Source organism: Nomascus leucogenys, chromosome 19 (genome assembly GCF_006542625.1).
Source record: "Nomascus leucogenys isolate Asia chromosome 19, Asia_NLE_v1, whole genome shotgun sequence".
Lineage (NCBI taxonomy): Eukaryota > Metazoa > Chordata > Mammalia > Primates > Hylobatidae > Nomascus > Nomascus leucogenys.
The window spans coordinates 67,933,465-68,060,581 of record NC_044399.1 but is presented as its reverse complement, the minus strand read 5'-3'; the positions used below and the strand labels follow the sequence as shown (position 1 = coordinate 68,060,581).

Genomic DNA, 127,117 nt, shown 5'->3' with positions numbered 1-127,117 from the left:
AGAGTGAGCGCTCTCCATCTTTGGGGGTGTTTGTGTATAGGTGGCAGGGGGCTTGTAGAGGAGGAAGCAAGGATGACACGAGATGGTGGGTTGTTGGACTAGACTGACTTCTTAAAAATGTGTCTGAGGGCCGGGAGTGGTGGCTCACGCTTGTAATCCTGGCACTTTGGGAGGCTGAGGTGGGCAGATCACGAGGTCAGGAGATCAAGACCATCCTGGCTAAAATGGTGAAACCCCGTCTCTACTAAAAATACAAAAAATTAGCCAGATGTGGTGACACGCGCCTGCAGTTCCAGCTACTCAGGGGGCTGAGGCAGAAGAATCATTTGAACCCAGGAGGCGAAGGTTGCAGTGAGCCAAGATCGTACCACTGCACTCCAACCTGGATGACAGAGCAAGAATCCGTCTCAAAAAAAAAAAAAAAAAAATGTGTCTGATGTGTCTGAGATATTATTTAGCCTTAAAAAGAAGGTGATTCTGACATACACTACAGCATGGATGAAGCTTGAGGACATTATGCTGAGTGAAATAAGCCAGCCACAAAAAGACAAGCACTGTATGATTCTACTTCTGCGAGGTACCCACAGTAGTCACAATCATAGAGACAGAAAGTAGAATGTGGGTGCCAGGCGCTGAGGGAAGGAAGGATGTGAAGTTCGTATGGAGTTTCAGTTTTGCAAGATGAGAAGTTTTGTGGATGGATGATGGTGATGGTTGCACAAAAACGATTAAGGTGGTAAATTTTATGTTTTGTGTATTTTACCACAATAAAAAAAAATGGAAAAGACGGTCTTACCTCCTTTGAAGAGACAATCCTGGTATAAGACGATGCCGTTCACGTGATTCAAACTGAAATTATACAAGACAACTTCATATGTAGTTTATGCCTACATCTACATTTAATAAATATGCACAACTATGCAAAGGAATGGTGCACACAATTCCTGGATGGTGGTTACTTCCTGGGAGAGAGTGAGGAGGAAGGGATAGTGAGGGGGACTTATGTGAGGCATTAGTGCTATCTCATATATTTCACTCCTTTTCTTTTTTTCTTATTTATGTATTTATCTATTTATTTTACTTTAAGTTCTGGGATACATGTGCAGAACGTGCAGGTTTGTTACATAGGTATATATACATGTGCCATGGTGGTTTGCTGCACCTATCAACCCGTCATCTAGGTTTTAAGCCCCTCATGCGACTGGCCCTGGTGTGTGATGTTCCCCTCCCTGTGTCCATGCGTTCTCACTGTTCCATTCCCTATTTTTTGTAGAGAGGAGGGTCTCCCTGTATTGCCCAGGCTGGTCGTGAACTCCTGGGTTCAAGGCATTCTCCCACTGCATCCTCCCAAAATGCTGGGATTATAGGCGTGAACCACTGCACCCGGTCTCTCTTCTTTTTAAAAAGAGAGATCTGTGGCAACGATGACAGTATTTACTTCTGTCATAGTTTCCTTATATCAGTTTTCTATATATTGAAATATTTCATAATTGAAAAGAAAACATGAAATAGAGAAAATTAGGAACAGAGGGATCCTGGCACTCTTCCTATTTACCCGTCCTCCCAAATTCTCTTGTTTTTAAATTGCTCTTTTTTTTTCTTTCTCTTTTTTTTTTTTTTTTGAGACAGAGTCTCGCTCTATTGCCCAGGCTGGAGTGCAGTGGCACGATCTCGGCTCACTGCAACCTCCGCCTCCCGGGTTCAAGTGATTCTCCTGCCTCAGCCTCCTGAGTAGCTGGGACTATAGGCACGTGCCACCATCCTCGGCTAATGTTTATATTTTTAGTAGAGACTGGGGTTTCACCATGTTGGCCAGGCTGGTCTTGAACTCCTGACCTCAGGTGTTCTGCCTGCCTCAGCCTCCAAAAGTGCTGGGATTGCAGGCATGGGCCACCACGTCTAGCTGATTTTTGTATTTTTAGTAGAGACAGGGTTTCACCATGTTGATCAGTCAAATTGCTCTTTTTCTTTTCTCCCAAATTTTCATTGTGCAGATGTTGTCTCACTCTTGTGTCATATGGCAACTAAAAAAAACCTGAGTTCCTCATGCCCCACTTTTGTATTCTGTCTTTCAGATGCCATGCAGACTTAACACGAGTAACTGGCGATGTTGGTCAGCATCTACATAATTGAAATGTCCTTTAACCTTCAGATAATTTGGCAATTTTCCGATCTTCCCACAACCCTCCACATCACCCCACCTGCCACACAACACTAACTTGTTTCTATAGCTGACCCCTTGAGGGCAGGGCAGAGCCTTGTATCTCCCGTGCCTCCCGCACCATGCTTTATATACACATATTCTTCAGAGGTGTTTAATGAGTCAAAAATATTTACATGAGCAAACCTAATTCCTGTCTCATTAAATAGGCCAACAGATGTTTTCCTGGTCTGCGGAGAAGTCCCTATCAGCCCAGGTGGTTCCAAGGGGGTTTACCAGAAAGGCAGTTAAGCTGTCAGTGTCATGCAGACTCTGAGCCAATCTAATAAGTTTAGGGCTGAATTCACGAATTCTGGAAAAATTGTTGACTTCCTGGAGTCAGACTACTGCATTCTCAGTTCTTCCTCTGTGAACACCTTGTTCATTCCTGCCCAACCACCTTGAGTCAGTGGCCATCTTTCTTTGCTGCCTAGTAAGAGGGACCATGGACTCTTGCTCCTGAGTTCCCCAAACCTGGCTGGGGAAGATCACTCAGGACCAGCGCTGGCTCCATTTAATGATGGGTTTGTCGTTTAGAACAATGGACACCCTGGAGACTGCCTTGTCTGTGGGTGTAATAAGCAGACAGTAGACCTGGACAACTGACCTCAACGGGCATTCTCTTTCCCAGAAATGAAAGGGGTTTTGATTCCTTCCTTCCAGGAGAAATGGCACAGTTCCCAGAACATTGTAAACACCTGATAAAATTCACCGACTGATTATCTAAGGACCGATGACTTTCAGGCTAAAAATGATTGGCGGGTTTGCACTCACTTGATCCTGCCTTTCTCTCAGACGTGGTCACTGAGCCTTTCACCAGTGCTTCCCCAACTCATTGACAAAGACTCATCTCCGCAGCATCTCTTTGTCACCCACAGGACCTAACAGGGCTTTGCACTCGGCAGATGCTAGCAGTGAATCGTTCCATTGTGCCAAGTGCCAGGCATCGTTCTCAGATCTTCATATACACTAACACACTTAGTCCTCACAGCTCTCAAAATAGGAAGGAGGGCCAGGTGGGTGGCTTACACCTGTAATCCCAGCACTTTGGGAGGCTGAGGCAGGCGGATCACCTGAGGTCAGGAGTTCAAGACAAGCCTGGCCAACATGGCGAAACCCCATTTCTACTAAAAATACAAAAATTAGCCGGATGTGGTGGCAGGCACCTGTAATCCTAGCTACTCAGGAGGCTGAGGCAGGAGAATCACTTGAACCTGGGAGATGGTGGTTGCGGTGAGCCGAGGTTGCGCCACTGCACTCCAGCCTGGGCAACAGAGCGAGACTCCGTCTCAGAAAAACAAAAAAAATAGGAGGACTGTTTTTACAGGTAACAAAACTGAGGCGTAGAGAGATTGAGTGGCTTGCTCAAGGTCAAAGTGAGGAACCAGGAAGTATCTGCAGATTGTCTGACTCCAGAGTTCATGCTGTCAATCATGAGCTATATTACTTCCCATAGAAAGCTAAAAACGAGTCTATTTGACAGTGTCTGTGTGTGTGTATACACATGCATATTCATAGGTTTACATATACATATGAGTATATACAAATATAACATTTTCCATTTGCCAACCATTGTTCTAGATGCTGAGGGTACAGAGAACTGTTCTTGCATAGAAAAATGTAGCATGTATGAGGGGGGGAAGATGAAAAGAGATGATTTCATTATACCAAATGAAGATCCAACTGGGTGTGTATTGCAGCAAAGATAGATGAAATGAGGCGCCTTGGTTCTGTTTCTTGAGGTGGAGCGCGTATACCTGGGCGTGTTCACTTCCTAAACATTTATGAAGCTGTACACTTGTGATTTGTATACTTTTCACTCCGTGTGTTATACTTCGATCAAATTGACATTTAAAACATTTATAAGGAAGCAAAGTGCCTTGTGAGCTCAGAGGACGTAGCAAAGAATGGTTTTTGACCTGAGCCTCAGTGACGAGTCACCTTCTGTCCTGCCCTGGTGTCTGACTGACCACTGGCTTTGTTCTCCAGGGGCCAAGTGTATCATCTGATGATGCCAGTTGCCCTCACATGGCTCCAAAAATTCCTTTCTTTCTTTCCTTCCTTCCTTCCTTCCTCTCTCTCTTTTTTTTTTGGAGTTTTCCTTTTGTTGCCCAGCCTGGAGTGCAGTGGCACGATCTCGACTCACTGCAACCTCCGCCTCCCTGGTTCAACCGATTCTCCTGCCTCAGCCTCCCAAGTAGCTGGAATTACAGGCATCTGCCACCACACCCGGCTGATTTTTTGTATTTTTAGTAGAGATGGGGTTTCACCATGTTGGCCAGGCTGGTCTCGAACTCCTGACCTCGGGTGATCCACCTGCCTGGGCCTCCCAAAGTGCTAGGATTACAGGTGTGAGCCACTGCACCCAGCCAAAAATTTATTTCTTTACCCATGCAACAAACCTGCACATGTACCCCCCTGCCGAACCTAAAATAAAAGTTGATTATGAAAATAAATAGATAAAAATAAAAACTTGCCCAAATAGTTTTTAAAAGTTTATTTCTTCCTTGGCATCCTCAGCCACAGTGTTCACAGGTGTTTTTCACAAGAGCGAATTCAGTGAAATTTCTCCCCAGTGTATTTCCTTCTCTGTAAGATGAGACTTTGACTTGATATTATGACAGTCACACGGGACCTGCCTACATGAATACATAGGGATGAAAAACGACATGAAAGAATCTGCACACTGCCAAGGGCAGAGGCTTGTGGGTACAAACTCTCCTGCTCTAGGTGAGCACATGGCGCAGGGAACCCCAGCAGACATTCTCTGGGTTGGGCTTATTCCAGCAAGAATCCATTGTCTATCTCTTCATATATGCTTAGTGCAATGAAACACAAAATTCCACAGAACCAATGTTTGTCAGGCAGGTGCTCACCTTGAGCCCCAAACACGAAGGTAGCTGGATTTTTTTTTTCATTTATTTTATGACAGTATAAGTGTTACAGTTCAGCATAAACAGATTTTCATTGGATTTTTATTCCCAGAAATGATATGTTTACAAAACACATGAATATAATTTTTAAAATAGATCTGAGCAAGGACATATTGAAGGTTGCTAGAGTTTGCAGTCCCTTTCTTTTCTCTTTTTTTTTTTTTTTTTTTTTGAGACAGGGTATCACTCTATTGCCCAGGCTGGAGTGCAGTGGCACGATCTCCGCTCACTGCAACCTCCACCTCCCAGGTTCAAGCAGTTCTCCTGCCTCAGCCTCCTGAGTAGCTGGGATTACAGATGTGTGCCACCATGCTCGGCTATTTTTGATATATTTTTTCACTAGAGACAGGGTTTCACTATGTTGGCCAGGCTGGTCTCGAACTCCTGACCTCAAGTGATCTGCCTACCTCGGCCTCACAAAGTGCTGGGATTACAGGTGTGAGCCACTACGCCCACCGCCCCCGCCCCCCCACTTTTTTTTTTTTTTTTTTTTTTTGAGACAGAGTCTCCCACTCTCGCCCAGGCTGGAGTGCAGTGGCGTGATCTTGGCTCACTGCAAGCTCCGCCTCCCAGGTTCACGTCATTCTCCTGCCTCAGTCTCCTGAGTAGCTGGGACTACAGGCGCCAGCCACCACACCCGGCTAATTTTTTGTATTTTTAGTAGAGACGGAGTTTCACCGTGTCAGCCAAGATGGTCTTGATCTCCTGACCTTGTGATCCGCCCGCCTCGGCCTCCCAAAGTGCTGGGATTACAGGCGTGAGCTCCTTTCTTTTTTCAAAAAATCAAATTATGTGTGGAACAACCTGTGGCCTGAATAACATGGTAGCTAGACGTGGGATGAATTGATACAATACTGCAGATGACCGTATTAGGAATCCTGCAACCCACCACTGCCTCCAATAAGACCTGCATGTTTGGTAATGTTTATTTTTAGAAGCAAAAGTGGCTGGCGATTTAATTTAAGCAGAACAACTCAAACATGTGTTCCACTTAACCTAAGATAAGATGTCATTCCATTTGACTGTGTTTTCATTTCTATCATTCGACTGTCCTTCCAAACTGATTTTACTATGAGTAGAAACACAAAATTTCCAAGAATAAATATTTTAAAAAATAACAGGAAACATGTTTTGAAATTTCTGTCTTCTTGATTCAGATGAAAAAGAAAGTATGTGATAGCCACACATACTTTATTGTGTGTGTCAATTAGGAGAAAACATTTTCTGGATTTTTCTCTCAACAAACCTATGCGGACAGCACATTTTGCATCCCTTGTAGTTAAAAAGACTTGCTTTCCCCTTTCTTCAACTTCTCTTCCCTTAGTACTGGCATCCTCCCTCTTTCTTTGGTATCCTTATCAAATTCACTGTCATTAAGAAGCTCTCTTTTATACTAGAGTGTCAATGGTTGATATCTTCAGTAAGCATTATCTCACTTCAAGGTGCTGGCATTTTAACAGGAATCAAAGGCTGAAGCCAAAGGTGTTTAGTAAAAGGTGAGATGTGGAGGGGTGGGGATGGAAGCTTTCCCTGGACAACAGTCTCCTGAAGTCCAACCCAGAGGCAGGGTGTACATTTTGAGTGTCAGTGCCTGGCTTGTTTGCCTGTGCAGACGTGGCAGCCATGGACACTGGCTAGCATATGGACACCTTGCCTGGGGCTCCTGGTGGGAGGTGCCCAGAAACATTCCTGAAGGCTTGTTCAGCAGGGTGAGGAGCAGCTCCTGTCTTCCAAACGCTCTCTGAAGCCTCGGGTTCCGGGAAGCTGTGTTGAGAGTGCCGACTGCTGTTCTGTGCCCTCTGCTTCTCGGTGAATTCCAGGCCGGCTGCCGTGAACCTGCTCATGGCCGTGACCGACACAGCCAGGCAGAGGGCGAAAGAACCCCAGGCGAGGCTGTCAACAGAAGGCACCATTAGGAAAGGGCTGAGGGCTGTGATTCCAGGACTTCCTGTTTTCTCCAGATTGGGGGTCAATCTGGAGAAAACAACAGCTCCTCGTTCTACTCAATTTGGACCTGCATTTTGGATCACAAATCCCAGAGTCTAGTCAATGTATTGTTTAGCCCAAGGGTTAAGAGAATGGATTCTGGAGTCACTGTGCTGGCTTTGCACCGTGGCCCCACCTTGTATTAACCATGTGACCTTGAGCTGGTTGCTTTACCTCTTTGAATCAGTTTCCTCATTTGCAAAACTGGAATAATATCAATGCTGTCACCAGGGTGGCTGTGAGGAATTCAGTGAGTGAATGCGTGGGAAGTATTAATACTTAGTATAGCATCTGTTGCATAGAAGTTTACAGATTATTGCTGTTGTTGGCTGTAACCCAGGACAGTGGCACTGGTGTCTTTCCTTTTTTTTTTTTTTTTTTTGACGGAGTCTCTCTCTGTCACCCAGGCTGGAGTGCAATGGCGTGATCTTGGCTCATTGCAACCCCTGGCTCCCGGTTCAAGCAATTCTCCTGCCTCAGCCTCCTGAGTAGCTGGGACTACAGGCGTGTGCCACCACATCTGGCTAATTTTTGGATTTTTAGTAGAGACGGGGTTTCACCATGTTGGCCAGGCTGGTCTTGAACTCCTGACCTCAGGTGATCTGCCCGCCTTGGCCTACCACAGTGCTGGGATCACAGACATGAGCGACCGCGCCCGACCAGCATCATTATTCTTATATCCCCATCCAGACTGTAAGCCCGTTGCATACTGAGATGATGGGCTATACTTTTCATCCTTCATAGAACCCAGCACTGTGTTGGGAACATGGTAATTAGCATCTACTTTATACCAAAGGGTGTTCAAATGTTTGCATTATTATGAGACAAAGAGAAGGGCTGTGTGGTGGACAAAGAACAACCTAGAGAAGAAAAGCAAAATGTAGGGTTAACCAGAGACACTTCCCAATGGATAATAATAAGATTAACAATAATAAACAGTCTTGTGTGTATGCCAGATGCTGTGATGGGCATCGGATTATCTAACTGAACACCTCACAGCGACCCCCTGATGGAGGCACTATAATAATCTCCATTTTACAGATGAGGAAACTGAGACACAGAGAAGTTAAGCAACTTGTCCACGACCACCATTTAGAAAGTGGGACATCCTGGATGCGGCTGCAAACCCCGTGAGTCCAGGTACTGCTGGCTGACTTGCGAGACTTTGCTGCCTCCTGATGCTGTGGCCTCAGTTAACCAAGGACATATGCCAAGGTTCTGCGTTGGGCCTGGCCTTGCTTCGTGTTTTCATTAAGCAGGTGATTATTTTGGTTTAAATGAGGGCAGAAACTCATTGCATCTCTCCACACCCCCACTGAAATGAGAGTAAAGGGATGTGTACTAGTGTGAACACACAAGGACAAGGAGAATTGGAGAGGAGACACGAGAGTATGGAAGCGGCTGGGAGAGGGATGACTAATTCATGGAGTGAGGGATGCAACACAGAAAGTGTCTGCAATGAGGGCCACCCACAAGACAAGAAGGATGCCTGTTATATCAGCACTGCTGAATCCTTGAGAGGTGCAGAACCTTGAGGCACAAATACAGCACAAAAAAATGCAGCCCTTTCCCCGGTCTCCTCCTTACCACAAACACTCTACCCCACCTCCCTTTCCCCTAGAAGAGCAAAGTTTTATTCTCTGGAGAAGGTGAACGGAAGGAAAGGCTCCGGATTCAGAGACAGCAGGCCCAATGGAAGGCAGGGAAGGGGGCTGGTCTGAAAATGGGATTGTATGGAAATCTGCACAGGAGTGGGAAGCTGTCCAGCCCTTTCCTATGCCTAACCTCAGAAATTATCAGCCAGGCATGCGAGCTTACTCCACTTCCTGCGGATACTGGATGATTCCCTTCTGAAGACACTGACAGGTTGTGGAAAGAACCTCTACAAACTGATATTTGTGTGTGTTTTTGTGGAGTGGAATTCCAAGATAAAATAGATGGTGCCATACCCGATCACATGCCAAAACAACAACAAAAGAGCCTACCAGTAGATAAATACCAGCCCTGCTCCAGAGCTTCCAATTATCCTTGACAATCAAAGATGCCAATGTTTGGGGGAAAGGTCCAACAACAAAGTGGGGAGGGGAAAGAATTCTAAAGGAAAGAGATAACACAAGGAACAAAAGAAAACAGCAACAAAAACCAAACCCTTTGATTAATATCCTCAGAGGAATACGAGAAAAGAAGATGCTGTATCAATAAAGCAAGATCAGGATATTATGAAAAAGGAACAGCTGGAAAACAAGGAAGAGCTTGGAAAATTAAAATAAGTCCAAAATAAGAATTCAATAGAAAGGCTGGAAGACAAGCAGAGAAAAATTTTCAGAAAATATAACAAAAAGAGAAACAAAATATAAAGAAAGTAATAAGATCCTTGACTAATAAACCCAAAAGACCTAATATCTAACTAACAAGAGTTTTCTAAAAGGAGAACAAAAAATTGATGAAAGGAAATAATCAAAGAAATAATACAAATACAAAAATCACTGTAATTCTAGGACATGAATATTCAGATTAAAGGCTCCCCACCCCCACCCCAAGCACAAGATGAAGGATGAATGTGGAGAAAAGAGGATCCTTGCCAAAGGACATCATCATGACATTTCAGAACATTGGTCATAGAGAGAAGAAAATAACAGGCCACCTACAAAGGCACATGAATCAGAATGGTGTTGGACTCTTGGCAGAAACTATGAATGCTGGAAGAGAATGGGGTACAGCCATCAAAATTCTTTGGGAAAATGATTTCCAACAGAGAATTCTGCACTGTGTCAAACGATCAATCAAGTATGGAGTATTGAATCTCCAGGCATGCAAGGAGTAAAATAACTTATCTCTCATTGGATCCTTTCTTAGGAAGCTACTGAAGGATGTGCTTCCAGAAAAGGTAGATGTAAACTAAATAAGATAATGCAATGGGACCTAAGAAACAGCATTCCAAGATAAGGGAGTGGTGCAGGGAAGTCTCATGATGACAGCTCTAGGCAGCAACCAGCCTGTAATAGGGCAGGAGAACTGAGGGCTTTGGGGGTTGGAAGTGAAACTGAGAAGCTAATCTGATTAGGTCCACCAAACCTAACCTGCGCTGCTTGCTTTTGGTTGCTTGCTTTCTTTCCTCCTCATATAGCTAAAAGCCACGCCACTAAACTCTATAACTTAACCTTCACTGGCTTCCTTACAGATAACATTTCTGATGTATATGTCACCATGGTAATGGTTGCTTAGTTGTTTTTCAGGAACTTGGGGCAGCTCCTATCCAGTTCAAACTGGTTGAGACCACTGATCCTTCAGCTGATCCTGTGCAAGTGCCTGAGAGGTGGCCTTTTGATGTCAGAAAGCCAAAAACTCTATCCTCAGAACATGCTAATGCTACCATTTTCTGAACATGCATCCTGTGAAGAGCCATGAACCCTGACTATGCTTGCACAGATCACCAGTGACTTTATTTTTCCCCACTGCCAATCACCTTTCCTCTTGCCTTAGACCACCCCACTTCTCTAACCCATAAATATCCCAAAGTCTTATCTTCAGGCAGGCGGATTTGAGAGCTGTTCTCCCACCTCCTTACTGGGCTGCCCTGTGAATAAATGTTTTATCTGCCCTGTGAATAAATCTTTTGTAAGACCTATCATCACAGTAACTGGTTTACTAAGCACAAACAGAATGAACTTGGTGGGTATCAGAAGGGTGGCACAGGGAGAGAATGGAATTGATAGATTGTTACGTTTAGTACTATTCGATGTTTAACAACCATTTACATATACTTCTTTTGCTAAAAATTAAGTAATTGAAAGTAATAGAAAACAAAAACAAAACAAAATGATATTGGAAACAAACAGACCATTCTTCAGGCTCCTTTAGTGTTTGGAATTTGCTTCTATCCATAGCAAAAGGAGTGCAGTACAAATTGGCCAGAGTTGAGAATCCACCTACAATTCATCTGAGCTCTGCTGCAACTACACTCTCAACTGTGTAAGGTGCCAGTGATAGCCCCTCAGCACCAATAGCACTAATTCAAAGGGGGGTAGCTAAGTGACAAACAGGTGGAGGGACAGGGTGCCCAGAGAAACATTTGTAAAAATTAACATCTTCAGACTGGGAAGACGAAGACTAAGAAAAGTTCAGACTCTAACAACTCACGAAGCATATGGCTCACAGTAACACACATGCGTTCACTGAATCCTAGAATAGTAGGATGAGGGAGTGAGCCCTGAACGTGTTATGTGTTTTACAAAGAGGAAAGTAACATAAGAGGTTGTTATATAAGATGAAAATGTAAGTTATGTACATCTATTTTTAAGATACGATATGCTTCAGAGGTCCACATCAAAGAGAACCCCTGTGGTCTTGGATAATGTGGTCGAGTCAGTTACAGACAGAATTCTGATGTCATGACCTTGTCTTTGCATTAGAAACAGGGGCTGGGTCTCCCACAGTTGAAGTATTTATTAGGGTTATAGATCAAGACACTTCCTCCCACACTGTGTTTAAGAACTGAACATCAACAATGTTCAATTTCTCGGGGACTTCACTATGTGCAAAGAGTTTTATAAACATAATCTCTTTAAATCCCTATACAAACATTTGAGGCAGGTATCTTCACTTTATAGATGAGGGAATTGGGCTACAGATGGGTCACAGAATTAACCCAAAGTCACAATACTGGCAGATGCTGGCACTATGACCAAGGTTGGTCATCCTACAAAACTTATGTGCATCTTTATGTGCATCTCTCCTGATCCCCCAGGACTTGAGCACCATGACCAAGCAACTTACCAATATGACCAGCCATAGTCCCAGGTCTGAGGCTTCCAATCTTCTGGTCCAAGGTTCACAGTGATTTGAAAAATGGTTGTGTACATCATGTGGGCCACCATGCCTAGGAGCCCTGCGCAAGGAAAGCTCTGTGAGTCACAGTTAAGAAGACACATGATGGAAGAACTCTACGCTGCATGAGTTGGCTGTAAGGAGCTCTCTAGCATTCATAAAATCCTTTTGATGTATCTGCATGTAGTCATCCTTAAACATTCCGCTGGACATCTTTCCCACAATTGAAACTGAAGAGACATCCAGAAAGACACAATCGGGGAGGACCTGACAGAACCTGGGCAGGAGTCTCCACGGCCTGCTTCCTTCCTAAGAAGATCAGAAATTGGATTTTATCATTCCATTCACTGAGGATAAGACTTGAGGGAGGCAGGCATGGTGGCATGCACTTGTAATCCCAGGTACTCGGGAGGCTGAGGAGGGAGGATTGCTTAAGCGCAGGGGTTTGAGACCACCCTGGGGGGACCTCATCCCAAAATGAATAAATAAATAAGTAAAATAAAATAATTAAAAGGGACTTTACAAAAAAAGGACTTAGGAAAGATGTATTACACTTATCAAGCACAAAAATGATGTACAAATTGGCCTGCTACATGATTAACTTAACATGAGTAACTTCTCGTATCCAGTTTGAGGACTAAAGGAAGTCATTTGTTCAGGGTTCTTTCTCTCTGCAAAGGCCCACTTAGGAGACCCAATTAAGTGGCTTTAAAAGTTACTTGGAGAACACAGAAGTAGAACTAAAAAAAGGAGTTCTTCATTTTTATGGAACATTTATACCAAATGTGGATACTTTTTTTAAAACTACCATCTATTGAGTACTTCTTCTATACTAGGTGCACTCTTATTTAGTCATCGCCAAAGTGTTTTGAGATACATTATAGTGTTCTGTCTTAGAGAAGTTAAGTAACTTGCCTGAGGTCATACACCCATTAAGGAGACGTCTGCCCCTGGGCAGGATCCCGCCACAGACTCATGCCTAAGTACTGTTTTCAGTGAAGTGATGCCAGCTGTCAGAGCCAGGGCACCCTCTTCCCTGGTTGTGACAAAGACAAACGGATAAATTTCACTTTCTATCTGTGCCTAACCCCTTTTCATCTGTCACCCTAAGAATACTGTCCCCAGCCAATGGAATTCATTGGTGACTTATCCAGTGGACCACCTGCCCTGCTCAAATGGCCATTGATGGGAAAGAGCCAGCCTGTTCTTTGGCAATGAGCATGTCCAGCCTGACACTCTGCTTTCCCTCTGGGGCAGCCTGTTCCAAGGATGCTGTTGGAAAGTACCTGCCAGCACCATGAAGATGGCTACCAAGGCATCCACCCTGAGCCAGTCGAACCCAGTGCGACAACTCACTCTGGAGCCCAGGAGGATGGCGCTTGTCAGTATCAGAATGATATCCAGGACCTCGCCCCCGATGGACAGCCACAAAACACCTGCCAAAGAAAGGGATGTTAGAAACGCTGGACATTTCTAATTCAGAAGTACTAAATTGTTCATTCCTTTGATTTAGTTCACTTCTAAACAAAACATGAAAAATAGACACACTGGAGTGGAAATCACAGATGCCTCTGCTGAATCTTAGAAAGCTGGCAATGGAAAGGCACTCCTCAGGGCTGAAAGAGATGGCTATAGGGATTGCCCGTAGCTGAGTGGGGTGGGGTGGGGGCAGGGAAACTAAGCAAAACCCTGCTGTGAGGATATGAGTGGTGCTGGGGGTCTCCATGCCCAAGCTCAAAAACTACCATTGTGTCTGGAGTTGGTTCCTGCCAGTGGGTTCATGGTCTGACTGACTTCAAGAACAAAGCCACGGACCTTCGCGGTCAGTGTTACAGCGCTTAAGGGTGGCACAGACCCAAAAAGTGAGTGGTAGCAAGGTTTATTGTGAAGAGCAAAAGGACAAAGCTTCCACAGCACGGAACCCAAGAGGGTGGCGGGGGGGGGGGGGTGCTGGGGAGGCCAGCTTTTATCCCCTTATTGGCCCCTCCCATGTTCCATTTCTGTCCTATCAGAGTGCCCTTTTTCCAATCCTCCCTGCGATTGGCTACTTTTAGAATTCTGCTGATTGGTGCATTTTACAGAGTGCTGATTGGTGCATTTTACAGAGCGCTGACTGGTGCACTTTACAGAGCGCTGATTGGTGCATTTTACAAACCTCTTTAAGACAGAAAAGTTCCTGTTGGTGCGTTTTACAAACCTCTTGTAAGACAGCAAAGTTCCCTAAGTCCCCACTCGACCCAGGAAGTCCAGCTAGCCTCACCTCTCACCATGATGTTTTGATTTTACCAGGAGATATCATCTTTGCCTTTTGCAAGAAAAAGTTACACAAACATGGGGGCGGAGGGTCTGTGAGTTGGCGAGTCCTGTCTGCAGGTACCAAAACCTCATTTGTTTCTGTGGAAGCCACTTGTTTACTTTCTGGAGAGGATCCCACCTGTGGCTTCAAGGAGCTCTGTTGGCAGTGGAGAGCAATGGAGAAAAGGGACAGAAAAGGAATTCATCTTTGCGAAAGGACTCCTCTAAGGCAAGTTAGGTAATGGAGACACAGCAATGAATAGACGTGATCCATGCCTTCACAAAACCTCTACTCCAGCTGGGAGAACAGACACCAGGAAAGTAATTACAAAGATACTGAGTGTTAGGGAGCTTTAGAGAGAAGAAAAAACTGCTCTAGGCAGTGGTGTGCTGAAGCTCATCTCACAGCTCTGTGTTCATCTTGCAACCGAGAGCTGCATTCATCTTGCAATTGAAATTGGCTACGGTGGAAATATTTACACCATGGAACACGGCGAATGCTGCCAATCAGGGCTTCCCATCCACCCTACAAAGTTGGCTGTTAAACATTTGCCAGCACACCACTGGCTATAGGGCACAGGAAGAGAGCCTGCGGTTCTAGCTTTTGGACCTGACTTCATGGAAAAATCATCAATGACTCCCTCATCATTTCCCCTATTCCCAATAAAACTATAAAAATAGTCCAAGCTATGAGGAGTGCTAGTGGGCAGAGTGCGAGTAAGGTATTTACCTTGTTCTTCAGCTGGCACTACACTCTGGAAACTCCTACACTTTTCATCTGAAAGATAAAGAGAATGCATCCAGAAGTGAGCTACACTTCACAACCAGGGGGCAAATGGTGAATTTCTAGCCCCTTAACTGGATGAGGAAGGGGGAGTGTGCAGACTGTTTTACTGCTCAGAGACATGAGCTGCCCCTCTGTGTGGGAGCCTGATATAATCCACCCTATTGGACTCTGGCTTGGCCACGTAACACTCTTTGACCAATGAACTGGGAGCAAAAATGAGATGGATCTGAGCAGCTTTAAAAGCCAGTGACTTTTCCCTTGGTTCTTGTTCCCTTGCTCTGTGATCCCAGAGGCCCATGTCAAGAGGGACTCTCCATCAGCCTGGGTCCCTGAATAGCTAAAATGAGAACAGACCCCTTGCCAACCTGAAAAGTCTATACAGAATGAGCTAAAAATAAATGTGTTGGTTTAAAGCACTGGAATTTGGGGGGTTGTTTGTTATTGCAGCCTACCCTAGCCTATCTGGACTAATACTGCAAGTCTTAGACCAGGGGTTCTCAGCTTTGGAAATAGCATTCATTATGATATGAATCTAAAATAATTGGCTTCTTATTGAAGGGAAATGATCAAAGTTCGCAATTTATTTTTAAATGAGTGAGAGCAGATTCAGAGCCATGTCTCTTACTAAGACTCTTAGCAGGCGAGTCACGCATTTGCTTGCATTCCGTCATGCTTTCTTGACTATGAAAGAAAGGGAAGAATCGTTGTGTGTGTACCAGGTATTGGGCAGAACCTGCCACTAGACTCACTTATGTGCTCCAGGGAGATAGATATTATTTGTATGTGAGTGTCATCTGTCAGGTTGCACACATCAGGTAAAAAATCTTGAGCCACAGCCTTAGATATGCAGTTCCCTTTAAAATTCTAAGTCCATGGATATCCACTTGGTGTGAAGATGTAACCAAATTCTGGTTTAGGGGGTGACAGATGGAGGATTGAGACCATGGCAAGTCACCCTCTGGGGTCCTGTCCCAGCTGAGTGTCCTGCACTCTCTCTACTAACACGTCAGCCCAAAATAGAATCATAGACTGTCGAGTGGGAGGAGCCTGGGAAATCATCTGGTTCATCCCCACACAGTTTACAGGAGTGCGTTCAAGGGCCTCTGAGGGAAAGTGACTTGCTCAAGACAGTTTCCGTGTTAGAGCTCAGGGCGCAGAGCCCGGGCCCAGCGCTGTCCCGCTACATCACTGACTTAATGCAGTGGAGAGCAATGGAGAAAAGGGACAGAAAAGGAAATTCATCTTTGGTGTTCCTTTTGAATAAAGCCAGAAGGATTAAAAGAAAAATTCTTTATAAATCCCATGAAGCCAGGGAGGCGGGTGTTACATAGCTTGAGTGCTTCAGCAGCCAAGCAGGACAGCAAGCCCGAGGAAGTGGCGTCCAATCCTTCCGTGCCTGACTCTGACATCCTCTGTCAGTTTGCTCTCCCCTGACCCCCACTCCGCCCCTATCCTTTATGGGGTGCCTGGGTCCCTCTGCCCTGAACTTTTTGAGTTTAGCAGAACAGCACAGAATCTAAAATCCACACATTTTGTGGATTCACAGACTCACCTAAGGAAAAGAACATTTCGTGTTTAAGTGCCGCCTGGGCCAGGAATTGTCATTTCAGATTGTGGGATCAAAGGTGTGGGTTCCCTTTAAAGACATTCTAGGCACTGGGAAGAAAGGATAGAGTTCTTGGAGGTGGCTTGGGCAGAGGATGTCTTAAAATAGCACTTCAGGTGACCGGGCGCGGTGGCTCATGCCTGTAATCCCAGCACTTTGGGAGGCCGAGGCGGGCGGATCACGAGGTCAGGAGATTGAGACCATTTTTGGCCAACATGGTGAGACCCCGTCTCTACTAAAAATACAAAAAAAAAAAAAAAAATAGCTGGGTGTGGTGGTGTGCACCTGTAATCCCAGCTACTCAGGAGGCTGAGGCAGGAGAATCGCTTGAACCCAGGAGGCAGAGGTTGCAGTGAGCCGAGATCGTGCCACCACTGCACTCCAGCCTGGCGACAGAGTGAAACTCTGTCCAAAAAAAAAAAAAAAGCACTCCAGGTAAGGGAGTACTTCCCTGGAGGGTCAACTTTTAGGGACATGGAGTCCATTCAGAAGGAAAACACACAGGGAGGCCCCACAGGGCAGCAGAGCTGGGGCAGTCGGATGCCCAGAAGCCCCTTTCCTGGACTTGTTTAGGGCCGAGGCACATCCTCCCAAGACTGGGGCTCTCACTGCCAGCTCTACGTCACTCTCATCACCCCTCCTGACCCTGACCCTGACCCTATCTCCAAAGGACTGTTTGGGCTCCATCCCGTTTCCCTCCAGTCTGAGCCCTTTTCTTTCTTATGCCCCAAATCTCCTAAGTACTTGCGACAAATTCGACTAAATGGCAGATGCCTGTGTGGTGCAATCCCCAATTTGGAGCCCCAGCTAGATTCTGCAGCAGACATGTTTTTTTTTGTTTGTTTTTTGTTGTTGTTGTTGTTCATGCCATGTTTTCAAGATATTTCAAAATTGAGAAATTTTACAAAGAAATCCAAACATCTTACCTCCCTTGAAAAATCAGAGCATCTGATAACACCATATTGGGCTTACAAGCACACATGACCATGAAGCTGATGTGAGCGAGAGGAGCTCCTTTAGCTGACGTACAGAGGTTCAAGGTCACCGGCATTCCCATAGCCCAGCTCCACGTACTTTTGCTAGGACCTCCTATAAACATTTGAGTTTGTAACTCCTTGATGTATAGCTTTTGTTTTGTCCTCTAACATGTTTGGTATTAATTTATTTATTATTAAGTAAAAATAATTAGTTAATTATTAGTTCATTCTAAACGTTTTTGCTTTAGGGGTAACGATGAAGCACACCGGGCCGAGGGAGATGATCGGGGGAAGATGTCTTTCTTTCTTCCTTCTTAATAAAGTGACGACAATATTTACAGACCCAGGTGTACCTGGATGACCTTATTATTTCAAGAAATATGTAAAATGTGAGAAGAGGTGTTTTGTTTGTTGGTTTGTTTGTTTTCCTTTAGCTTTTAAATTCTGGGGCATATATGCAGATGTGCAGGTTTGTTACATAGGTAAACATGTGCCTTGGTGATTGAGCAGAGGTTTTTTTTTTAATTGATGGGCACAGCATTGTTCACTGATAATTATAAAAGTTGTTGCCCTTCAGTTAAGGTGTGTGCATGGTGGGGTAACAGGCAAAGTCAGAGCTAAGCGTTATGCAATTTGAGTTCCAAGCCCAGCTCCATCAGCTCCTACCTGTATACTCTTCCATGGGTCATGGGTGACTTACATCTCTGGAACTCAGTCTTCTTGTCTGTAAAATGGCTCTACTGTTCTAGATCAGCCTTTCCCAAAGTGCGTTCCACTGAACAATAGTCTTATAGAATATTAATCTTTATTTATTTGTTTTTTTTGAGACAGAGTCTCGCTCTGTCGCCCAGGCTGGAGTGCAGTGGTGCCATCTCGGCTCACTGCAGGCTCCACCTCCCAGGTTCACACCATTCTCCTGCCTCAGCCTCCCGAGTAGCTGGGATTACAGGCGCCCACCACCACGCCCGGCTAATTTTTTGTATTTTTAATAGAGACGGGGTTTCACCATGTTAGCCAGGATGGTCTCGATCTCCTGACCTCGTGATCCACCCGCCTTGGCCTCCCAAAGTGCTGGGATTACAGCGGTGAGCCACTGCACCAGGCCTATTAATCCTTATTAAACATAAAAAGTCTCTTCTGTGCTCCATAAATTTGGGGAAACACTGGTATATGTAACGTTAAACAAGTTGCTGTATCGGAGGACTTCTCAGAGATTTTGATGTGCTAATGTGTGTTGTGAATTTTCAAGAAGAAAATGTAACATAATATGGAATCTTTTCCAATTTGTTGGACTTCAAGACACTTTTTGTTTACTTTCACAAAGAGGCATCTCTGTGGAGTAATCTTTGAGGACATCCAGTGAGGTACTTATTGAGAGCTCTTTCTGTCCTGATACAAGAATATAGTTGCATAGAAGTCAGAAAGAGGTTGCTATATGGTTTGAATGTCCCCTCCCAAACTCGTGTTGAAATTTAATCCCTAGTGTGGTGGAATTGAGAGGTGGGAGCTTTAAGAGATGCTCGAGTCATGAAGGCTGTGCTCTCGTGAATGGATTAATCCATTCATGAATTAATGGGTTCTCGTGGGGTGTGGGGCTAGTGGCTTTGTAGGAAGAGGAGGAGAGGGCTGAGCTAGAATGTCAGCATGCTCAGCACCCTCGCCATGGGCCGCCCTGCACCTCTCTGGGGCTCTGTGAAGAGTCCTCCCCAGCAAGAAGGCTCTCACCAGATGTGCTCCCTCAACCGTGGATTTCCCAGCCTCCGTAATTGTAAGTCGTACATTTCTTTTCTTTATAAATTACCTATTCTGTTCTAAGCAACAGAGAATGGACGAAGACAGAAGTCAAGAAATACACCCTTGATTTCTCCTTGCTGTTGTCCATGAATCATGGAGGACACTGACACACTAACCCTCTGTAGATTCAGTGTGTGCTCCTGACAGTAGGGGAAAAACCCTTCCGTGGTGTGATCCAGAAAAATGTGCAGGTGCATGCGTGTGCGTGTGTGTGTCTGCGTGTGTGCATGTGTGTCTCTGTGTGTGTCTGTGTGTGTTTGTGTGTGCGTGTGTGTGTCTGTATGTGCGTGTGTCTGTGTGTGCGTGTGTGTATGTATGCGTGTGTGTCTGTGTGTGCTTCTGTGTGTGGTGTGTGTGTGTGTCTGTGTATGTGTGCATGTGTCTCTGTGTGTGTGTGTCTGTGTCTGTGTCTGTGTGTGCATGTGTGTGTCTGTATCTGTGTGCATGTGTGTCTGTGTATGTCTCTGTGTGTGTGTGCGTCTGTGTGTGTGTGTGCGCCTGTGTGTGTGTGTGAAGTAAACACTCTGTGGGTTTGCAGAAGTGCCAAGGGGACTTCCTCTAGAGGAAGGAGCCTGAAAGAGCCTCACACATCTCTTACTCCTGCTTTCAGCTCATTTTAGGCTGAGAAGATGCCACCACCACCACCACACACACGCTGAGTTACACACACACACACACACACACACACACACAAACTGAGTGACAACTTTTTAATCAGAAATCGTGGGGACATTTTTACCATCTACCTGTGTAGTGTTTGTGTGACTATGGCCTACGCCATATGCAGGTAGCCAGGTTGCAGCTGCTCCCACTCCTGCTGGAATATCCAGTTCCACACTTTCCTCAAGCCCAGCCCATGCGGATTTTTCCTGCCAGCTCCCTGATTACTGATGAAGTAGCTTCCTCCCATTGGCCTAATTTTCCAACTCTTGTCTTCAAGTTCAGGTTCTACTCTGGCCCTAGCTCCTCCTGACATCACGACTAGCAAGCTTCCAGTTCTCTCCAATGAGGCTTTTTTTTTTTTCTCGAAGTCTCACTCTGTTGCCCAGGCTGGAGTACAGTGGTGCGATCTCAGCTCACTGCAACCCCCGCTTCCCAGGTTCAAGCGATTCTGCTGCCTCAGCCTCCTGAGTAGCTGGAATTACAGGCACCCACCACCACCCCTGGCTAATTTTTGTATTTTTAGTAGAGATGGGGTTTCACCATGTTGGCCAGGCCGGTCTTGAACTCCCGACCTCAAGTGATCCGCCCTTCTTAGCCTTACAAAGTGCTGAGATTACAGGTGTGAGCCACCACACCTGGCCCAATGAGGAGGAGAGGGCTGAGCTAGAATGTTAGCATGCTCAGCACCCTCGCCATGGGCTGCCCTGCACCTCCCTGGGGCTGTCTCCCTGGGACATCTCTGTTTAGGAAATGTCTGCTCAGTTCCTCCTGCTTGGGTGACAGAGACCGTATGTTGCAGGGAAGGAGAAGCTGTCTCAGGTGACATGGAAAAGCCATGTGAGCTAAGTTCTTCCATAAGAACTTAAGGATTCCTCCTCTCCCCTGCCTTGTGTTCTGATGCAAATACCTGAATTATGCTGCCTCAGACATTGGCTCACTCTCAGTTCTGCCTGCCTGGAACATTCTCATCCCCAGTCTCCATCTATTAAAATCATAGCCTTATGGGCCTGGCACAATGGCCACCTCCTTTATGAGGTCCTCCCTATGCCTAGAGCTATAAATAACCTCTCCTGTGTTACTCAGTTCTTGCATTGCTGTAAAGGAGTACCTGAGGCTGGGTAGTTTATAAAGAAAAGGCTTTTAATTGGCTCACAGTTCTGCAGGCTGTGCGGGAAGCATAGCACTGGCATCTGCTCAGCTTCTGGTGAGGCCTGGGGAAACTTCCAATCGTGGCAGAGGACAGAGGGGGAATCTGCCAATCACACAGTGGGAGTGGGAGCAAGAGAGAGAAGGGGGAAGGTGGCACACACTTTTCTTGTTTTTGTTTTGTTTTGTTTTTGAGATGGAGTTTTGCTCTTGTTGCCCAAGCTGGAGTGTAATGGTGCCATCTCGGCTCACTGCAACCTCCGCCTCCTGGGTTCAAGCAATTCTCCTGCCTCAGCCTTCCAAGTAGCTGGGATTACAGGCGCACACCACCACACACAGCTAAATTTTTTTTTGCATTTTTAGTAGAGACAGGGTTTCACTGGGTTGGCCAGGCTGGTCTTGAACCCCTGACCTCAGGCAATCTGCCCACTTCAGCCTCCCAAAGTGCTGGGATTACAGGCGTGAGCCACCATGCCCTTTCCAACAACCAGATCCCATGAGAAATCATTCACTATTGCAAGGACAGCACCAAAAGAACAGGGCTAAACTATTCCTGGTAAATCCACCTCCACAATCTAATCACCTCCCACCAGGCTCCACCTCTAACAATGGGGATGACATTTTATCCAAACTCTATCACCCATATCATAGGTGCATCCTTGTTATAACCATTATCATCTTTTTCCTTGTTTGTTTGCACCTTAGGTGGGTCTCTCCCACTGGATCCTTGCTCTCAGCACTGGGGCTCACTCACCTTTCTCTCCTCCCCTCCTCCTGGCCCTGTGCCTGACAAGGAAATGACTGTGGGTGAATTCACTCTGCACTGCGCTGACTCCCTTCTTTCCAGAGGGCTTTGATGTACACTGAGGTGGGCTCCTCTGACTCTAGCGTGTCTTATTAGAAACACGAACACCACCAGATAAAACAGAGTTGAGTGGAATAAAACACCAGTGCCATAAGGATCAGAAACAAAGAGGCAACGGGCAACTCCAGAAAAAGCAAAAAGCTGAACACAGCAATAAACATAACCATAGCACCCGCTTTGATGCTATAATGAACAATAATGATAGAGTCAAAATATATTATTGGCTTACTGATTTCAATAAAGCAGCGATGTGACTTCATTAGGAAGATGACAGAGGGTATGTGGGATGTTGTGGTGTGAGAAAGTTAAATCCTATTTATTATAACAGGAAGTTAATAGGTTCACATCTACGATGAAGCCATGGCTGTGTAACCGTAGTTTTTGAAAACATGGAAGAAAATACTAGAAGAAATAATTAAGTTAACTGTGATTTCTCCTGAAGGGTGGGACTAAGTTATGGAGAAGAAAGGGGCAAGAGACTGTTGATTTTTCCTAGTAGCTTTTCAAAATGAGTTCATCTCTTGTCTATGAGTAAATATCACCTTGGTTAAAACTTTTTTTTGTTTGTTTGTTTTTTGAGACAGAGTTTTGCTCTTGTTGCCCAGGCTGGAGTGCAATGTTGCGATCTCAGCTCACTGCAACCTCTGCCCCCCTGGCTCAGGCGATTCTCCTGCCTCAGCCTCCCTAGTAGCTGAGATTACAGGCATGCACCACCGCACCCAGCTATTTTTTGTATTTTTAGTAGAGATGGGGTTTCATCATGTTGACTGGTCTCCAACTCCTGACCTCAGGTGATCTGCCCGCCTCAGCCTTCCAAAGTGCTGGGATTACAGGCGTGAGCCACCAAGCCTGGCCTGTATTCTTTTTCTTTAAAAAAAAGTTTTGGCCAGGCACAGTGGCTCATGCCTGTAATCCCAGCTACTGGGGAAGCTGAGGCAGGATAATCACTTAAAACCCGGGAGGTGGAGGTCGCAGTGAGCTGAGATTGCGCCGTTGCAATCCAGCCTGGGCAACAAGAGGGAAACTCCGTCTCAAAATAGATAAATAAAAAAATATATATAATAAAATAAAAAAAGAATACAGACCTCTAGACTCCACCCCGGCTCTCTTAAATTAGAACCTCCAGAATTGGGCACCTGGATATTTCTTTTACAAGCTCCTTGGGCGACACATTTGGTAACTGGTGTGACGCCTATATAGAGCTGTGGAAACAGAAGTCCTACAGGCAGTCCTCGTATGAGAACTTGGAAAGAAGATGGAATTTCCCAAGCGATTTGCCTATAAGTATGGCGAATACAGTTTCCAAACCAAAATTCTGGAACTGTTTTGAAAATCCTCCAGGATGCAGGGTCCTGAGACTTTTGCATCTGTCCATGAAGGTAGAGAAGAGACTCATAGGAAGATAGCACTCCCAGAGAAGAGAGGAACTGGGGAGATCCCTAAATAGCCTTAGCTCCAGGCACTATTGCAGTGTCTGTACCACATTACAGCACAAGACACAGGCACTGACCTGGATACATGGGAGGGTCAGTCAGGCTGGGTACGGCCGCACAGTGGCCACCACTGGGAGAGAGGGTGGTGGGGAGGGACATATAGCATCTCTTTGAGTGTTTCTTTTTTTTTTTTTTTTTTTTTTAATTTGAGACAGGTCTCACTCTATCATTCAGGCTGGAGGGCAGTCACACGATCATGACTCACTGCAGCCTCAACCTCCCAGGCTCAAGTGATCCTCCCGGAGTAGCTGGGACCACAGGCACACCACACTGTGCCCAGCTACTTTTTAAAAAAAAAACCTTTTGTAAAGAGAGGTCTCACTATGTTGCCTACGTTGCAAGGCTGGTCTCTAACTCCTGGTCTCAAGCGATTCTCCTGTCTCAGCTTCCCAAAGTGCTAGGATTACAGGAATGAGCCACCAGGCTGGGCCTCAGGGGGTTCATTCTCGTTGCCTTTTACTTAGGCCTCAGGAACAAAAAACAAATGCTATGAGGATGGAAAAAGAAAAAGCAATTAGAAACGCCAGGAAAAGTTAAAAAGCTGTACAAGAAATTGACTGTAATAAGCTGAGGTCAGGAGAGAAATGGGGATGGGAGGAGGATTCCTCCTTTTTCCGCCTTGGAGGTTTTGCCTCCCAAGCAGAAAGGGAAGAGTACTCTGTTCCTGAACGCGGGCTTACGGCCAGGCTGCCTAATATGGAAGAGTCAAATTCCTCCCTCCTCAATTCTTTGAGAGGTAAAAACACTCTTCTGTCTTTAAAGATCCATCCAAGATCATTCCAAGTGCAGGAGAAATAACAGGGACGCACCTTCGAGTTGGGTCAGGGCCACCTTTCATTCCCAACGGATTTTAAATATCAGGGATTCAGTGACAAGAACAAATGAGAAAAGCTAATTTTAATAAACACTTGCAATGTGTCAGGCCCTGTTGCAAGCACTGTATGTGAATCTGGTCATTTCATCTTTACAGTCGCTCTCGGAGGTAAGTACTGCTATCATTCCCATTTTATAGATGAGAAAACTGAGGCTCAGAAAGGTGAAGGGACTTACTCAAGGATACCTAGACAGTCAGTGGAGATGCAGGATTCAAACCCAGGCAGCCTGGCTCCAGAGCCCCTGCCACATCCCGCACCTGTCACCCCCAGAATCTACAGGCTTTGCTCACCTTCACCGTTGAGGCTCTCCTCACAGGACTGCCAGAGCCCCACATGGAACCCACGCTGAATGAACTTGTCATCACCCAGCTCCCAAATGTACAGGACAGCCTGGCTGTCGTTGTCCATCCTGCCGTTGCTGTTGTTGTCCCGTTTGAAGTGAATGCAGTGCTGCGCTCCCGGCTGGTCCCGGCACAGCGGCTTCACCACCCGCCGGGTCCCCTCACACCAGTGGCTGCTGACCACAGCAGTGAGGGAGAAGATGAGGGCGAGGCAGATGGGGAGGAGGAGCAGCGCCCGCTGCTGCTTGGCCCTGTCCATGGCTGAGTGAGGTGCGTGGGGCAGGATGAGCTGTGGGGCCCCCTCCTCCTGCCTCGTCACGGTACCTGCCCCTCAGCTCTGCCATCTGGCATCCTCACACAGCCTCCTCTCACGTCCCCCTGGGGAATTTCATGTGCTGCCACACCACATCCAGAGGCACGGAGCAGGGGCACGTTCCTGTCAAGGGTGCTGGCTCTGCCATTCTCCCCAGGAGGTAGGTGTGCAGGAGGGCGTTTTTGTTGTTGTTGTTGTTGTTGTTTATTTTATTTTTTGAGATGGAGTTTCTCTCTTGTTGCCCAGGCTGGAGTGCAGTGGCATGATCTTGGCTCACCTCAACCTCTGCCTCCCGGGTTCAAGCGATTCCCCTGCCTCAGCCTCCCAAGTAGCTGGGACCACAGGTGCATGCCACCATGCTGGGATAATTTTTTGTATTTTAGTAGAGACGAGGTTTCACCATGTTGCCTAGGATGGTCTCGATCTCCTGACCTTGTGATCCACCCGTCTCGGCCTCCCAAAGTGCTGGGATTACAGGCGTGAGCCACCGTGCCTGGCCAGAGGGCATTGTTTTTAAATTGTGGTAAAACACACATAACATGAAATTAACCATCTGAACCTTTTTCTTTTCTTTTTTTGAGACAGAGTTTCACTCTGTCGCCCAGGCTGGAGTGCAGTGGCACCGTCTTGGCTCACTGCAACCTCCACTTCCTGGGTTCAAGTGATTCTCCTACCTCAGCCTCCCAAGTAGCTGGGATTACAGGTGCCCGCCACCATGCCCAGCTAATTTTTGTATTTTTAGTAGAGACAGGGTTTCACCATGTTGGCCAGGCTGTTCTCAAACTCCTGACCTCAGGTGATCCACCCACCTCGGCCTCCCAGAGTGCTGGGATTACCGGCATGAACCACCACACTCAGCCATCTCAATCTTTTTTTTTTTTTTTTTTTTTTTTTGATATGGAGTCTCGCTCTGTTGCCCAGGCTGGGGTGCAGTGGCACAATCTTGGCTCACTGCAACCTCCGCCTCCCGGGTTCAAGCAATTCTCCTGCCTCACCCTCTAGAGTAGCTGGGATTACAGGCATGTGCCACCATGCCTGGCTAATTTTTGTATTTTTAGTAGAGACGGGATTTCACCATGTTGGTCAGGCTGGCATCTCAACCATTTTTAAGTGCAAAGTTTGGTGGGATTAACTACGCTCACAGTGTTGTGCAACCATCACCACCATCCACCTCCAGAACTCTTTTCATCTTTCATCATCTGTTCCCGTCACACAACTCCCATTGCCCTTCCTCCCCTGCTTGGCAGCCACCATTCATCTCTCTGTCTCTATGAATTTGACTACTCTAGGTGCCTCCTGTAATTGGACTGACTCATACAGTATCCATCCCTTTGTGACTTGCTTACTTCACTTAGCATAATGTCCTCACGCTTCATGCATGTTGTAGCATGTGTCAGAATGTCCTTCCTTTTTCAAGGCAGAATAATATTCCCTGTGTTTATTGGATCGCATTTTGTTCATCTATTCAGACACCTGGGTTTCTTCCACCTTTTGGCTGTTGTGGAGGCTGCTGGTTTTGATGGAAGACCAGGGGCTGTTTGGGTGGCTGTCTTGGTGAGACAGCCTCGCCATTGCCTTTTGCATGGAGCAGGTCCTTAGTTTTGGATTCCGGAATCAGGGAATCCCAAGGACTTCATAGGCCTGTTTCTTGTCCAGCCCTGTGTAGAGAAGGACTACGGAAAACAGATGTTTGTTCCAGGGATCCTGGGCGACCCGAGGTACAGGCAGGCTGCCTCAGGACCCAGGTGCTGTGCAGGATGGGGAGGGCAGCATGCATCCCTCTTGGCTGCAGAGTTCTGAGGCCAGGGGCCTCAGATGCTAGAAAACAGAACCCTGGGCACCATCGCTCAGGCCCTCACTGAACGGGGCACTGGCAGGAGCAGTGATGCTGAAGATTTTTAAGGAACTCCTCGGGCAGAGGACACTGATGAAGGTGTGAGGGCAGAAGTTTCTGCAGAACATCCTGGAAACACATGGGCTCTTGATGACGTGTTAGACACCTCCTGAAGACACCCCAGACAGATTCTGGAATCTATGTGCCTGGGCTAGTCAGTGATACTGCATTAATATCACTCCATCTGTACTTTGCCGCTGGCTGAGTCTGAGCACCGGTGTCCTGTGCTCTCACTGGCCTGGTGGGGTGCCCAGTCTCAAGGGAAGAAGCCTTACCACGTTCCATCGCTAGAGGGCACCCGGCCAATGGGTGGGGAAGTCGTGTGTGGCCCCCAACCTTCATCCCTTCAGAAATAAAGGATGTTTTTGAGAAAAAGTTGCAAGAGATGAGACGGAATATTCTTGCAAAGCAGGCATTTTCTTTAAAGACAGACCATCTTCCAGCATGCAACTTGGAAGATGATCTTTAATGAGCACTCACAGAACAGAGTTGCAGCCACATTCAATGACCAAAGTCCATCCCTTGGGTGCTTTCTCCCTCTGGGTCACTCCATCCTGCTCTCTGTCATCCCAGAGAGATGATCACGTCGATTCCAGAGGTGACACCACTCTGAGTCCATTTCTAGGGTCTTTGTTCTATTTGAGTGTTTCATTGTTAAGGTCTAAAATCTTGTCACATGGAGTTTTTACGATTTCTAGGGACATCTATTAAGAATAGCGCGGCTGCTTTTACCAACTGTTCAGAATTCATTCAGTTGAAAAGTCACGCACGATGAGTTCCTATGTTTGACTTCAAGATGGAAGGAAAAAATAACACAAAAACAAAACCAAAAACGAAGTGAAAACATGTTCTTCTTGCCTCTTGCTGACTCACTGTTCCATCCAATCAAGACATCTTCCACCTGGGCCTCCAATTTGGGAGGCTGGGAGACATTGCAGGGACGCTGGGAGCTGGCCTGGGAGAGGTGGGGTAAGAAGTTCCAAGCAGAGCCTTTGGGAGGCACGGTGATGAGCCTGCTAAGAACTCACCGGAGAGGGCAGGGGCAGGACAGGGCACCTTCCCAAGTAGCTGTGCTCAAGCAACTCTGGTCAGAAGACCTGCCTATCCGGTTCTGCTGTTTACTTGCTGTGTGGCTTTGGGCAAGCCATCCAACCTCTCTGAGCCTCAATGTTTCTCAGCTGTCAAATGGAGAATTCATCACAACCTCATGGGGTTATTGTCAGGATGTGTGAAATAGGACGGTGGATTAAAAGATGTTGCCAATGTGAGCTGTGGGGAGAGTGCACTCCTGTGCCGGTTAGTAAGTGATCTATCATCAATTCCATAAAAGCGTCTGTCAGGTGGGCTGAGCCACATGTGCTTAGAACAAGTGGGCATTCAAGACGAGTGAATGTTGCACTTTTCAACACAGTGTTTTGCTATCGTGTAGGTATAACCTATGCCGCTGATTGGGTTTTTGCTTCACGGCCTGGGTTGGGAGCTGTTCTGTCCTGAGCTGAGCAACCATCTCTCCTGCAGTCTCTGCATGAACAGGACCCAGAGGCGATTCTGCCTTTGTGGTTAGTCTCAGCCCAGCCTGGACAAGCTTAATGCCTTAGAAAGAAACACCCCGCCTCAAAAAGACACCTGCCTCTAAACTGGCTCGAGGCCCATCACCTTCTGCCAGCCATTCCTCTGCAGCTCGAACCCCAGCCTGTCTCAGCCAGCTTTGTGCATTGAGCAGAACCTTCAGGGTGCAGCCCGCTGACCGCCTTGTTCTTTCTCCTCGGCCTGTCGAGGAAGTCCCAGAAAGCACAGCTGACTTAGGGAAGGTCTGGGAAAAATCTCCCTGCTTTTGGGGGGGCAGGGGCGGGGGATGAGCCAGGGCTGAGGAGGAACTCTGAAGACTCCGTAGATTGCTCTAGACCGCCTCAGATACTCTCGGCGCAGTGTGGAGAGGATTTGTGCAAACATTTCCTCTCTGGACCAAGAGGAATGCAACAGCAGACTGCCTGCGGTGCATCTTGGATGGCTAGAGCGATGTACCTCTACTTGTGAAGGTGCACGAGGAAGATGAAGCTGGGATCGAGCAGGGCAGGGCCTGGGAAAGGAAGCGTGGGACTCCTGCCTGGCTTCCCTGAGCTGCCCATGGGCATACCTGCCCCCAGGGGGACCACTCCTCTCTCCTTCCACAGGAAGTGCTCTCTCTGGGCCCCTGGGAGGCCCTTCCTCACCCTGGTCCTGCTGATTTCCATCAAGCAAGTAAGAGCAGTTCATTATTATTATTATTATCAGTTGTAGTTCCTGATTTTTTTTTTAAAGAAGCAATTTAGGCCTTGTGTAAGCAATCTGGAAAAGAGAAAACAGTATTAAGAAAATAATGAGCCACCATAATCCTAGCATTCAAAGGTAATCACTGTTTGTATTTTGGCATATTGTCCTCAAACTTTTTCTCTATGCATTTTTTTTTACAACAGCTGATATTAGGAAGCATAAAACATGTTGTGTCCTGGTCCCCCCAACCAGCCCCGCATCATGTTATAAGCATTTCCCTATGTCAATGTGAATTCTGCAAATAGCATTTACAATTGCTGCGTATATCCTTCTGTTTGTCTTCAGTATTCTCCCAGCTTTGAGTATTTAGGTTGAGCAAATCCGTTTTTATTTTTCCTTTCCTTTCCTTTCCCTTCTGTTTCCTTTTTCCTTTCCATTACAAAAATATAGAACGCTAATTTTTTTTAAAAAGAACAATTCAAAGAAGTGAAATGCAAACTACAAATCACTCCACTTCCAATAGCTAGAGATCACCCTCATTCACATTTGGGGGCTTATACTTCCAGACATTTTTCTCCCATTGTTTACATACAGTTTTTTGTTTGTTTGTTTGTTTTTTGAGATGGGGTCTTGCTCTGTTGCCCAGGCTGGAGTGCAGTGGCGAGCTCTTGGCTCACTGCAACCTCTGCCTCCCGGGTTCAAGTGATTTTCCTGCCTCAGCCTCCCGAGTAGCTGGGATTACAGGCACGCACCACCACCCAGCTAATTTTTGTATTTTAGTAGAGACAGGGTTTCACCATGTTGGCCAGGCTGGTCTCGAACTACTGACCTCAAGTGATCTACCTGCCTCGGCCTCCCAAAATGCTGAGATTACAGGCATGAGCCACCGTACCAGGCCTACATATAGTTTTTTTCTTTTTTAAACAAACACAGGCACATACTATAAATATTATTTTGTAATCTGCTTTCTTCATAACAAAATACACTAATAACACAGCTGACATTACTATGGAACACTTGCTCTGCACCGAGTTGAGTGCCAGGTGCCCCCCATTCCTCATATTATCTCCTTCTGTGTTCTCAGCAACCCTGTAGACGGAGGTTCTCTTGTTAATCCCCTTTTACAGGTGAGTAAACTGAGTCTCAGAGAAGTTGAGCAACATTCGTCCATGTCAGTAGGTGTAGATCCATGGTCTGATATTTAAGGGCTTTAAGGATTTATTGTAATGTATTTAACTATCCTCTGTAGTTGGGCATGCTGGTAGCTTGCTTTATTCTATCGAAGAAGATTAGACCTTTGTCCTCTTTCCAAGTTTCCATTTGGATACTGGGCTATGGGCACTATAAAAGGATGATGGGAAGGAACCCCAGTTCCACTTGTCTGAGTAAAGAAAGTAGCTTAAGGAATGGCTCAGGCCAGGCACGGTAGCTCACGCCTGTAACCCCAACACTTTGGGAGGCCGAAGTGGGCAGATCACAAGGTCAGGAGTTCAAGTCCAGCCTGGCCAATGTGGTGAAAGCCCGTCTGTACTAAAAAATACAAAAATTATCTGTGCATGGTGGTGTGTGCCTGTAATGCCAGTTATTCGGGAGGCTGAGGCAGGAGAATTGCTTGAACCGGGAGGTGGAGGTTGCAGTGAGCCAAGATCACGCCATTGCACTCCAGTCTGGGCAGTAGAGTGAGGATCTGTCTCAAAAAAAAAAAAAAAAAAAAAGGAATGGCTGTCTTCCTCCTTTGTTCCATGGGCAGGGTGAGTCCCTGTTCACGGTCTTGGAATTCTAAACCCCTCCAGCCCCCATGTAGGGCAAGCTGTGGTACCAGATCTCATGAGGGTTCACCTCAGGCTTTCTTTGCTGCAAGCCTGGGGCTAAGGAGGCAGATAACCCCTGCCAGATTTCCTACATCCAGGATCCCCTAGAGGCTGCCTTCAGGCCCTCGTGGATTGTAAATGTGAGCCCAATCAATGGTTTCATGGAATTCTTGCCATCATGGCAGCCTCTCCCCGAGTGACCAGAACATCCTTAAAGCAGGTGGCCCTGGCCTGCCTCTGGTCCCAGGACTTCAGTCTGTTAGTGGTGGGGCCAGTGGTGGGAGAGTTGATTCAGAACACTCATCCTTGCTTCCATTCTCTGGATATCTCATATCAACACTGAGTGAGTGTATCCAGCTTATCGTGTAGTTTTGTTCACAAATGTGGATTGCCAACCACATGCCAAGCCCTGAGACAGCGCTCGGGATATTATCACAAAATGCTTCCTCGCACATCATCTTACTTAATCGTCAACACACAAGCCTCTGAGAAGAGCGTTATTACTGAGCCCCTTTTACAGATGGGCAAATTAAGCTTCAGAGGAGCTAAACCGTTGCCTTCGATGCTGTATCTCCTGAGCGCTGGAGCCGTTGTGCCTGCCCGGGATGTTCGAAGCCCTGTGTTTTTTCTTCTGGAGTGCTCTTGGGAGTTGTTGATGTACGAATATTTATGTTGCAACAGTGGAATCTGCAGAGCCTCAGGCCAGCTTACCAGGCTGAGAAAGCCACACCTTGGCCCTTTCAGTCTGGTATTTTTATAATCAATAACATGTCTGCTGGCAGCGTCTGCTTCCACTCTCTGCCACCCAGTCTGCGTTTTCAGAGGTTTCTGGCTGTGTGTCCTCAGGGTGTGTTCTGTAATTCTGATGGCCTTACTCTTGGTTCTCCATTTTAACCCCATATTCCTTTTCTAGATGTTTATATTACAAGGCTCTGTGAAGACTTTCATGATGAATTCTGCTCATAGCCTCTTTCCCTGCATGGAATATAAATGACTGTGGTGTGTGTTCTGGCAGGAAGTCTTCAAAAAATTCACTTAATGAGAAATTCTCAGGGATAGTTTAGTTTCTAAATTCAAGCAGGGAAGTAGTGTTATCCCCACACCACTCTCTCCCACACTCATTTAAGTTATTTAACAGTTGCTTTGGCATCAAAAACATAAACTATCTAAGGATTTTTCAGAAGTACATTGTGGCCCTTTTATACATGGATGGCAGGAGGGTAAAATGGTGCATATTTAAAATTTTTAATTTTTTTTTATTTTTTGGTGAGGAGAGACAGTTTGGCAATCAAAAACCTTTAAAACTATGTGTATTCTGTGACCCAGAAATTCAAACTCAAAGAATTTCTAAGAAATAAAGATGTGCTCTCAAATGTTCAACTATGAGGATTTTAATCACAGCACCATTTGTGTCAGCAAACATCTTAAAACAACATAGACATTCAATGCTAGAGGATTTAAAAACTAAATTATATCACATTTTTTTCATTGAATATTATGTAGCTGTTAAAAGGATGCTTTATTTCATTTATTATTTATTTCTTGAAATGGAAATATATTCACAATATGGGTCTTCTAATGAAACATAAAAGGCTTTGAAACAATATTATTCCCTTTGAAGTCACAATAAAAAAGAAAAGAAAGACAATGAATGTGTCTTTCATTCACAGAGAGAAGAATCTGGAAGTAGATGGTAATTTCTGAGTAATGAGATGATAATTTCACCTTCTCCCCTTCTTGCATAGCTGTGATTTCTATTTCATCTACAGTGAAGTGTATTCCTTCTCTAACAAAGAAAAACAGATTTATTTAAAGAGAGTCAGTATAAGGATTTTTCTTTCCTTTTCCTTAATCCCTTCTCGGCCAAGTTCGTTGCTGATGTTGGTTGCCTATGCAAGGGAAGAGGAATCAAGGTCAAGCTGGACTTTTCCAGTTGGAAAAAAATTCACCCATATATCTTCTTTCCTCATGACTTTGGGAATCTGGCTGTGATTGAACTTGGATGTACCTCTTGTATATTTTATGTCTTTAGGGCAAGGACTGGGAAGACAGTCTGAGTTTGTCCAGCTCCCCTAGACTGACAAAATTCAGTACTTTTTAGTTTTAGTTTGTTTTTCTGCTTTTGACTATGGCCATTGGCCATGGCAAAAAATGGAGGATAGGGGAACATTACTCCAGAGACTGATTTTATTGTCTCTTTCTTAATCAGGTCCCGGAGAGGTCCCTGGGGTCATAAATAGTACTTTGTCCACCAATGGATCTTACACTGATGACTTGGAGGATTCTAGAAGCTTATTATTTGGTTAGCAACTCATCTGCTGAATTTGTAAAAATGATTTAGAGTCAGTTATGGTGCCATTAAAGATGTTTACTTCTTTAAACAATATGTTAAGAATTTACATGCTTCCTTTTGGGCCATAACTCACAGAGAGATATTAATAGAGATTCCAAACTCATAGGAAACTGAAATCAAGGGATAAATGCCAATTATTGTATCATTATTATTACTTACTGGATAATTGCATGGTTCTCAAACTGTGTGCTTGTATGCCCCAGAGCACTACTGTGAACTCACAGGGGTGCTATGAGATATTTTAATTTTTCAAGGGAAGTACAGTGATATGTAGCATTTTCCAGACACTGTGCAAACTACTAGCTCAAGGTATTCATGGTGTTAACATTAGATCTCACCTCCTCCCTTTTGATGATGTTGTTTCTTTGCAAAGCTGGGTTTTCCACAGGTCCTGTGATTAAAAAGCAAGTATAGCACAAAAATCAGTGTGGAACAGGAAATAAAGGTGGTGGCATCTGATCTGATCCTAAAGCTTGAGAAGTTGTGCAATGCACAGCAGGCACTAAGCTGTTAAGGCGTAAATATTTATTAAGTTGTTTGGACTTACTTACTTAATAAGTGGGGCTTTAGATATATCTTTTGGCCTAGAAGTGCTGTGGAAAAATTACTGAGTCAATAAGTTTGGGAACTGCTGGTCTAATGATGACCACACTAGCTCTTCTTCAAAAAGTTGGCTGTGGGATTGTTGCTGCACTCCCTACTGGTATACCAGTCCTACCTCATTCTCTTGGGATAACCCTAAATCTACCTGGCCCTAGAAAGAATTTTAGCTTGTTGCCCCTTGTGAGGAGACAGAAAACCTTAAAGCCAAATGATTAACTGGGTGATCTTAGCCCAGATCATTTATTGAACCCTTCCTCATCCTCCATCCCACAAGTGAGCCTCTGAAAATGAAGGACAGCAAGAGCATTAACTCCGGCCCTGTGCTGGGGGCTTGTATGCAGAGATGAAAGACACATCTCAGTCCTCAAGATGCTTATGGGGTAGGGAGGAAGATGGATAAGTGGCCCACCAATGACATCACAGTGTGATGGGCCATACGGATCGGTCATGCAGGGTAAAGGGTGACAAGCTCAAGACTCAGGGAGACGAGCGATTAAGTATGGCCAAGGGTCTCTAGGCTTGAGTTGGGCCTTGAAGGATGAATAGGAGTTCACCAGGTGAAAATGAGGGCAGAAGCAAGTGCCAATGGGAAGTGCAAGGATGAGAAGTCATGAGGGAGCACGACTTGGGACAAGGATGGCTGAGATGCTAAATCCTGAGGCCACAGGCCTTAAGTGGAAGACTGTAGGCAGGAGAGCCCTGTGCTCCGCTCTGGCCCGTTCTCCTGTCACTGTGGAGCAGGGTGGAGGGTGGATGGTGGCACCAGGCCAGAGGAGGAAAGGGAAGACAGGGTTGGACAAGAGAGATGTTAAGGAGGTGGGGTCGATGGAACCTGGACAAGGGGAAGGGAGCTGCTGCGGACGACTCCTGGTTTCAGGTTTGTAATGGAGAGAACTGAGCCACACATGGCAGAAGCTCGTAGGGAAGCCAAGGACGACAGACCCAGAATGCCTTTGGCCTTGCATGCCAGCCAGTTATATAGCTGCCGTCTCTGGCGCAGATTCTAAGTCCTTTTTAGGGCAGGGGCTGTGTCTCACTCATCTCTGTATCCTTTTTAATTCCTCCTTAACACAAGGCCTGGCCCACAATAGGTGCCTGATGAACAATAGAAGAGAAAGCCCTTTTTAAAATCAAAAGAAGCCCAGGCATAGTGGCTCATGCCTGTAATCCTAGCACTTTGAGAGGTCAAGGCAGGAGGATCATTGGAGCCCAGGAATTTGAGACCAGCCTGGGAAATGTAGCGAAATCGTGTCTCTACAAAAACATACAAAAATTAGGGCCAGGCACGGTGGCTCATGCCTGTAATCCCAGCACTTTGGGAGGCCGAGGAGGGCGGATCACAAGGTCAGGAGTTCGAGACCAGCCTGATCAACATGGTGAACCCCTGTCTCTACTAAAAATACAAAAATTAGCCAGCCACGCCTGTAATTTCACCTACTCAGGAGGTGAGGCAGGAGAATCGCTTGAACCCAGGAGGCGGAGGTTGCAGTGAGCCGAGATCACACCACTGTACTCCAGCCTGGGCGACGGAGGGAGACTCCATCTAAACAACGACAACAAAAAAAATTAGCCAAGCATGGTGGCGTGTGCCTGTAGTCCCAGCCACTCAGGATGCTGAGGTGCGAGGCTCACTTGAGCCTGGGAGGCAGGGGTTGCAGTGAGCGGAGATTGTCCCATCACACTCCAGCCTGGGCAACAGAGTGAGGAGACCCTATCTCAAAAAAGTAAATAAATAAAATAAAAATAAAATCAAAAGAAGTGGTACAGGTAGACAACTAGAAGCCGTTACACAGCCCAGTTATCTGGAAAGCCCAAAACGTGCTGTATTTTCAAGGTTGAATGGCATGAAATAGTCAATATTAGAAAGGAAAAATATCCCAAGTCCTCAGTAGCTGGAATAAGTCTCTCAGACACTTCTCTTTGTACTGAACCCACTTCCGAATTCACTTCTCAAGAATAGATCCGGGCCACGCGCGGTGGCTCACGCCTGTAATCCCAGCACTTTGGGAGGCTGAGGTGGGCAGATCACGAGGTCAGGAGATCAAGACCATCCTGGCCAACATGGTGAAACCCCATCTCTACTAAAAATACAAAAAAATTAGCTGAGCACGGTGGTGCGCACCTGTAGTCCCAGCTACTCGGGGAGGCTGAGGCAGAAGAATCTTTGCAGTGAGTTGAGATCGCACCACTGCACTCCAGCCTGGTAGCAGATTAAGACTCCGTCTTAAAAAAAAAAAAAGAAAAGAAAAGAAAAGAAAAGATCCTATAACCTGAGCAGAAAAACTCATGGTCACCTCCAGAGCAGAGAATCTGTCTACTCAGAGCCTTTGAGCCTTTGACTTTGGACCTGCAGATACCTGGGCAATGCAGCCTTCTGCAATCCTCTGGTCCTTCTGTCACATTGTTGCGTCTTAGTGTGATGCATCTCTCTTTGGGATCTACATAGTCTTAGAAGCATGCAACTATTCATGTGGGAGGATGCAAAAGTTTAGGATAAGAATATTGCGTACTCTTGAAATGTCAGCTTCACTTAAGGGTTTTTAATTTTTTTTCATATTTGTATTAAAGCCAATATGATTAGACTATGGAGTGAATGTAAAATTTGTATGTGCTCTTAAGATAGAATATAAGATGCTGAAGAAATGCTGTCTCTTTGCTGTGGGCCATTGTGGGCACTTCAGTGGGAAGGTTGGAGAATCACGGTGTGAAGTGAAAACAAGGCCACATCTGTGCTTGGTCACTGGGGGTGACCATGTTTTTGTTTGCTCAGGTTACAGGATCCCTCCTTGAGGAAACGACTCGGAAGTGGACTCAGTACAAACAGGCGTGTCTGAGAGACTTACTCAAGGAACCTTCCGGTAAGCATGTGTATTAGTTATCCGTGGCTGTGTAACAAATTGCCCCAAAGCTTAGCAGCTCAAAACAATCACCAGTCATTTATTACCTCTCATAGTTTCTGTGGGTGAGGAATTCAGACAGGGCACACTGGGGATCGCATGTTTCTGCTCTGTAATGTCTGGAGTTCAGCTAGAAGACTCCCATGGCCTCTACACTTGGCCGGGGCTTCCATACAGCATGATGGTGGGGTCTCTAAGGGCCTGCCTGACCAGAGGCCAGATTGCCTTTTATGACTCGGCCTTGGAAGTCATACAAGACCACTTTGACTGGTCAGACATGTTCAACTGGTCAGACAGCTACAAAGCTCTACTCAGGCTAACGGTACAGAAACACAGACCCCATGCCCCACTGTAAGGAAACATATGGAACCACATGTATGTGGATGTGGCCATCTTTGGTAAAAGCCATCTGCCATGGCATACTCATCACCTGATCATATGACATGATTAGCTGCTGTAGATTAGCCTGGGAATCTGTTAAAGGAATGGCGGGGGGGCGGTCTCCCGTCTCCCAGGGCATTAACTAAATCTGAATAGTAACATTTCTCTTATCCAAGCCTACACTAAGTTCAGAACACTCTAGCGAGTATGTAATTGTTGTCTGCAGGCTGACTCTTCGGGTGCAGCCAGGTGCACCATGCCCACCTCCAAAAGAAAAAAAGAAGAAAGTATCTTGGCCCGTTGCCTCTGAGCCCACTGAGGACAATCCCCGGCTCTGGCTGCTTTCAGATCATTTTATTCAGAGGCCTTGAGATTGACAGGACACTGTGAACTCTCTCTTTCTTCACCCAAAGGCAGTCCCAGGCTTCAAGCCCTTCCCAGCTCCCTTTGAAGACCTCATGGGCCCAGGCAGGTGGTAGTCAAGCCTTGAGATCAGCTGCAGGAACCACCTTTCGCTTTGGAGAACACTGCTTTCTGAGGTCAAGGTAAGGCAGGCCTTCATCCAGAGCCATGCCATGCACAGCTCAGGTGAGCACTGCCTTACCCAGACTGGGTGCTGACACCTGGCAGCCAGGTCGACATGGTGTCTCAGGCCAGCTCATAACCTAGCACCACGGTGTTTCTAAGATTTCAATGCCAGAAACCTGGCCTTTTTTTTTTTTTTTGAGACTGAGTCTCACTCTGTTGCCAGGCTGGAGAGCAGTGGCGTGATCTCAGCCCACTGCAACATCCAACTCCCTGGTTCAAGCGATTCTCCTGTCTCAGCCTCCCGAGTAGCTGGGATTACAGGCACCCACCACCACTCCAGGCTAATTTTTGTATTTTTAGTAGAGACGGGGTTTCACCATGTTGGCCAGGATGGTCTCGATCCCCTGACCTCATGATCCAGAATCCTGGCCATTTTAGCCTAATAGGGAGCAGATGGTGGGGAATGATGCTTGGCTTCCAGGAGTCAGGAGCCTGCAATATTAGAAGTTTGGGACCTAGTCTGAAATACTTCCATTTGATTCCGGGAGGCCCATAAGGCAGAGTTTTAAGTTTGTTGCTTCCCATTGCCAAACACCAGGGTAAATCATCCCCTGAGATGGTCCAGGTATCTAATAATGATCATTGAATTAGTGCTCAAATGGAGAGATATGGCAAATGGAAAGCTATAACTATATAGTACTTGTGTTGGTTATGTGTGACCAAGGACCTTGATCTTGATCCTCCTTATTCCACTGGTCATTTTGCACATTCACAGAGTGAGTGTGTCCTGGGATCTAATTGGTGAAGGTTTGATGATGATTTAGCTGACTGTGGAACATAAGGCACTGGCTGAGCCTCCAAGTGCCCTCCTGTCCTCAAGTTTCTGTGAAAGTTTAGTTCATGTCGGCGGCTGGCTGTGGTGTCTCACACCTATAATCCCAGCCCTTTGGGAGGCCGAGGTGGGCAGATCACTTGAGGTCAGGAGTTTGAGATCAGCCTGGCCAACATACTGAAACCCTGTCTCCACTAAAAACACAAAAATTAGCCGGGCATGGCGGCACATGCCTGTAGTCCTAGCTACTCAGGAGGCTGAGGCAGGAGAGTTGCTTAGGCCTGGGATGTGGAGGTTGTGGTGAGCTGAGATCACGCCATTGTACTCCAGCCTGGGCAATAGAGTAAGACTCCATCTCCAAAAAAAAAGAAGAAGAAGAAAGAAAGTTTAGTTCATGTCAAATAAAGCAAAATCAGCATGATGTGTACATTGACGTAATTGACCGGAAGTCAAGTTGGGCAGACAAATGCACATTGTTCGGGACTGTGGTCCCCGAATTCAGCATTCCTGTGGTCCCCAAATCATTCCCCATCCTTGACTCATCTAGAGAGTGGGACACCCGTGCTGGTTTCTGCACAGGTTACACCAGCTTCCAGTGCCAGGAAGGTGGGCTCCCATGGTGCCTCTGCCTCCATCAGTGGCATCCCTGTGCTGAAACACTGATGTTCATCACACCCTTCTTCTCTCTATAGGCATATTTTGTAACGGGACATTTGATCAGTACGTGTGTTGGCCTCATTCTTCTCCTGGAAATGTCTCTGTACCCTGCCCTTCATACTTACCTTGGTGGAGTGAAGGTAATAAGTCTTATTTTTACCAATTTTCCCCAACCAAGTGCTTTTGTGAAGTTCTCTTCCCCCACAAACAGTCCCCGTCTAAGCTCTCAGTAATACATCTTCCTTCTGTAATTTTTCTATTCCTGGATGTTCCGTTTATTTTTATGTATGTATGTATATATTTATTTTTATTTATCTTTGTGGTTACATAGTAGGTATATATATTTGTGGGGTACATGAGATGTTTTGATACAGGCATGCAATGTGAATAGGCATGGAGAATGGGATATCCGTCCCCTCAAGCATTTATCTTTTCAGTTACAAACAATCCAATTACACTCTTTATTTCAAAATGGACGATTGTTATTATTATTATTATTATTATTACTATTATATATATTTTTTGAGATGGAATCTCACTCTGTCGCCCAGGCTGGAGTGCAGTGGCGCGATCTCAGCTCACTGCAACCTCCGCCTCCCAGGTTCAAGCGATTCTCCTGCCTCAGCCTCCCGAGTAGCTGGGACTACAGGCACCCACCACCACCACACTCGGCTAATTTTTTTATATTTTTAGTAGAGATGGGATTTCACCGTGTTGGCCAGGATGGTCTCAATCTCCTGACCTCAGGTGATCCACCCGCCTCGGCCTCCCAAAGTGCTGGGATTACAGGCGTGAGCACCGCGCCTGGCCGATTAAGTTATTATTGATTATCATCACCAGTTGTGCTATCAAAGAGTAGGTCTTATTCATTCTTTCTATTTTTTGTACCCATCATCCCTCCCCACCTCCACTGTCCCAGCCGCCCACTACCCTTCCCAGCCTCTGGCAACAATTCTTCTACTCTCTATGTCCATGAGTTCAATTGTTTTGATTTTTAGATCTTACAAATAAGTAGCTCTCCTACTTTGAAGCTTCTAGAGTACAGATCCAGCAGCCACTAAATCTGGCTGCAGTGGGGGTAAGAATGGCCACTGTCATGGAGAGGAGAAACAGGTCGGGGAGAAAGATTGGGATGCTAACCTCCACACAATTTTTGGCTTGTTAGATGGGAAGGAAGGATTTTCAAAGAACCCTTTGCATTCACATCGAAAGGAGGTGCCAATCGGTTAGTGTTTTTAACTCCCATGGGACTTGGATGGAGAATTTAACCACTTAGCTTGCTCTGATGCTGTTTCAAGGAAGTAAACATTACTCAGGATAATATCCCATCCCTACCGGCCCCAGAAGCCCGACCTCTTGGTTATTTTATTCTGGAAGAGGAGAGAGGTGATTACGGGTTAGATTCCTGTTGCCTCTGACCACAGACCACCGGCAAATATAAGGACAACTAAAACTATTCTCAGGAAACATAAGTGGTTACAAGCTCCAGGCAAAACAAGGTGAGAACCAGCTTCTGAGAGGGTAAGATGATAGCCTTTTGTATTTAATATCCGCCCGATAAATCATCCCATCGTGCAACTTTGGTTTCAATGTTTTGAGCCTCTAGAGCAGAGAGAGAGAGTGTTTAGAAGGAAGATACATTTCTGGGTGGGAGAGTTAGTGACCTATTTTATGGAAGTGTTCTCTGATGAAATCCAGTTGGAATCAGCCCAAGAAGCATGAGAATGTGAGATTTTAGGGAGGGTGGAAGAGATAACTTGCTGGATCAGAGGGCTCTGAATGACTCAGGCACAGTACTTCTGGGAGCAGCTCAGTGAGGGAAAAGAGCACTGGGTGTGGAGTCAGGAGCCCCGAGGTCAGACCCCGTTCCTCTATTTTACACTTTGGAGACTTTGGGCAAATTCCCACAGCCCCCTGAGCTTCCACTTCCTCATCTATGAAGGGAAGGAGAGTTGCTAGTTCTGAAGGTCACTCAGAGGAGTCAATGAGAAGGCACTCACAGGGTGCGTCGCAGAGCTGCTGCTCGGTCCGCAGGAGCTGAAGCTGAATCCAGGGAGGAGCCCCTTGGATTCCTTCAAGTCTTGAGGCCCCAAACACCTGGACTTCTCAGTAGCATGTGGAGCCGATCCCTACTTCTCTGCTCACTGTCTACCTGTCCCTTTCCAAGAGCTAAAAACACAGATCCATTCCACTGTAAGAGAAAATGAAGTGTTCAAAAAGCCACATTTACAAAGAAGTTAAATTAAAACCTCTTTAAAAAAAAATAGGTTTTGGGCTTCTGGACTGTGAAGGGAGTGTGATTTGCAAAAGGTGGGAAATTACTCTTCCACCCGCCATTCTGTGCATTAAGTCTTTAGATCCAAATGGATCCCTGCAGTGAAAAGAGAATGTGGAGACCGTGGAAGGGCGCAGAGAAGAACATGTGCAAATGCACAGAGTGGAGGAGAATCCCTGTGAGATGGGAGAGAGGAAGGGGCATGGTAATATCAGAAGAGGGAGCGCCTGGCGCTTGTAGTCCCAGCTACTCCGGAGGCTGAGGCAGGAGAATGGCGTGAACCCGGGAGGCGGAGCTTGCAGTGAGCCCAGATTGCGCCACTGAGTGCCTGATGGCAAACAGAAGCTGTAACTGACGACTGAGGCTGGGGGCTGATGACGAAGGAAACTGGGTGTTAGTCACTAGGGTTTCAAGCTTTCTTCTGTAGAGGAAGATTATGTGGAGTCCCAGAAGGTGTTAAGGCATAAAAATGGAGCACAAGTTGTAGTCTGGGAGAATGGCGTTGAGAGCATGTAGCTATTGGACCGAGGAATGGAGGAACCAGGGAGGGAAACTACTGCAGTGTCCCAGAAAACAGCATGCTAAGGGTCTGGTTCGGGCAAGGGCAAGAGAACGGAGAGAAGGAGAAAGATTAAAATGTTGGAAGCGGAATGCTCAAGACTTGTCATCAATTGGAGTAGAAACTGAGGGACAGAGAGGAGTAGAAAATGGAGGAGAGGAAAACAAACTCTTCTTCCTTCTCCTCCTCCTCCTTCTCCCCTTCTCTTCCCCATCTAAGGAATGGTCTCAGGGTCCACCTGGCCCCACCCAAGCCCACATCTCAACCTGTGGGTAGCCAGGTCCTCTGGCTCCTCCCCCGCTCCATCCCTCACTGCTGTGGGCTCACCAGCACCCTCTGCTGCTTCTCCACGGCCTCCTCACCAGTTCCTGCCTCGGATCTGGCCCCCTCCGGCACCTTTGGAAAAGCTTTCTAAAGTATCATTCACATTCTGTCTCCCCCCCATCACGACCCCTACAAATGGCATGCAAGACCTCCTGCTGCCTGGCCCTGCCGACGTCGTTAGCACTCACCCCCACGTTCAGAGTTCCCTGCACTCCAGCCCAATGAGCAACTCCCAGGCTCTGCACCTGGTCCAGCTCTTGCAACTCAGTACCTTGGCTCGCACACCTGCCCAGGAGGCCGCCTCACTGGCTCTGGCCGTGCTCCTCTGCCTATAAAGCCCCTTGTAATTCTCAGCTCAATCTTTTCCTCCTTCTAGAAGATTTCTCAGACCTCTCCCCTCAACTACAGATCTCTCCCCTCTGCCTTTCTGAGGCCTCTTTTTTTTTTTTTTTCTTTTTTTGAGACAGAGTCTTGCTCTGTTGCCCAGGCTGCAGTGTGCTGATCTTGGCTCACTGCAACCTCTGCCTCCTGGGTTCAAACAATTCTCCTGCCTCAGCCTCCCGAGTAGCTGGGATTACAGGCGCACATCACCATGCCCAGCTAATTTGTGTATTTTTAATAGAGACAGGGTTTCACTATGTTGGCCAGGCTGGTCTCGAACTCCCGACCTCGTGAACCTCCCGCCTTGGCCTCCCAAAGTGCTGGGATTACAGGCATAAGCCACCGCACCCGGCCTCTGAGGCCTCTTTTATACCTATGCAGTCTTCTGTCTTAGCATTTATAATTGTTTATGGCGATTTTTCTTTGCACTCCCCCAGCCAGAGCTGAACCCTATTCGTATCTTTGCATTCCCAGCACAAAGCATTATGGCTAGTACAGACAATGCAAGTGTCAAGTGACATTCTTACCATTCACTCATTCAACTAATATTTATGAAGCACCTGTTGTATGCCATGCATTATTTTTAAGTGCTTGGGATATATTAGTGACAAAACCCGAGTAAGATCTCTCTCTTCGTGGGGCTCACATTCTCGCAGGAGAGACAGACAATTATCAATAAGCATCATAAATAAGTGCAGACTATGTTCGAATGTGATCTATGTTAAACAAGATGGGGAAGGGAAGGGATGGGAGGGTTGGAGTGGGGTGATGAGTTGCAGCTGTAAACTGGGTTGTCAAGGAAGTCTTCGATGGCAAGGTGACATTCTGGTGAAGATGTAAAGAAGGCAAAGGTTTTAGAGGAAGGGTGTTCATGAGGGAAGAAGACAGCAGGTCAATGGCTCTGTGCGGGGACCATGCCTGGCCTGTTCCATGAAGAGGAGGAGGCAGACGTGGCTGTGGTGAAGAGGGGAGAGAAGCAACAGGTTACAGCAGAGAGTTACGGGCCAGGTCTTAGGGGGCTTTGTGAAAGGCCAGAAGACTTTTTCTCAGAAAGCCCTTGGAAGATTTGGAGAGAAGCGTGACATGATGTGGCTGATTTTTTTTTTTTTTTTTTTGAGACAGTCTCCCTCTGTCACCCAGGCTAGAGTGCAATGGCGTGATCTCAGCTCACTGTGACCTCTGCCTCCCAGGTTCAAGTGATTCTCCTGCCTCAGCCTCTCTAGTAGCTGGGACTACAGGTGCTCACCACCACGCCTGGCTAATTTTTTTTTTTTTTTTTTTTTTTTTTTAGTAGAGATGGGGTTTCACCATGTTGGCCAGGCTGGTCTTGAACTCCTGACCTCAGGTGATCCACCCACCTCGGCCTCCCAAAGTGCTGGGGTTACAGGCGTGAGCCACCATGCCCGGCCTATGTGGCTGATATTTTATTCAGCTGGCTCTGACTGCTGGGTTGCCCACAGATGTGAGGGGCAGGACTGTCAGAGGAGTCCCATCTCCCGGTGGGAGGTGGTGTTTCCACAGGATGGAGGCAGGAGGTGAAAGTTGCAGTCAGATTCTGGGTACAGATGAAGGCAGGGATGACAGATTAGCTAGAGGACCTGAGGAAGGCTATTAGAGACAGAAGGGGAGGGTGACTCTGAGGTTTAGGGCCCGGGGGACTGGAAGGACGGGTTTGCCATCCACTGAGGTGGTAAAATGGGTGGGTGGAGCAGATTTTGAAAAGAAGAAAAAGAGTGTGGTTTGGAGTGTGTTGTTTGAGATGTCAATTAGACACCCTACCTAGCAAAGCTGTCAGGGGAGCACGGGGCTATACCCTTTGGTTGTCCATTCATTAAATTCAGCAGACAGTTACTGTTGGCCCATGATATTCAGGGCCAGGACTAGGAAGGACCAACAGATTTCGACTTCTCGTTTGCAAGCCCAGCCTCTAATCCTCCAGGTGGAGGACCTTCTGGGAGAGTCTCCTGGGATAGATGTGACTGAGTCACAATGGCAGTCTGTATGGGCAGAGGGATTTGTCTCATCGTTTTCACATACACTTTCATTTAATCCTTTCCCAAATCATGGAGAGTTGGTACCAATTATTATCCCCAGTTCCTGATGAAAACACAGGAAGGCTTAGAGGTTAGGAGAGCTAGGCCCAAGACACACTCATGCATGGATGGCGCATCTGGCTTCAGCCCCAGTCTGTCAGCCACGTGCCCGCCACTTTCTCTTCTTCATGGCATGAGCCTCAGGAAGAGATGCCTCTCCTAGCAGGCATCAGGAGCCCAGATTGGCGTCTCCCAGCTGGGCTGAACCTTGGAGGGCTTATAACATCTCTGAGTCACCAGAGGCTGTTCTAACTCCAGAGGCTTTGGGTAAACACAGCAGACATTAGCAGACCATGGTGAGTTACAAAATTGAGAAGCTTCCATGTTTTCCTTTCCATCCCAAATAAACAGTGAGGATGTTAATGAGCCCCCAAAAGGGGAAATGAAAATCCCTTCTCCCTGGGATTTTCCACAGCTCTGTGGCAAGCTCAGGGGAACGGGCTGTGTGTTCTGACCTTTCCCCCAGAGCTTTGTTTACTTTCAGAGAGCTCAGGAAGGGCCTACAGACACTGCTTGGCTCAGGGGACTTGGCAGACCATAGAGAACGCCACGGATATTTGGCAGGATGACTCCGAATGCTCCGAGAACCACAGCTTCAAGCAAAACGTGAGTTTGCTCAGCTCAGTGAGGAGGCATCCAGGGTCCAAACCACCCTCCTTCGGGACATCCCAGTGGCCTGCTGGCTCCAGGGGCCACACAAAGAGCCTTCTCCAGCGCCTCTCCCCGGGGAAGCTAAGAAAGGCCCCGCAAAGCAGCAACCCTAGTGGCGGCCATGGAATTTCTTCCACTACTAGGCTGACATGCAAAATCCTAAGAGAAGTCAGACTACCAGGGTCGATCCTGGCATTTGCGCTTGCTGCTCCCCGTGCCTGGAGCACCTGTCCCAGCTCCCCTGTGGCCAGCTCCTTCTCACCATCCAGGGTTCAGTCCAAATGTCTCCTTCAAAGAGAGATCTTCCAGGGTCACCTAATCCAGAGAGTGCCCTCTGTGGTTGCTTTCCTACCACATCTCCCCGACACACCACCCACCACTCACCACTTTGACTCCTTTATGGCACCTGCCCCTCCCTGAAATTCACTGTTGCTTGTTTGTTATCTAGCCCTCTCGTCAGAATGTAGATCCACTGGTGACAGGGGACTTGTGTGCCTTGAGGGGGTGGCATAGCATAGGGTCTAGGGTCAGGCAGCCCTATTTCCATTCCAAATACTAAGAATGTTAATGAGCCCCCAAAAGGGGAAATGAAACGTCCCTTATCCCTGGGATTTTCCACAGCTCTGTGGCATGCTCAGAGGAACAGTCTGTGTATTCATATCCAGACTCTGCTCTTCCTGGCTGTGAACCTGGTGCAAGTTACTTCATCTCCTTGGGCCTCTTCTTCCTCATTCATGCCACAGGGATCATATTTGCTACATGTGACGTTGTGAGAATTTAGTCATCAGACATCAGTTTCTTAGGAGAAAACCTGATACACGGTCAGCACGGTCTATGCAGGCACTTCTGCCCTATCCCCAGGGTCTACCACAGTAACTGGTCCGCAAATCCCCATGGCTTCCCAGGAAAGGTTCTTTGGATGAACAAACAAATCCATGCTTCAGACTTCTCTCCACGTGTGTTCTTTCCAGGATCCTTCTGCACTGTACTTTCTCGTTGGCCTCTTGCTCTTCTCCCTGAGGACCTCCTCTTTGTCCAACATCTGCTCACTTTCCTTCAAAGTGCAGTGCAAGAGGCTGCACAAAGTGGAGGAACAGGTGTTTGGGGATCAGACAGATATCTACGGCCACACCTTGGCTTCTTTCATTCAGATGGTCAGGCCACAAACAGTAATGAAACATCTACGATGGGTTAGGGTTTTGCACCAGGCACTGGGAATAAACAGGGGATAGCACGTGGATACTGCCTTCAGGGAGCTCAGAGTTTTGTGAGATATAGGGACAGTGTGATCGTTGCTGGGAGGGAAGTGCCGGATGCCCAGGGTCACGGAGGAGGGGGAAACTGATGCAGACAGGGGACCAGGAGGGCTGCTCAAGCCTAGCCCTGCAGGGTAAGAAGGAGATGGCCATAGGAAGAGAGAGAGCAAGAGGGAGAAACACACCTAGGGTCAAAGAGCTCACAGGGCTCTGGGACCACCTTGAGTGCTGCTGTGCAGGTGAGGTAGGGCCTGAGGAGGACACAGGTGGAGGTGGAGGCCTCGGGAGAGGTAGGTGATGAAGGCCTCCTGTGCCCGGTGAAGGACTTAGGACTTTGCATATTGAAGTAGGAGAGGGACATAACTAACTTATGTGTTGACAGGTTTGTCTTGGCAGATTGGAGAGGAGTGAACCTGTCAACACATGAGTTAGTTATGGAGATTGAAGACTGGGGCCATGCTGGAGGCAGAAGGCAGGGAGAACAGGCAGGAACCGTGGCAGCAACTCAGGCCAGGTAGGAAGAGAGAGCCTGGGGGTGGAAGACGAGGGAGGATGGACTCATAGGTTTACCGAGGAGCAAAACGGTAGGACCTGGCTGGTGCTGGAGGCTGTGAGAGGGTAGAGCCAAGGACAACAAGATCGCAGGCTGCTGGCTTGGACCCTTGAGGAGACTTAAAAATGTCCCTCCCTGAGAAGAAGGATACAGGGAGAGGCCTTGCCCTTTGGGTTCTCAATATTTTGCTACCTAATTCTTTTTTGTTTTGAGACAGAGTCTCACTCTGTCACCCAGGCTGGAGTGCAATGGCGTGATCTCAGCTCACTTCAACCTCTGCCTCCCAGGTTCAAGCAATTCTCCTGCCTCAGCCTTCCAAGTAGCTGGGACTGCTGGTGCGTGCCACCATGGCAGGCTAATTTTTGTATCTTTAGTAGAGATAGGATTTCACCATGTTGTCCAGGCTGGTCTCGAACTCCTGACCTCAGGTGATCCACCTGCCTTGACCTCCCAAAAGTGCTGGGATTACAGGCATGGGCCACCGTGCCTGGTCTTTTCTACCTAATTCTATGCCCTAATTTGAACCTGCAAAACACCCCCACTCTCCACCACCCCCAAGTTGTAGCTTTTTTTTTTTTTTTTTTTTTGAGCTAGAGTCTGTCTCTGTTCCCCAGGGTGGAGTGCAATGACGCGATCATGGCCTACTGCAGCCTCAACCTTCCAGGCTCCAGTGATCCTCCCACCTCAGCCTCCTGAGTAGCTGGGACTACAGGTGCACACCACCACATCTGGTATTTTTTGTAGAGACAGGGTTTCACCATATTGCCCAGGCTGAATTGTGGCTTTATTTCATGATTTAGTTGGAATTATTTAGCTTTCTAAAGTCATTTAAATATTATCCCATTAAATGTTAAAGATATTTTATACAATAAAGTCTGGGGACAGGGGAAGGCAAGGAGTTCAGTTTTAGAAACACTACTTTTGTCACTTGAGCCACCTGGCCTCTCTGCAGGCATCTGTAAGATGGGGTTGAAAATATCCGCTTCGCAGACCTAGTTGTGAGGCTTCAGAGGGCAATGAACGTGGAGTGATTCATCCACCTCCTGGCACACAATAGGCATTTGATAGTCGTGATTATTGCATTTCTTTTCTTTTCGAGTATCTTCCCTGGACCCTACAAACACTTCTCTCCCTCCCCGGCCTCTCTGGTTCAGTCCTAGGGCTGTGATCATAGTTTACTTGTCATTGTGAGTTTTTTGGTGTCTGTGATGGTAGCTTTTCTAGACTGGCTACTTGGTTGGATTTATGTGTGTGTGTGTGTGTGTGTGTGTGTGTGTGTGTGTGTGTAGTATTTCATTTGACTTTCAAAATCCAAAAACCTAGCTTTTTGTTAAGTTATTAAGGTCAACTCTATTTTATATAGTTTATTATTCCATTTATAAATCTAGTAAGTTAATCTACTTTCATAGAGGTCCCTGATTAATTTTTGTTAACACAAACAAGTTATTTACATATCCTTTTACATTTTAAGCTGCGTTATTACATTTGATATGCTTTAGACATTTAAACTATGTTAAATAATTGTTATAACAAGAAAATCTTTCTTATTTTAAAATAATTCTAGTTTATCGAATACATCAAGGTTATATGTTGAGTCTTAAATTTTCATAAATATGTCAATGCTGTTTTCACCATGGTTTCAACTTAAAGTTGAAAATCAAGTATGCTTTGATGTATTTCATATTGGAATCTTAGTACTAACCTATTAGATCCTCTAATATGTCATATTATCTAAATAATACCAATTACATACAGATTGAGCAAGTAATTTATAAAACCGCTATATGAGGGATACACCGAGGGGTAGATATTGGACGATACCACATACAGTTTAATGTTTGTTAGAGGCTGGCTGCAGTGGCTCAGGCCTGTAATCCCAGCACTTTGGGAAGCCGAAGTGGGAGGGTTGCTGGAGCCCAGGAGTTTGAGACCAGCCTGGTGGCAAAACCCCGCTTCTAAAAAAAAAAATACAAAAATTAGCTGGGCATGGTGGTGTGCACCTGTAGTCCCAGCTACTTGGGAGGCTGATGTGGGAGGATCACTTAAGCCTCAGGAGGTTGAGACTGTAATGAGCTATGACTGTGCCACTGCACTCCAGCCTGGGTGACAGAGTGAGACTCTGTCTCAAAAAAAACAACAAACAAACAAAAAACAGTTTAATGTTAGAATCTAAGCGGTGGATATACAGATGTTCTTTATAAAGTTTCTTTAACTTTGGTGTATGTTTGAAATTTTCATAATAAATGTTGAGGACAAATAAAAAAATTCTATACCAGAATTTAACACAAAACATTAATAAATGTAGTGGTGGGATCAAACCTTGCCAAGATTAAGACACAAAACAAACACTTTCACACTAAGGAGACAAACTGGTCCAAGAAAGTAGGGGTTTCCATCTCAGGAGACATGGGTGCCTGTAGACCAAGATTTGTTTGTTCTGGTTATCAATACCAGTGGTGTAGGTGTGTTAGTAAATGTTAACAACAGGCTCCCTGCTTCCACCCCTAAAGAAAGAAAGGCTATGATTTGTTAACACTTGCCAATTTTGGTGGCATTAATGCCCCCCCATGGCCAATCAAGCTACCAGTGTGACCGCAGAGTATGCACAGTAGCGCAGCATTGGACATGTTTCTCCTTATGCAGATACAACAGCAAAAATAACCCCAGTGGCACTGAACACAGACATGTACAAATGTAATTAGGAAGTGATGAATTTGGAGTATTTACTGCTTTTATTCTGAATATAATTTATTCATTGTAAATTTACATCATTTAGGTTTTTTTTTTTTTTTTTGAGATGGAGTTTCGCTCTTGTTGCCCAGGCTGGAATGTGGTGGCACGATCTCGGCTCACTGCAACCTCCGCCTTCCGGTTTCAAGCGATTCTTCTGCCTCAGCCTCCCGAGTAGCTGGGACTACAGGGGCACGCTGCCACACCCAGCTATTTTTTGTATTTTTAGTAGAGACGGGGTTTCACCATGTTGGCCAGGCTGGTCTCGAACGCCTGACCTCGTGATCTGCCCGCCTCGGCCTCCCAAAGTGCTGAGATTACAGGCGTGAGCCACCGTGCCCGGCCACCTTTTAATTTTTAAGAATGCTCGTGTTTTGCAACTGGTTCCCTGAAAATTTGCCAATCAGTTCTCGCAAGCCAGCATGACCATACCACTGGGTCTACCAAGGTGATTTTTTTCACTCTTGCCAACAAGTTGAGCCCCAGGTTCATGTCCATTAGAGGAGGCTGATCGTATTTGGGTTCAACACGTTTCATAACCTAGCTATGTGGTCTAACAGGAGCCATCTGCTTGGGGCTCTGTTCCTTCAGAGCCTCGTGGGTGTTGGCATGTCCTTGGCTCCCTTAAATGTATCCTAATCTTCCATCAAGGCGCAGTGGCTCATAAGTATAATCCCAGTGCTTTAGGAGGCTAAGGCGGGAGGGCTGCTTGAGGCCAGGAGTTTGAGACCAGCCTGCTCAACATAGCAAGATTCCATGTCTAATCTTCCATCAGACATGAAGAACCTTCAACTGGATCCTCCACGTCCTCAGGGAATTCTTTCTAAACCTCTTATTTCCCTACTGGATTTGAGTTGACAGAATTCTGTGATCCTTATACAGTTTTACTGTGTGAGATGTCACACCTCTTAAAGGGATCAGAAGGACACCTGTAGTTGGATTAGATTCGGTTTATCTCACGAATTTGTCTGACTTTTTTCACACCTAAGTTGTGCTAATGGCATGCCTTGAATTAGGCAAATTGTGTATTTTTTTTCTCCTGGGCTCAAACTGAGAACAACAACAAAGTCACAGTCATATTTGACTATCACCCCCAAACCTCTGACCTAGTACTGGGGTGCCCAGTGGCCTTTGCATACAGTAGGCACTTAATAAATACTACATGAATGGCTTCACAAATTCTGAGTCAATTGGTCTGTGGTGGGGTCTAGCCATCAATACTAGTTCCAAAGTTCCCCAGATGATTCTAATATGCAGCCAAGGTTGAGAACCACGAGTGTGCGGACACAGTGGCACCATCCCCAAGTCAGCAAATGGGGAGCGCTAAGCAAGATTTGAAAACTGCACTTTCAAAGACAGGAAGTAAATGGAAAAGTGAGGACAAGAGCATTGCCTCCTCCCCTCTGCAAATGGCCATATTTCCAAGAATTCAAATACTTAACAGAAAAAACAACTTCTGGCCATGTTTACCTGTGTTTCTAATAGAGGGTTGAAATTTTGCCCAAAAAAGGCCAGTGTTAGTAAATCTTTGCCCTTCAGAGCTTTGGCAAACAAAATATGTTACGTTCTTCCAACTAACGAGATGCTGGGGGTCCTTATGCATGTTAAACGGCACTTTTAAAGGAGATTGTGTGTGTGTGTGTGTGCACGCATAAGCATCAACAAGTGTGTTTAGATGACTTAGTATGGAATTGTGTTTGATAGAATGAAAATAAATTATTATGCCTTACTTTGTCCTTTAAAAAGTGCTTCTATTCTTAAATACATAATTTAATACATACATACATATGAATTGATATATCTGTATATAATTTTAATATATGTATATAATTTTAATAATACATTTTAATTTTTAATATAATTTATAATATATCCTTTGATTATATATGATTTTTCCAACATTTTATTTTGAAATATTGAAACATATAGAAAAATTAAAAGAATAATATAGTAGACACTCATATACCCAGTATTTAGATTCAAAATGTAATAACATTTTGCCACATTTGCTTTCTGTCTGTTTCTCTCTTTCTGAAATATTTAAAACCAATTTGTAGACATCATGAGATTTCACCCCTAAATTCCTCGGGTACCTCCTAAGATTAAGGACATCATTCTACACAACTACATTACCATTATTTCAACCAAGTAAAATTAACAGTGATTTTTATCACATGGCCTATTTCATCCATGTTTAATATTTTTTCCAGTTGTTTTCCCAAACTTTTATAGCTTTTCTGCCCTAGAAATATCTCTCTCTCTTTTTTACAGCTGGATAGTATTTCACTTAGCATATCCACCAGTTTGTTCAGCTACTGTCCTATGACCATCTGGGTTATTTCCAATCATTTTTTCTTTTTTTTTTGAGACGGAGTCTTGCTCAGTTGCCCAGGCTGGAGTGCAGCGGCGTGATTTAGGCTCACTGCAAGCTCTGCCTCCCGGGTTCATGCCATTCTCCTGCCTCAGCCTCCCGAGTAGCTGGGACTACAGGTGCCTGCCACCACGCCCGGCTAATTTTTTGTATTTTTAGTAGAGACGGGGTTTCACCGTATTAGCCAGGATGGTCTTGATCTCTTGGCCTCGTGATCCGCCCACCTCAGCCTCCCAAAGTGCTGAGATTACAGGCGTGAGTCACTGCGCCCGGCCTGTTTCCAATATTTTATTCCTGAAACTGCTGCAGTGAATAACCTCAGATGTGTATGTTGGCTCATATTTGTGGCAGTATATCTTTTAGAAGATTTCTAGAAGTGGGATCACTGGATTAAAGGCAGATGCCTACATAATTTTGTTATACATTGCCATCGGGGTTATACATTTGTCCTCCCTTCAGCTATGTACGAGAGTACCTGTTTCCTCGTTGGGTGTGTATCACATATTGGTTAGGAAGCTTCTCATAAAGGTGTCTGAGTGACATAAGATTCACCTGTTGGTACTAAGCATGAGCTGGAGACCTGATGTTTTGGAGCCTCTAGGAAAGTAGCCAGGTTTTGTTAGAGACCTTAATGTAGAGGACAGTTGAAGAAAATCCTCTAAAAAAGTACAATTAAACCAACTGTAGCAGGTGCTCTTGGCGCCCTGCCCATATCCCCTTGCCCTAATCAATTTAGTACACAGCTGCTTAACTTCTTACCACGAGTGCATGCATTTCTTCACTGGTTCTCTGGTTCCTGAAGCCCACTTGTTCGTTGAAATGCAGTCCATAAGTGCCATGAAATTAATGTGCCTTGGAAGTCACCTTCAATTGATGACTGCCAAGATTTGGTATGTTTCTATACCAACTCCCTTGGTCTTGGGGTTAGTTGACTCTAAGGATTCCAGAGCTTCCCCAGTGGGATTAAGCTCTAGCTTCCCACCATGGTAGCTGGCTTGATAACCCACCCTTTATTTGTCCTAACTGCTGCCTTACCCTACTGATGATTTTTTTCACTTTTTTTTTTTTGAGGCGGAGTCTCTCTCTCGCCCAGGCTGGAGTGCAGTGACGCAATCTTGGCTCACTGCAACCTCCACCTCCAGGGTTCAAGCGATTCTCCTGTCTCAGCCTCCCGAGTAGCTGGGATTACAGGTGCCTACCACCATGCCCAGCTAATTTTTGTATTTTTAGTAGAGACACGGTTTTGCCATGTTGGGCAGGTTGGTCTCGAACTCCTGGCCTCAGGTGATCACCTGCCTGGGCCTCCCAAAGTGCTGGGATTACAGGCATGTGAAGCACCATGCCCAGCCGATTTTTTTTCACTTTCTATGCAAGCTGCCTGCATTCCAATTCTTGTCTCAGGATCTGCTTCTTGGAAACCCAAACTATTTAGGACACAGACAAAAAAAAAAAAAAAAAAAGACATGTCCCCTAATTTGTTCCTAGAAAGCACAAAACACACACATGTTTTAAAAATCATAATTTAGAAACAAATAATTAGCTTATTTAATTAAATGTGTTAGCCTCATATCTCCAATAAAATAAATCATGCTATTCGACCCAGTCATGTCTTGATATGCCACAGAAATAGTCAATTTAAAGAAACTACACCACTCTGTGTGCAGAAGCACAAAACACTTCTTTACTTTCAAGGTGTTTCATAGTCTATCTGGAAAGACAAGATGAATGAAAGCAAAGCATTATTGAATAATACAATTGACATCCTATTTGTGAAACAAACCACAAGTACTTTGGCAATAAGAGTTGATAATAAGCAGAGAGACATTTGAGGAGGATTTCTTATAGGGGGTAGGTTTGTGCTGGTCTTAGAAGGAAAGATTTAGTTTCAAGGAGAGGCAAACAAGCACAGTTGGAGACTGACAAGATTATAGCGATCTTGATGAAGTCTATAGAGAATAATTCTAGAGAGAAATGTGGTTGGGATTGATCTGGAAGAGCTCAAAGTCTACACTGAGAGTTCTGCCTCCAGACCACCAGTGCAAAAAATGATACCAGAGAAAGAAAAAAACATACCACATAGACATTTTAATCTACATAAAAGAATGAAGAACACTAGAAATGATCCATATAAAGGTAAATTTTTTATCTCATTTAAAAAATGTTTTAAAAAGAGAAATAAATGTAGTTTTTAAAATCACACAAAATATATTAGAAATCAATAACAGATGTTTGGAAAATTCCCCAAATATTTTTAAAAAAATAACAACATACTTCTAAATAACCCATAAGTCAAGTAAAAAAGTATAAAATAAATTAGTAAATATTTTAACTAAATAAAGATGAAAATACAATATGCCAATAATTTTGTGATACAACCAAAGCAGTCACAGAGAGAAATGTATAGCATTCTTTTTTTTTTTTTTTTTTTAAGTTCTGGGATACATGTGCAGAATGGGCAGGTTTGTTACACAGGTATACATGTACCATGGTGGTTTGCTGCACCTATCAACCCATCATCTAGGTTTTAAGCCCCACATGCATTAGGTATTTGTCCTAATGCTCTCTCTCCCCTTGCCCCCCACCCCCTGACAGCCCCCCATGTGTGTTGTTCCCTTCCCTGTGTCCATGTGTTCTCATTGTTTAACCCCCACTTACAAGTGAGAACGTGTGGTATTTGATTTTCTGTTCCTGTGTTAGTTTGCTGAGAATGATGGCTTCCAGCTTCATCCATGTCCCTGCCAAGGACATGAACTCATTCTTTTTTATGGCTGCATAGTATTCCATGGTGTATATGTGCCACATTTTCTTTATCCAGTCTGTAGCATTCTTATACTAGAAAACTGGAAAAATATCAAGTTAGTGGCCCAACTTCCACCTTAAGAAACTAGGAAAAAATCCTCAGCAAATTAAACTCAAAGTAAGCAAAAGAAAAGAATTAGAAAGTATGAATAGAATTTAATGAAATGGAAAACAGAAAGACAATAGGAAAATAAATAAATAAAACCCAAACTTGGTTATTTAATCTTGGTGTTGATGGTTTTGAGTCTTTTCCATTCTGGTTTGATTTTTCTGCATTTTTGGCTGGAGTATTTCATAGATTTCTTCACTGGTGCTTTTTCTTCAATTTCCTCATCAAAATCATCATCTTCTTCAACATCATCATCTTCATCACCGTCATCTTCTTCATCAGCAGGAAGTTTTAATTTTTTCTGTGGAATCTTGCTACCACCTCCAGGGGCAGATTGCTTTCCAGATATACTTAAGAGTTTCACATTCTCCTCCTCTTCATCTTCTGACTCTGCATCTTCCTGAGTGCTGTCGGCTAATAGGCATCTGCCCTGAACCACACTCTTCAACTGTAAGACCATGGGTGGTGTGATTTCAAAGCCCCCAATGGAAACCACTGGCTGTACAGACATTTTCAAAGTTGCCAGGGTTACTTTAATTGGACTGCCTTCATAATTCATTGTCTCTGCGTCAACAATGTGCAATCATCTTTTGCACCAGCCCCTAAACTGACAATTCTTAAAGATAAGTGGTGTTCCTTTTCATCATTATCCACCTTAAAGGGATCATCTTTGTAGGCCTTTAGTTCACAACTGAAAAGATAGTTCTGGGGCCTCTGGGGGCTCATGTCCATCTCCATCAAGTCCTCCATGGGGTGATGGCACATACTTAGGTGGGAGAAAAGGTGGACAGAGATAAATGACTGCTGCTCCAGGGAACAGCTGTGCAGGATGGAATCACACCAGCCAAACTTGGTTACTTAAGAAGATCAATAAATTTGGTAAACTTCTAGAAAGATGAACTTAAAAAAGGGAAAGAATTAAAGATGAGAGAGAGAGAAAGTGAGAGAGAGGTCAGGAATTAAGAGAGATGGAACATCACCACTGATACTTTATAGACATTAAAAGGATAATAAGAGATTTTTATGAATGCCTTTCTGCCAATAATTTCTACATGTTGGATACAATGGATAATTGTTTTAAAAGAAACAAACTACAAAATTTCACTAAAGAAGGAATGGATAACCAGAATAGTCCTATATCTATTATTAAAATTGCCTTGTAGTTAAAACTCTCTCATAGAGAAAACCTCAGACCTATTTAACTCCAATGGTGAATTCTACCAAATATGTAAAGATAAAATAATGCCAATTCTACATGAACTCTCCAGAAAATTGAAAAGGAGGAACTATTTCCCAACTCAGCTATGTGGCCATTGTTAAACAGATGCCAAGACCAGCCAAACACATTACAAGAAAATAAAACTACAGACCAAAATCTCTCATGAACATAGAACAAAAATCACATTTAATAACACAGAATTTCTGTAAATTATCCTCTGTTCACAATCAGGCTACCTGGGACTCAGAGAAAATATTGCAATGTTTCATTGAGTCTTCTTCCAATAGGTCATCTATGAAGACTTACTTTAGGAAGGAAACATTCAGACAGAAATTTGGCCCTGTCCTCCAGAAGGAAGGACCCATAGACCCTAGGGACAGTGCTCCCAAGGGCAAAGAGCCTGTCCTCATTCCCAAGGCATCCTCTTGTTCTGAACACAATTCCCTTATGATATTGTGGCTCTTGGTGTATCAGTGCTGGACTGTGGGCCCAGTCACAGGGGTGAGACCCACCATGGGCTCTTCTTCACTTGTTAAGGCTCCTTGGCCTCTGAGATGTACCAGAGAGCAGTCTAAACTACCCTATTTGGGTGTCAACAAGGATTGGGAAGGAAAAGTTTAAAAAAATGTTGGGAGTCCATGCCTAGGCCCTTGGAGGCCCTGGGTGTGGAGCTGGGGGTTGTGGCCATAGCCCCATGGCTTGGTGGTCATGTCTGCTCTTCCTCTGTGTTCAGGTGGATCATTATGCCTTGCTGTCAACCTTGCAGCTGATGTACACCGTGGGATACTCCTTCTCTCTTATCTCCCTCTTCCTGGCTCTCACCCTCCTCTTGTTTCTTCGGTGAGTAGAACTTATGCAGACATGTTCAGGCAGGAATAGTAGCCCTCCTTCATCCACAGGGGATATGTTCTAAGAGTTCCAGTAGATGCCTGAAACCAGGGGTAGAACGAAACACAGTGTTCAAACCAGGGACAGAACCAACCCTATGTTTGGTTCTATCTCCATGTTTTTTCCTATACATACATACCTCTGATAAAGTTTAATTTATAAATTAGGCACAGTGAGAGATTAACAACAATAACCAATATTAAAATAGAACAATTATAATGCTATACTATAATAAGAGTTATGTGAATGTGGCCTCTCTCTCCCTCTAAATATCTTATTACACTATGTTCACCTTTCTTTTTGTGATGATCAAGGAATGGAGCTGGTCAGTGTTAGATTTCATCACTTTACTCAGAATGGCACATAATTTAAAACTCATGAACTATTTATTTAATTATTTATTTCTGGAAGTTTTTTGTTTAATATTTTTGAGCCGCAGTGCACCATGATTGACCGCAGGTAACTAAAACAGTGGAAAGCAAAGGTGTGGATAATGGGGGAACTATGATATTGTGTAATTTGCTCATTGGCTACCTCTAGAAGGCACTGGAAGACTGGGCTGGATGTGTCATGAATCATCAAAGCTGGAAATGACCTGAGAGAGGCTAAGTCCCATCCATCCCATTTTGCAGATGAAGGGGAAGAAAGGGATGGCAATGTCCTAATCAGAGGCATTGAGTCACCTCTGGCCATAAAGCCAGTTGGCTACACAGCTAGAATTTGAACCCAAGACTCCTGACAGCTTTACCTCCTTTGGATTAGACACCTGCTGCGTGCCTGGCCCTGGTGTAAATCCCTAATCACATCCATTACCACCACAGCCCATTCCCACTACAACTCAATCAGAGGCATTATTTTTACAGAAGAGATTTAGAATCTTCCCCAAGGTAAACAAATGGGTGGAAGAGCTGGGATTTTAATTCAGGGCCCTCAGACACCAATTAGCTATCAAATTTAAGTGCTTACCCCTAAGCGCATTACAGGCATTAAGTTGTTTAAATGTCATCCTTAATTCAAATTAGGATTCATTCTATTCCTAGGAGGTTAGCATTATTATTACCCTCACTTTAGACATGAGTTAATTGAAATATAGAGAGATGAAGTAACTTGCCCAAATCACCAGCTGGTGGGTGATGAAGCCAGGATCACAAGCAGGCAGTCCAGGATCTGAGCACTTTCACTCCCTAAACTTTCAGCATTCCAAAGCCTGAGTGCCTTTTACTAAATCATGCTTTTAGAAATCAGGCAAGTGAGACATTTATGGACCCACTAGAAAGCTCTCCAAAGCTGTCTCTTGTCTCAGGAACGTAAGCGGATATAACGTGGCAGAATGAGCATTTGACATAGGTGTAGGAGACCTAGAAACCAGCTCCAGAGCACCTCTCCACCTGGGCTCTGCTAGCCCTGGGTTGGGCCTCATGTGAGTCCTCAATCCTGAGATGTTCTGCAGCAACTAGGGTAGAGTCATGACCATCTACCCCATTGGGAGAACCATGCTTGAGCTATGGGAGAACTCTGCAAGTTGTACCCACTGATTATCCGTGACCTCCTTCCTCCATGCCCTGTCCCAAAGTCCCAGGACCAAGCCAGGAGAAAATAACTGCCCAGCCCTGTACGAAGTCACTTCAGCCAAGCCTGGGACAACCAAGTGTCAGTTTTGCCTAAGGCTTGGGGAAAAGTGAGGCCCAGTCGCTGCCCTCAAGTAGCCCGCAATCTAGTTAGAGAGAAGAATGCATAAATCCTAAGACAGAAGAACCTGCCTCAGGTCCTTTTTAGAAATTAAAAATGTAACAATAGCTCTAAAGCAAAATGGGACAGGGTATGTGCTGCCCAGAGAGCACAGTAGTGGGAAGAGTTCTTTCCTCTGGTGACAGCAAGGATGCACAATGTCACATCACACACAAAGAGCCTGCAGGAGACCCCAGGTGCGTAAGGAAGAGGTGATGAGATCTAACATTTTTCTGGACACTTACTTATGTGCACAGATTAACGGATTTAATCATTCCACAACCCCTGGAGTTAAGTGCTCTTGTTCTCAGAGGCAGAAGAGACTGGGAGACCTATACTTTGGCCTGAGAGTTTCTGTGTCTGAATCTCAACTCTGCGACTTACTGCTCTGGAGCTTTGGACAGATGACTTCATCCTTCTGCTTTAATTCTTTCATTTACAAAATCAGGGTAATAATGGTTCCTATACCTCCAGTGGTGGTAAAGAGTAAGAATACTCAATAGTAGCTGCGTATGTAAATGCTTTGGAACATGGCTGGCATGTTGAAGATGTTTTGTAGGTGATAGCTATTTTTTTTTTTTTTTTTTTGAGGCAGAGTCTTGCTCTGTCGCCAGGCTGGAGTGCAGTGGCTTGATCTCGGCTCACTGCAACCTCCGACTCCCTGGTTCAAGCAATTCTCCTGCCTCAGCCTCCCGACTAGCTGGGATTACAGGCACTTGCCACCACACCCAGCTAATGTTTGTATTTTTAGTAGAGACGGGGTTTCACCATGTTGGCCAGGGTGGTCTCGATCTCCTGACCTCATGATCTGCCCACCTCGACCTCCCAAAGTGCTGGGATTACAGGCATGAGCCACTGCGCCCAGCCGGTGATAACTATTATTACTCTCATTTTACAAATGAGGAAACTGAGGCACAGAGATTTACGGTCACATAATCCAGCAGTCCAGCTCTGCAGCCTATACTATGACCCTCTGTCTTTAGTGATAGATACACAGGCATAAAAGGCATAGTCCTGTTGGTCAGAGCCATTCTTTCCTGAGGGAAAGCATTCGGTTTTCTCCTTGCACAGAAAACTCCACTGCACGCGCAACTACATCCACATGAACTTGTTTGCTTCTTTCATCCTGAGAACCCTGGCTGTACTGGTGAAGGACGTCGTCTTCTACAACTCTTACTCCAAGAGGCCTGACAATGAGAATGGGTGGATGTCCTACCTGTCGGAGGTAATCCCCTTCCCCACTGTTTAAACTGGATTCCCCACCTGATGGGTCAGTACTGGGAATCAGAAGGCAGGCAGGTGGGACTAGGGAAGGGCAGGGAGAGATAAGAGGGTTTCCAAGACTTTCTGGCTAGAGAAGCAGTACGTGACTTAATAAAACCACCACCTGCCAAGAGCAGGCCAGGTGAAAGAAACCAAAAGCAGAAGGGTTCACCATGGCTGCTGCATGTCCTTGGGTGGGAATTTCTTAATGTGCAAGCAAAAGAATTGGACCAGATCAACATATTTTACAATTATAGCTGGCCCTGTGTATCTGTGAGTTCTGCATTCATGAATTTAACCAACTGGGGATAGAAGATATCTGGGAATAAAAAGGGTGATTGCATCTGACCTGAACATGTACTGACTTTTTTTCCTTGTCATTATTCCCTAAACAATACAGCATAACAACTATTCACATAGCATTTACATTGTATTAAGTATTATAAGCAATCAAGCGATGATTTAAAGTATATGAAAGGCTGTGCATAGGTTATAGGCAAATACTCCACCATTTTATAGAAGGCACTTGAGCATCTGTGGATTTTGGTATCCACAGGGGGTCCTAGAAACAATCCCCCAAGGATACTGAGGGGCAATTATACTATTTTTCTTAAAGCAACAATGCTTTTCCACATTGAAATCTGCATCTATTGAGGTTTTTCCTTTATCCTGCTAATGATGTGGTAACCTATTAAACTAACCTTGCATTCCTGGAATAAATCCAACTAGGTTTTGACATATTATTTTCTTTTTCCTAAGTTGCTGTCTTTAGTTTGCTAATACTGTGTTTTGTTGAGTATTTCCTTGTTGACATTCACGAGAAAGATTGGCCTGTAATGCCTTTGTCAGGTTGGGGATCAAGTTTGTGTTATCCTCTTAAAACAAATTAGAACTTGTTTCCTCTTTCACTATTCTCTGGAAGAAATGTATTAAAGATAAGTATTATTTCTTCCTTAAATGTTTGATAGATTGTGCCAATGAAGCATTTTGGACCCAGAGGTTTCTTTATTGGAAAGTTTTAAACTATGGATTAATTACGAATCTTATATCCGGATTCTATTTCTTCTGTCAGCTGTAGCAAATGAGTTTTTCTAGGAATTCATCTATTTCATCTAACTGTTCAAATTTATTGGCATAATATTGTTCATGATATTCTCTTTGGTTCTTTTTCAAGTCCCTTGGATCTGTAAGGGTGTTATTTTCATTCCTGATATTATTTGTATCTTTGCTCTTTTTTCTACTCTTTGATCATCGTGGCAACAAGTTTCTCAACTTTATTGGACTTTTCAAAGAATAAACTTTTGGCATTGTTGATTATCTTTATTTCACGTTCTCTATTTCATTAACTTCTGCTTTTATTATTTCCTCCCATGTACTTTCTTTGGGCTTAATTTGCTATTCTTTTTATAACTTTTTTTTACATAATCCTTAAAATAATTGATATTCAGCTTTTTTCTTTTTTAAAAAAATGCACTTAAGGCTATAAGTTTTATTATATAAGGTTTGGTATTAACCATATGCAGTAAGTTCATGCAATATTTTCTTTACATTCAGTTAAGAAATAATTTCTAATTTCTGTTTCTTTTTTTCTTTGATCCATGGATTGCTTAGAAGTCTATTTTCTAATTTCCAATCATTTGAAAATTTTTTAGTTATTTATTTTAGCTTAATTGAACTGAGGTTAGAAAACATACTCTTCAGTGTTTCCATTAGGGCAGTTGCTGATGGTGAATTTTCTACATTTTCGTTTGTCTAAAAATGTCTAGAATATTAAGGAGGAGGCTGGCCTTGAACACCGACATGAAGCCCTCATTCCTTCACATTTTGATATTATTGCCAACCTCCCTGAGATGGTCAGCAAGGGTCTGGGAGAGACCAGAGTACAGCAAGGGGGCCGGGCATGGCTCACACCTGCAATCCCAGCACTTTGGGAAGCTGAGGCAGGTGGATCACGAAGTCAGGAGATCGAGACCATCCTGGCCAACATGGTGAAACCCTGTGTCTACTAAAAAAAAAGATATATATATATATACACATACAAAAATTAACTAGGTGTGGTGGCATGTGCCTGTAATCCTAGCTACTCAGGAGGCTGATGCAGGAGAATCACTCGAACCAGGGAGTCGGAGGTTGCAGTGTGAGCCGAGATTGCGCCACTGCACTCCATCCTGGCAACAGAGTGAGACTCCATCTCAAAAAGTAAAAAGAGGGAGGGGTTGTCCCCGGGAGGCCCTTCCCCCTCTGTCTCAGGATCAGATGCAGGGGAGTCTGGACTCACCCTCAGGTATTTTGTCCTCTGCAGATGTCCACCTCCTGCCGCTCAGTCCAGGTTCTCTTGCACTACTTTGTGGGTGCCAATTACTTATGGCTGCTGGTTGAAGGCCTCTACCTCCACACACTGCTGGAGCCCACAGTGCTTCCTGAGAGGCGGCTGTGGCCCAGATACCTGCTGTTGGGTTGGGGTGAGTGACCTGACCTTCAGCTTCCTTTCCTGGGGATCCATCAAAATATGGGTGCCCGATAGAGACTTTAGTTGGACTTAGAAACCTAACTGGAGGTTGCTTCTGGGACATATAAGTCCTCAAAGACAGGGAGCTTTGAAGAGGGGTATGTGTGTGCACACAAATGCACACATATGCACAGGTGCCATAGGCCCAACAGCCTAATGGACACATTCAAAAATTGAGAGTCTTTGGTGGAATCTGATGATATTCCTCCTACCCTGTCCCCAACTGTATTAGTCTGCTTGGAATGTCGAAACAAAATACCTGTGTAGTTTAAATAACAGACATTGATTTCCTGTGGTTCTGGAGGGTGGGAAGTTCACCATGGTTGGGTTCTGGTGAGGGCTCTTTTCCTGGCTTGCAGTCAGCTGCCTTCTTCCTGTATTCTCACATCGTGAGGACAGTGAGAAAGCAAGCTCTCTGGTCTCTTTTTATAAGGGCACTAATCCTGTCATGAGGACCCCACCCTCATGACCTCAGCTAAACCTAAGTAAGTGTCACCAAAGGCCTTATCTCCAAATGCCATCACTGGGGTAGGGCTTCAACATCTGACTTTTGAGAGGACACCTACATTTAGTCCATAATACCAGGTCTTCAAGAAGAATTTTCTGATTAAAAAAAATATGACCAAGAGTATCTAGATTTGGACCCCCTACCTCCACAAACCCTTTGGAGGATTTGGTGCTACAGGATTCAGAGGAAATAACCTGGGCCAGTAATTCAGGAGATTTGGGTTAATATCCTTGGATTTATTCTCAGCTGCTTTGTGACAAGTATCAAGTTGCTTTCCCCCTCTGGGCCCTGGTTTCTTGGGTGGTGAAACAATGGATGGGCCCTGTGCCACCCTCGGTCTCTCTGGCTCTCACAGTCCACAACTCCATGATGTTAGGTTTGATGTTGTAACCACCTGTGGTTAGCCTCATCCACTGTGGTGGGAGGCAGGCAGGTTTGGCTAACCAACTCCTAACTACATTTGCTTGTGTTTTCTCCCCAGCCTTCCCTGTGCTATTTGTTGTACCCTGGGGTTTCGCCCGTGCGCACCTGGAGAACACAGGGTAGGTAATTCACCGGGTGTTATTCTTTCATGAGCCAGTAATTCCCAGGCATGCCTAAATACAAAGAATGACATCATTTTACCAAAGAAAATATCCATCCCTTCTCATTTTGGCCATCTAGAATATTCTTAGGAATGGGAGATAAAATAATCAGAGATCTTATAGCAATTAGTTTATTAATTTAGTTACACATGCAAATTAGCTCAAAGATGCTGTATAGGTTAGCTGCAGCCCTGGGTATGTAAGGACAAAAATACAAGAATGGTTATTGCAGCATTGTTCATAGTGAGAAAAAAAATTAGCAAAACTAAGCAAACAAAAAACCACTGAATGCTCATCAATATGGGAATCATTGAACAAACTGTAATATGCCTGTATTGCAGAATATTAAGAGACTACTTAAAGACAAACAAGTTAGTTATTATGGGAACTTTTAGGCACTGATTCTCAACAGCCTATTTTAAGCCTATTGCTGGAACGTATATTGTGTGATCCCATGTTTTTTCCTTCAAATAGCACAAAAAAACCTATGTAATTAGGAATCTATGTTTGTATGAACATGGAGGAAAATTTTGGAAAGATATACATGCTAGGCTGTTACCACTGAAGAGCAAATTAATGATAAGGAAAGTAAATTGTACCAGTGCTAACAGGAAGGGACTTGAGTTCTCTCCTCTGCCTCTCCCACCCCTCAGGGGAATGATTGGTGGGAAGTAGGGCTTGAGTGCAAGCATCCTTCTTCCAGAGAGCATGAGGCTTTGACTTTCAACCTCCTCTTGTTTTTAAGTCTTCTACTGCCTGCTTCTACTGTTGACCTTAGGTGCTGGACAACAAATGGGAATAAGAAAATCTGGTGGATCATCCGAGGACCCATACTGCTCTGTGTAACAGTAAGGACCATTCCATCCACCTCTTTGTCTCTGAGCCTAGCAGCTATGGGGAATCCCCCCCGTCCTGTCCCCCAGATTCTCTGATCCCTTGAGAGAGAGAAGCTGAACTATGAGCATTTTCTGCTGAATGAGAAGTTAGAAGCTTCTTGCTCTGGTTCAGGACCTCAATTTGGAGTTACATTGTAAGCCTCCTTCTCTCTGGGTCTTCAAACTATGCAAAGAGACCTGCAGTCAGCTCCGTGTCCTGTATTGAAGGGCTGAGATGTGTGCAAGTTCCTGAGGATACCGATGCCTTTAGTCATGGAGGAGCCCAGAATAGCAGGGGTATTGGCTTATATCCTAACACCATCCACAGGAGGGAGGAAGAGACTAAGGGAACTTCTTTTAGAGGAGGAAAACACACAATTAGTATTAACCCAAAATTGTGATGCAGGTTAGAATCAAGACATAGATGCTACTTTGAGACCTTAGAGAGGGAGGACCTTTAATCATTGTGGCCCAGAATATTTGGAATGGAAAGGGATGGTCAACCCAGAGTCAAAAATTCCTTTAGATAATAGAGTATGAGAATGAGATCTGTCAAAGAAGCTAGCAGGAAGGGGCAGAAAGTTAGCAAACACTGGGAAGGGTTAGCAAGATCCCAAAGGGAGGCAGAAAGTATTCCTGCCTAGACACAGCACCATGATCTCTGTGTGCCCACCAGGTGCTGAACACTGTGTGTTGTTCTCTGCCCACCCTGTTCCCCAAGGGGTTGCTGGATGATCTGTTTTTGCCATTTTATATAAATCATCTGGTATTTGTGGTACCATGAAAGAAAAAGGCTAGTTTTTATAGGGGAGTGTCAATATTTGTCAATAATAGAAGGCAACTCTCTGTTTAGACCTGGGTGTGACCTGGAGGGAAAAATGTTCCTAGAAGTGGTGGTAAAACCGAGAGCGTGAACAGGCCTGTGTCACCTCTAGTCTATGAGGTGGCACACATGCTGCGGTATCTTCCCTCCTGTCACTGGACCTGCAGCTGATAGTGTGCTAGATGAGGTCTGGGCACACACACCCCACATATGGCGTGCTCAGCCCTGCCACATCCTCCTGCCCTCCACAGTCCTCTCTCCAGCCACACTGCCCAGCTGGGGTCCTGTCTGGACACCTCCACCACTGTCCCAGGAACATTTATGAAGCACTTCTGCATATCAGCTCCATTTGTAAGTGCTTTGTGTATGAGTGTATGAATTCATTTAATCTTCCCAACCAACCTATGAAGATATGTCATTTTTAGGTTTATTTTACTGGTGAGCACACTGAGATGAGAAATCACTTGCCTAAAGTCATAGAGCCAGGCAATGGAAACTGGATCTCAGCCCAAAGGGTCTGACAGGGTGACAGCTGGCACTTTTAACCATAACACTGTGCAGCTCAAAAACTATTTACTGCCTCCTGCCCCCATGCCTGCCATACTGAATGCTGCAGGCTCTTTTGCACCTTAGTACCTTGGTTCAGACTCTCCTCTGGTTCCAACTCCTTCCCTCGCCTGGTGATCTGTTCCTCATCTTTCAAGTCTTGGGTCAGGCATCATTCTCTCTGTGCTGCTCTACCTGGATGCTTACCTCACGAAGTGAAAATGGCCACACCCTCCTTTGTTCCTTCCCGGATCCTGTGCAGGCTTCTGCTCCAGCCCTAGCCAACACCATTTCAAGTATCTCTTTAAAACCTATTTTCTGCCACTGTAAGCCCCATGTTCTGATCATCCTGGCAGCCAGCCCAAGCATATAGTGGGTTCTTGATAAACATATTCAGTGGACACTCATGGCCTGCACTCTGGACCCTGAAAAGTTCTTGCTAACCAGGCAGAACAAAGCAAAATGGAGGCCAGCAGCCATCCCTAGGATAGCGTTGAGGCATGGTCCAGCTGGAGCCCTAGTGTTTACTTGCAGTCTTCTAGAAGCTACACCAATGGTTCTCAAACTGGGTTGCTCTTGGAATCCCCTGGGTGTCTTTAAAAATTCTTTTTGCCTGAGTCCCACCCCCAGACATTTATGTTTCGTTGATCTCAGGAGTGGCCTGATTTGAAAAGCATGTTGCTACACCCTTGCTTTTCAAAGGATGGTCCTTGGACCGGGTGGCACCAGCATCGCCTGAGCGCTTGTTATAAATTCAGGTTCTCCAACCCCATCTCCCAGTCCTGAATCCGAATCTGCGTTGTAACAAGCTCCCCAGGCTTTGGATGCACATTAAAGTTTGTGAACCTCTTTGTCTATCCCTGGAGTTCTCAAAACTGGCTGTGTGTTAGAAACATCATGGTGGCTTGTACCCCAGACCTATGACATCAGAAATTCTGGGAGTGGGGCCTAGGCACTGTAGTTTTTTTCTATTTTTTTCTTTTTTTCTTTTTTTTGAGACAGAGTCTTGCTTTGTCACCCAGGCTGGAATGCAGCAGTGCGATCTTGGCTCACTGCAACCTCTGCTTCCCGGGTTCAAGCGATTCTTGTGCCTCAGCCTCCCTAGTAGTTGGGACTACAGGCTTCCACCACCACACCCGGCTAATTTTTGCATTTTTAGTAGAGATGGGGTTTCACCATATTGGTCAGGCTGGTCTCGAACTCCTGACCTCAAGCAATCTACCCACTTCGGCCTCTCAAAGTGCTGGGATTACAGGTGTGAGCCACTGTGTCTGGCCCCACTATAGTTTTAAAATCCCGAAAACGATCCTAGTGGCTGGAACTACTGCTTTGGTCCTTGCTGCTTTGGCCTTCTATGGCTGGCTGACCTGCATTCTAGTTTCCCTTGGTGCTTCCTAGTTGGGACAAGAGAACGTGCTCTATCTTCTCACTTTGGATAAAATGACCTTTATGTGCTGTTGCTTCTATGACTCCAGTCATGGTCACTCTACTGAAATGGCCATTCTCACCTTAGCTTGCGGTGGACTCCTCATCTTCCCATTCAGACCTCTCCTTCTCCTACTCACTCTACCCAGAAAATGGCTCCACCACCCACCCACCCAGACACCCAAGCTGGAAAGCTTGGTGTTCTCCTAACTTCTGTCCTCTTCCTCCCTGCAACATCTATTCAGACTTCAAGTCCTGTCAATTCTTCTTCTAAAGATCTCTCCAAGCCATTTCCTTCTCCTTAATCCCTTGGTCTCTGCTCTTCTTCAGCCCCTTGTGATTTTTTTTTTTTTTTTTTTGTGCACACCTCTGCAAAAACCTCCTTTTTGGTCTCTCTTCTTCATTCTTGCCCCTGACAATCCATCCTCTTGTTGCAGCCCGAGTGATCTTTTTGGAGTAAAATTTGATTATGTCTCTGTTCTACTTGACTGTTTAATGGGTCACTATTTCCCTCAGATCTGGTTCTAAACTCCTTACAGTCATTCCCTGTCTACTCACCTAACCAGAAGTGCCCTATGCTCTACTCGTATGAATACATTTAAAGTTCTCCAGTTCCACCATGGTGTTTCCCTCCTCCCATGCACACATAGGCCTCAAGTGCCTATTGGATGGCCCCAGGTCTGCCTGATAAATTCTCTTTCTCCTTGGAAACTGAGTCCTTTATTAATCTCTCTATCCCCTACCCCCCACCTCCCTGCAACTAAAATAAGTCAACAGGCATGCCTAGAAGGGAATATTTCACCATCACCCTCAGCTCTTAGAGAGGACATTGCTTAACTATTGTTGTCTGTGTCTACAGGGACTTGGACTAGAGGAAATGGGCTTGAAGAGAAATGGGAACATTCCCCTTGGTCACAAGGAAGACATTTAACCATGAACTTGTAAAACACTGACATATACCCCAGAGAAAGGCATTAGATCTTCATCTCTATCAGTTTCCAAGAAGATAATCTGTCCTGAACAATAAGGAGCTAAACCTGCTGCCCTCCCAACATGCGCAGCTCTAGGATTCTAGGATTCTGTGCATTGGTTCTAGGGCTCCCTGGAGAGTGGAATTTATGTGTCCCACCAGACATGGAAGGGAAAAGAAAGGCCATGCAGAAAGAAGTGAAAGAGCCAGGCTAGGAGTCAGGAGCCTGGGCTCTATGACTGACTTGTGATGTGTCCTTTAGCCAAGTGAGTTGGCCTCTCTGGGCCTCTGTTTCTTCATCTATAAAATCAGTCTTGAACTAGACCAGTGGTTTTCAACCAGAGGAGATTCTGACCATTGGGGACATTTGGCTATGTCTGGAGACATTTTTAATTGTCATAAATTGGGGATGGGGATAGGAGGAGAATGTTCCTACTGGCATCTAGTGGGTGGAGGTCCAGGATGCTTCTCAACACCCTACAACACACAGAACCACCCCCAGAACAAATAATTATCCTGCCCCAAATATTAAGAGTGCTGACATTGAAAAACCCTGGACTAGACAGTAGCTGCACATTAAAACAACCTGGGGAGGATTAAAAAAATACACAGCCCAGACTTACCCAGACTGATGGAATCAAATCTCCTGCCATGTAGAGCTTCCTTAGCACTGGAATCTCATTCAGCCACTCTCTTGTATCTTCCTTTAGCATTCATTGAGCACCTTCACTGGGCTTGGCTTAGTGCTAGGTTATTTCAGAGTTTCTATCCTCGGGGAATTCAAAATTTAATAGTTATCATTCTGAGACTCATAAGACTATGACTGAACCAATATCTGCCTTCATTTTTGGTTATATGACCACATGTTGCAATTTTCCACTGATCTGAATAGACATAACCCCAACTCTAAAAGAGAATTCCTTAAACCACAACGTGGAAGGAACCTGGATTCCTGAGTGACTGTATGGAGCAGAACTTCCTCCACTGCACTAGACGGTGACATAACCAATAAAATAAAATAAATCTTTATTGTGTTAAGAAAAAAATAATAATTCTTTAGCCCCCACATATGTTCTATTTAAACTGAAGTAAGAAAGAGTAACAATAATAAGGATTGAGCTAGTAGCACTTGGCATTTCTAGGTACTTAACAATTTTCTTTCAACTTGGTCAAATTTGAGCCTGAGCCCAATTTTGGGGAACATGGATCAGAGGCTTCTGAGGAAAAGCCAACGGTGCATGGTGAACAAAGCACTGGGACCAAGGAGAGTGTCCCATCCCAGGGTCCGGCTCCATGGTGAACATCCCTAGTTATCCAGTTGGATCTCTCCCACCATCCCCTAGACTGGGTCTGCATTTGCTGACCAGCATCTGGGTTGATGCGAGTGTACAACATGCTGGAAATCCAGATGCGTCAGCAAATTTCATTTACTGCTTTGTTGATACAAGGTTGCCTGCATTTCAGAAATGACCATAATGTGGCAACCTGAAGAATCCAGATGGCCTTTGGGTCTCTTGCCAGACAGAAATTGTAGAATTCCCACCTCTTTCTTTGTATAAGACTTCGCTACTTCACCTGTCATCTGAAGTGTACACTTAGAGTTGAATCATCTCGGAACCTGGCATATTCTTACAGCCTAGTCTCCCCGGCCCTCAGTAGAATATTGGTAAAGCCTTGATTAGTCCTGCTCAAGGACAGCCTTACACAATGATTACATTACGCAAGGTCATTCTATCCATACCCTGCTCCCTGCAGTTAACAGACCCAGTGAAATGGCTGTTTTGAGCTAACAAATTGAATGAACCATCTGCTGACTTTATGAAGTCACAAAGTCTAAAGCCTGCATTTGCTATTGTTGAATCTTCTGTGATAGCCTCAGAACTTGGCAAAGCTGATACACTGGTAAAATTTGTCTTCACTGGCCTTGTCCCTCTTTAGGTCCTCTGCCCCACCAGGAACCCAGGGGCTTTCTGTGGCTTCAGGCTTCCCAAGACATTTCCTCACTCCTGTGCTCTCCTCTTCTAAAGACTTAAAGTGTGACTCTCCCTGTACTCTGGGTTTTCCCACTCCATCAAAACTTAGCTTTGCTACACCCCATCTTCTGCTTTAAATGGTGATAATAAGCCAGATCCTAGGTAATTACTGAAGTCTTCATTGTTGCAAAAATGAATGAATGAATGAATGAATGAAGAAGGGGCTTCCTTCCTTCTCTCCCAGTGATTCCTTAGCTTCAGTGGGATGTGCGCCTTTCAGCAGGGCTCTTGGGGAAAGAGTGTTTTGACTCACAAGAGTAGCTCTACAGGATAAGCATTTTAGTCCACACAGTGGGCCAGAGGAGGAGGGGTTTGGCGGTAGATGGAAGAGTTTAGGGGTAGATGAGGCCTACCCCTGAGCTCCCGCTATACCAGCAATCACCTCTGCCAACTTGTAGGCCCAGATCTGTGCACAGAAGCTGGGGCAGCAAGAAAGTGTCACCAAGAATGTCACATCTGAGAATGCATCTGTATTTTCCAGAATCTGGAAGAGATCCTTATATATTTGGGGTCCTTAGTGCCCACCCCCATCTGGTCACAGAATCCTAGAGGAGTTGGCTGGGTTCTTGGAAAACGCCCTCACTCAGCCCCTTTCCTGCTTGTGTGCAAATGAAGAACAGCACCATCCAAAAGTACCTGCTGACTCTTGTCTTCTTGGAAGCCCAGATGAGCAGAGGCTTCATGGTACCCCCCAGCTAGGGTTTCATCCTGTGGCAGTGAGGAAGTGCCTCCTTCATATGTTCTATGGGTTGATGCCCATTTTCTCATGTCTGGTCTCTGGAAGACACAGAGAAGAGTGAATCAACATGCTTCCCATTATAACCCTTCATTGCCTAGGAGACAGTCCTGATTGAAATTAATTTGCTGAAATAAATGCCTTTCTGTTGTTAAGCTTGCTTTGTAAGAAAAATGCCTATGTTCAACAAATCACTAAGCCAAGGACACAACGTTTTCTCTTTATGATGAGAGGCAGATATCCCATTAAAAGAAATACATTACTTGGTTACATTTAGCTTGTATTTAAATTTTCTGTTCCTAAATATTCTTTGGCTGGGAACCTCCATCATTCCTGCTGGCTTCAGGATTCGCTTCTTGCCTGAAACTCTAGCCTTTTAGCATTGAGCATTGATTCTCCTGAGGACGATAAAAGCAAATAATAACAGACATATATTGAATTCAACAGCTTGCATTTCAATATGTAGCTAAAGGATTTTATTTCTAGGTAGGGACATTAGTACTGTGCTGACTCAATGTCTGTAGAGATTTTGTTCTATTAATTGCTGCCTGATCACCCTTTCTGTCAGTTCTTTCTATATTGCATAAAGCCATTTTTAGGTCTTTTTAATTTTTTTTTTTGAGATGGAGTCTCGCTCTGTTGCCCAGGCTGGAGTGCAGTGGCACGATCTCGGCTCACCCACAACCTCCACCTCCCAGGTTCAAGCGATTCTCCTGCCTCAGCCTCCTGAGTAGCTGGGACTACAGGCACGCCACCACCATGCCTGGCTAATTTTTGTATTTTTAGTAGAGATGAGGTTTCACTATGTTGACCAGGCTGGTCTCGAACTCTTGACCTCGTGATCCACCCACCTCAGCCTCCCAAAGTGCTGGGATTACAGGTGTGAGCCACTGCACCCCACGTGGTCTTTTTAATCTTAAAAACAGTTGCAACCAAAAACCTCTTCCAGCCTCGCAAATAAAACCGAGGAGACATTATCTCATTGTGTATCCCTTGTCAACTAATATTTGAATGCCCTGCTTCCCTTCACAGCCAAGCCTCTTTAATGTTGTCTATGCTGTCCCTCCTCTTCACGTTTCATCCACAAAACCAAACTCTGGAATCCAGCTTGTGATCCCACCTCTGCATTGCAGCTTCTCTTAGTGAGCTCCTTGTTGCTAAATGCAGTCTTATTTTGCTTAAGTTCTATGTAGCATTTAAATCTTCTTAAAATTCATCCTTTCGGGGGCTTCCAGGATGCCCCTTCTGTGTGGTTTATTCTAACCTCCCTAGCTACTCTTTCTTCATCACCTTTGCTCTCTCCACTTCCTCTATCTTTCCCTTCACTACGAGGCAATTCTCTTAACCCTCTTTCTCTCCCAGCTACACAGTCTCCCTGGATAATCTTGTCTATTCCAGTGGCTTCATGCTCTGGCTGGGACTCTCTGCTGAGATTCAGACATAAATAGCTAACTGCCTTGGAACATCTCTTGTGTTCAAAACTACTGGAGTCCTCATCCACCCTCTACTTCCCACCCAATGCTCTTCCTTCCCCACGTGATCCCTTTATTGGCGAATGGCAGTACTGCACATTTGAGATCTACCACAAAACGTCAGGGTCATGCCCTCACATCCAATCAATAACACAGATCATGTGACTCGTACTTCTTCATCATTTCAAATTGATCCCTTCCTCTCCATCATGGAAGCACCAGGACTGCTGCTGAGTTCTCTTCTCCATCACCGTCCCCCAGGAACTCTGAAACTACTTCCCAAGTGATCTCCCCTCCTCCAGCCTTACCCTCACCCAATCCATTCTCCACACTGCCACTGAAATTATCTTTCTGAAATGCAGAGGTACAAATCTGATCAGGTCACTTCCCTGCTTAAAATCTATCACCGGCTCTTCATTGCTTTCAGAAGAAAATCCAAACTCCTTACCTAGCACAGCTGTGAAAGACCCTACAAAAACTGACCCACCCTCCCTCCCTCTCCAGTCTCACTTCTCACAAACCCGGTTCTCATTCGCCAAGCTCTACCCAAACCCAGCCACTTGCTTTTCACCACTTCCAGGGGGCTCTTGATCTCTCCTGAGGCTGCAGCCGAGACGTCAGCCAGGGCTGCAGCCATCTGAAGGCTTGGCTGGGGCTGGAGGATCAGCTCCTAAGGTGGTGCACACACGTAGCTGGTGGTGAGTGTTGCTGGTTTTGGGCCTGAGAACTCAGTTACCCCATGTGGGTCTCCCAATAGGCTGCCTGAGTGTCTTCACAAAATGGTGGCTGACTTCCCCTGGAGTGAGAAACCTAAGAGAGAGAGAGAGAGAAAGAGAGAGAGAGAGAGAGAGAGAGATAGCTTGGTGGAAGCCAGCCATCCTTTTGAGGACCTAGCCCAGAAGTCACATAACACCACTTCTATTACACCATATTCTTTTCGTTAAGTGCAAGTAACTAAATCTAGCTCACTTCAAGAGGGGAATAAGGGGGATTAGGCTCTACCTTTTGAAGGGAGTAGGGCCAAGGAATTTGCAGGCATATTTTTAAATCTCTTTAAAGGCTGACGATGGAGGGCTGGATTTTCCCAGTCCATGACAGTCATGGAATGTATTCTGGGGAGTAGAGAGCACATGCTGTCCGTGAATTCCATAGCAGCTACAGGATCTCAAGTTAGACACCAATAGGGATGGAGTTCTTTACAGAAGAGAGGCAGAATAGCGTTCTGTTTAAGTGAAGGGAGGGTTATAATCCAATGCATCTGGGTCTAATTACAGGCTCAATCACTGACTAGCCGTGCAACCTGGGAATTACACTTACTTCTCTGTGCCTCTGTTTTCTCATTGTATTATGAGGATAAAAATAGTTGTGGCTACCTTGCGGGGGGGTGTCATAAAAATTAGCTAAAAGAATGCCTGGACCATTCTTAGCCCAAAGCCTGGCATGGTGCTAAGTACTAAGTCCTTTGGGACAGTGGCGATTCAGATGGCCTTTGGGACAGTGGAGATCACAGCTAAGCATTTACTACCTGGCCAGCTAACTGCTAAATTGTCCCTGGTTCACATTGAACTGATGGAACTGATGGCCAAGCCCAGCCTGACCTTGAAATTCATAGCTATGTGGAGTTCATCACTTACTTACCCAACTCTGCTCTTTTTTTCAAGGTCAATTTCTTCATCTTCCTGAAAATTCTCAAGCTTCTCATTTCTAAGCTCAAAGCTCATCAAATGTGCTTCAGAGATTATAAATACAGGTGAGTGGCATAAGGTTGGTCCCCAGCCGTCCAAGGTTATTGTAAATCCTCTGGCTTTTCTGCCTAATGTCTTGGAAAGGACATTTATCTCCTAAGGCCAGGGTATCAGAAAGAGCAGTTCTGGAAAGGTGCTATAGGACCAAGTGAGGCTTTTGTCAACAGTGATGACCTTCTATGATGATGAAGCAAATGGTGAGTAGTCAAGGGCATTCCCATCCCCCAGCAGAAAACTGTTAAAATACCCCCGAGAGGCCAGGAGTGATGTCTCAGACCTATAATCCCAGGACTTAGGGAGGCTGGGGCAAGAGGATTGCTTGAGGCCATGAGTTTGAGAGCAGCCTGGGCAACATGGTGAAACCCTGTTTCTACCAAAAATACAAAAGTTAGCCAGGCGTGGTGCATGCCTGTAGTCCCAGGCTAGGGTGAGGGGATTGCCTGACCCCAGAAGGTCGAGGCTGCAGTGAGCCATGATTGTGCCACTGCACTCCAGCCTGGGTGACAGAGTGAGACCCTGTCTCAAAAACAAAAACAAAAACAAAAAGCTTCTAAGAATGGGTGGTTGTGGGAAAAGGACAGTCTTGTTTGAATAGAAGTTTGGCAGTTGCCTTCCTTGGGGAAGGATTTGAAGAGAAGAGATTATTTGGGCGTTTTTGAGACCTTGAGAAATGAGACCACAAACTTTTAGGGTCTAAGGAAAGACATCCTTCCACAGGCATCCTTTATTTGTGACTTGTCGTTGCTGCATCTCACCTTCCTCTTTCTGAGATGACAGCAGTCCTCATTCATAATAAGTCAGATCATAGGTATTTATTAGATCTGCATTATTGTAAAAGCAAATGAATGAATGAATGAGAGATAAAAGGTTTCCTCCCTCTTTTTGTAGTTATTCTTTACTTTCTTTCTTTTTTTTTTTTTTTTTTTTTTTTTGACAAGACAAGAGTCTTGCTCTTGTCGCCCAGGCTGGAGTACAATGGCATGATCTGATCTCGGCTCGCTGCAACCTCCATCTCCCAGGTTCAAGCCATTCTTGTGCCTCAGCCTCCTGAGTAGCTGAGATTACAGGCACCTGCCACCACGTCCGCTAATTTTTGTATTTTTAGTAGAGATGGGGTTTCACCATGTTGGCCAGGCTGATCTCGAACTCCTGACCTCATGATCCACCGGCCTTGGCCTCCTAAAGTGCTGGGATTACAGGCATGAGCCACTATACCTGGCCTATTCTTTGCATTCTATGTGGTATATGCATTCAGCAGGGTTCTGGAATGGGAGTGTTTTAACCCACAGAGTAGCTCTAAGAGTAGGAATTCCAGTCCACACAGGAGGCCAGAGGAGGTGGGCATGCGTGAAGATGGCCCTAGCCCTGTTTCTCGCCCCTTTATAAGGCCTGACCCAGGTGCTGGGAAGGGAGTTTTTCCTTTTATCTGACAAATATTTAATAGATGCCTACAATGTACCTGGTACTGTGCTTGGAATAAAAGGTGGACATGAGGCCGGGCACAGTGACTCACACCTGTAATCCCAGCACTTTGGGAGGCCAAGGCAGGCAGATCACCTGAGGTCAGGAGTTCGAGACTAGCCTGGCCAACATGGCAAAACCCTGTCTCTATTAAAAATACAAAAATTAGCTGGGTGTGGTGGTGTGCGCCTGTAATTCCAGCTACTCAGTAGGCTGAGGCAGGAGAATCACTTGAATCCGGGAGGCAGAGGTTGCAGTGAGCCAAGATTGAGCCATTGTACTCCGGCCTGGGCGACAAGAGCAAAACTCCATCTCAAAAACAAACAAACAAACAAAAAACAGTGGACACGATGTAGACCCTGCATCTGAGGAGCATGCATTCTACTTTGCTAAGGACTAGGACGTTGGCATGGAGCAGGAGGTGGAACGGAGGGAGCTGGCCACGACTCTAGACTTGCCTACTGGCCTTAGGCAAGTGCCTTCGCCCCCTTGGCCTGCTTTGTGGTGTGTGAAAATGGGAGTGTCACTGCAGACTCATCTCCTGCTTAGTATGGGGATTCGAGGAGGCTGTAGATATGGTTATAAATATGGGTGGCCACTCTATCCTCCCTCCAGGAGGTCTAGAAGGGTAAACATACCGGGTTCAATAATGGGCAGACATACTAGAGTTGCTAGTTGGAGCTTTGGTCCAAACATTTTCCAAGAAACCCGTAGCCCCGGGGAGCTGGCCTGGCCTGGGCTCCAGGGAGCCACGCTGTCTCTCTTGGCGCCTCCAGTCGAGGCTCCAAGTGGCCAAGCCGTCTCTTTGGCCCCCTTCCCAAAGGCTTAGCCTCTCTCACCACTCTGAGGGTGGAGCTTCAAGGCCTGCTCTAGTCCACCCTGCTGGGTGCACTCAGGGAGGAGAGTTCTCTCAATAAACAGGTGCCAGGAAAACCAGGGTGCCCCAGAAACTGGACAGAGGCTAGTGTTTCCAGGACACAGAAATGGTGCAGTTGACCCCAAAGGGACTCAGAGCTGACACACTGCTGCTTTGTGCCCCCAAAGCCTACCACGGGCCACTGGCACCTTCCCCATGCCCAAGACCCACAGCAACCCCTAAATAGTTTTCGTCATAGCTGCTCATCAGTATCCCCGGAGAGCCGGCCAGAAGTGCAGCCCTGTGAGCCCTACCACTGGGTATTCTGGCTCCATAAGTGTGGGATAGAACCTCACAGAGCAGCCGTGTCCAACTCTTTGAATGCAAGGACATTTTTGCTTATCTGTGGTGGCGGATATCACAAAAACTATGCATGGACCTTTTTTTTTTTTTTTTTTTTTTAGCTCACCAGCTGTTGTTAGTGTTAGTTTATTTTATGTGGGGCCCGGGACAACCCTTCTTCTTCCAACGTGGCCCAGGGAAGCCAAAAGGTTGGACACCCCTGATACAGAGTCTCCCAGGAGATTCTGATACACAGCCAGTGTGGAGGACTGCTGGGCCAGATGTTCCAGTGAAAGAACACATGCTAATGAATAAGCATTAGTTAATCAACTCTATTGCACTCTACACAAAGAACAAGTAAACAGAAAGGTGGCCAACGAAAATGGCAGGGAAACCACAGAGGGAGGACGTTCTCAGTGGAATATTCTGGTCGGGCCATTACAAATGTCATGCAGCCTCAATATTCTCTTTTCCAGAGTCCCCTCTAGAGTTATCCAAGGTAGTGGTTTTCAAACTTTTCTGATCGCGCATCTCTGTCAGTAAAGAAATTCTAGGCCGCACACGGTAGCTCACGCTTGTAATCCCAGCACTTTGGGAGGCCGAGGCGGGCAGATCACGAGGTCAGGAGATCGAGACCACGGTGAAACCCCGTCTCTACTAAAAATACAAAAAATTAGCCGGGCGTGGTGGCGGGCGCCTGTAGTCCCAGCTACTCGGGAGGCTGAGGCAGGGGAATGGCGTGAACCCGGGAGGCAGAGCTTGCAGTGAGCCGCGATTGCGCCACTGCACTCCAGCCTGGGCGACAGAGCAAGACTCCATCTCAATAAAAAAAAAAAAAAGAAAAGAAAAGAAATTCTGAGCATGTCCCTCCTCAGGTATATGCATGGTCTCATGAGCTAATATATGTATTATAAGATAGACCAAAAAATAGAAAATTTAAGAGGATAGATAAAAATTAATATATATACAATGTCTATTATCCTCTATTATAATATTTTCTTCCAATATCAAATAGATTGCCTGGCATAGCCCGGGAGGGTGCATACCCACCAGGAGCCATTGGTCTGGGAAAGAGTAAATCAAGATACTGGGGAGACCCTCATGGCTGAGTGATGATCCAGGGTGACTCCTTTGTGGGGAGAAAGAGTAACCCTGCCTGACATATGCAGTCTGTCTGGAAATTCCTTTTTTCCTCTCCCCTGCCCTTGTTCACATAAAAAGCTCAAAAAGAAGAATAACTTGGGGCTGGGTGCAGTGGTTCATGCCTGTAATCCCAGCACTTTGGGAGCCTAAGGGGAAGGGATCACATGAGGCCAGGAGTTCTAGACCAGCCTGAGCCAGAGTGAGACCCTTTTTCTTTAATAATAATAATAATAAAAGAGGTACCTGGGTGTGTGTCTTCCCAAAGTCCTTCCATGGTGAGATGCCTCACTTTGGTGAGTTTGCCACCACCTGGGTATGGTACAGGGAATCCATCTATATTCTTCAGTGGCTGAGACTTTGGGAGGCTGGCTGACCCCAGCTGAGCTCACAATGTATATAAACTAGAACATTGTTCATTTTTAACATCTGTGGAAGGTGGGGATGGGGTAGAGCATTCCTTTCTTGTGCCCACGCGCCTCCCAAAATTTCCTAATCCACAATAGCAGAAGATCCAGGAATCCAAAGAACGTTACTGGTGATCACGTCACAAAGCAGAGTCTTGCTGTTGAAGGATCCTGAGGGTAGCCTGAAAAATCACCATCTGCCCACAGCACCACCTACCTGTTGAGAAGGAGACTCATTCTCCAGATCCAGTGTGCCCTCCACACACTAGAGTGGGATAGGTACTGAGAACGTCCTCCCTTTGTGGTTTCCCTGCCATTTTCGTTGGCCACCATTCTGTTTACTTGTTCTTTGTGTAGAGTGCAATAGAGTTGATTAGCTAATGCTTATTCATTAGCAAAAAGGCAGGGACCTATCTCTCAGGACACACCTAAACCACCTTATTTAACTCCCTGGGCTGGTAAATCCTACAGCATCTATGAACTCACTTGCCCATTGTGCTCTTAGAAAGCATCGCTAATTCTCTCATTTTCAAGTTCTGAGAGAGGGTTCTTTACTGTAACCCCAGTGGGGCATTGGCACCCCTCAGCTCCTCAGCTCACACTGCCCTCTTCCATGTCGGAAAGTTGTTCCTCTTCCTCATCCCCTTCCATGTTTGTTTTCTCTTAAAGACTTCTGATGGGATAAGAAGGAGGAGGTGACAGGGCCCAGCATATTTTATCGAAACTCTTGTAGGTATAGGCTGCCTCCAACTCTTGAAGATTTTGAGAACTTTTAGAATGTAACCGTGATCTGGCCTCCCTCCAGGATTATATTTTAGGAAAGTTTAAATTAAACACATTTAGGCCCTGCCAATGAGGCAAGTTGCTAGGAGCTAGAGAACCTTCTGTAGTCTTAGCCCTTGTCCCTGGGCTTCCACTGTCAAGCCAAGGAAATAAAAAATGGTCCATCTGTCTGGCTTGGAGAAAGAGAACTGAGCCAAGTGTGAAGGAGGAACTTTGAGGCTATAAACAGGGTAAGCAATGCCCTAGGAATGCGGACAGAGTTCAGCAGACCCTCAGCTCAGCTGGAATTCTCTGTTCTTCGTGGTTCCCAGCTCAGAGGCAGCTCTCTTCCCCTAGATAAAGGGCCTTAACTCTCCATGGGATGCACCTGGGCAGAGCTCTTGATTCATTTATAAAAGAGAAGCATTTCATTTTTTTTTTTTTTTTTTTTTTTTTGAGACGGAGTTTCACTCTTGTTGCCCATGCTGGAATGCAATGGCACGATCTTGGCTCAGCGTAACCTCTGTTTCCCAGGTTTAAGCGATTCTCCTGCCCCAGCCTCTGAAGTAGTTGGGATTACAGGCATGAGCCACCACGCCCAGCTAATTTTGTATTTTTAGTAGAGATGGAGTTTCTCCATGTTGGTCAGGGTGGTCTTGAACCCCCAACTTCAGGTGATTCGCCCACCTCGGCCTCCCAAGGTGCTGGGATTATAGGTGTGAGCCACTGCGCCTGGCCCGACAAGCATTTCTTAACATGCTAAACCCCAGTTCTTTCTGAAAGGACTTTCTGATAGGCAATGTAGGAAACAAAAGCTTTTCCTCAACCCTCTTAGGGTCCCTGGCTGGGTCTAAAAATTAGACAAAGACAGATTAACAAAAGAAAAAGCATGCAAGTTTATTTCATAATTTTTATATGACGTAGGAGTCTTCATAAAGAAAGGAAGACCCAAAGAAATTGTCAAACTTGTGTATTTTTATGCTAGGTTTGATGCAAAGTGGACAGTCGTGGGGAAAGTATGATTGAACAAAGGAGATCTAATGGTCATAAACTGGGGGAAATTTAGCAAGGCCTGTTTGTACAGATTCCTGTGTCATTGTGTCTTCAGAAATAAGGACGTTCCTTTCCTACACTTCTCACGTGAGGGTCTTGTGATCCGCTTCAGGAGAAGGCCAGAAAATCCTTTCTAGGTTTCATGACCGTCATATAAAACTTATGAAATAAGGGGAGAAGGGTGGGAGTTCAGAGAGACCTTCCTGCTTCCGTGGTTTTCTCAAATTCTTTCAGCTTAAAATACTCAGTATGTCAAGGTGCCATATTTTGGAGTACCATGTTCTGAACCCCATCAGCAACCAAAGACTAAAAATGTTACAAATTCAAGTAAAATTGATAAGAAAATATTGAAAGTATAAGCAACCAAAAGGCAGGGATGGCTTCTTTAAAAATATTAATAACTAAAATGTATTGATCATTTATCATGTGTCAGATACCATTTATTCTGAGGGTTTACCCCATGTTATTTGTTTAATCCTTATGACAGCCCTGTCAGGTAGATGCTATTACTATTATAATCCTCCTTTTACAGATGAGGAAACTAACAGATAGAGAGGTTAAATAATTTGCCCACAGTCATAGCACTAATAATTGGCAACACTGAAATTTGAACTCAGGCCCAGATACTCTTCCTGTGTCCTGCTGCCTTTGACTACAGCTCCTTCTTTCCCACTACATTCACTCATGTGCCATAAGCAGATGCTCAATAAATATTTGTTGGATAGTTAAATGATTGCAATAAATGGAACCATTTAAATAAACAAAAGGTTATGGATGAAAATGAGCATAAACACAGTCTGTAAGAGTAAACTGCTATTGCTATTTATGGATTTTCATCTGGACAGGGACATAAATAGTACTTCGTCTAAGGAGAAGTTAGAATAAGGTGAAGGGTAGACAATCCCTTCATGTCTCCATCCAGAAGGGCGAGTGGCGCAAAACCTTATTAAAAATTGTTATTCTTTATAGATCATTCTGTATGAAACGAAATGTGGGATCAGGGAACAGGAAAAGGACATTAGTGGGAAATCCACATAAACCCTGAACTTTAGTTCCTAATAATATACCGTGTTGGTTTCTTAGTTTTGACAAACGGGCATGGTAATGTAGTATGTTAACATTAGGGGAAACTGAGTGAATAGACATGGGAACTCTCTGTACTGCCTTTGCTAATTTTCTGTAAATCTAAAATCATTCCAAAATTGAAAGTTTATTTTAAAAACCGTAACATCATAACACGGCATCAGAATAAGCTGATGATAAGACACAAGTCTGCTTTTAGGCATATAAGTCTGTATCATGAAAACCCAGATCAGAGCAAGGGTCACAAATTCAGACTCTTACAAGGGCCAAGCAAGTAACACAATTGAGTAGCATAAGCCGGGTGGGGGCTGGAGGTCACAGCTTCCCTCTAAAGGGACAGCCATTGCCCGGCTGTAACCAACGATTGCTATGCAAGAATTTGAGTCCAATGTTGCCAGATCTCCTCATTTTTCAAAAGAAGCCAGAAACCTGGACACTTTTTCTAGAAATATTATTATTTAAAGATGACTCCAATAACAAAAATTGATCCGTGGCCTAAGCAAAAGTTGTCTGCAGGTCAGTTACTCTCCATGGTCACCACTTTGTAACCTCTGGGTCAGAGGGCTTTAAAAACACTCCTGGAAATACAAAACCCTTGAAATGTTCTCTCATGGGGAGCATATTAATGTTGCCTAGCGAAATGACTTCTGTAGGGGTGGGTGTTGGAGTGGGAGTCGATCTGAGCTCAGCTCAAAGAACCACACAGCCAAGGCCCATGATTCCATCTCTCTGCTCATCAGCCTCTCCTGACAGTCAAGGCTCTGGTTCACACAGTCACATGGCCAGGTGGAGTCCCTCCATCCTGGTGGCTCCTGCACCCCTCTTCTTGGCTTTAGATCCTTTGGGGGCACAAAGGTGAGGTTGTTTGTTTCATTGGTAACATTGCATCTGAATGGCCCTTGCAGACACAGGATTCATAGTAAGCTCTTGCTCTCGGATAGAGTGAAACCTTCCTTAAGAAACTCCCCCATGAACTGCGAATGCCACCCTGGTTTTCTACACCTTTAATTCCATGGGATCTGAGGGGAAGTTCCTCCTAGTCTGGCCCCTTTACAAGAAGTGACCTAAGCTAAAAAAAAATCATTACAATTACGCTCCTCTTTCCCAATGTGGATAAGACAGTAGCTTTGTTCGTACCCCGAATATGAATCATCTCTGCTAATGTAGTTAGTTTTAAATTAAAAAGCAGCTCAACAGTAAAGGGCAGTTATTTTCAAACCTGTCTACTTCTCAGGATCTGTGAGGAGTTCCTTAAAAAGTCCACATCTGGCCAGGTGCAGCGGTTTGCACCTGTAATCCCAACACTTTGGGAGACTGAGGCAGGAGTAGTATTATCACTTGAGGCTGCGAGTTTGAGACCAGCCTGGGCAACAACATAAGATCCCCTCTCTATAAAATAAAATAAAATAATTATCCAGGCACAGTGGTGCACACCTATAGTCCCAGCTTCTCTGGAGTCCGAAGCAGGAGGATTGCTTGAGCCCAGGAGTTCAAGGCTGCAGTGAGCTAGAATCATGCTACTGTACTCCAGCATGGGTGACAGAGGGAGACCCTGTCTCTTAAAAAAAATTAACTTCCTGGGACCCAACCTCCAGAGGTGTGGATTCAGGGAGTTTACACTGAGGCCCAGGAAACTATATGTATATATTTTAAGAGCTCTGTGAGGAATTTTAATAGTCAGCCACATTTGGGAACCACCAGTATGCAGCATTTGGGCCCCAGCTGTGCACTTTACACGTGGGTGGCACAAGGAATGTTTGTCTTTTTTGTGTAGACTATATACAACAGTGAACCTCCACACCGCACTTTTTATGAGGAGGATCAGTTTTTCATTTCCTGCGTTCCTCACTATCACCAGGGTTAAGGGGCAACATGAGGGCTGACAGCAAAGTCCAGAAAGGAGTCTGCAGGTCAGAACTGCAGGTCAGATGCCCCCACATCCAGCCCGAGGTTTACTACTTAGTGTCTGTGTGACCCTGGGCAACTCATTTTCTCTCCCTTCTCATGGTAACACTGGAAATACTGATGTTGAAAGTCCTGAGTAAAGAAAGAGATAGATGAAACTGCTAGCCAGGTGATGGGAAATTTAACAAACCTGGTAGGGGTGGAGTGTCCCAGGGTGGGAGTCACTTGCATGGAAATCTATCCATCAGGCAAAACATTAAGAGCTACAGACATAGGACAATCTATACAGGGGAATTCATGCATTTGTTCATTCAATTCATGTTTTCTGAGCATCCCCCATGCATCAAGTGTAGGAACACAACAGTAAACAAGACCACGATGGCCATGAAGCATTAAATGTTGTAGTCAAGGAGACCATCTGGGAAACAACTATCAATAGGGTAAGAGCTGCAACAAAGTCATGGCATGGAAGAGCAGGAAATGTTGCCTGTTCATGACTGTTATTTGGTTGTCATTTACAGATTGGCAAAATCAACACTGGTCCTCATTCCTTTATTGGGCGTTCATGAGATCCTCTTCTCTTTCATCACTGATGATCAAGTTGAAGGATTTGCAAAACTTATACGACTTTTCATTCAGTTGACACTGAGCTCCTTTCATGTAAGTAGAAATCTGAACCAAGATGCCTTGACTTTGGAGAAAACAAAATGCATGTGGCTGAAACAGGCTCAGAATTAAGGAGCCTGTGGTTGAAAATAGAATTGTAGCATCAGCAGCCTTTATCAGTAAGGGCCCTTGGCATTAGAAGGGCATGCAGATGGGGAAGTATTGCGTTGATCCTGCCAGCATGATTCAGTGACTAAGGGGGAAATGGTCTCTTTCCTGGGTGGTAATAGTTGGTGTGACTCATGATCATATTAACTATGAGTGTCAATGTGAAGCCTTTTATTAAGTGCCTATTTTTGCTGGGTTCTCTGCAGAGCATTGTGCAAAGTGAGCATTGTCTGTGCTTCAGGTGACATGTACACAGAATGCAACAAAAATTGGGCAGGGACTAATGAGTTCAGACCAGGAGGCTATTGAACCTTGACAGATGTGTGGGAGTTGAAACTAGGAACAAGGGGCCAGCTGTGGTTGTTACCTGGATTTATTTTGGTAATCTATTGCTTAAGTTATTATCTATTTCTTAGTGTCTTAGGATTGCAATTTTAAAAATTATTTTTCATGATTCTGGGAGTTAGGAATCTAGGTAGGACCTAGTAGGGATGGCTAACCTTTGCTTCCGTGATGCCTACTGGGGCTGGAACTACCAAGATGTCTTCTTCACTCACATGACTGGTGCCTAAGTTGGATGGCTCAAATAGCTGAGGCTAGTTTTATTTGGGTCAAATTTCTGAGGCCTCATTTCTCAGTGTCCATGACATTCCTTAGGCATTCCATGTGTTTTCTCCTTGTGGTGTCTCCACAGGATAGGGCAGTTCAGGGCTCCCAAGGGTATAAAAGAAGGAGCTGCCAGGCCTTTTAAATGCCTATGCCTGGAACTGGCACAGTGATGCTTCCGCTGCATTCTGTCATTTAAAGCAAGACACAGACCCAGCCTAGATTGAAAGGGTAGAGCACTGCCCAAAGGCATGAATGCTGGGAGGGGCAGCTCATTAGTGAAGGCCACTAATGCAACAGATTACCACTAACAGCACAGCGGCCCAGGTCTTCATAGAGTAGTCATCTGAAAATGAATCATCTTTAAATGTTGGTGTGGGGGCAGGACTTCTGAGATGAAAAAGAGAGGATCTACAAAACTTCTCCCCAAAAAGAAATGATAAAATTGGACAATTGTCAATAGCAACCATTTTGGGACCCTAGAAATTAACTTAAAAAAAAAAAAAGAAAGAAATGAGAAGGATTAATTCAAGAAAAATTACTGAAACTCAGTAATAACAGTGGGAGTCTATGTTATTTTTGTCAGGGACTGCTTTTGTTCTCTAATCCCTGCTCCATCAGTGAGGAAATTCTAGCAAAAACTAGCAGCTTCACTGAGGAGGGAGGCTGACTTGATTTGGATCAAAGAGCAGAAAAAGCTCTCATCCTTGGGCATTGCCAGATACAGTAGTCGTCTTGGTGACAAAGGAACAGGGAAGGACAGTGTTACAGCCTGAAGTTGTCATTCTATCTGGGGTGAAAAAACATAGTGATGGGCTAGCCAGAAATTTAACAGGAAGATTTGGGGAATGAGACAGCCACAGTGGGCCTTGACAAGCCCCCACATACTTCTCAGGTTGACTGGAAGGTTGTGTACATGCATAAGGTTGCATACACACTCAAGAAGGACCAGAAAGGACATTCACACATTTCTGGCTGAATATGAGTTTCTGCACACATATAGAGGAAACATGAGGGGGTCTGGTGGAAAGTAAAAGACAGGGAAGGCTTTAAACTGAACTTTGAATGTGTTGCCCAAGTGACATATGGATCCACTGGCAAAGGGTATGGAAGCCTTATGGGCTTGAGGTGTTTGAAAACAACTTCAGATCAATCATTGGCTGATCATTATGCTATTGGAAACAGCATCAGAAGACCAGATTTAAAAATAAAAACCAAAATTTTTAAAATGAGCAGAGACATCACAGGCTGTATACCACAGCAGAGACAGATTCCACAGAACTAGTAGTCCAGACAATTTTCTAAACAAACAACCACCACCACTCCAGGGATGGGGACTCAAGAATCAGAATCCTGAGTTGTTACAATATATTATCTAAAACTTCCAGTTTTGTACAAAAAAATATGAGATCTGCAAAGAAACAGAAAAGTGTGACCCATACTCAGGACAAAAAAAAAAAAGCTGTCATTAGAAACTTTCTGGGTAGGGTGGGGGATGTCCAGCTGTTGGACTTATCAGACAAAGACTTCAAAGAAACTATTAGAAACATGTTCAAAGATTTAAAGAAAAAGTTGAAATAATTAAAGGAATTCAATTATCTCAATTCAATAGAGAACAATTATAAAATAAGAACCAAATAGAAATTCTGGAGTTGAAAACTACAGTAACTGATATGAAAATTTTATTAGGAAAGCTTAGATTTGAGATTGCAGAATAAATAACCATGAGCTTGAAGATAGGTCAATGAGATTATCTGGTCTGTGAAAAAGAAAGAAAAAAGAATGAAGAAAAATAACAGAGCTTCAGAGACTGATGGAATGCCATCAAGCATACCAACATACACATAGGAAAGTCCCAGAAGGAGCGTAAAGATAGAAATGGTAGAATAAATATTTGGATAAATAATGGTGGAAAACTTCCCAAATTTGAAGAAAAATGTTAATCTACACAACCAGGAAGGTTGATGAACTTCAAAAAGCATAAAACAAAGAGATTCATGCCTAGAAACATTACAGTCAAACAGATGAAAGCCAAAAATTAAGAGAAAATATTGAAAGCCACAAAAGAAAAATGATTCATTACATATAGGGACCAATGATACAATTAACAGCTGACTACTCATCAGAACAATGGAGGCCAGGAGGCAGTGGTATAAAATATTCAGAATGCTGAAAGAAAAGAATTATCAATCAAGAATTCTAAATTCAGCAAAAGTATGTTTCAAGATAAAGGTGAAATAAAGACATTATCATAAAAGCAAAGACTGAGAGAAATCATTATTGGCAAACACCCCTTTCAGGAAGTATCAAAGGAAGTCCTTCATACTGGAAGAAAATCACAACAGACAGCAACTCAAATCCACATGAAGAAATAAAAAACAGTGGAAAAGGCAGATACATAGGTAAATCTGAAAGGCTATATGTAGATTTTTTTCTCATAATTGATTTTAAAAATACAAGATTGTATAAAATAATAACTATAAGTTGTATTATTGGGTTTATAATAAAGATCTAATATATATGACAAGAATATCACAAGAGAAGAATGAGTAAATAGAGATATATACGAGAACATTTCTATATTTTACCAGGGTTATGTTAGTGTTAATATGAAATAGATTGTGTTAAGATGCATGTTGTAATCCCTGAAATAAACACTAAGAAAATAACTTTAAAAAATGTATTTAAAATACTAGCAAAGGAATTAAAATGGTACACTGGAAAGTATCTGTTTAACATGATACACTTTCAGCCTCATAGGATTCGCATAATATCCCTACGAAGGATAAATTACTATACCTATTTTAAAGATGAAAGAACTGAGGCTCAGAGGACTTTCACATGCTAACATGTATCAGAGATGAGGTTTTTATTCAGAGGTTAAGCCCCTGCCTGTAACCACTATGCTATAGTGCCTCTCAGGTGCCTTGTGAGGATTAGAACCAGGAGACACCAAGTTCCCTATACCAGTCTTAAAGGTCAAGTGCTGTCTGATATATTGGAGCAATATACCAGACAGGGTCAAGTGCTGAGATTTTGTACACAGAGCAGAGAAAATGTGTCTGCCCACTACATGCTCACCAAAGGCCAAGGAGCCAGAGCCTGAGGTGTGGTATGAGCAGCTGGACAATATATTTTTTCCCTCCTGTTGGAGTTGAATTCTTTGTGGCTTTGAACCAAGACAGAGGATCCATAAGCAATTTTTTTCCCATTATGAAAACATGTTTATTTCAGTCTTTTAGGGCATTTCAAAAGATAAGGTTTAGTACTTTGAAGTTTTTGTGTTCCTGGCTGTAATCTTCTTTAAAAGGTAATCCTAAATTAGAGGAAAAAAAACCTCTGCAGCTGTTATGTAGTAATATTTGGTGGCCTTTTTTCTCCAGAAGGCATGGGTCGGGCAATGTGAGCCCTTGATCACCTGATCTCACCCACCCAAGGCCAGGTGAAGACCAGTTATTCATGTGGAGCTATGTGAGGCAGATTTCTGAGAAAGAATCCTAGCCTATCAGACTCTTCTGCCTTGGGAGGATGTGTTGGTCATCTGATTCTGTATAATAAACCACACCAAAACTTCATGGCTTAAAACAGTAACCATTTTATTATTATTATTATTATTATTATTATTATCATTATCATTATCATTATCATTTTGAGATGGAGTTTTGCCCTTGTTGCCCAGGCTGGAGTGCAATGGTGCTACCTCGGCTCACCGCAACCTCCACCTCCCAGGTTCAAGCCATTCTCCTGCCTCAGCCTCCCGAGTAGCTGGGATTGCAGGCATGAGCCACCACACCCGGCCCCATTTTGATATTTTTAATGATTCAGTAGACTGGGCTGCTTGGGCTCAGGGTAGATAGTTCTTTTGATACATGTAATTTTCGGCTGGGGCTGCAAACATCTGAAGGCCCAACTGGGGTGGCACATCCAAGATGGTTCATTCACATAACTAGACATTGACACTAGCTGTTGGACAGGACCTCAGCTAAGACTATATAGCTCAGGGGGCCTCAGTTCTCCTCCATGTGGCCTCTGCATGTATCTTGGATATCTCACAGCATGGCAGCTGGACTCTCAGGACATCCCAAGAGCAAATGTTCTAAGATGGAGGAAGTAGAAACCTCCAGCCCTCTTAAGACATAGGCATAGAACTCCCAGAATGTCACTTTTATGACATTGTGTCAGTAAAAGGAGTCACAAAGTCATCGTAGATTCGAGGGGAGAGAAAACTAGGTCCACTTTTTGATGCAAAGAGCAGCCTGAGCCCACAGAAAGAAGAGGAACCATCAGGGCCATCTCAAGACTAGCTACCAGCATGGAAGATTTGTTCCTGAAGCCAGCTAGAGCTCTGCTCATCACCCTGCACTGCCGAGGAATGTGAGGAATCAAAGTGACTCTGCAGGGTGTTTTGTACCAGGACTGAGCCAGAAAACACACTTAGAGGGCTTGTGTGTGGGCAGAGGCCTCCCACCTTCTGAATACTCCTGCCGTGTTTCTCTGCATCCCACCAGGCAGAGGCAGAGCACAGGTGGGCAGATGTTGGGGGAACTACACTTGGTGGATCGTTTTAGAGACTCCACCATGGGAACTGGCAAGAACAGGCATCAGCCCTAACAGCTTCCTTTCCTTGCTGCTTTGGAGGGTCCTTTACTCTTCCAAAAGCCTACTGCTTAGAGAGTTGCACCAGCCTCCTGCAATCAGTGGAGCTTTGGAGAGACTGCCAAACAGCAGTGACATATGAAGTAAGAGCCATGTGTTCTGTGGGACCCACTCCCTTCACACTTGCTTAATCTAGAATGAGAACCAGACCCTAGGATGTTCCTAAAACTGTGAAGCAAGCACCCGAGGAAGTGAAAAGACACATTTGTCATGTGGAATCCTATTTTAGCCAACTTGTTTGTGAGAATTCTGGCACCCTAAAAGCCAGCTCTTCTGATATCATGTGCCCAGAGGCAAATATTACCTGTCCCGCCAACCACATAGGGCAGCTGTGAACCTCTGACCAGACTGCATGTGTGAAAATGATTAACTGGTAGCACTATGCCCCTGTTATGGAAGCTATAGCCATGGAATATCTAGGTGCATAAGAGAAGGGAAATTCCACATTCATGGGCAGAATCCAAGCATTTGGTTGATGTCGTGATTGCCAGTGTGGAGATCCTGGTCTGGCTCCAGAACGGACACGCTGAACAAGGCTTACATAAGGAAGAGCAGAAAAGCCTTCCCCAGTGCCACATTTCATTATCATCAAGACATATAAGAGGAGTCAGCCTGCCATTAGGACCTTCAGTCTTTAGTTGGAAATGCATCCTTTCCTTGTGAGTTCTGGCATTTTCTATAAACATGCAAGCACTTGGGCCCTGCAAACACATCCAGCTCCAATATATCAGACACGCTGCCCAAATTCCACAGACCCTTACATCAGTTAGGGACAGCCAGGACATGTAGGTGGTCACAGTGACTATCTGACAAATCAGGATATGTGGGAGCCTGAGAAAGACAATGGAAACAAGCATTAACTGGAGCACCTTAGATTCCAGCCCATTTTGGGCTGAGTATTGTGGCGATGGTCATCCTGGAACATGGGAACCACATGACTGACAGTCCTGCCAGAAGCTCAGAGAGTAGGGAGGGTCAGGGGCCAAAAGGAAAGGATGCAAGTCGGGCAAAAAAAAAAAAGGCCAGGCGCAGTGGCTCATGCCTGTAATCCCTGCACTTTGGGAGCCAAGGCAGGCAGGTCACCTGAGGTCAGGAGTTTGAGACCAGCCTGCCCAACATGGTGAAACCCCGTCTCTACTAAAGATACAAAAAATTAGTCAGGCGTGGTGGCATGCGCCTGTAATTCCAGCTACTCGGGAGGCTGAGGCAGGAAATTTGCTTGAACTCGGGAGGCGGAGGTTGCAGCGAGCCGAGATCATGCCACTGCACTCCAGCCTGGCGACAAGAGTGAAACTCCATCTCAAACAAACAAATAAACCAACATTAGCCAGTGCCCACTATTACCAAGTAGAGATGCAACAGTGACCTTGCCCAATATTTATATAATTGAATGAATGACACGAGGTCTTGGGAGTTTAATCATCATTGACCCATGTGCACCTGTGAACCCCTAAGCAAACACCTAGGCTGATATGTGGTTGCGGTGGGCGGGGCGCTGGATGTCAAAGTAAGAACAGATGCCATGGAAATCCAAGTTAACATAACCAGTATGACTAATTCTAGTTAGTGTAAACAATGCAGTTGCATGCCTTTTCTGGGGACTCCTATGACCTGTGCAGGGCTTTGGATGTTGCCAGTAACTCTCAGACACATCTTCTCCGGAGTCAGATTTTATGCCATGTCCTTTTGTTTCAGGGGTTCCTGGTGGCCTTGCAGTATGGTTTTGCCAATGGAGAGGTATGATTTCCATGTTGCCATCCTGGTTTCATGTGAGGCTGGGGCTGCAAACCTACCTACCTCTGGAGGTTTCTGTGGATGGGATGATGCTATGGGGGAATGTGCAGTGACCAGCATGTGTGGGGACAAATTTGTATTGTGAACTTCCGGTACTGAGAGCAGGAGGCAGCTTAGACAAAAGGAAAAAAGGTGTCGGGATGGGTATAAAGGAGTTCAGAAGCCAGCACTGGCCCTGCTGGAGATGCAAGGAGTATTCAAGTGTGACAGAGGAAACAAGCTTGAACCTCAGAGTCCAAAAATCTGGATTCACGCCTTGGTTCACCCTCAGGAGCTCTGTGAGTTAGCTGGGTCGCTGCACTTTGTTTAGCCTCACTTTCCTCATCAGTAACATGGGAGCGACAATCATCCCTGCTTTGTAGTCTTGCCCCTGGGTATGCTGAGCACACAGCAAATGCTCAACGCCTGGGAACTATGATTACTTTAAAAAAAAAAAAAAACTATTTTTATTTTTTTGAGACAGAGTCTCACCCTGTTGCCCAGGCTGGAATGCAGCGACATGATACCAGCTCACTGCAACCTCTGCCTCCCAGATTCAAGCGATTCTTATGCCTCAGTCTCCTGAGCAGCTGGGATTACAGGTGCGCACCACCACGCTCAGCTAATTTTTATATTTTTAGTAGAGATGGGGTTTCACCACGTTGGCCAGGCTGGTCTCAAACTCCTGACCTCAAGTGATCCACCTGCTTCAACCTCCCAGAGTGCTGGGATTACAGGCATGAGCCATGGAGCCTGGCTTATTATTACTTTTAGTTATTCGTATTATTGCATAGCCCAACCAGCTCTCTGCTTCCCTGGGAAAAGTTCTGATAGTGGGAGGGGCAGAGGCCAGAACAGGTGTTTTCTCCTGTCTTTAGGAGTTGGTAGAGTTTCCAACCCCTTTTCAACCTCCTCTCGCCCTACTACAAGCGTAAATATTTATTTCTGTCTCCTCCACTATGTATTTCCACTTACATAGAATGTACATAGCTTACATTCTATGTAAGCTTCGTGACAGCAAAACCATCTTCTGTTTTGCTCACTGCTGCTTCTTCTGTATCTTCGTGCAGGGGGCTCCTCACCCATCAAGCAGGTTTCAGCTCACATGCCACCCTGGCAGAGTCCTTTCCTGAACACCCTATCTTAAGTTTTTGTTTCTTTACCACATTGTCCTGCTTAATACTCTCACAGTGTCATTACCACCAGACATGTTTATATATCTTTCTTTCTCCTTGTCTCCCCCAGTTAAAAGGTAAATTTCCCAAGGGTGGCACAGAGTAGCTACTCAATTAATATTTGCTAAATGGACACATGGCTAAATGACTCCAAGACAGTAACCTCTCACTTGTCTCACCCGGCAGGTGAAGGCTGAGCTGCGGAAATACTGGGTCCGCTTCTTGCTAGCCCGCCACTCAGGCTGCAGAGCCTGTGTCCTGGGGAAGAACTTCCGGTTCCTGGGAAAATGTCCCAAGAAGCTCTCGGAAGGAGATGGCACTGAGAAGCTTCGGAAGCTGCAGCCCTCGCTTAACAGTGGGCGGCTCCTACACCTAGCCATGCGAGGTCTGGGGGAGCTGGGCGCCCAGCCCCAACAGGACCATGCACGCTGGCCCCGGGGCAGCAGCCTGTCCGAGTGCAGTGAGGGGGATGTCACCATGGCCAACACCATGGAGGAGATTCTGGAAGAGAGTGAGATCTAGGGTGGAGTTCCACCACCCTGGCTCTGCTGCCAGGGACTCTCGAGGGGGCCCAGGAAGAGGAAGCAATGCAGGACACACATTGCTGGGCACGGAGTCATTCTCGTTCCATTCACCATGCCACTTTGATATGAAGGCTATCACAAGGTTCTTCAAGCTCTGTATGAAAAAGGCTGTGTGTCATGCTCACAGCTTCTGCCTGCTCTTCTCATCCTAATAACCCCCACCAGTGTGTTTTTCAGAATGCCCACCAGACCCTAGGGCCTGGCTCTAAATTCAAGCAAATGAAGCCCCACCATGAAGAGAGGTTTCCTGTTACATAGAAGCCAGCCAGTATCTCTTCCTTTACCCCTCGGGGTGCATGCTTTCCATCTGAGGTTGGGTTTAGGGTGCACAAGAACCTCCTAGGAAGCTTTTAAATTGCAGAATCCTAGACTTGTGGCTAAGCTTCTAACACAGTGAATCTGGGACAATGGCCAGGAATTGGAGCTGTTAAATAAGCATCCCAGGTAATCCTGCTGCAAGCCCACCCTTGGAGAACACTGGGCAGGGTGAGAGGGAGCTAGAAGCCCCACTATGTGGCCATGGCAGGATGCTGCAAGAGACGTTCTGCTCTCCGAGGTCAGCTGGGGTGTGCCTGCTCTCCTTGGACAGTGTGTAACCCCGTATCATCCACCAGAGTGCCACTCCTCTCTGCTCTTCCTCTCCTATCGAGTCTTGCCTCTCTCTCTCTTTGCCTCAATTCTCTGTCCCTGCGCAGCAGGAGTTCTGCTTGATCCTCCCTTTGAGGACTGGCCCTAGCGCCTGGGGACCCTCTGAATGTCGTCTTTGGTCCATTCCTCTCCTTTCTGGCTCTATCTACCTTTCTGAGGTTGGCTTCTACCAGCTAGATTTACACTACCACTCTCCTGGGGCAAGGAATGCCCCCGCCATTTTTGATTTGCCATTGATGCATTGATAGTCACACCTGTTGTCCCAGGAGGTTGACCTATAACTCTCCATGGCCAGAGTCCCGGCTGATCAGAATTTTATTTGCCCAGTGGGAATAAATACTGAAAGCAGGAGGGCCCAGGTAAAGCGATAGACTCTAGCTGGATCTGGACATGCCCCGGGTGGCATTGAGAGATCCAAGACTTCACATCAACCAGCCTGTGGATCTTTCCTGCCTACCGTGACCCACGGAGGCTGAGGAGGGCCCAGGCAGTTGAGGTCAGGCTCAGTGACTGAAAGTATTAGGCAAGAGGCTGTAGGAAGATCAAGGGAGGGACATCCTTTGGAAACAGTGTGTTAACGCACAGGAGTGTCGTTTTCATGGTATGTAAAATGCATGTGTATGTGGGTGGGGTATGTTGCTACGGGACTGAATACCACCTTATCTTTGGGGGAGTCAGTATGATACTCCTCAAGCGGGGCTGCCGTATTTAGCAAACAGAAACATGATACTCAATTAAATTTGAATTTCAGACAAATAATCTTCTTGTATAAGTATATCCCATGGGCGTATTTTATCTGAGATTGGAATTTAATCACGCGTCTTGTCTTTTACTGGCAACTCTGTTTTCAAGGATACTTTGTCACAGGGCTGGGACTAGGGTGAAATAATCAAGGCACTCATCTCTAAAAAACTCAAAGTAAATGATCAAAATAAATCATATTTTAATGCAATATTCTAAAAAAACAAATTAACCAACTACAGCCCATGAGCCATTTATAGAAATGGAATTTGACTGGAACCAGGGGCAGGATAAGGGTGAGGCAGGAGGAGAGGCCACCTCTTGCAAGTGCAGGCTCTGGTCCTGACTTTCAAATGTTGTCTATCAGGGACTTTTAATGTGAATTTTTATTTTTAAACAATTGCATTAAAATATTATTTATATTGACTATAGGGACTTTTGGGGTCCCCTTAAATTTTGCACTTGAAGTGGAATCCCCACTTGTGTCACCCCATAGTCCAGCCCTGGTTTTAGGATGGGGATGGAGGCAAAGGCATCAGGCAGGTAATGAAGCAAAGGTTTATTTTTTGGTGTCCAGATTATCCATAGCTCAGTCATGAAAATCTATGTCTTTCTATTTTTCTCCTTTCTGCAAATGTCCCTGCCTTGACTCATCAGCCAATTAGCTCCTCGAAAGCTGGGGTCATCTCGTATTCCCAGCAAGTACCCAGCACAGTGCCAGTTCAGACCAGGTGCTCCACACACATTCCTGGAATGAGACGGCACATAAATGGCTCTTGGGAGCTTTGGCTGCTGCTGGGAGTAAGTGATCCAGGACCTTACCACTGAGAGGAGAAACTTTTCTTCGAAGCATTTATAAATACTCCCTCCACCCCTCACTCCACAAATGGAGTGATCAACACGTACTGCTTGCTCTTGTTCTGCTAATGATTAAAACAAGTTTATTTAATTTGATGTGCATTTTGTTGATTCTTTTACATTTGTTTCTCACTGGAGCCGAAGAATGCGGCTCTACCACCCGTGAAGAATGCGATGCACTATTCCTGGCCAGAAGTGAGGAAAAGGGCTGTGGTGTTTAGCCAGGGATCTGGGTGCTCCAGTACCTTAAATTTGGTCTTAGGGACCAGAGGAGTGGGCAGAGGGGCTGGGACCGGAAGCAGAGGTCAGAGGTCAAAAGAATGGAAGGAGAGTGTCTCCCCTTTTATAGACCACCCCATTGGTCACTCAGCGTGCCTGTTGCTTTGAAGATCTAGTCTAGTGGTTCTCAATCCTGGTATTACAATCCCTTGGGAAGCTTTTTATTTATTTTTATTTTTATTTATTTATTTATTTGAGACCCAGTCTCACTCTGTTTCCCAGGCTGGAGTGCAGTGGTGTGATCTCAGCTCACTGCAACCTCCGCCTCCTGGGTTCAAGCAATTCTCATACCTCAGCCTCCCGAGTAGCTGGGACTACAGGCATGAGCCACCACGCCTGGCTAATTTTTTTTGTATTTTTAGTAGAGATGGGGTTTCACCATGTTGGCCGGGCTGGTCTTGAACTCCTGACCTCAGGTGATCACCTGCCTCGGCCTCCCAAAGTGCTGGGATTGCAAGCGTGAGCCACCGCGCCCGGCCCCCTGGGAAGCTTTTTAAAAAGGCCAATGACAGGGTCTGACACCAGAGATTCTGACTGAAATGGTCTAACTAGGCCTGGGTATTGGGATTTTTATAAGTTCCTGAGTGATCTTTTTAAAATTGTGGCAAAATATATATAACATAAAATTAACCATTGTAGTCATTTTTTTTCTTTTTGTTTTTTGAGACAGTCTGGCTGTCACCAGGCTAGAGTGCAGTGGTGAGATCTCAGCTCACTGCAACCTCCACCTCCCAGGTTCAGGCAATTCTTCTGTCTCAGCCTCCTGAGTAGCTGGGAATATAGGCACACACCACCACTCCCGGCTAATTTTTGTGTTTTTAGCAGAGACGGGGTTTCACTATATTGGTCAGGCTGGTCTCGAACTCCTGACCTCAGATGATCCACCTGCCTCAGCCTCCCAAAGTGCTGGGATTACAGGCATGAGCCACTGAGCCCGGCCAGCCATTATTAAGCGTACGTTTCAGTGGCATGAAGTACATTCTTACTGTTGTGCAGCCGTCACTGTCACCACCATCCATCTCCAGGACACGTTCATCTTCCCGAACTGAAACTCTATATCCATTAAACAATAGCCTCCCATTCTTCTCTCCCCAAGCCCCTGGCAACTTCTACTTTCTGTCTCTGTGAACTTGCTTATTCTAGATACATCGGATATAAATGGAACTGTCTAGTATGTATCCTTTCGTGATCAGCTTATTTCACTCCCATAGTGCCCTCAAGGATCATCCACCTTGTAGTGTGTGTCAGAAATTCCTTTTTTTAAATGCTGAATAATATTCCATGCATACCACATTTTGTTTATCTGTTCATCCATTGATGGACACTTGGCTTGTCTCCATGTTTTGGCTATTGTGAATAATGCTGCTATTGGTAGGGTTGTATAAACATCTAGTTTCTGCTTTTAAAATTTGAGTATACCTGCAAGTGGAACTGCTGAATCATATGGTGATTCTATATTTTCCCCAACAGCTGTGCCATTTTATATTCCCACCAGCAATGCATGAGGATTCCAAATGCTCCATGGCCTTTGCCAACATTTATTTTCCATTTTTTTTATGATAACCATTCCTAATGGCTGTGAGATGGTATCTCATTGTGGTTTTGATTTGCGTTTCCGGAATGACTAATGATGTCGAGCATCTTTTTACGTGCTTGCTGATTAGTCCTTTGTGAGTCTTCTTTAGAAAAATGTCTATTGAATTCTTGGCCCATTTTTCAATTGGATTGTTTGTTTTTTGTTGTTGAGTTGCAGGAATTCTTTATGCATTCTGGATATGGATACCTTATCAGATATATTATTTGCAAATATTTTCTCTCATTCTGTAGATTGTCTTTTTGTTCTCTTGATAGTGCCCTTTTATGTAGAAAAGTTTTAAATTTTGATGAAGTCCAATGTATCTATTTTTTTTTCTTTTGTTGCCCGTGCTTTGGCATCAATGCCACCTGCGTGACTTTAATATGGGACCAAGGTTGAGAACATTGGAACTGAGGCAGAGGGGAAGGAGGCGAAACCTCCTCTGGAAACTGACAATACCTTGCTGAAGTCCAAATAAACTGAGTCTTTCTCCCATGTGGCATTTAGAGCTCAGAAATTCTTCCACAAGCACAGACTCAACTGATTCTCACAACTAAGTGATAGGCAATGTAGGTGTGGCTGGCCCAGTTGTTTTATTTTTTAAGGAGTGGTCATCCCAGCTGGAGCCTAAGAGCCTGAGACACAGACATAGATCTGGGCTTGTCTGATGAGTTTATATAACCATGAAGGGGCAGAAATGGGAGTGAAGTGGACAGCAGTATGGTGGCTGACCCCACTTGGCTCCATGGTCAGAGTCTGAGCCTGGTGAGAGAAGAGAAGCTTCAGACAAAAGCTAGGAGAGCTGTTTCCGGGAGGCAATGACAAAAGCTGTTTCCATGATACATGCTACTCCCCATGGGGCTGTTCTGATAGACTCTAACCTAGAAGGCTCCTCAGCAGATCAGATCAGCACACAGCTTGGGCACATTAGGGGCACTGTGGCCTCGCCTGTGATTAGGAACGTAGTACTTGGGGGCAGCAATGGCACCTGGCACTTAGGGATCTATTGGTGAATCTGTGTGGGACACCTCCTGGAGATGCTAAAAATGCCCAAGAGGCACTGCACAAGGGCCTGGGATCTTATGTGGGCAGGTGGCAACAGAAGCTGGGGCAGTTTGGATTATTGCTCTTAATGAGACCCATTTCTGCCCTTGAATTTACATGTACTTGAGGAGTCAGGGATCTAGAGACGGGAAATCACTTCCCCAAGGTCTCTATAGTAGACATCTATGTTTAGAATCTGCCCTTCTTATAGTATCCCAATTTTCCTCTTGGAAAAACCACTCATCTCCTACTGTCAGTCCATGGAACTTGAGTTGTCCTGACTCTATCCTCAGTTCAAGGATGGGCATAAAAATCTGCTGGCCAAGCAAAGCAGTACATCCTTCTGGCATCAGATATTGAGTCAAGCTGGGCATATAACTAACCAGAGACAGTGAGAAGCAATCCTGATACTTTGGCTGGAACTCTTAAGAGAAAGCATTTTCTCTTTTCTGCTTAAATTGGAACCATGAAGAAGGCAGCCTGGATCTGCTGGTGACCGTCCTGCCAGCACGGGAAGAACCTGTCTGAGAATGGTGGTGACAGCAGAAAGCAGAACCAGGAGAGGGAGAAATGAACTCTGGGACATTGTTGGAGCCCCTGGATTAAGCCATACCTGAAGCTAGCCCTAATCCTAGAATTTCAGCTATAAGAGACAATTAATTTCTATTTGTGCCACAATAATTTGTGCCAGGTCATCTACCTTTTGCATCTGGAAGAGTCTTGATGGCATAGCTCATCACTATCTCCACCTCCTCTTCCCTTTGGCCAAGTTGAACTTCATGCTTTATTTTCCACAAAGTGTCATACAGCTGTACAGAATCCCAGCCCAAGTGGTCCTTCCACCCTAAGGTAAAAAAAAGAGATGCTAATTAGGTTTTCACTCTTTGGCTCTCCACTGGCCACTAGAAGCTCCAGTGGCCCCTTATGTCTCTCCTTGAACCACAAACCAGCAAGGACCTGATTATGCAGTGTCTGTCCTTTTAGACTCAAGTGACAGTGATAGCCTGACCTCAGAGAGAAGTGAAAAGCCCCAGCCTCATCCTCCAAGCAACCAGATTCATTCATGGAGTGTGGTGGAAAGAGCATTGAGCCCTTTGGTTATATTCCTAGAACACTCTGGACCGGACCCACACGGTCCTTTATCTCCCACTGAATTGGCTTCTATATAACCCACTATGTCTACATGGGAGAATGTCTTGGGCAGATGATTCTAGTAATAATCCTTCTTCTCCCAGAACCTCTGGACTCACGCCTTGTAGCCTCCTTCCCCTTTCTAGCTCCGACATTGTGCAATCCTAGAGTTCTCTATCCTGCCGTGTCCAGGTCAAAACTATTGGAGAAGTCTGGTGTAACCAAAGGGACTCCAGTTTAAGTACCAACTCCTACTCACACCTCCTGCACTCAGTATCCTCATCTGTACTATGCAGATAATAACGTCTCCATCAATGAAATAATGACGGCAGAGTCTAGAATGGCACATGGCTCATAAGTGTTTATTCTCACGTTTGCTCTCCACACAGAGGAGTGCTGTCTGGCAGTGGTGATTGTGTCATCTCTGTGGCTAAAGTGGGGTCTGGGGGCATCACCACAACACCAGCAGCTGGAGACTCCCGAGCCTCTAGAGGTTGCAGACAGGTCAGTCAAGAATCCAGGGCATCCATGCATTTTTCTGACCTCATCTTGGAACTTGAGGCTGGAGAATAAATGGGCCTTCAAAGCAACAAATCCAGGGATCTTGGAGAACCCGCTGATGGAGTTCCTGGGTATCCCAGGCCCTGGAGCTTTGAGGAGGCAGTGGGGGGCTGGTGGGTAGCCCTGGCCTGACCTCTGCTCATCAGCTGGCTGTCCCCGGGCAAGCTGCTTCCTGTCATTGGGACTCCTTTTCCTTGTCTCTAAAACAAGGGGCTTTAGGGCCATCTATGGCTCTGCCTTCACCTCTTACTATATTGAAGCTGAACTCATCATTATTCCCTGAAACCCCAAAGACTCCCTGTATTTCTCATCTCCATAAATGGCATTGCTGTTCACCCACTGCCCACGCTACAGGCCTGGCTGCCATTCCTGCCCTCCCTCCTCCTGCTCCCTCAGCCAGCCAGGTGGATGCTACCTCCTAAATGTGTCCTCACTGTGTCTGGTCCTCTCCATCCCATTGCCTTTCCCCTGGCCCAGGCCATCTGAGTGGCTGCTAAAGCTTATTCATCAGGCTCCCTGCCCCCAGGAGCCCCCAGTCGCTCCCCTCTGACTTATTTTAGCCTGCTGGTGACTTCTCTTACAAACATAAACCCCTCCTACTTCCAACTCCACAGTGGCACCGCTGACCCCACGGTGAGCCCCCAAGTGCTTACCACAGGCTGCAGGGAGGGCTTTGCGTGGTCCAGCCCCCACCTACCTTTTAGGTTCAGCTCACACTTTGCTCTCCCTCCTCCTTCTACCCTCCAGCCACCCTGACCTTCTCCTGGAAGTTGAGATGGTTGTTTGTGCCTCAGCGGCTCTGTGTTGGCCACCTTCTGTTTGAGACTTCCCCACCCCGACCCCGACCCCCACCTCGTGTGCAGTGGGTCTGAATTTAAATCTCCCTTCATCAGGGATGTGGTCCCTGATCCCCCCTGACAAGTCAGCCCCTTCCACTGTGTCCTCCCCTGGTGCTCTGCACGTTTCCATGGTAACCTGGGCCACTGGTCATGGCTCCTTCCAGGTTCATTGTCCCCTCTGGACTGTGAGCACCATGAGAGCAGGACCGTGTTAGACTCATTCCACACAGAAGCAGCCCAACCTAGGGCTGCCATCGCAACACAGCCTTGTCTTTGAGGTGTGACTGACAGAAATCATTTCCTTTTCCAGCTGAAGGATGACCAGCAGCCACGTGCCCAGCTCAGCTTGCATTTATTGGAAACTGCTTACCCAGCACTCCACAAAGAAGCTTACAGCGGGGTGACACTTAGGACTTCTATGGCCTAATCCTGGGATTAGCACAGGGCCATGGGCTGGTAGGCAGAGGGAGGGGTGGGACCGGGCATGATGGGAGGGATGCTGAAGACCCAGGAAGAAGGAACCAGTGGGTCACTACAGATGCTTCAGTTTGGCAGGGAGCTGTGCCGTGGGCTTGTGTGCAGGCCTTTCTCTTGGCCCTGGGGTGGATGTGTGCGTGTGCGTGTGTGTATGCATGTGTGTGTGTGTGCAGGTGCTCACGGGTGTCGTGTGAGTGGTGGATGGAGGGAGGACAGCTGAACAGTTGGCATCAGGCGTTCTTTATCTTTTCCTTCACTTTTTGAGGCTCAAACTGGATCAGTCGCAGAATTTCCTTATTGGCCAGTGTCCCCTCAATGAATTCTTTCTCGGTAAGTTTATCTGTACATTGGGAAAAAATAGATACATACATAAAACAGTCAGGATTGATAGCCAAGCGAGCTGTGATGAGGCTGACATCCAGCCAGTGTCCCCAGTATGAATGTATCTATTATGAAAATATTGAATACTCAGTGGCCCTGAGTGTTCAATATTCCCCCACCCCAGTCCAGATACCCACCTCCTTTCCCATGACCCTTGGAGCTCCCTGGGGACCAGCAAAGAGTGAATGACTGGCACTGGGGGGACCCCAAGATGCCAGTCTTGTGCTATGTGCCTCTTCCAATTGGCCGGTGCCCCTGCCTTGCTGGTTATTAAATACTTCAATAATTAATAACTATTAATTGTTATTCTATTTTCCATAGTAGCTCAAGTTTCAAGGACCAAGTTCAGGAGGAGCTTCTGGGGGTCTGAGCATAGCAAAACAATCTGGATGTCAGGCCCAGAGTCTCAGCTGAGAAGCAGGGCACAACATCCCTCCAGAAACAGGAGTGAGAAGTGAAGGGCCCAATGAGATCATGCCAGGGGGAGTGTGGCCTGCAGAGAGGCCTCTTTGGCACCTGCAGCACACAGGCAGCCCCATGATTCCTGGCTGACAACTCCACCATAATCCCTTCCTATGCATCCATCCCTGCATCCCCCAGTCTCATCTGCCTCCTTATTTGGGATCAGGACTGAGAGACAGCCTTGTTGCAGCCACACCCGGTTTTCCGGTGTTTTTATCAGGTGGCTTACTGTATTCAGATCAGTCCAGTTAAATGCATGGTCCTGAGCCCAGATGCCACTGTGCTTGGAGCCAAGGCCACCGCAGGGAGCGGAGGTGGGGTGTACAATAGAAGAGAGTGAGATGAAGTCCCTCCCTGGGAAACTGTTGATCTGGCGGGGAAGGCAGTCACACGCAGAAATACCTCTAGCATGAGACAGATGCTCCTTTCTGTTGTATGTTCACAGTGCCTAGCACAGAGTCGGTGCTCAACAAAGCTTTGCTGAACTGAATATGATTTCTGACTTATGCTCTGGGCCTTTTGGATACCTTTAATCCCTTCTGGGTTAGGATCCAGGATGGCTTCCTGCACAAGTCTGGATGGTAAAATTTGGGTTTTAACATCCCAGCCATCGCACAGAGAGCTCACAGAGAGTTTGAAACTCCCACCATCAAAGCCTGACTCTGCCCTGCGGCATTGTCTCCAGATGGGCCACGTGGAAACACATACAACACATCACGAACAGGAGTAACACGTCGGCCTCGGGGCTTCTGACATCATCCCCTCCTGGGATGTTCACCAGGGCAGTTTTCAGACGAGCAAAAAGCAGAACACAGGGCTCAACACATGAACAGACCCAGAGGAAGGTCACGAAGCCAGTTAAGGAGCCAGTGGGGCGAAGTGCCAAAAGAAGGCATCTTGGCAGCCAGTGTCTGTGCAAGGAGGAGAAAGTGCTCAAAGGAGAGGTGCCAATCAGGGACGATGAGGGAAAGGTGGGTAAACTACCAAGGCGTGAATTTAAGGAGGCGCTCACTTTCAGGTCCTGTGAGTGCATTGTTGACCCCTGAGAATGAGCGCCTCCTTAAATTCTGTGTCCTATGTCCCTCCTACCCCAATGACCTTTGTGCTTCTCTTATTTCATCATTTGTTGGCAGATTAGGAGGAGCAGGGTCATCTCTCTCTGCCGTTATTTAGCATCCTGCTCAGGTTTTTCTTCTTGAACCTTGGTAGAAGACTGCCTCCAGAGGTCACCAAAGGGGTTCATACAGGACCCTTGGATGTGTTTGGGCCATGCTGTGTTTTATCAATTGAGACACATTGGATTTTAAAAATCTCCATGGCTGGCTTCTCTTAAAAAAAAAATCAGATGATGTCTCAACCATGGGTTCCATAGTCCCACATGGAATGTGCTGGAAGCCATTAGACCAGAGGTGCACCCTCTGCTGTTTGCCAATCCCCACTGCTTGTAGATGACTGTCCACATAACTTGTTTTCATCATTCCTGCCCCTCCAGCCATATGTGTTTGCAGCCCCAGACTAATACCAGCTCCTTTACCATATCCTTCTTGTATTGGCCATGAGCATCACAGACACACAGCCCCAGCAGCCGAGGGCTGGAGCCCATCACTGCCTACAATGCAGGATCACACTTCCTGAGGGCTGCTTCCAGCCACTGACTGACAGGGCAGGGGCACCAAGACTGACAGGGGCACTGAGGACACCCCGTCGACTCTGTCAACACTTCCTCAGAATGCACTGCAGTCTCAGGCATTACTTACCTAAACTTCCTTTCTTTCCTATCCTTCCTTTCTTTCCCTCTCTCCCTGCCAGGGGTCAGATCTGCTCGCGGTCTGATAGCTTTCCCAGCCTCCTCTCAATCCCAGCCTGTTTTCCTTCGTCAGCCTTTCCTGCCATAAATTTCTTGCAACCTCATTTAAATCTAATCCTATCTTGTGGTGCTTCTCAGAGGACCCAAACCAACTTCCCAAAGTAAAACCGTAGAAATTTAGATCCCGCTGACTTAGGACTTGATATTAATTCAAAACTAGGGTGAGTTGGTTTGCTCTTGTTCTAATTGCACAGAAAACAGTTTGGGCTCCTGTTCACCCTTAAGGCCATTCCCCTGTCGGACCCTTCAGACAGCTCTGAAAATGCACAATGAGGTGCCCCCCGTCCTGCCTGGACACGTTGACTCAGAAGAATAAATCTTGTTGGGGTTTCCAGGAAACAGCCCATGGTTGAAAAATCAAAGGCAACGAAGGAAAAGGAATTCACCATCATCATTCTTCCCGAAGTACTTCCAGATCTTCTCAGCTCGCTTTTCCGGCGTGTTTTCATCATCTGGAAGGAGCTTCATGTCCTCGGGAGTGATCATTTTGAAAATAGCCTGTTCCAAACAGAAAGAAAGAACTCGCTAGGAGGAACTTTACGGGGCTGGCAACCCTGGAAAATCCACATCTTACACTGTACACAAAAATCTACTCAAAATGGATTAAAGACTTAAACATAAGACCTCAGACCGTCAAACTGCTGGAGGAAAACATAGGGGAAAAGCTTCTTGACATTGGTCCTGACGATAATTTTTTGGATATGACACCAAAAGCGCAGGCAACATAAACCAAAATGAACAAGCAGGATGACGTCACACTACAGAGCTTCTCCACGTCAGAGGAAACAATAACAAAATCAAAAGGTAACTTATGGAATGGGTGAAAACATTCGCAAACCATATACCTTATAAGGGGTTAATATCAAAAATATATAAGGGGCCAGGTGTGGTGGCTCCCATCTGTCATCCCAGCACTTTGGAAGGACGAGGCAGGAGGATCACTTGAAGGCAGGAATTTGAGACCAGCCTGGGCAACAAAGTGAGACTCCATCTCTACAAAAGAAAATTAATTAGCGGAGGTGGTAGGCATGCCTGGAGTCCCAGCTACTCGGGAGGCTGAGGATCGCTTGAGCCCAGGAGGTCTAGGCTGCAGTGAGTCATTTTTGCACCTCTGCACTCCAGCCTAGGTGACAGAGCAAGACCCTGTCTCTCTATATATATAATATATACATTATATATTAATATATAAGGAACTCCTACAACTCAATAGAAAAAGAACAAATAACACAATTGAAAAATGGGCAAAGGAGGCCAGGCACAGTGGCTCACGCCTGTAAATCCCAGCACTTTGGGAGGCCGAGGCGGGTGGATCACCTGAGGTCAGGAGTTCAAGACCAGCCTTGCCAACATGGTGAAACCCCGTCTCTACTAAAGATACAAAATTAGCCGAGCGTGGTGGTGCATGCCTGTAGTCCCAGCTACTCAGGAGGCTGAGGCAGGAGAATCACTTGAACCCGGGAGGCGGAGGTTGCAATGAGCCAAGATCACGCCATTGCACTCCAGCCTGGGTGACAAGAGCGAAACTCTATCTAAAAAAAGAAAAAAAGGGCAAAGGACCCAAACAGACATTTCTCCAAAGAAGACGCGCAAGTGGCCAGAAGGTATCTAGAAACATCACTGATCACCAGGGAAATATAAATCAATACCACAATGAGATATCATCTCACGCCTGTTAGAATGGCTGTAATAAAAAAAACAAGAAATAACAGGCATTGGCAAGGGTGTGGCGACAAGGGAACCCTGGTCCACTGTTGCTGGGAATGTAAAATGGTACAACCATTATGGAAGACACATAGGGACTTTGGGTCACCTCCATCACAATGTCCCTCTCTCAGTGCCTGACCAGCCCACGGGAGCAGACAGCAGTTATAATACAGATGTACAGGCCCCCACCTGATCTACTGAATCAAAATTCCTGGGGGTAGGACCTGGGCATCTGTATTTTTGAGGCCCTCATAAGGGACAGGGAATTCAGGGAGGAGACAAAGAAGCCTTTCGCTTCTTATTTTGTAGCTTTCTGTACTGTGATTTTCTGACTATGTAGACATATTAATTTCACTTATTTAAAAAAATGAAAATAAGAAAGAAAAAGCTTCCTGATGAAAATCTTATGGCAGTCCTGAGGTTGGAGTTTGGGAATGACTACGTCAGACCCTACTGCCCAGAGGTTTTAGAATAGTAAACCTCTTCCTCTGGGTTCATACTGTAACTCAGTCGCTCAGTAGGACTGGCTTATGGCAATAATGGCTAACATTTGTTGAGTACTTAATAGGTGTCACTCTTCTTTTCTCCTTTTCTTTCCTTTTGTTTTCTTTTCTTTTCTTTTCTTTTTTTTTTTTTTTTTTTTTTTTTTGAGACAGGGTCTTGCTCTGTCGCCCAGGCTGGAGAGCAGTGGTGTAATCATGGTTTACTGCAGCCTCGACACGCTGGGCTCAATCAGTCCTCCCACCTCAGCCTCCTGAGTAGCTGGGACCACGGGTGCACACCACCATGCTCAGTAAGTTTTTTTGAATTTTTTGTAGAGACAGGGTCTCACTATGTTGCCCAGGCTGGTCTCAAACTCCTGAGCTCAAGCAATCCTTTCACCTTAGCGCCCCAAAGTGCTGGGATTACAGACGTGGGCCACTACGCCTGGCTTAGGTGTCACTTTTCTAAACTTTTTTTTATGTCTAATCTTCAAAATAACCTTATGAAGAAGGTATTATTGGTCCCATTTTATGGATGAAGAAACTGAGACAACTAACTCGCTGGAAGTCACCCACCTACAAGTAGAAGAGTGGAGATTTGAACCCAGGCATTTTGATTCTAGAATTGGTATCCTCGTGTTGTGCCATAGCCCACTCACCTCCTTATCACTGGAAGGCCTTGGAGAGCATTGGCCAAGGCTGGGGGAGGGAGAGGGAGGCATCAACTAGAACTTTTCAAAGGTCTTCCATGGTACAGGAAGCCCCTCATTTAACCTTCTGCTCAAGGACAGATTCAGCGAAAGGCTTAGCTTTGGGCTCAAGGATCCCATCCTTCTCACCGCCCTCCCCTCTAATAAAGCAGTTGGGTATGCAATGTAGGGGAAGCATGAAGTGCCACCAGATCTGTGAGATCAGGGAAAGGGACAAAGGGGGCTCCCTGCACCCTTCCAGCTCCAAGTTTCTAGGATTCCAGTGGCTCAGGAACATCAGCGCTGGCTGGGTCCAGAGGGGACACCCAAAGCCGTAGGTCCTTGGATGCTGAGGGCAGGCAGGTATGTTGGGTGGGAGTTGGGAGGTTACTGGCTCTGGCCAGAGCCTTCTGCCTCCCTGGAGACACTTGCGAGCAGGTCAGGCAGGGGCAATAATGGCTGTGAAATTATCCTGGAGGGAAGGTCGACAGCTTTGAGAAGTTTCCCTTCAGCCCCCTGGTGCTGGATAAAGGAGCAAGGAGGCCAAAGCCAGCAGCCCAGGGCAGCAGCATCGCTGGCAGCACTCGAAGCCCTGAGCTAGACACAAGTGGAGGTGGCTCCTACACTCCTATCTGTCTGTGTAGGGCCTTGGGCACTATGTGCAGGTGTGCCAACTAGAAGCTGGGAGTGACTGCCTGCCCACCCCACTTCCAACACGGAGGGACAGACCTTCAGGGCCTCGGGAAAGGCTGCAAAAATAATCAAATCCTCACCCTGGGCCCAGGAAGGTTATATGGTTTTCCCACAGCAACACCGCTAGTTGGAGTCAGAGCTGGGACTAGAACCTTCACTTTTAACTCCCTCAGTCAGTGCTCTGCCCATGAACTTGTAATCTGGTGAATAGCAGAGCCTTCTGCTACCTTGCACAGCCCCAGCCATTGATGGCCTTTCCCTCCCTCCCTTTCCTTTCTTCTTTCTTCCTTTCTCTCCTCCTTTCCTTCTCCTCCCTCCCTTCCTTCTTTCCTTCCCCCTCTTTCCTTCCTGACTCCTGCCTTCCCTCTCTCCCTCCCTCGTTTCCCCCCCTCCCTTTCCTCCTCCTTTTCTTTAAGGAGTATCAATTTGTAGTCTTCTGCTGGGCCCTGCATTGTTTATGCCGCTCTGAAGATTTAGTCCCTGTCCCAGGCCACCCAGAGACCCCACAGCCAATCTGAGGGAACTTTCTCTGCAGGCTGTGCCAAGATAACAATGAGGGAGGCCCTGCCAGAATGGGAGGCCCGAGCTGAGCATTGAGGACAAGCCCATGGGCCACAAGCTGCATGCTCTGCTGTTTTATTTATGATTTCTCCTAATAACCGTGGAAGATTTTTGTGCATTTGTAATCATGCAGATGAAAGCATGATTGCAAATGCACACAAAGTTATTAACATCTGAACAACAGTCTCTACTAACAGGAATGGAATTAGAAGAATAAAGTAAGTGGCAGGGACAAGGGGACTGAAAAAGAATAAAAAAATATCAAATGAAGGAAATTAGAACTGGTATAATAGGAAAGAAATGGAAACAACCTAATGTCCAAAAACATAGGAATGTTCAATAATTTCCACATTTCCATAAGCCAGAATTCCAAGCAGCTATTAAAAGTGTTTTGGAAGAAGTTGGGTGCGGAAGCTCACGCCTGTAATCCCAGCACTTTGGGAGGCTGAGGCGGGCAGATCACCTGAGGTCAGGAGTTTGAGACCAGCCTGGCCAACATGGTGAACCCCTGTCTCTACTAAAATACAAAAATTAGCTGGGCGTGGTGGCAGGTGCCTGTAATCCTAGCTACTCAAGAGGCTGAGGCAGGAGAATTGCTCAAACCCGGGAGATGGAGGTTGCAGTGAGCTGAGATCACGCCACTGCACTCCAGCCTGGGTGACAAGAGCAAAACTCTGTCTGAAGATAAAAAAAAAAGTGTTTTGGAAGAATATGTAATGATATGGAAAGCACTCATGATAAAAGAGTAACTGAAAAATGTATGATGAAAAATCGTATGTGAATATGTCATAGCTTTAACATTATTTAAAATTATATAGGTAAAAGACAGAAAAGATATATACCGATATACTAAGAAAAGTTTTCCCTGGATGTTGGAATTAGAGGCAATTTTTAGTCTCTTTTGCCTAGGTTTCTAAATTTCATGAGTTACTTATATATCAGATAAACCATTTTCAAGACACCTACGAGGTTGGTGCAAAAATAATTGTGGTTTTTGCCATTACTTTCACAACAAAGGATCTGATGTGAGGACAGTATGGACGGGGGAGAAGGAGTGTTGGGAACCATGTGGAAGCGTGTGCACCTCACAGGGAAACTGTCAGGAGCCGGGAGCCACGCCGCGCGTGGGAAGCGGGGGCTCATGGGCGGTGCAGTGACCCGCCCTGCGCTGGGGAGAACATGAGGACTAGAACTCAGAGTTCATGCCCCCAACTTCGACCTCTTTCTACTTTATATTAGAAGCATATTGTGTGTTTAGAATGAACAGTGATTCAACTTGAATGTGTACTGCTGAAAATTTCAAAGGACTTTTTAATAAAGGAAGGAAGAAACAAAGGATGGAGAGAAAGAAAAAATGTAAATATAGTCATGTGTCGCTCAGAGACAGGAATACATTCCGAGAAACACACCTTCAGGCAATTTCCATGTGGGAACATCATAGAGCATCCTTGCACAAACCCAGATGGTAGGGCCTACTACACCCCTGGGCTCCATGGTCCAGCCTTTTGCTCCTAGGCTACAAACCTGTGCAGCATGTGACTGAGTGTTGCAGGCAGTTGTCACACGATGGTAAGTATTTGTGCATCTAAACATAGCTAAACATAGAAATCATGCAGTGAAAATACAATATAAAGATAAAAAATGGGCCGGGCACGGTGGTTCACGCCTGTAAATCCCAGCACTCTGGGAGGCTGAGGCGGGCGGATCACCTGAGGCTAGGAGTTTGAGACCAGCTTGGCCAACATGGCGAAACCCTGTCTCTACTAAAAATACAAAAATTAGCCAGGCGTGGTGGTGCACACCTGTAATCCCAGCTGCTCGGGAGGCTGAGACAGGAGAATCGCTTGAACCCGGGAGGCAGAGGTTGCAGTGAGCCAAGATCGCGCTATGGCACTCCAGCTCTGGGCTACAGAGTGAGACTCCATCTCAAAAAAAATAAAAAATAAAAAATAAAAAACCAAGATACAAAATGGTAGACCTGTCTAGGGCACTTACCATGAGTGGAGCTTGCAGGATTGGGAGTTGCTCTGGGTGAGTGAGTGAGTGAGTAGTGAGTGAATATGAAGAACTAGGACATTACCGCACACTTTACAGACGCACTTAGGCTACACTAAATGCATTTGAAAAATAAAGTAACTGTGCTATGACGTCACTAGGCAATAGGAATTTTTCAGCTCCATTACAATCTTATGGGACCACAGTGGTCTATATGGTGCATTGCTGACCCAAACATCGTGAAGCCAAGCATAACATGGCTGTATTAGGAAACACTCAGATTCTGCTCCAGGAAGACAATGAAGCTGTGGGCAAGTGCCCACCCGTCTATCAATATCAGCATCTTGGAGCACCACGCTCTCAGAGCCAGTGGCCTGAATCCCCCGCTCCACCCACAGCTCCACTCCCTCTGCAGCAGCCGCAGCAGGGGGCCCCCAGCCCTGAGTGACCCCGGCACCGCCCAGCCAGAAGGGGAGAGGGGAGACTGACCATGACGATCTCCAGCACTTCATTCTTGCTGATGGTCCCGTTACCGTCCACGTCGTAGAGGGAGAAGGCCCACTCCAGCTTCTGGTTGGTCTTGCCCGCCGTGGTCATGTGCAGGGCGATGACGTACTCCTTGAAGTCCAGGGTGCCGTCGAGGTTGGAATCGAAGCTGCGGAACACATGCTGGGCGTAGGCCTTGGGGTCGGTGTCGGGGAAGAACTTGGCGTAGATGCTCTGGAACTGCTGCTGGGTGATGCGGCCGGTGGGGCAGTCCTTCAGGAAGGACTGGTACCAGGAGCACAGCTCCTCCTCCGAGAACTTGGTGTTCAGCTGCAGCTCCTCCAGGATCTCCTTGGACAGGGCCCCACTTTTGCTGTTCCCCATGGGTGAGGAAGAGTGGGCAGCGGCTGGGGAGTCGCTGGGGGGGGGGGACGTGCGTGGTCCCCTGGCCGCAGGCTGGGGCTCGGGGCTGGTGTGAGCTGAAGACGGAGATGCTGGTGGCTTAGGAGGATTTGCGACCAGTTCTTCGCAATCCTTGAAGGGAGGAGGGGCCCAGGAGCTTTGTGGAGGTGGGGGGATGCTCCCAGAACCCTACTGAGATTAAAATAAAGAGCCCAGGGCAGGCAGGCAATTCATCTCGGCCTCCCGGGACGATACTAGAATGGGACAGGAGGTTGGAACCCTCAGAGCCGGGGCCTCTCGCACCCCCACCCCCAGCCCTCTAACGGCAGCCATGTTCCCTGTTTCTCTTCCTCACTAACTCTGAGCATCTCGGGGCAGGGCCGGCATCTCACATCAAGCCCTAGAATGCAGTGGTTAGGAGCACAGGCTCTGGGGCCAGCATGGGTTCAAGTCCCAGCTTGGCTACTTCACTAGCTGTGTGGCCCCAGGCGTATTTCTTCACCTCTTTCCACCCGGGACACTCTTCTAAACCTTCACTACAGTCACGTCTCTGCTTAAATGTCACCTGCTCAGCCAGGCCTATAATGACCGTCAATCTATAACAGCACAACCCCCACCATGCATGCATGCGCCATGTCCCCTCACCGGAATGAAAGCTCCGTGAAGGACAGGATTTTGTCTGTGTTCTTCCCGGATGCATTTCCATTGCCAGAACCTGATAGGCTTGGGCCCCCATTAAGGCTTTCTCGAATAAATGGGCATCATAGCATCTACCACATTGTCATTATGAGGCCGACGTGAGTCAATATGTGTGACACACTTAGAACCCGGCACACAGCTAATGCTAAACACTTACTCGTTTTGTTATTGTCCGTCAGTCACAGGGAGTGAAGGTGAACTGCCTGAAGGGACCAGCAGGGGGCAGCCAGGCCTGGGTCACCTAGGGAAGGGGCTGCCAGCGAACGTGGTCACATGGGATGGTGAGATTTTTTTTTTTTTTTAAATCATTCAAGAGAACTCCCAAAATCAGAATTTTCGATGCAATTTTCACACTTTTCAACTTTGGAAATTAATTCAAAATTTTAAAAAACATGGCCGGGCGTGGTGGCTCACGTCTGTAATCCCAGCACTTTGGGAGACTGAGACGGGCAGATCATGAGGTCAGGAGTTCGAGACCAGCCTGGCCAACATGGCGAAACCCCGTCTCTACTAAAAATACAAAAGATTAGCCGGGCGTGGTGGCAGGTGACTGTAATCCCAGCTACTCGGGAGGCTGAGGCAGGAGAATCGCTTGAACCCGAGAGGCAGAGGTTGCAGTGAGCCGAGATTGCACCATTGCACTCCAGCCTGGGCGACAGTGTGAGACTCCATCTCAAAAAAACAGAAACAAAAACAAAAACAAAAAAAAATCACAAAACGTGGTGTGGGCCAAACACAGTCTATCTGTGGCTCCATGGCAGGCTGCAGGGTGTCAGTCTGCAGTGGACTTGGAGTGAGTAGGCAAGAAAACGTGTTTGCTGAGTGAATGGGTAAAGAACTGAGTGGTCAGAGGCAGGGAGCTGTGCAAAGGCAGGCTTCGCGTCCGTGCAGCTCAGCAGGGAGTGTCAAGCATGAGGAAGCACCCTAGTGAGGACACTGCACACCTGGATTCCTGTCACCCAGAGGGAAGGGAGGGTGGGCATGCACTTACCTTAGCGGAGCGCAGTGCTCGTAAGGACACGCTCAGAATCCCAGCCCTGCCGCCGTGGATGGAGAGTTGTCTCTTTTTGCCCTGGGGTGAGAATGATGAAGAATAAACCCCATAGTCTCCAGGCAGGTAAAGTGGTTTTTTTTCAGACGGAGTCTCCCTCTGTCGCCCAGGCTGGAGTACAGTTGCACGATCTTGGCTCACTGCAACCTCCGCCTCCTGGTTTCGAGCAATTCTCCTGTCTGAGTCCCCTGAGAAGCTGGGACTACAGGTATCTGCCTCCATACCCAGCTAACTTTTTTTTTTTGTATTTTTAGTAGAGTTGAGGTTTCACCATATTGGTCAGGCTAGTCTCGTAAACTCCTGACCTCAGGTGATCTGCCTGCCTTGCATCTCAAAGTGTAAAGTGGGGATTTTAGCCTATTTACTAACAGGCTAGTGGCAGCGGAAGGTAGGTCCCTGCTGCTGGGAGAAAGCCACCTGCCAGGCCCACCTCATGTCACTCTGGAAGGAGCAAGAGGTTCAGGCACTGAGGGGCAGACTCATCCCTCCCAGCCACTCTGCCCACTACAGTTTAAGAGATTTCTCAGGAAACCTGCATGTTGGGGTGTGTGTGTGAACTTTCTAATTTTTTTCCATCACTTTGTGAGTTTTTTTTTAGACAGAGCCTCATTCTGCGCCCAGGCTGGAGTACAGTGGCGCGATCTCGGCTCACTGCAACCTCTGCCTCCCAGGTTCAAGCAATTCTCCTGCCTCAGCCTCCCAAGTAGCTGAGATTACAGGCGCTCACCACCATGCCGGGCTAATTTTTGTATTTTTAGCAGAGATGGGATTTCACCATGTTAGTCAGGCCGTTCTCAATCTCCTGACCTCGTGATCTGCCTGCTTCGGCCTCCCGAAGTGCTGGGATTACAGGCGTGAGCCACCGCGCCCGGTGAGAATATTCCTTGTGAATAGGAGTCCTTCCTCTCCTAGGCTTTCACCATCCTGTAGCGTGCATTTATTCTCAAGAGCAGTTAGAAACAGGACAGTCACTAGCCTTGAAAACAAACAAACGAACCAAAGAGCCCAAGCCACACCTTGGAATCGCATTCACTTCCAGATCTTCCTTGCAGCCCTGAAGCAGCCCTGGGGATGGAGGGAGAGTGAGGTCAGAGTCCTCAGCCCCTCGCTCTGAGCCACTAGCAGGAGGCGACTGGAAGTGCCTCCTGGATCGCACCCCTGTCCACATCAAGCCTGCAGCAGATGAGGTGAGGCCAGTGTTACGAGTGAGACGTGGGGCCTCCTAAAGGCATGTCACCAGCCTGGGGTCACATGGTTGCTAAATGGCAATGCCAGGAGGAAGGAAAGTCCAGGTCTGCCAGGCTCTCCGTTTAGGCTTCATTTGTCTACATCACAGGAGGCCTGAGCCTAGAGGCCAAGTAGGTGAGGAGGTGGGGTTGCCCTGTCAATGAAAGAGGCCCTGGGCGAGGCAGAAGGCAGCCAGAGCCCTCCGGTCTTTGCTGTCCTCTCCAGGCACAAGGAGGAAGGAGCTGGACCCAGGTCGGAAGCAGCCTGGTACAGTCCACATTCTCCAGGTTGCTGTGCCCAGGAGGGGCCCCAGGGGACCACAGGCAGCTGTGTTGATGCTGAGAGTGAGGGGTCATGACCTGGAGGTTTGTTTGAAAACCTGCATAAACATCTTCTATCAGAGGGAGAGCTTATGCTCCTTAGCCAAACAAGTTGTTGGAGATGATGTATTGTGAGTCGATTTGTTAAGTCTGAGCTGGGGCCATAAACTCTCCCAAAACCCAAAGACTGCTCTAGAGGAGAAGGCTTCATCTCCAGGCAGAAGATCCCAGTTTGGGTCTCGCTCTCCTCGCTGGACTGAAAGATGCTTCCCAGAAGCTGGCCCTGTCCCCTCAAGCAGGAGCTCCATCTTGGCCGTTAGCTGGGACCCAGACGCCACCCCTTCCCCATTGCTCGACCTTGCCTGCTACGAGCTGAAGGCCAAGATGACCCTCCTGCCCTCTGGCCTGGAGCCAGCACCTGCAGAGAAGTCTGCATTGAGAGGGAAAAGGGGGTATGGAGAAGGTGACTGGGGAGACAGAGAATGGGGAAGGACCCTCCTCCCACAGCTGCCCCCACTGCAGAAAATGACAATCCATCCTTTTGATGACTTGGATTGAGGTCCTTGGCGTCATTCTCAGTGTTTCTTTTTCGGTCCCAACCCACTCCAATCTATCAAGAAGTCATCTTGACTCTACCTTCAAGGTGCATCCAGAACCGGACCGTTCTTCCCGCCTCCCTTGCACCTGCCTTGTGCAGGCAGTGTCACCTCTGCCTCCTTAACAGCTCTTCCTGCTTCTGCTCTTGTCCCCTTAAAGCCCCGCAGTGAGCCCCATGGCCATGAAATCAGGTCATGCACGATGGCTGCCCACTTCTCCCCGTCAAAGCCAAAAGCCTGCAGCAGGCAGCACTGGCCCTCATCCCACCATTTCTTGCAGGTGGCCTTTGGCACCTCCAAGAAGGGACGAAACGGGGCGGATGCCCTTTGTCTCTCTGCTAAGTCATCAGAGGTAAAGTCACCACCAATCCCAAGAGCCTGAGGGGAACGCTGAGATGGGTCGTTCGAAGAATGTGGCAGCCCTCTAGGAAAGAGGGTCGCCCAGCATCCTCATCTGCTCTTCCCTCCTCACTCCCTCCACTCCAGCCAGACTGGCCTCAGACACGTGGGCATCTCTTCTGCTTGGAACATTCTCCTCCGGTGACCTTCCAGGGTCCCTTCCGGGTCTCCTTGTCTTTGGTCAAATACCACCTTCTCAATGAGGCCACTCAAATGACCCTATTGAATTCTGCAATGTACCCAGCCTCACCGTCCTGGTTTTCTTTTCCACAACACTTAACATCGTCCACACCCACATCACAGAATGTAGTAGGTCTATTGTTTTTGTCTGCTAGAAAGTAAGCTCCCTGAGAGCAGGGATCTGTTTCTCACACTGATGTGTTCCCAGGACCTAGAGCAGTGTCTGGCATATACCAGATGCTCAGTAATTATCGAATGAATAAATGGATGGGACCGGGCGTGGTGACTCACGCCTGTAATCCCAACACTTTGGGAGGCCGAGGTGGACGGATCACCTAAGGTCAGAAGTTCGAGACCAGCCTGGCCAACGTGGCGAAACCCTGTCTCTACTAAAAACACAAAAATTAGCCGGTCGAGGTGGGGCATGCCTGTAGTCCCAGCTACTTGGGAGGCTGAGGCAGGAGAATCACTTGAACCTGGGAGGCAGAGGTTGCAGCGAGCTGAGACTGTGCCACTGCACTCCAGCCTGGGCGACAGAGCGAGACTCACTCTCTCTCTCTCTCTCTATATATATATATATACATATATATAAATGAACGGATGGATGGATGAGAAAAGAAACAGCCAGGAGCTCCAGAGACGGGAGGGAGGCACAGGGCTGGAACCCACAGAGACAGGAAGTCACCGGGGGAGGGGCCTGAGGCCAGGAGCTCAGCATCCATTTGGGCGCCAGTGTCCAGATGCCCTTTGTCTCCCGCTAAGTCATCGGAGGTGAAATCACCACCAATCTCGAGAACCTAGGAGGGATGCCAAGACAGGTCACATGAAGAATGTGGCAGCCCTCCAGGAAAGAGGGTCGCCTAGGGGGACCCAGTGTCTCTGGACAGTTTATTTTACATGGGATGAATCTAGGCATCTCAAGGATACACACAGAGCAGAAGAAAAAAAATGCGATGGGATTTAACTTCCTGAAAACTCTTTATAATAATGCAGGACAACTGTATATAGCAAACGCCTTCAAAATTTAAACTCTTTAAACATTTAATTCTTCAGCATTAATACACACAAATGCGGTAACAGGGGTCGGGGGGGGCGGTGCGGGGGCAGGTGGGTTACAGCCTCCACTGGGATCAGGGTTTCAACAGTGTTACTTATAAATTATATTACATCAATTTTATTTACTGATCTAGGCAGCCAGAGGGTGGAAGGATATACAATGTGGGGGAAACACATTCATACCGGGGTGAGGAGTGCCGGCAGGAGACACGGCTCTTTAACATGAAAAATGTATAAAGTATTTAGCAAAAGTTACAGAAAACAGATCAAACAAGCAAGTTTATTTTGTTAGAAAATTCCACTCTCATAGGGTTTGCCAATGTGCTCGTGTCTGTGAAGGGGTTGCCTCCGGTCATCTGCTTCCTAACGGAAGGGAAGGGATGCTAAGTTGGGGCCCCTGTCACCAAGGATGGCTGGCGTCCCTTTGAATGTCTGTCCCTGGGTCCACACAGCTGCCTGGAACCCACGACTCCCAAGAGCCCGTCTGCTGCAGGTGATGCTGGAAGGGAAGCGCCCCCACTTGACAGGTGAGTGCACGGAGGTCCTGACAGGCGATGTGACTTAACTTCAGGTTACGGGACAAAGGAGGCTGCAGAGCAGGGCCAGTCCTGTGCCCTCCCCCTGCATAGCAGGCTTTCCCTCTAGGTCTCCGAGTCACCCCACCCCGAGAGAGCACCCACATGCCCTGACCTTACATTCCACTGCAATCCCACTAAAGTTTCCCTCAAACACCGAGGAACAGTCCTGAACACCACACGCAATCTCCAAAGGCCATCACCCCAACCTCACCCCAGCCCCAGGGACACCTTCCAGCAAGGCCTCCTGACAGCCACGCCCCAGCATTTAGAACGTGGCGAGAAGCGAATCGGTTTTTGCCCTCTGATTCTTGCTCTAACCTGCTGCAATGGGAATTGCTTCTTCACCTCCAGGAAAGCCTCAAGAAAAATACTCCTGAGGGGGAGACAAGAGTCCTCCCCGGCAAAATTCAACCCAGCAGAGTCCCGGCAGCCTCCTCGACTCCCTACCTTGAGGCCCCGGGGGCTCAGGCTTCCCGGTCCTAACCTTCACCTGGCCTGGATCCAGAGATGTCTCTGGTTCACACAGAGAGGTACCCAGCTGGCCTCGGGACTCACCTTTCACTGAACAGGGGGCACGAACAAGACATAGCTTAGAGGAGTGTTTACCTCGGGGGTCACACTCAGCCTGGCCTGGCCTTAGCTGGGTGTGGTCCTGTCCCTGCCACCATGTACCACCATCCAGTGGGGTGCAGGCACAGGCCAGGCTGTGTGACCACCAGCTAGGCAAGGCTCCAGCTGCGACAAGGACTCCATCTTCACGCCTGTCCTGGCTCCTGGGGAGTAGACTCCAGAACATACTATCAAAGATCGGCGAATGAGACCCAAATGGTCATTACTTGCACTTTCTTTGGGGGTCCTAGAAGAAACTACCTCACTCCTAACAGCTCATAAAACTCTTAATTTTAGCTCCATTTGAACCTAAATGGAAAAGTGCCAAGGCATCTCTCTCACCAGGACTTGAGGCAATTCTATGCACGACTGTGCAGATGAGAGCCAGACACAGCATGAACACGTGTACAGGGTGCATCATTGGAAATGAGAAAGGGAGGAGGTACATGCAGTTGCCGGTGGCCTGAGACACTCATCTAGAACAAACACCCTCAGCTTGCAGATGAAGCAACAGATCCAGGAAAGCATCGTGATGAGCCCCAGCCTTCTTGTCCATGCTGCTTCTGCTCGCCTTTCAAAGCCTCCAACGCCCAATACATAACCAAGGACTGTGTGACACTGAAGCCTGGGTCCCAGAAGGGAGCAGATCTGCTGGCTGAGACGCAAGCTTCAGGTGGCAGCAGACGTGAGCAGCAATTGAGCACCCATCCATCCCTTCCCCTCCCATCCCTGGATTCTTTCTGCACTACCAAAAACCCACCACGCGCCAAAAGGCGAGTGTGAGCCCTAAGAACAGTTTGTGGGCACAGCTGGCATTTGGAGGAGGAGCCTGGGGAGTCGAAGGAAGCAGCAAGCTGGAAGTGGCCATGCAAACAAGTTGAAGACCCTGGGCCAAGAACTTCCAGGGCGAAAGGCTCAGTGTAAAAATAAAGAAGCATAGTAGTATGCCCATGCAATGAAATACTTCCCAGCAACAAGAAGGAACAAACCACACGCACACATCGTGAATGACTCAAAAGCATTAAGCTGAGGGAAAGATGCCAGACTCAAAAGGCGACATCAGTGTGACTCCATTTACATGACATTCTAAAAAAGCAAAATTATAGGATCAGATAATCAATCAGGGTTGCCAGGGAAAGAGGGCAGGAGGAGGGAATTTTTTGGAGTGATAAAAACAGATTGATCTTGGTGATGGTCACAAGACACTAAATTTGTCAAAATTCACAGAACTGTGTATTTCCAAAGGGTGAATTTTACTGGATGTCAATCATACCTCAATAAACCCGGGAAGAGGTGGTGGCGATGGGCCTTGTAGGGATGGGAAGGATTATGGGGATAAGACGATGTCCAGGCTATGTGGGCAGGCAGCTGATCTGTACCCCACTTAACATTAGAACTGCTCTCTCCTACCTACACACGGAGCGCATCTTGAGCCTTCTGTTTAAATGCTCCTTGTCAAGACTACCTGCAGCTGGAAGTAAAATCACCTAAACAAGCCAAGGTCGCTGATGTCCTTCAAATTTTATGGCTTGTATTTCCAAAAGGGACTTTGGCTCAGCCCAGATTTTTCTGCATCCATCCACTCATCTAGTAATTGATTTGTTTTCACTAAGGGTAGGGAAACAAACCTCTGGCTGGTGAATTCGTTGGTACACTGTTTCGGTGTGCCCGGCTGTTTATCAACCCTGACTAGCAGAGCACTGCCTCCCACGGCAGAAATTCTCCTTGGCCAACAGGGTGCTGAGTGGAGGTAGAAAGGAGGCCCAGGGTGGTCCCACTGACAGAATCTCGGGGCCACGGTCCTCACGGTCCAAGTGGCCTATGTGTTGCCACTGATGGAAAGCACTAGAAAGAATAGAGGGTAACAAGTGGCTCTTCCTGGAGGCTGTCATGGCAACCAACCTGGAACACCATTTGGCTGAAGGATTTTTTTTTTCTTTTTAAATCAGGCTTTCACAAACAGATCTTGTGCATCAGTCTCCTCGGTGGAGGCAGGTAGAAGGGGCTGACCTGTTCTCAGAAATGGAATGGACGTTCTCAAGAATAGCCCAGACCCGCCCACTTTGAATAAACCCAGCTAAGTCCTCACCTAAGCACCAAGACATAAAACAACAACCCGGATAGCGTGCTTGCCTCTCCAAAGTGCAGTCTTTTATTTTCTCCGTTGCATCCTAATCTTGATTTCAACCAAACGGGCCCGTTCATACGGATAGGGGGTCTGGACTGTCGACTCCAGCCCTGCTCTTAATTCACTGGCCATTTCACAGCCTCACTGGGTACCCTTGGCCTTCACTTTCCTATTTGTAAAGAGTGATTTATTTATAATTTTTTTGAGATGGTCTTGCTCTGTCACCCAAGCTGGAGTGCAGTGGCCCGATCTTGGCTCACCGCAATCTCCACCTCCCAGGTTCAAGCGATTCTCCTGCCTCAGCCTCCCGAGTAGTTGGGACTACAGGTGCACACCACCACGCCTGGCTAATTTTTTGCATTTTTAGCAGAAACGGGGTTTCACCATGTTAGCCAGGATGGTCTCAATCTCCTGACCTCGTGATCTGCCCACCTCGGCCTCCCAAAGTGCTGGGATTACAGGCATGAGCCACCGTGCCCGGCCCTTATTTGTAAAGAGTTATTTAAAGCAAACAAAGAAATTTCTGAAATTCGAGTTGGATATGGGCCGTGAGGGTCTGGTGACCAGGTGATTAAAATCTTGTGGCTGTCTACCTTCCATCCAACAGGTAAATGCCTCATGACAGTAGTTTATATTATAATAAAGTATCCCAGAGGGTTAAGTGTGGAGAGGGTACAATGTTCTTATTATACTCTTCTCTGTCGACATGGAGAATAGAGGAGAGCGGAGGAATGCCCATCTTACACACAACTACAGCGCCGCGTCTCAGCACGCCTGGCTTGTCTTGAGCATTCGCTGAATAAATGAATGTAGATTAATCAGCACAACAGACTTACCTCTGAAAACTTAAATTCTGCAGAGTACCTATGTATCAATGCCAAGGTTGCTGACCGGTAAGGCCCCTGAAAACGAGAGATCATGGGCTTCCCTGATAACAGGGCCATTATAGCATCCTCAGATTAGATCTTAGCACAATGGCTTTAACTTGCTTGATGAATGAATAACAGAAGGAAGAAAGAAAGGAAGTACATGAAGGGGGCAAAGAGAAGGAGGTGAGGGGATGAAGAGGGGAAAGAGTGACCTCCAAAAATGGACTGGCCCAAACTGGGCCAACTTGAGCTACCCTGGAAGACGCAAGAGGGCTCACTCTATCCCAGGGATGAACAGAGGACTCTGGAATCCTCAAATGGAGATGGAAAAGTCAATGAGCCATATTGTACTCAAAATATCTTGTTAATAACAAGGCTATTGGCTTTGAATGTTTGGAAATCATCCACAAAGTAGTTCACTAAGCCACAAAGCAATTACCACTAGCACCCATTTTTCATAAAGAAACCAAGAAATAATATTCTAAAATTGGTAGCTGGTGTCATGACCCAACCCCAGATCTGGACAGAGTGGTTCTCCGTCCCATGGACAGATCCTACCGGGAGGTCTTCATGTCGGTGAAGGCCTTTGCTCTGGCCTTTTTGGTTGCAATGTTTCAAGAACAAGAGAAAAGTGACAATGTTTGGCTTACTTTAGTATATTAGGCATTTTTCTAATGTGAACTATAAGAAAGCAACTCTCATTCAATGAAAGAGGCGCCAAAAAATTAGAGATGAATAAGTCATCGGTTTCTAGCACGTTGACTGAAAGACCAGTGAGTTGTGCTTGTTGAATTCTGCCCTCATTGCAGATGTGCAGGTCAAACCCAAAGTGGTCAATGGGAAAGATGAAGAAAGATGGATTTCCAGGGCATGGGCTCCCGACTAGAATCTGCCCCTCGCTCACGCTTCTCCCGGCCCCTTTAGACTGACATGGTGGAGAATGGGTTTGCTGTGGCAGAGAAAGGGAGAAAGTAATGAGCTGGGCCAAACAGCAGCACTGAAAGCTTCCCAAGTCACACTCAGACCAGACTCTTCAGGGACTGGAAGACGGAGAGAGGGAAAGGAGGTGCAGACACCAACTGAGGGTTTGGTGCAGGGCTCTGGAACGTCCAGAAGGAGCTGGAAGCAAAGGTGGCGGGACACTGCCTGAAAGGCGACAACCTAGTGTGGCCACAAGAGAGTCCGCTATGCCTGTCCAGTGCCCACCAGTGACAGAAAACTGTACAAGGGACAGCAGTCCCAGCCCTGCCATACACAAGAAGACAGAGCCATCTGGGGGATGGCAAAGACTTGCCCTAACCCAGCTCCCATGTAGGACTGACCCGGCCCCGTTAAGAGCCTGTGGTGGGCGGCCTGGGAGAGGGGGGGCCAGGGCAGCCCAAAGGTGCAGAGGGCACCGTGGCGGACAGGCCCCAGCTTGCTGGCCTCTGAGACGAGCTGGTTTGTTTCCATCCCTGAAGCCTTTGGACAAGCTGGATGAGGTCTTGATAACTGAGAACTTTGGAAAGCTTCCTCTAATGAGACTGGGAAGGGGTGGCAGGGTGGGGGCAGGGGGCTCCCCAAGGAAGCAGCTGGGGGAAGGATGGACTGGCATTTCCAGAGGAGACTTTACAGATGGCGCCTGATCTCACAGGACACGATTCAGCGCTCAATTTGGGGCTAATTTGCCGAATGAGGTAGTTCCATCCTGACCTCTCCAGGCATGGTGGGTCTGGGAAGACAGGAGCCAAGCCTTCCTCCTAAAACCCCTGGTGATGAACAGCGGCTAAGAAAGCCAGATGTGGGCTCCCAGAATGCAATGGGAAAAAAATAAAGAAGGAGGGCTGCAAAGGATTCTGGGTGCGGCTGTGAGCTGAATGGCACCTTCTACCCATGATTCTGATCCTGACACCTGGCTTAGAGACAGAGACCTCCCTCCCCTGATCCTCCAAAGGAGACAAGGGAGCCAGCTGGAGGAAGAGCCTTGGGGCTTCCAGGGCACAAGCATGTGACAGTGACCCCTACAAAACTCGGCAGGGACCACAAAGTTCCAGCCTCCGTTTGTTTCAGAGCAGCAAGCACAGCACGGGAGTCAGGGGGTCTTCAGCCTCAGAGACAAGGGCAGGGCTGTGGGTCTGTCTTCTGGGCCTGGGAATATGGGGGAGCCCCCAGCTAGGCTGTCTGGGTCACCCTTCTGGAATCACCAGCTCTCTCCCCTCTCCTCAGTGGCCCAGGAGAGAGGGTGGGGGCATCCACTAGGCATGGGCCCCATGGTGGGAGCCCAGCCCCGCTCCGCAGCAGGACCCCCCAAAGCTGCACAGGCCCATCTAGATCTCCATGTCCACAGGGCGGATGTTGCCCGTCTTGTGCTCTCTGACCCACAGCTCCCTGTCTTTGGCCGGGTCCACTTTTCGAAGCAGCTGATCCACGGGCTCGACTGTCTGCAAGAGACAGAGAAAACGCGACATTGTTAGAGACGGCGGCCAAACCGGGAGGTCTCCTCTGAGACATGCTGCTCTCGCCTTAGTGTCTCTGACAGCAGCCTCTCTAGAGGGCTCCGGGGCCCCAGGGGAGGCCCATCTGGGGGACAGCACATGAAGAGGGCTGTGAACGGGGAACCCAGAACGCATCCCGACCCTGCTTCTCACCCTGCAGACCCCAGGTCTGGATGAGAGGCCAGGAGGGCCTTAAAGCCTGTCTCTATCCCTTCCACCCCACATTTACCACCAGAGAACAGGACAAATACAACTTGAGCTTTAGGTATTTTGAATATTTCTAGAAGTTGGTTTTTTTGGTTTTGTTTTTTAAGAAATTTAATAACGTGTCTTTGGCTACTGTAACTGTTACGAGCTTCTTTCTCCTCGGGATAACAGCTCACGTGTGTGTCCACTTCATGTGCCAGGATCGGAATCACACGGACGTCCAGGACAATTCTGACAGGCCCAGTCCACGAGGCCACCCCCAGGCCAGAGCAGCTGCCCACCGCCCGCCTTTAGGACAGATTCACTTGCAGCAGCCACTTAACCTGCCATGGCCTAGTGCCAGGCAGCCCTCCCCAGGCCCCGTGTCGCCTGGGAGCCCCGCTGGGCTGGAAACTCACGCTTTGGTTGAACATGTCTGTTTCATGCCGCAGCTGCGTGTACTGGCACAGGTGTTGCCGGATCATTTCTACCCTCTCCACCTCCAGCCGCTCGAGCTCCTGCCGAGAAAGCAAAGGCCGCAGAACTCTGAGCACATCCCCTCCACTTGGGGGTCCTCCCACCAAGACCACAAAATGCAAGTCACTGGCTGTGGACATCCTGCCCCATCTGACTCTCTGGGGTCTGATGAAGAGCGTGCCCCATATGTAAGGCGAAGGTGAAGCTGATGACAGCAGCAGCGGCTGTTTTACTTCCTGAAAAGCCTCCTCCGCCAGGCACAGTGCTGAGGGCTTTACATGCGTTCCTTAACTGTCCTCGTTACAATTTTAAGAGATCGTTTCTGTTATTATCCCCATTCTCCAAGCAAGGGAACTAACACCTAGAGGGGCAACAACACGGCTCACTCAAAGCGACACGGAATTATGGGAGGGACAGGATTTAAACCAGAGTCCATCAGGCTGTTACTCATAGCAAGGCACCCATGCAGCCCTAGCCCTGGTGCTCTGATGGGGTACAACAAAGGGGCACATGTGGGAGCTCCATGCCACACATTCCTGGGGCCGTGTCCCTGGGCCTCTGCTGAGCAGCCTCCCTTCCTCTGCCCACGCCTAGTGCTGCGGCAGCAATAGAGACCGGGCCAGGAAGGCAGACTGGGCTGCACGTGGCACAGCTTTTGTCAAAGGGGAGAGTGGAAGGGGTTCGTCCTCTGGTTTCTAGATGGTTTTGTGTCTTTGGAATCGAGGGGATCCGGCTGTTATTCTGCATACAACTAGGTCACTGCCCAGGTGATTAACCAGAAAGGGGGGTAAAGCAGGGGGCTTAATTAGGAGATTAACCAGGAGGAAAACTAGGTCACTGTCCCTGGTGGAGGCCTCTAATCTGCTCTGGTGGGCTGACACCTGGGGAAGGCAGCTGGTTAGTCCTGTGCTGGATGGACGGGTGGCTTTAGGCAGTGGGCTGATCCGATGAGCACCTGGCATGATGCCTCCTGTCCCATCTGGCCCAAGTACCAGCCACACTTCGCTGTCCACTCAGGCAGGTGCTAACCGATAAGGAGATGCTGCCCCTTTACAAGAAATACTCAGGAGAGCATCATTGGCCCTGCCGCCTGTTGTTCACCCTTGGTGAGAGGCCTCCCCCAACGCCCCTGCCTAGCTCCATCTTCACCCATCCATCCACTTTGCAAGGATCTCCTATCAAGGACCTACAACTCATGTGTGTGCATGTATAGGGCGGTCCTCTTTTCCTATAGCTTGGCTATTTTTCCTAAAGAGGCCATTGTCCACTTAGTTGAGGAGAGTCCTCAGTTGACCCTGACCTCGCAGAGGACAGCCCAAGAAGGATGTAGCCATATCGAACCCAACCCTGCCCACATCCACACAGCTAGGAAGCGCTGGAGCAGAGATCCGAATCCACATAAGCTGGCTCACGTTGAGGTTTCGACCCCAACACTGATGTCGATTTGATGACCATCTCTAGGGTCACTCCACCCCATCATCTCCGTGCCCACCAACAACCACCAGGGGCTGCTCTGCATCAGCCTCTGTATTGCCATGCCCACACATCCCTGACCACTTACCAATGTGGTGGTCACCATCTCTTCAAACCACTTGGACTGGGCCTGGTTGTAGAGATCCACACAGCGCATGAGGTCGTCTCCTGGAAAAAGACCACAGTCACCACCATGATGCATCCTATCCTCACCATGACTCCGTGCCCCACCCGGTGCCCCACAGCCAAGCCTTCTCCTCCCCCTGGGGTCATGGTGGCCACTGGAAAGTTGGAAAAGGGATGGCAGTAGGAAGAAGAAGAAAGCAGAGCCAGGGAAGGAAGGGGGAAATCCAGCTCCATGAGAAACCAGCTCAGGTGTCCCCCTGAAGCCTGACCCCAGATACCAAGGATTCAGGATGGTGGTTCTCATTGTGCGTGCGTGCGTGTGTGTGTGTATGTGTGTGTGTGTGTGTGTGTGTGTGTCTAGGGTATTCCTAGGACCCCCGATCCTATCATGAGCCCAAGAAATGCTTCCCTCTCTAAAGACGGCAGTTTTATTTTACACTGGGGAGTCCAGATTGGTTAAAACATGTCACACACAATTTGGTACTAAGAAGAATTAAGGAAGATAAATTTTCAGATCATGTAAATGTCTGTGTGTGTGTGTGTGCATGAACACGCTGCAAGATGTCCTTCTGAAACACAAAAGAACACATCTGTAGTCACAGCCTAAAACATGCACTGGAGCAGCACACCTCAGCTTTAGGAGAGTAGCTACCTTGAGAAACAGAGAAAGGGCGAGTGGCAGGAATCAGCTCCTTCTATCGCATTTTATGTCATCACAGAAAGATCCGAGGCAAACATAACTATTCAATCTTTATGACGATTACTTTGTTATCATATGTATGTTTGGAACATTTTGTAATTAGAAAGAAAACACACTGCGAAGTAATTGCAAACATTACTAAGCGTACCAGCACCTTGGAACCTTGCTACACAAATCACAGTCTGTGGGCCAGTGGCACTTGTATCCCCTGGGCTAGAAATTCAGAAACCCAGGACAGATCCGAGACCTACTGAATCAGAGACTGCATGTTTACAAGACGCTCTGGTAATGTGTGTGCACATGGCAGGCGGAGCAGCACAGCTCTCATGCACGGCTTTGTCTCAGCATAGCTTCCTGATCTTCACAGGGCTCCAGCAAGAGGAAGGCATCATGGTCTCTGCTCATGATGGAAAAAGCTCATGAGTGAACCCCAAAGTGAAGTAATTTTCTCTAGTAATTCTAGAAGCAGAATGCTAGAGTGGAATTTAGTAATCTGAGTAGAGTCAAAGTTAACCCTATAGCATCATCATAGTGGCTCATAGGTACTCTGATAGGAAAGTCAAAGAGAACAGGGAAGGTTATGTCTCCAGACCCAAGGCCTAGCTGCGAACCACACGACTAGCTGTGCCACACCCCAGACGCAAGTGTGCCTTCAGTAACAGAGCCCACACCAAGGCATTTATTCATTTTGTTCTTGGTCCAAGGCCAGTGACTGGACCCTTGATCCCAAGAGGCACTGAACCGGAGAGAAGAAAGTGGATACTGCACCATAAAATGCATT

The 127,117-nt window shown here is 46.4% G+C and overlaps 4 protein-coding genes across 9 annotated transcripts in view; 1 reads left to right on the top strand and 3 right to left on the bottom strand.

Annotated features, from left to right (window-relative positions):
* Positions 1 to 6,767: 6,767 nt before the first annotated feature.
* Positions 6,768 to 25,047, bottom strand: GSG1L2 (GSG1 like 2). Its single transcript, XM_030799981.1, has 5 exons — positions 24,738 to 25,047; positions 14,972 to 15,019; positions 13,233 to 13,382; positions 11,896 to 12,007; positions 6,768 to 7,026 (listed from the first exon to the last, which is right to left on the bottom strand). Exons 1-5 carry the CDS (start codon positions 25,045 to 25,047, stop codon positions 6,768 to 6,770), a joined length of 879 nt encoding a protein of 292 aa, XP_030655841.1.
* Positions 25,048 to 28,534: 3,487 nt separating this feature from the next.
* On the top strand, positions 28,535 to 95,650 carry GLP2R (glucagon like peptide 2 receptor). The gene is made up of 13 exons (XM_003274673.3): positions 28,535 to 29,236; positions 36,786 to 36,873; positions 39,346 to 39,450; positions 45,427 to 45,548; positions 57,364 to 57,470; positions 60,318 to 60,471; positions 62,812 to 62,971; positions 64,008 to 64,068; positions 64,889 to 64,958; positions 74,652 to 74,740; positions 84,266 to 84,404; positions 91,476 to 91,517; positions 92,915 to 95,650. Exons 1-13 carry the CDS (start codon positions 29,048 to 29,050, stop codon positions 93,248 to 93,250), a joined length of 1,662 nt encoding a protein of 553 aa, XP_003274721.2. The 5' UTR covers positions 28,535 to 29,047; the 3' UTR covers positions 93,251 to 95,650.
* A 5,674-nt stretch (positions 95,651 to 101,324) lies between these two features.
* On the bottom strand, positions 101,325 to 112,306 carry RCVRN (recoverin). 2 transcript variants are annotated; one of them, XM_030800202.1, is made up of 4 exons: positions 112,045 to 112,306; positions 110,790 to 111,265; positions 104,563 to 104,674; positions 101,325 to 101,806 (listed from the first exon to the last, which is right to left on the bottom strand). In XM_030800202.1, the coding sequence occupies exons 2-4, from the start codon at positions 111,168 to 111,170 to the stop codon at positions 101,697 to 101,699; spliced, it is 603 nt and encodes a 200-aa protein (XP_030656062.1). In that variant the 5' UTR covers positions 111,171 to 111,265; positions 112,045 to 112,306; the 3' UTR covers positions 101,325 to 101,696. The 2 variants fall into 2 exon arrangements, with proteins under 2 accessions (XP_030656062.1, XP_003274722.1); XM_003274674.4 differs by having other exon boundaries at positions 110,790 to 112,306.
* A 4,313-nt stretch (positions 112,307 to 116,619) lies between these two features.
* The window catches only part of GAS7 (growth arrest specific 7), a 275,238-nt gene continuing 264,740 nt past the window's right edge, over positions 116,620 to 127,117 (bottom strand). For all 5 annotated transcript variants that reach the window (XM_003274677.2, XM_030800648.1, XM_003274676.2 and 2 more), the window contains exons 12-14: positions 125,599 to 125,678; positions 123,980 to 124,078; positions 116,620 to 123,320 (exon numbers count right to left, since the gene is read on the bottom strand). In XM_003274677.2, coding sequence (XP_003274725.1) covers positions 123,207 to 123,320; positions 123,980 to 124,078; positions 125,599 to 125,678 — 293 coding nt within the window. In that variant the 3' untranslated portion in view covers positions 116,620 to 123,206. The remainder of the gene's footprint in view (positions 123,321 to 123,979; positions 124,079 to 125,598; positions 125,679 to 127,117) is intronic.

Coding starts and splice junctions, on each gene's coding strand:
- GSG1L2 (XM_030799981.1), bottom strand. CDS start 25,047: ATGGACAGGGCCAAGCAGCAGCGGGCGCTGCTCCTCCTCCCCATCTGC. Junction 15,020..24,737: donor GGAGAGCCTCAACGGTGAAG/GTGAGCAAAGCC, acceptor TTTATCTTTCAG/ATGAAAAGTGTAGGAGTTTC. Junction 13,383..14,971: donor AGTGCCAGCTGAAGAACAAG/GTAAATACCTTA, acceptor TTTCTTTGGCAG/GTGTTTTGTGGCTGTCCATC.
- GLP2R (XM_003274673.3), top strand. CDS start 29,048: ATGAAGCTGGGATCGAGCAGGGCAGGGCCTGGGAAAGGAAGCGTGGGA. Junction 36,874..39,345: donor CTTACTCAAGGAACCTTCCG/GTAAGCATGTGT, acceptor TTCTCTCTATAG/GCATATTTTGTAACGGGACA. Junction 64,959..74,651: donor CCATACTGCTCTGTGTAACA/GTAAGGACCATT, acceptor CTTTTTTTCAAG/GTCAATTTCTTCATCTTCCT.
- RCVRN (XM_003274674.4), bottom strand. CDS start 111,170: ATGGGGAACAGCAAAAGTGGGGCCCTGTCCAAGGAGATCCTGGAGGAG. Junction 104,675..110,789: donor AAGTGCTGGAGATCGTCATG/GTCAGTCTCCCC, acceptor TGTTTGGAACAG/GCTATTTTCAAAATGATCAC. Junction 101,807..104,562: donor CTTCGGGAAGAATGATGATG/GTGAATTCCTTT, acceptor CCCAATGTACAG/ATAAACTTACCGAGAAAGAA.